The sequence below is a fragment of the Kogia breviceps genome, chromosome 16, assembly GCF_026419965.1.
Source record: "Kogia breviceps isolate mKogBre1 chromosome 16, mKogBre1 haplotype 1, whole genome shotgun sequence".
NCBI classification, from domain to species: Eukaryota; Metazoa; Chordata; class Mammalia; order Artiodactyla; family Physeteridae; genus Kogia; species Kogia breviceps.
The window spans coordinates 39,798,056-39,942,234 of NC_081325.1; positions in this window are offsets into that span (position 1 = coordinate 39,798,056).

Below are 144,179 nucleotides of genomic sequence, written 5' to 3' on the forward strand. Positions count from 1 at the left end.
TCTCTTAGGATGCTTTTTATTTCTGCTGTATCTGTTGTAACTTCTCCTTTTTCATTTCTAATTTTATTGATTTGATTCCTCTCCCTCTTTTTCTTGATGAGTCTAGCTAATGTTTGATCAATTGTTTATCTTCACAAAGAACCAGCTTTTAGTTTTATTGATCTTTGCTATAGTTTTCTTTGTTTTTAATTCATTTATTTCTGCTCTGATCTTTATGATTTCGTTCCTTCTGCTAACTTTGTATTTTGTTTTTTCTTCTTTCTCTAGTTCCTTTAGGTGTAAAATTATATTATTTACTTGAGGTTTTTCTTGTTTCTTGAGGTAGGCTTGTATAGCTATATACTTCCCTCTTAGAACTGCTTTTGATGCATCTGATAGGTTTTGGGTGGTCTTGTTTTCATTGTCATTTGTCTCTAGGTATTTTTTGACTTCCTCTTTGATATCTTCAGTGATCTCTTGGTTATTTAGTAACATATTGTTTAGCTTCCATGTATTTGTGTTTTTTGCTTTTTTCCCTGTAATTCGTTTCTAATCTCATAGTGTAGTGGTCAGAAAAGATGCCTGATATAATTTCAATTTTCTTAAATTTACTGAAGCTTGCTTTGTAACCGAGTATGTGATCTATCCTGGAGAATGTTCCATGTGCACTTGTGAAGAAAGTGTACTCTGCTGTTTTTGGATGGAATGTCTGATAAATATCAATTAAATCTATCTGGTCTATTGTGTCATTTAAGGCTTCTGTTTCCTTATTTATTTTCATTTTGGATGATCTGTCTATTGTTGTAAGTGAGGTATTAAAGTCCCCTACTATTATTGTGTTACTGTTGCTTTCCTCTTTTATAGCTGTTAGCAGTTGCCTTATGTATTGAGGTGCTCCTATGTTGGGTGCATATATATTTATAATTGTTATATCTTATTCTTGGATTGATCCCTTGATCATTATGTAGTGTCCTTTCTCGTCTCTTGTAACAGTCTTTATTTTAAAGTCTATTTCATCTGATATGAGTATAACTACCCCATCTTTCTTTGGATTTCCATTTGCATGGACTACCTTTTGCCATCTTCTCACTTTCAGTCTATATGTGTCCCTAGGTCTGAAGTGGGTCTCTTGTAGACAGCATATATATGGGTCTTGTTTTTGTATCCATTCAGCAACCCTGTGTCTTTGGTTGGAACATTTAATCCATTCACGTTTAAGGTAATTTTCAATATGTATGTTCCTATGACCATTTTCTTAATTGTTTTAGGTTTGTTTTTGTAGGTCCTTTGCTTCTCTTGTGTTTCCCACTTAGGGAAGTGCCTTTAGCATTTGTTGTAGAGTTGGTTTGGTGGTGCTGAATTCTCTTAGCTTTTGCTTCTCTGTAAAGCTTTTGATTTCTCCATTGAATCTGAATTAGATCCTTGCCAGGTTGAGTAATCTTGGTTGTAGGTTCTTCCCTTTCATCACTTTAAGTATATCATGACACTCCCTTTTGGCTTGTAGAGTTTCTGCTGAGAAATCATCTGTTAACCTTATGGGAGTGCCCTTGTATGTTATATGTCATTTTTCCCTTGCTGCTTTCAATAATTTTTCTTTGTCTTTAATTTTTGCCAATTTGATTACTATGTGTCTCAGTGTGTTTCTCCTTGAGTTTATCCTGTATAGGACTCTCTGCACTTCCTGGACTTGAGTGCCTATTTCCTTTCCCATGTTAGGGAAGTTTTCAACTATAATCTCTTCAAATATTTTCTTGGGTCCTTTCTCTCTTCTCCTTCTTGGACTCCTATAATGTGAATGTTGTTGTGTTTAATGTTGTCCCAGAGGTCTCTTAGTCTGTCTTCATTTCTTTTCATTCTTTTTTCTTTTTCTGTTCTACAGCAGTGAATTCCACCATTCTGTCTTCCAGGTCACTTATCCATTCTTCTGCCTCAATTATTCTGCTATTGATTCCTTCTAGTGTAGTTTTCATTTCAGTTATTGTATTGTTCATCTCTGTTTGTTTGTTCTTTAATTCTTCTACGTCTTTGTTAAACATTTCTTGCATCTTCTCGATCTTTGCCTCCATTCATTTTCCGAGGACCTGGATCATCTTTACTATCATTATTCTGAATTCTTTTTCTGTAAGGTTGCCTATCTCCACTTAATTTAGTTGTTTTTCTGGAGGTTTATCTTGTTCCTTCATCTGGTATATAGCCCTCTGCCTTTTCATCTTGTCTGTCTTTTGATGAATGTGGTTTTTGTTCCATAGGCTGCAGGATTGTAGTTCTTCTTTCTCCTGCTGTCTGCTCTCTGGTGGGTGAGGCTATATAAGAGGCTTGATGGGGGTTCTGGTGGTGGGTAGAGCTGACTGTTGCTCTGGTGGGCAGAACTCAGTAAAACTTTAATCCACTTTATTGTTTTTTTTTTTTAACATCTTTATTGGAGTATAATTGTTTTACAATAGTGTGTTAGTTTTCCCTTTACAACAAACTAAATCAGTTATACATACACAAATGCTCCCACATCTCCTCCCTCTTGCATCACCCTCTCTCCCACCCTCCCTATCCCACCCCCCCAGGCGGTCACAAAGCACAGAGGTGATCTCCCTGTGCTATGCAGCAGCTTCCCACCAGATATCTAATTTACATTTGATAGTGTATATATGTCCCTGCCACTCCCCCACTTCGTCACAGCCCATCCCTCCCCCTCCCCATATCCTCAAGTCCATGCTCGAGTAAGTCTGTGTTTTATTCCCATCCTACCACTAACCTCTTCATGACATTTTTTTCCCTTAGAGTCCATATATATGTGTTAGCATACGGTATTTGTTTTTCTCCTTCTGACTTACTTCACTCTGTATGACAGACTCCGGGTCCATCCACCTCATTATAAATAACTCAGTTTCATTTCTTTTTATGGCTGAGTAATATTCCATTGTATATATGTGCCACATCTTCTTTATCCATTCATCTGTTGATGGACACTTAGGTTGCTTCCATGTCCTGGCTATTGTAAATAGAGCTGCAATGAACATTTTGGTACATGAGTCTTTCTGAATTATAGTTTTCTCAGGGTATATTCCCAGTAGTGGGATTGCTGGGTCGTATGGTAGGTCTATTTGTAGTTTTTTAAGGAACCTCCATACTGTTCTCCATAGCGGCTGTATCAATTTACATTCCCACCAGCAGTGCAAGAGGGTTCCCTTTTCTCCACACCCTCTCCAGCATTTATTGTTTCTAGAGTTTTTGATGATGGCCAATCTGACCGGTGTGAGATGATATCTCATTGTAGTTTTGATTTGCATTTCTCTAATGATTAATGAGGTTGAGCATTCTTTCATGTGTTTGTTAGCAATCTGTATATCTTCTTTGGAGAAATGTCTATTTAGTTCTTCTGCCCATTTTTGGGTTGGGTTGTTTGTTTTTTTGTTATTGAGCTGCATGAGTTGCTTATAAATTTTGGATATTAATCCTTTGTCAGTTGCTTCATTTGCAAATATTTTCTCCCATTCTGAGGGTTGTCTTTTGGTCTTGTTTATGGTATCCTTTGCTGTGCAAAAGCTTTTAAGTTTCATTAGGTCCCATTTGTTTATTTGTGTTTTTATTTCCATTTCTCTAGGAGATGGGTCAAAAAGGATCTTGCTGTGATTTATGTCGTATAGTGTTCTGCCTATGTTTTCCTCTAAGAGTTTGATAGTGTCTGGCCTTACATTTAGGTCTTTAACCCATTTTGAGTTTATTTTTGTGTGTGGTGTTAGGGATTGTTCTAATTTCATACTTTTACATGTAGCTGTCCAGTTTTCCCAGCACCACTTATTGAAGAGGCTGTCTTTTCTCCACTGTATATCCTTCCCTCCTTTATCAAAGATAAGGTGACCATATGTATGTGGATTTATCTCTGGGCTCTCTATCCTGTTCCATTGATCTATATTTCTGTTTTTGTGCCAATACCATATTGTCTTGATTACTGTAGCCTTGTAGTAGAGTCTGAAGTCAGGGAGCCTAATTCCTCCAGCTCCATTTCTCGTTCTCAAGATTGCTTTGGCTATTCGGGGTCTTTTGTGTTTCCATACAAATTGTGAAATTTTTTGTTCTAGTTCTGTAAAAAATGCCAGTGGTAATTTGATAGGGATTGCATGGAATCGGTAGATTGCTTTGGGTAGTATAGTCATTTTCACAATGTTGATTCTTCCAATCCAAGAACATGGTATATTTCTCCACCTATTTGTATCATTTTTAATTTCTTTCATCAGTGTCTTATAGTTTTCTGCATACAAGTCTTTTGTCTCCTTAGGTAGGTTTATTCCTAGATATTTTATTCTTTTTGTTGCAATGGTAAATGGGAGCGTTTTCTTAATTTCACTCTCAGATTTTTCATCATTAGTGTATAAGAATGCCAGAGATTTCTGTGCATTAATTTTGTATCCTGCAACTTTACCAAATTCATTGATTAGCTCTAGTAGTTTTCTGGTAGCATCCTTAGGATTCTCTATGTATAGTATCATGTCATCTGCAAACAGTGACAGCTTTACTTCTTCTTTTCCTATTTGGATTCCTTTTATTTCTTTTTCTTCTCTGATTGCTGTGGCTAGAACTTCCAAAACTATGTTGAATAAGAGTGGTGAGAGTGGGCAACCTTGTCTTGTTCCTGATCTTAGTGGAAATGGTTTCAGTTTTTCACCATTGAGAACGATGCTAGCTGTGGGTTTGTCATATATGGCCTTTATTATGTTGAGGAAAGTTCCCTCTATGCCCACTTTCTGCAAGGTTTTTATCATAAATGAGTGTTGAATTTTGTCAAAAGCTTTCTCTGCATCTATTGAGATGATCATATGGTTTTTCTCCTTCAGTTTGTTGATATGGTGTATCACATTGATTGATTTGCGTATATTGAAGAATCCTTGCATTCCTGGGATAAACCCCACTTGATCATGGTGTATGATCCTTTTAATGTGCTGTTGGATTCTGTTTGCTAATATTTTGTTGAGGATTTTTGCATCTATGTTCATCAGTGATATTGGCCTGTAGTTTTCTTTCTTTGTGACATCTTTGTCTGGTTTTGGTATCAGGGTGATGTTGGCCTCATAGAATGAGTTTGGGAGTGTTCCTCCCTCTGCTATCTGTTGGAAGAGTTTGAGAAGGATAGGTGTTAGCTCTTCTCTAAATGTTTGATAGAATTCGCCTGTGAAGCCATCTGGTCCTGGACTTTTGTTTGCTGGAAGATTTTTAATCACAGTTTCAATTTCAGTGCTTGTGATTGGTCTGTTCATATTTTCTATTTCTTCCTGGTTCAGTCTCGGCAGGTTGTGCATTTCTAAGAATTTGTCCATTTCTTCCAGGTTGTCCATTTTATTGGCATACAGTTGCTTGTAGTAATCTCTAATAATCTTTTGTATTTCTGCAGTGTCAGTTGTTATATCTCCTTTTTCATTTCTAATTCTATTGATTTGAGTCTTCTCCCTTTTATTCTTGATGAGTCTGGCTAATGGTTTATCAATTTTATTTATCTTCTCAAAGAACCAGCTTTTAGTTTTATTGATCTTTGCTATTGTTTCCTTCACTTCTTTTTCATTTATTTCTGATCTGATCTTTATGATTTCTTTCCTTCTGCTAAATTTGGGGGTTTTTTGTTCTTCTTTCTCTAATTGCTTTAAGTGCAAAGTTAGGTTGTTTATTCGAGATGTTTCCTGTTTCTTAAGGTATGATTGTATTGCTATAAACTTGCCTCTTAGAACTGCTTTTGCTGTATCCCATAGGTTTTGGGTCGTTGTGTCTCCATTGTCATTTGTTTCTAAGTATTTTTTGATTTCCTCTTTGATTTCTTCAGTGATCACTTCGTTATTAAGTAGTGTATTGTTTAGCCTCCATGTGTTTGTATTTTTTACAGATCTTTTCCTATAATTGATATTTAGTCTCATAGCGTTGTCGTCGGAAAAGATACTTGATACGATTTCAATTTTCTTAAATTTGCCAAGGCTAGATTTGTGACCCAATATATGATCAATCCTGGAGAATGTTCCATGAGCACTTTAGAAAAATGTGTATTCTGTTGTTTTTGGATGGAATGTCCTATAAATATCAATTAAGTCCATCTTGTGTAATGTATCATTTAAAGCTTGTGTTTCCTTATTTATTTTCATTTTGGATGATCTGTCCATTGGTGAAAGTGGGGTGTTAAAGTCCCCCATTATAATTGTGTTGCTGTCGATTTCCCCTTTTAAGGCTGTTAGTATTTGCCTTAGGTATTGAGGTGCTCCTATGTTGGGTGCATAAATATTTACAATTGTTATATCTTCTTCATGGATCGATCCCTTGATCACTATGTAGTGTCCTTCTTTGTCTCTTGTAATAGTCTTTATTTTAAAGTCTATTTTGTCTGATATGAGAATTGCTACTCCAGCTTTCTTCTGATTTCCATTTGCATGGAATATCTTTTTCCATCCCCTTACTTTCAGTCTGTATGTGTCCCTAGGTCTGAAGTGGGTCTCTTGTAGACAGCATATATATGGGTCTTGTTTTTGTATCCATTCAGCCAGTCTGTGTCTTTTGGTGGGAGCATTTAATCCATTTACATTTAAGGTAATTATCGATATGTATGTTCCTATTACCATTTACTTGTTTCGGGTTGTTCTTGTAGGTCTTTTCCTTCTCTTGTGTTTCTTGCCTAGAGAAGTTCCTTTAGGATTTGTTGTAGAGCTGGTTTGGTGGTGCTGAACTCTCTCAGTTTTTGCTTGTCTGTAAAGGTTTTAATTTCTCCATCAAATCTGAATGAGATCCTTGCTGGGTAGAGTAATCTTGGTTGTAGGATTTTTTCCTTCATCACTTTAAATATGTCCTGCCACTCCCTTCTGGCTTGTAGAGTTTCTGCTGAAAGATCAGATGTTAATCTTATGGGGATTCCCTTGTGTGTTATTTGTTGTTTTTCCCTTGCTGCTTTTAATATGTTTTCTTTGTATTTAATTTTTGACAGTTTGATTATTATGTGTCTTGGCGTGTTTCTCTTTGGGTTTATCCTGTACGGAACTCTCTGTGCTTCCTGGACTTGATTGACTATTTCCTTTCCTATATTAGGGAAGTTTTCAACTATAATCTCTTCAAATATTTTCTCAGTCCCTTTCTTTTTCTCTTCTTCTTCTGGGACCCCTATGATTCGAATGTTGGTGCGTTTAATGTTGTCCCAGAGGTCTCTGAGACTGTCCTCAGTTCTTTTCATTCTTTTTTCTTTCTTCTGCTCTGCAGTTGTTATTTCCACTATTTTATCTTCCAGGTCACTTATCCGTCCTTCTGCCTCAGTTATTCTGCTATTGATCCCATCTAGAGTATTTTTAATTTCATTTATTGTGTTGCTCATCGTTGCTTGCTTCCTCTTTATTTCTTCTAGGTCCCTGTTAACTGTTTCTTGCAAATTGTCTATTCTATTTCCAAGATTTTGCATCATCTTCACCATCATTATTCTAAATTCTCTTTCAGGTAGATTGGCTATTACCTCTTCATCTGTTAGGTCTGGTGTGTTTTTATCTTGCTCCTTCATCTGTTGTGTGTTTTTCTGTCTTCTCATTTCGCTTATCTTACTGTGTTTGAGGTCTCCTTTTTGCACGCTGCAGGTTCGTAGTTCCTGTTGTTTTTGGTGGCTGTCCCCAGTGGCTAAGGTTGGTTCAGTGGGTTGAGTAGATTCCCTGGTTGGGGGGACTAGTGCCTCTGTTCTGGTGGATGAGGCTGGATGTTGTCCTTCTGGTGGGCGGGTCCTCGTCTGGTGGTGTGTTTGGGGATGTTGGTAACCTTATTATGATTTTAGGCAGTCTCTCTGCTAATGGATGGGGCTGTAGACCTGTCTTGCTCTTTGTTGGGGATAGGGTGTCCAGCACTGTTCTTTGCTGGTCCTTGAGTGAAGCTGGGTCTTGGTGTTGAGATGGAGGTCTCTGGGAGATTTTCGCCGTCTGATATTATGTGGAGCTCGGAGGTCTCTTGTGGACTAGTGTCTTGAGGTTGGTTCTCCCACCTCAGGGACACCGCCCTGGTGCCTGGCTGGGGCGCCAAGAACCTTTAATCCACACGGCTCAAAATAAAAGGTAGAATAAATAGAGAGGAAAGAAAAGGAAGGAAGGAGGGAGGGAGGGAAGGAAGGAAGAAAGGAAGGAAGAAATGAAGGAAGGAAGCAAGAAAGCAAGGACGGAAGGTGCAGAGGAAGAAAGGGAGGAAGGAAGAGAGGAAGGGAGGAAAGAAAGGGGAAGGAAGGGAGAAAGGAGGGAAGGAGGGAAGAAAGGAAGAAAGAAAGGGAGAAGACAGAGTAGTATAAAGTATAGTTATTAAAATAAAAAATAATTATTAAGAAGAAAAATTTCCTTTTAAAAAACAAACAAACAAAAAAAAAAACCAAAAAAACAAACAAACAAACAAAAAAAAACAGAAAAATGGGTCGGTCTAACCCTAGGACAAATGGTGCAAGCAAAGCTATACAGACAAAATCTCACACAGCAGCACACACATACACACCCACAAAAAGAAAATAAAGGGGAAAATAATAGTATATCTTGCTCCCAAAGTCCACCTCCTCAACTTGGGATGATTCGTTGTCTATTCAGGTTTTCAACAGATGCAGGGCACTTCAAGTTGATTGTGGAGCTTTAATCCGCCGCTTCTGAGGCTGTTGGGAGAGATCTCCCCCTCTCCTCTCTGTTCGCACAGCTCCTGGGGTTCAGCTTTGGACTTGTTCCCGCCTCTGCGTGTAGGTTGTCCGAGGGCGACTGCCCTTCGCTCAGACAGGACGATGTTAAAGGAGCAGTTGATTCGGGGGCTCCAGCTCACTCAGGCTGGGGGGAGGGAGTGGCCCGGGGGCGGGGCGAGTCCGCGACGTCAGAGGCCGACGTGACGCTGCACAGGCCCAAGGCGCGCCATGCGTTCTCCCGGGGAAGCTGTCCCTGGATCCCGGGACCCCGGCAGTGGCGGACTGCATGGGCTCCCGGGAGGGCCGGTGTGGAGAGTGACCTGTGCTCACACACAGGCCTCTTGGTGGTGGCAGCGGCAACCCTAGCGTCCGACACCCGTCTCTACTGTCCGTGCCGACAGGCGCGGCTCGCGCCCGTTTCTGGAGCTCCTCTACGTGGTGCTCTTAATCCCCTCACCTCACACCTGAGGAAGCAAAGAGGCAAGAAAAAGTCTCTTGTCTCTTCGGCAGCTCCGCGCCCGGTTCTAGGGCTCCTTTAAGCGGCGCACTTAATCCCCTCTCCTAGCGCCCAGGCAGCAAAGAGGGAGGAAAAGGTCTCTTGCCTCTTCGGCAGCTCCAGACTTCTCCCGAACTCCCTCCCGGCCAGCCGTGGCGCACTAGCCCCCTTCAAGCTGTCTTCACTCTTCCAACTCCAGCCCTTTCCCCGGGATCCGACTGAAGCCTGAGCCTCAGCTCCCGGCCCCGCCCGCCCCGGAGGGCGAGCAGACAAGCCTCTCGGGCTGGTGAGCGCCGGTCGGCACCGATCCTCTGCGGGAATCTCTCCGCTTTGCCCTCCGCACCCCTGTGGCTGCGCTCTCCTCCGCGGCTCCGGAGCTTCCCCCTCCGGCGCCCGCAGTCTCCGCCCGCGGAGGGGCCTCTAGTGTGTGGGAGTCTTTCCTCCTTCTCGGCTCCCTCCCACTGGCGTAGGTCCCGTCCCTATTATTTTGTCCCTGTTTATTCTTTTTTCTTTTGCCCTACCCAGATATGTGGGGAGTTTCTTGCCTTTTTGGAGGTCCGAGGTCCTCTGCCAGCGTTCGGTGGGTGCTCTACAGGAGAAGCTCCACGTGTAGATGTATTTCTGATGTCTCTGTGAGGAGGAAGGAGATCTCCGCGTCTTACTCTTCCGCCATCTTTAAGCCGTCTCCACTTTATTGTTGATGAGTGGGGCTGGCTTCTCTCTTTGTTGGTTTTTTGGCCCTTGGCAACTCAACACTGGATCCTACCTGGGTTCTTTAGTGGGGCTAATGAGAGACAGTGGGAAGTCTCAGGTCAAGGAGTATTTCCCAGAACTTCGGCTGCCAGTATCCTTGTCCTCACTGTGAAACAGAGCCACACACCCCTCCCTGCCTCTGCAGGAGACCCTCCAACCCTAGCAGGTAGGTCTGGTTCAGTCTCCCCCAGGGTCACTGCTCCTTCCCCTTGGTCCTGATGTACACACTACTTTGTGTGTGCCTTCCAAGGGTGGAATCTCTGTTTCCCCCAGTCCTGTCAAAGTCCTGCAATCAATTCCTACTAGGCTTCAAAGCCTGATTCTCTAGGAATTCCTCCTCCCATTGCCAGACACCCAGGTTAGGAAGCCTGACGTGAGGCTCAGAACCTTCACTCCAGTGGGTGGACTTCTGTGGTATAAGTGTTCGCCAGTCTGTGAGTCACCCACACACCAGTTATGGGATTTGATTTTACTGTGATTGTGCCCCATTTACCATCTCATTGTGGCTTCTCTTTTGTCTTTGGATGTGGGGTATATTTTTTGGTGAGTTCCAGTGTCTTCCTGTCCATCATTGTCCAGCAGCTAGTTTTGATTCTAGTGTTCTCGCAAGAGGGACTGATATCACGTCCTTCTACTCCACCATCGTGGTTCCTCCTTCCAAGATCTCTTTCTTCATGTCTCTGTTTTGGGTTATACAACTTGAAGATGTGGCAGCCATCTTAAGTTCAGAAAGGCAAATCTGAGGACACAAGTCAAGATCCTGAGAACAGAAGAGTGGAGAGCTGAAACGTTGCCTAATTTTCAAAATTCTTATTAAATGGATACACTATGTATACATTATCTAAGCCACGTGTATTTGTGTTCAGTTGTTTACAGAAACATTATCCTGACTGAAGTAAGTGTATCATACAAACATTCTTTATCCTCTCAAAATGTTAATAGCACTAGGTATTGCTTTCAATTCTACAACTTCTGTCCATAACTCTCGGATTTAGAGGCATAAAGAAGTAACTTCTTTTTCAGAGACATTCTCAATGCTTAGTTCAAATACCAACTGACCAACATAATGGATAAATTATACCCCAGAGACCTTTTGATTCAAAATAATTATGGTTTTCTAGGTCAAATGAGAGGTAATAATTACCTCTCATTTCCCCAAAATATAATTGGAAATATGAATACTTAATTCTGCTAATTATAATGACTGTGTTAAAATTATTTAGCTTGTATTAACATCTTTTAACACAAAATTTGACCTTTTATTAATTTCTGGTCTCTTTCATGGGCAAAGTACATGAAATTCACACAATTTTCAGAAATGCTTGAAATTATGTTTTAAAGCAGTATTTACTAAAAATGTTAACATGAATGCATATTTTTACATCTTAAATTCAGTGATTATATGCAACTCATCATAACTCTACCTTGTAGTATAATAGACTTACGTATGATAGAGGCTACAAAAGTGCTTCCATCTAAAAATCATCTGGTTCCCAAGTCCTCTTTCTTTCTGTGTTCTCTGTCCTTGTGGATAACATCTCCTTTTGCCCAGTCACCAGATCCAGAAAATTAGAAGCCAATACAAATATGATTTTCTCTCTCAATCACAAATACCCTAACCCATCAGTCAAGTTCAGTGGGTCTTAGTACTTTAATATGTCTCATATACTTCTTTCCTTTTCCTTACCATGGATAGCTTCATGTGAATATTACTTCTCACATGTACTATTGTAAGAACTTCCTAAATCCTCTCTCTACATTCAATTTATTCTTCTTAAGTCTGTCTCCTAAATAATGTAATACATTCTTCTACAATCTTAATCTGACAATGAGAGTCAGACACTTGTTATTAGTGTGTGACTCTCATGGGTCAGAGAGGTTTGATTTTAAAATAAAAATACATTTTTTTACTAATAAATTTTTAATACCTTAATTTAGCAGTTATTGTTCTTCACATTCTGGTCCTTAGCTACATTTGCCCTGTTCCTCCACAATGCACTCCAGTGATAGGCAACTGATGAATTCCCAGCATGGATCAGGATTTTTCATATTATCAAGAGTTTGTACATCCTGTTCAATCTGCTCTGAATGATTTTCTATCCTCTATGTGTAGCTCTCTTCTTCTGATACTTTATAACTGAATTCCAAAAAATACTGTTTCTGTGAACCTTCTCCGACTTCCCAAAAGGGTAGCAGATTTATTTTATGTTACCTTAACTACTTGTGTGCATAATCCTTGCATTATTCAACTTTAATGCCTGCTGTGCAGCATAGTACTCAGAATATAGAAAGCGCACAATAAATACATGTTGAATACATAACCATAGGGATGAATAGTTTACTTCCTTGATTTATTCTTACCCTTTGTGTGTGTCATAGATGATGCTATTTTATTTTATTTTATTTTTTTATTTATTTTTTTTTTTTTTGTGGTATGCGGGCCTCTCACTGCCGTGGCCTCTCCCGTTGCGGAGCACAGGCTCCGGACGCGCAGGCCCAGCGGCCGTGGCTCACGGGCCTAGCCGCTCCGCGGCATGTGGGATCCTCCCGGACCAGGGCACGAACCCGTGACCCCTGCATCGGCAGGCGGATTCTCAACCACTGCGCCACCAGGGAAGCCCGATGCTATTTTAAAAAGCAATTTACAGCTACTGCTTTTATACACCTGTCATTCAAATTTGTTCATATGGCAAGATATTTGCCAATCCGTGCTGAAGGTAAATACAAAATAAAACAAAAGACAGTGCAAGTGTCTTTTATAAAAAACACATTCTGTAATTTTGACTACTTTTAGACATACTGCCTAATTTTCCTTTTCTATTACAAAAGTTATTTCTACCTTGTCACAGTGTCAAAATATTGTTTCTAAAGACACACTACATCTTCCTAAACAACTAAACAATACACTGCAACTTCCTAAATACTACATCTTCCTAAACAACAAAAAAATTTACAGTATGCACAAATTTTAAATCAGTTTCAAATGTTTTAAGAAATAGTTATGCTATAACATTAATTTTAAGAATACATTCACATTTTGCATTTAGTATCTGAGACCTATATGGAAATTTTAAAACTTTTCATGAGTTATGACCCTGTAGTTCTAGTCTCAATATAAAACAAGTGAGATACAAAGGAGATCAATATTTTACCTTGCACTAATTCAGTTACTACTATTTCAGCAAAAGATATGTTAAGAAGAAAAAACTAGTTTTGATGGCTTAAATTTCTCCTCTTACTATTAACATGAAAATGTATTACATCAAACTAACTTCATGTAACTATAAAACTATTGTAGAGAAGACAAAACATAATTTTAATAAGTTTGTGAGATTAATCCACAAGTTTTCTTATTTATTATATAAGTCACATAATCAATGCTAGTATGAATCATACAATTAACACAGCCTTACATCGAAGGAATTTGTATTTTCATTTTCTTATTAATAAACAGGATCTATTCTCTTCAATATATTTCTAAGTGAAAAGCATATTTTCTCAAATTTGTATATGGCTGGAAAATAAAGTTGATTAGAATCTGTATCACAGAATGAAATTCCATATTTATAAGATAAATTTCATAAACAAAAGTACTTACGTCAGTATGCAGTTTCAACATGAAAAATGAAAATCGATAGAATTCAGGAGCAAAATATAATTTATACATTGCATGAAAAAGATAGGTCATTGTAGAATAGCAATTTACTTGAAACACGGGTCAAGAAAAATTTAACGTTGTGGAGGAAAATTATCATTTTATAGTCATAAAAAATGATCTTTGTGACATTTCAAAGCTTTGACACTAATCTTTCCAAATCAGTCTTCATTAGTCAAAATAATACAAATGTGCTACACCTAGGTTTTAGAAACATCCTTTAAAAATGTACATGAGATATGGAGACAAAAAGTTTAAAGTGATATTCAGTAGAATTGTGAGGAATGAAAAATGGGAATTAGCATAGAAAAAAATTTTTGAAAAGCTAATATTATTTTTTTATTTTTGTGAATATGAGCATTCCCCATAACCACCCTCAATTTTCATTCAAGTGAACAATAGAAAATAAAGAAGGAAATAACTTTTGGGGGCATAATGCAGATTATTTATTTTTCTTTCCGCACTATAAAATGTTATATTTGGGGAAACTATAAAAGATCTGTTTTTGATAATCTTCAGGGAAAATATAGAGGCTTATCTCTTTCCTTCATTAAAAAAATACATATGAGTTGATTTTCAGTTATGTACTGACAATTCTCTTAAACTATAGAAACAAATAAAAAGACACTGCTTCTGACATTAATGTACTTAGAATTTCTTGGGATATTACAATAAAAGATGAAAACTGGTTTAATGATAGTGTGCCTCAAAGTGACATGAGGGTACAGAAGAAACCTCTAAATGTCATGGAATTTTCCAGACTAGGCTTGCAAATGAGATGTAACTTAAGCCAAATTTAAAAGCAACACATGAATTTTCCATGAGAGAGGAAATCATTATAGGACAAGTGACTACTACATGCAGAAGTAACAGAAGGGTTTCACGTGTTCAAATGTTCTTTGTAGTATTTTATTATAGTGACACCCAGAATGCAAGCTGCAGATAATAATGAAGAGGAGACTGGAAAGCTTGAGATGGGTCACATCTTAAATAATCAATTATATAATTCAGATTGGATTTGGATTTTATCAAGTCATGCTTAGGAACCATTAAGTTGTTTTAGGCCATGAGATTACATGGAAGTTTTTGCATTTCAGAAATACAACTTTGAACTTGGGATACATAGCATGAAAAAGATTGAGAGGCAGGGAGAACAATAAAGAAGCCATGGCAGTGAGACTAGTGAGAAAATTGATGGTCAGATCTAAGACACAGAGGTGAGAGACAAAGAGGAAGAGGGCACTAGGGAAAGTTAAGAAGTAGATTCACCATTTTACTAGTGCTTTTAAAACATTCTCAGAAATTAGAGACTAATTTTATTACTAAAGACAAAAGTTATACTAAAATGAAATAATACAGAGATTATATTATAAATTACATTTTCTATAGTGTAAAGATTATATACTATAATTGGAGAAGAGACTATGACTGGAAAGCATGGAAGACTGGAGGAAGACAATGTTAATGTTATATGAACCCTGAGCTCCTGGAATACAGTGACTGTAAAGTGACTTTCTTAAAGTTCTCCATACTTTTGTGTTCTGAAAAATGGCTTAATGCAAAGAATCACCATCTTTCCTGTGGTTTAGATAGGACTAATTGATGTCCCTTCCCTGTTCCTTAATTACTTATGACAATGCCAGACACAGACCCTCCAAATTCCCATTATTTGCCTTATAAATTATTAACTGAATAGTTTGTCCTCATTGACCTATCAGGAAAAAATATTCACTAATATTATTTGACCAACTTTTAATCAGACTTTTCTTCTTCCAGTTTTTGAACTTTAGTCCATGCTGTCTGAGCAAGAACTGAACATGGAACAACCCTCCCTTTATTGCCTCTCCCTAAAATAGGCAGACAAAAAGAAAGACATATCCTGATCATTTGTCTGAGTCTGGTTCTTTCTAGTCTCACTTACTACTCCCTGTAAAACTTCTTTCCTGCCTGACATTTGTGATGATTGTAGATCTCATGGTCAAAGTTTTCCCTATTGACATATCTTCCCTTCCAGTATTGAAATAACCTCCCTTCCTCTTTTGCAATAATCCTTTCAAAGAAAGTCTCTCTTTACCTAAGTTTGGATTTTTTTTTTTTAATTTGACATAGAAAAAACAGAATGGTTATTGGGGGATTTACAGTTATAAATTAACTTTACATGTAAGCCCTTACTCATTAGAAATATCATTGTTAGCAATTCAGGTTAACACTACAAGGAGAAGGAAAAAAAAAAGAAAAACTTGTCTCTAAATATGTTTTTAATTAATTGTACTATATTAAATACAATATAAGATATGGACACACATTTTAATTTATTTATTTATTATTTATTTTTATCCTTCTTTTTTGGGAGGGATACTCATTTGAAATGCCAAAATAAGCATACACAGCAAAAGGATCTAAGTAACTCATTTCTTGGATATTCTCAGGTGTCCCTTATTAATTCCCTGATTCAGATTCCAATTCAAATGGTAGGAACAGATTCAACATGATAATAACTCTCTTTTCTCCTCTGGGGCAAAAATCCATTTACCTGGTCTGACTACCTAACCAGGTGTGAATCCTCACTGAGGTGCAAATTCATTTCTGTACAATAGAATAGCTACTGGCTCACACTTGGGTAAGCATCAACTGATCAAGAGTGAACCATTTGAATTTAGTTTTTAAAACACATATTTTTTAAAAATTATACATTTTAAAAACAAACAAAAAGAAAGCACTACTGGGATAACCTGCAGATTGTGATTCCTTTCGAACATACATGCTTTATTATAACTTAATCTAGGAGGAGGCCTGGCCATGCAGTCTGGAGATATTTGCACTTTGTTCTATCAGATTCATGCCCTCAGTTACAATTAAATCTTCTAAAAGTATATATATCTTAGCTGAAGCAGCTTCACTCCTCCATTAGTTTGTCCTTTAAATTGATACCTTTCTAAGGATTACTCTCACATTAAGTGATTCCAGAGGAACATTTCATTATTGAACAATATATATATATTTTGACAATTCAAATGTTTTTTACTGACTTCTAAGAGGCCTATTGCCATAAAATCTGTCTTGTTTAGAGTGATGTGAACTCCATGTCATTGTTTGGTATACTACTTTATTGCACATAATTGTCAACATATATGACAAAGTAGCTTAGGAAGTATAGAGGCCCATCAAGTTTCATTGTGCACTACCAGAATATGGTAGCTATAATATAGATACAAGTCACTAGCATCTTTTAAAATGGATGCATCAAATGGCAAATTATATTAAAATTATTTAATATGATAGGATTCAGAGCAATTTTTGTTTAATATGCTTGACAACTGAAAATGAAAGGACTAAAACTGTTTAAATAACTCATGCTCTCGGTGACTGTGTATTCTAAAGTATTTTTTATCATTAAGTAAAAAGTGTTTCCCTACCAAAATAAATTCCAAATTATCATCTGAACTCATATTAATGAAATGACTTTGAATTCAGTTTCTACTAAAAGATTAGCTTAGAAAAATATCTGTAATTTTGAATATATTGTTCCTTTTAAATGTAGGCAATATGAAGCAAGAGTTGCCAACGCTTATACAGTCATGAGCTTTTATCTCTCATTCAACATTCAGTTAGTTTCTTTTAATAATTTTACCAATTCTTATCAGCAACATCATACAATTGGTGACAGAATGATAATTAATCCTTTTAAAATTACTTGTATTAGGAAATGTACTACATAGTTGTGTAAAAACAATTTTCACAGAGAATAAACTCCAGTTTATTTAGGAAATAAAGCAGTTAAAAGCTAAAAGCTTGATCTGCTGGAGGTGCATATTAAAAAGATAAAATAATAAAATAACAGCCGAAAGAATAGAAATGAAGGACTAACTTGAACACACAGGGCCTAACACGTTTATTCTGGCTTAAATGATCACAGATGTCCATTTTTAGCACTCAAATCAGTGTTAACATAGGAAAATGCTTGCCACAAATGCAGAGGTTATATTTACCTCCTAGGAGCTATAGTTGATAAAAATATTAATAATAACTCTATAATAAAAGACAGTAACAAAGGCATGAGATGTTATGGTTAGTTTTCTAAGCAATAATCTTATTTAAGTCTCAAAAACCACAAGAGAAGAAAGGCTAATGTTTTCTGCATTTTTCAGGTAAAGTAGCCAAGGCTCAAATAGCTTAACCAGATGTTCCAAGATAACAAGTTAATAAATATGAGAACCAAGTTTGACCACAGTTATCATGACTACTGCTCTGAATGTCTAGCAATTATACTGTGGCTCTTTTGCCAGGACACAGAGATCCAAAACCCAGGCAACCATCCAGTATCACCTCTCTACTTCCACAGATGTCTTTGTTGTTCATGAAAACCTGATGGAACTTGGGAGCAACCAAGGTGTCCTTCAGTAGTAGACCGTATATATAACTTGTGGATACATCTAGACAATGGAATATTATCAACGTTGAAATGGAATGAGCTTTCAAGTCATGAGAAGATATGAAAGAGACTTAAACACATAATAGCAAATGAAATAAGCCAATCTGAAAAGGTTAAATATTGATTGAGTCTGACTATGCTACCCTCTGGTAAAGGCAAAACTATAGAGAAAAGGAAAATCAGGTGCCAGGGGTTTGGTTCAGGGGCCAGAATGAATAACTCAAGAACAGAGGATCTTTAGAGCAGTGAAAACATGATGTATGGTACCATAATGATGGATATATGTCATTATACAAATATTAAAACCCATAAAATGTACAACAACAAGACAAGAGTAAACTCTAGTGTAATCTATGGACTTTGGGTGATTATGATATATCAATGTAGGTTCATCAATTGCAACAAATGTACCAGTTTGGTGAGGGACTCTGATAATGGGGTATCTATGCATGGGTGAAGGCAGGGGAATATGGGAAATCTCTGTACCTTCCTCTAAATTTTGCTGTGTAACTAAAACTGCTCTGAAAAGAATAGCATTTTTTAAAAATGCTGGCTTTGGTAATAGATATCATTTCTTGATTTTTCTTTCATTTGGCATGTATAAATACTCTGTAACTCATACTACAATTATTTTTTTTTAATTAAATGCACAACTTAAAGGGAATTTCTTAAACTGATTTCAGTCTGTTTAAGAATTATCTGGGCTTCCCTGGTGGTGCAGTGGTTGAGAGTCCACCTGCCGATGCAGGGGACACAGGTTCCTGCCCCAGTCCAGGGGCATCCCACATGCCGCGGAGCAGCTGGGTCCGTGAGCCATGGCCGCTGGACCTGTGTGTCCTGAGCCTGTGCTCTGCAATGGGAGAGGCCACAGCAGTGAGAGGCCTGCGTACCAAAAAAAAAAAAAAAATTATCTGGACAGCTTTTTAAAACTGCAGATTCCTGGAGAAGTATGATTAACTAGTTTTAGAGTTGGGCTCATGAATATGCATGTTTAAATGATAAACATGATTGTGAGGCAAGTGATCTATGGTTGACATCATAAGAAACATGGCCATAATGATAATTTTTTAAAAAATCATTAGATTTCTTATTTTTTCAAATGACTTTCACATTAAATTAGAACTCTGCCTTTATAAAATATCAAAGTTGAAAGATAAAATTAACACTACAATCTTACTTCCTTTGTAATGTTGAAATGTAAGATCTTGCATTTACTCTTCCAAGACATTGGTTAGCAGGAAAAAATTGTTCAAATATATTTCTTGTTTCAACCTTTTTAAAAATAAAATATAATATTTTATACTCTTACTACTGTCAGTCAGTAATGTCAGTCAGACATGCCAATCAGCATGTCATCCATGCTGTTTGGCAATATTCCCAGGATGAGCACTTCATAAGCCTAAATTCTTGCAGGAAAATCACTGTAAAACAATATATGAGAACTAAGACTTTGTTTTATTTCTTGCTATTGTTGTTACTGAATTATAACTTAGCCCTCCATGACTGACACTGAAGTATGTATATAATTCTCTCTCTGCTGTCTGGATGATTGTAGAAGATATTTTTGATTTTTTAGCTATCTGTCAATCAAATCCTAAATCCCTGTCTATACCACACTTTATTGCATTTGAGTAAGATGGTATTTTTGCCTTGCGCTGCAGAAACACATGAGGATGATTACCCCCTCTCCCTACTCTGGCATAGCCTGGGAGGAGCACAAGTGTTTGAGTCTCAGACAATTGGAAATAATTCAGGAAATTTTGGATTTTTGAATGATGGTCGATTAAGCTGTTCCAGAGGCAGCCCTTTGTAATAACAGCTGCTTATAAAACGTTTCAAAATTATTTTTTCCAAACATATTTTTCAGACCTCCAGCTTTCTGAGGATTTTGTTGGCTCCCAATAGCCTTCACATAAATAGTTATAATTATAATAATTATATACATATTTTATTATTATTACTTAATATTTGCAGAGTAAGGTGTGTACCTTATAACCAAGAGCCTTGACTGAGACTACTTACTTTAATAATTCTTATTTGAAGAATACCTTAAAATGAGTTAGTCTATTTTAAACATTCATTTTTCTCTTAATTTTCTTACAAAGAAAGAATGTTTTTGCTAATTCTTTCCAATCTCTTGTTATTTGGAAAATTCATAAATTTGAATCTCCTTTGGAATAGGTGATGTATTTTGAGTTGTGTATTTAAATTATGTAAATTACCTATTATTTTACATTTCATATATTATCATACTTCAGGTATCTTCAATCTTCTTTCAAATATCAAACTTTTTCCTTGCACTATATAATTTACAAACATACCCTGCTTTTAGCTATTGTGTTCTTTCTTAAAGTTTAATATAATTAAAACTGAAAAAAGAAATGTTTGGTTCATACTCTCGTAACTCCAGTGTTGTTGGAGTCTGATGTTGAACAGCTTTAGAAGGCAGATCCACGTGCTGTCTTCAGCTTAAACAATTAGATATTTGGAATATGTCCTAAGATGTAACCAATAAGTTTAAAACTTTATTATTGTTGTTTTTCCTATGTTGTGCTAAATAAATTTTTCATGATGAGGTTTTTTTTTTTCCTGTTTTTGTTTGCTTTTTCAATTAAATACACTTTTTTTTTTTTTTTTTTTCCTGGAGACATGGTTGCTTTTCCTCATTCTCCTTAATGAATCCTCTCTTTTTGTTTCTCTTCCTCAGCTCTAAAAAATGGCTATCTCTTGGGCTGTGCTTGCTTCTATTCTGTATCTAATGCCACTGCCTGTGAGATATAGAAAGCATATGGCTTTAAATAAATTGCCTCCTGAATTCCAGACTCATATATCCAATGGCCTACTCATCATCTTAATTTGAGTGTCAAATAGATATATCAAACTTCTCTGTATTTGCAAAATTCACATTACTTTATTTCATTCTTTCCCCCCAAATATATTTCCAGATTACCTTCATCATTTATTTAGATGCTTGAAACCACAATTCTAGAGTCTTGGTGCCAGTCCCTCTTTGTCACACATTTTACTCCAATTCCTCATCTGGTTCTATTGAAGAACATATCCTGAACTCCTTCGCTTCTCAACACCTCAACAGATACCCAGACCCACACAACATTATCTCTTGTTGAGATTACTGAAAAGAACCTTGTAAAATAACTGATCTGCTGTTTTTATTTCTATATCCTTCAGAGAGCTCTCTTCAGAGAATCCCAATATAATTGTAAAATTGAAAATCTGATCAATTTCTCACCTGCTCAAAAACTTCCAAGGTTTCTCATTAACTAAAAATTACATGAAATCCGAAAATAGGCTCTTGTCTATTTTATCGTTCCTATGTACCTCCTCAGTTGTTCCTTCTCACTCCCAAAGCCCTTCTTTTTGATCTAAGACACTGAAGAAAATTCATTCATTAGAATATTTGTATTTGCCATCTGTTGTTATATGCTTATCTTATTCTGTCACTTTATTCAAGTTGTGCATTCAAATTCCACCACTTCAGAGAGATTTCATAACTTTTTATGTGTCTGATTACAAATTAAAAATAATAATAATTATTATCAGAAAGAGAGGACCAGGAGCATTTTTTTTCATGTAAAGAGAATTCTGACAGTAACGAGTTTCTGGGTGAGTTTAGCTATAAATGATGCCATCAGACACCCACAGTTTTCTGGGGTTTTTTTTCTCCATTATTATCAAGTTGATTTTTATCATCATGTTTTCCACTTTATTTGGACAAGATATCTACTCTACCTCCAGATCTCAGGCTCATGTTTAAGTTAGGAATTCCCAGAAGGAAATTTTCAATTTGACAAGATAATAAATAGTCTTTGAACTGGTATACCATTGAGAAGGTTTTAGGGATGCTGATAAGTTTATTATAAAGTTTGATAGGCAAAATATTTTGAAAAAATAAAAAAAAAACTATAATGAGGACTTCCTTATAAGATACCAAACCATTAAGGATGGCAGAGGTAAGTAATATACTGTGGGACTAGTTTATACCAGAAATGGGTCCTAGGATAGGCACAAGGAGTTCTGTAAGATCTTGGAAAAGACCCATATATAGTTGAAATTTTTGGAAAGAGTTTTGTCAGTACATAACAAAAACTTAGAATGCACATTACTTCATCTTAAAAAACCGTTCAGGGCTTCCCTGGTGGAGCAGTGGTTGAGAACCTGCCTGCCGATGCAGGGGACACGGGTTCGTGCCCCGGTCCGGGAAGATCCCACATGCCGCGGAGCGCCTGGGCCTGCGCTCCGAAACGGGAAAGACCACAACAGTGAGAAGCCCTCGTAACGCAAAAAAAAAAAAAAAAAAAAAACCTTTCAGAAATATACAGGTAGCCAATGAAATAAATATAACTATATATAACACTACAATATTTGCAAGAGAGATAAAATATAGGCTTTTAAAATGTTCATCAACTGAGGAATCTTTGAATCAGAATAATCCCAGACTATGGAATGATATGCAATATTTATCAAACATAAAGTTTTGTATATTCCAAAATAAAAAAGAATGTTCATGATATATTTCAAGTGAGAGAATAATGTACAGCGTTCAGTGTAGTGTCTTCTAATTACCTGTGTCCCTGTTTATGCTTCAAACACATTGCAAAATATCTGAAAACTATGCTGAACTATCAATGGTGTTTGCTTCTGGACGCTGGGATGGAGAAACCCTTACTTATGCACATCAGGAATTTTTATTTTTGATAAGCATACAATATTTTGAAATAAAATAAAACTATATATATGTGGAATCTAAGAAAATGGTACAGATGAACCAGTTTGCAAGGCAGAAATAGAGACACAGATGTAGAGAACAAACGTATGGACACCAAGGGAGGAAAGGGGGGGATGAATTGGGAGACTGGGATTGACATATATACACTAATATGTATAAAATAGATAATAAATTGCTATATAAAAAATAATAATGAAATAAAATTCAAAAAAAAATTTAGTTAAAAAATAAAAGCTATAATATTTTTCTGCCTATTGTACTCAACAAGTTTTTAAATTATGGAGACTACATTTTTTCTTTTGTGTTTAGCACCTTCAGTATCCACAGAACACTTAGCACATCATTGGGAAAATAAAGAATTCTAAATCAATGTTCTTTAAATTCTCTAGCAATGATGACCTTGCAGCTTATGCATGCTATGTGACATTTTACAGAGACACTATTTTACCATCATTTACTCATTGCCCTTTTATTAAATAATAGAGAGCTATGGGACTATTTGTTGTTGCAGGATTCAACATTTTTGGTACTTTACATATTTACTACTTTTACACTTGTTAAAATTTCTATGTCTTCAATAAGTTGTAGTAATCATGTAATCATGCCTTGTAGTACATAAACTTTTGTATTTTATTGATTAATAAATTTAATTATTAATCAATAAAATAAATTAATTTTAATTAATCATTTTTTAAAAATAATTAATTATTAACTAATACAATTAGCAGATCTATAGTTAGATATGTATACATAACTGGATGGATAGATAGAGAGGTAAGTAATTAATAAGGATAATTAACTCTGCTTCCATAACAATATATAAAATCAATGTCATTACTTTATAGCCATACCTCTTAAACTACCATGTGGAGTTTGAATACAGTCTTTATTTGTATTTTATTTATTTTATATAAATTACAAAATTATTTACATAATTAATAATGGCACTAAAATGTTATCATCTCATCACCTCACAATAGATAAACTACCCTTGTTCTGTTGCGGTATGGACTTTCAACCTTGTATAATAGAATTTTTTTCAGTTTACCATAACATAAAATGATTGCAGGGCTTCCCTGGTGGTGCAATGGTTGAGACTCCGCCTGCCAATGCAGGGGACGCGGGTTCATGCCCCAGTCCGGGAAGATCCCACATGCCGTGGAGCAGCTAGGCCCGTGAGCCATGGCCGCTGAGCCTGTGCGTCCGGAGCCTGTGCTCTGCAACAGGAGAGGCCACAAGAGTGAGAGGCCTGTGTACCGCAAAAAAACAAAACAAAACAAACAAACAAAAAAGATTGCAGTTAAAAAATATGTTAACATACAATAAACCTTATGAGCAGAACTATATCTCAAAATCTTGGGATGATTGCTAATGATTCTTTAGTTTGTAAATAGCTATTTTTACTGCAAAATTTATAGAATATAAGAATAATATATCTTGATGATTTGAGGAAAACTTCTCTATGTTCAAAAGGTGTTCCATGTGCCATTATTTGTACATTTGAAATGAAGTTTCAGAGGGAAACAGAGACAGAGCTGGAGACAGAGATCATATATACATACGTACGTATCAGTTTAAGTTAGGGCATGCTGTGGTTATTAACAAACTAAAAATCATAGTGGATTAATATACTAAAAATTTATTTCTCAGCCAATTCAATCCTGAGGTGAGCTGTACATCCCTCACCTGTCTTGAATCTATGCCATCTGGAACCAATGTCCTTCAAGAGGGATGCCCTGGGAAGAGGCATAGCAGAGCAAATAAACTATTAATGGCCTCTGTCCAGAAGTTTGAACTTATAATTAGGCTCATAGTTCATTAACCAATATAGTCATATGATCTCAATCTCATTCCAAGAAAGTCTGACAAATAGAGAAACACCTGGGTATTTGGTTAGCTTTAACTGCCATACCATGGAGCTAAATGAGGGAAAGTATGATAAAGAACATTAACATATAAATTTTAAGAAAAGATTGCCAAATGGTTACATAAATTATTGGGGGGAGAAAGAGAAAACAGACAGCTCCTGTGTTAGAGGTTATAATTCTGAGGGCCAAATAGAAAATTAGTTAAGTAAGTGATGTAAAGGTGGGATGCATATCATCATAATAGAAAAAAAAAGACTTTATAGAAGCTCAGTTCCCATTTCCATTGCTCTTCCAGCCTCCTGTCTTTCTGTAATTCCACCTGGGGTTTCTTTCCTTTTGCCTGAAAAACTCTCTTTTTAATATTTCTAATATAGTTGATAAATATCTGTTTTATTTTATTTTACAAATATTTTAATTTCAACTTCATTTTTCATAACTATTTTTATTGGGTAGAGAATTCTCTGTTATAAGTTTTTCTTTCATACTTTTAAGTAGTTATTTAAGTAAGTCATTCTATCAAGTTCTAGTTTTCCTAGACCATTTGAAATGTTGGCTTTAAGTCTTATTATTATTCCTTTGAAGATAATGTATGCACTTCTTCCTGACTGGTTTCAGACTTTTTGCCTTCAGCAGCTTTACTATAGTATGCATAGATGTAGATTTTCTTTCCTCTCTCCCTCCCTCTCTCTCTTCTTTTTCTTCTTTCTTCCTCCCTCCCTCCCTTTATTTCCTTCCTTTCTTTTTTATTTATTTTTATTTTTTTGCACCTTTATTGGAGTATAATTGTTTTACAATGGTGTGTTAGTTTCTGCTGTATAACAAAGTGAATCAGCTATACATATACATATATATATGTATATATATATATATATATATATATATATATATATACATATATCACTATATCCCCTCCCTCTTCTGTCTCCCTCCAACCCTCCCTATGCCACCCCTCTAGGTGGACACAAAGCACGGAGCAGATCTCCCTGTGCAATGCGACTGCTTCCCACTAGTTATCTTTTTTACATTTGGTAGTGTATATATGTCAAAGCTACTCTCTCACTGCATCCCAGCTTACCCTTTCCCCTCCCCATGTCATCAAGTCTATTCTCTACATCAGTGTCTTTATTCCTGTCATGCCTCTAGGTTCATCAGAAGCTTTTTTAAAATATATATTCCATATATGTATATATATTTGTTAGCATACAGCATTTGTTCTTTTATTTCTGACTTACTTCACTCTGTATGACTTGTGGAGTTGCAGGGCTCTTTAAATCTATGAATTGGTGTCTTTTATCATGGAAAATTCTCAGCAATCATCTCTTAAAACATTACTTCTGCCTCATTTCTCACTTCTCCTTTCAGGATTCAAATTACATATAAATGCTACTTATACTCTCTTCCCCATTTTCAATTTTATTTTATTTCCTTTAGTCTAGATATTTTCTATGTAAATGTATTTAAGCTTACAATTTCTTTTTCTATGTATAATATGCCGTTTAACCCATAATTGGGTTATAACATTCAGTTGTTATGTGTTTTAGCCTTAGAATATCCATTTCATTCTTTTTATAGATTATTCTCTTGCATAACTCTTCACCTTTGTATTTATTATCTTTCTCTTTTATTGATCATGTTAATCGCATTCTTTAAATTCCTCCTGATGCTAGTTAAGTGCTTGATTTTCAATTATGTAATTTGTCTCCACATTCCTAGTAATTTTTAAAATTTTACTATGTAAAACTCAAAAGCTTAGAGGACTTTGATTTCCTAATCCTCGATAGAAGATTCATTTTTTTCCCCCTCTAGGTAGTTAGGGTGGCAGATAATCACCTTAATTCAATCAGAATCTGAACTGGTTAGTGTTTTGACAGTTCTGATATTGGTTTGCGGGTTTAACTCTTGTTTAGATTTGTAACTGAGAACCTGGTCAGAAATTTTTTGTGGTCTCCTCAGCATGTGAAAACCAAGTAGAATCTTTGAGCTTAGATATTTTAGCCTTCTGCCCTAAAAGAATATGGAAAATATTAGTTGGGAAAATTGCCAGTGTTGATTTATTCTGGCTCTTTTTCCTCACTCATTTTTCACCAAGACTTTGAAATTCATACTATTTGCCTCTATCTATCTATCTATCTATCTATCTATCTATCTATCTATCTATCTATCTACTTTTCTATTCATCCATTTATCTGTCATCTATCTATCTATATATCCATCTATCAATCATCTACTTACTTTAGCTCTGTGCAACTACCAAAACTTACCTTGCTTCTCTTCACTACGGGGTTGCTCTCTGTCTGACACTTCACCTAAGTCTTCACATTTTTACCCCTTACACACAATCAACAAATGTACTAAGGAAAAAAAAATCACAGCAGAATGCTTGCTCATGTCTGTCAGTCCATTCTTCTCTGGAGTTTTTCCTTTGAAGACCAGTTGCCTCAACACTGACTTTTTCTTTTCAGAAAATCTTTTCTTAAATCCTCCCTGCCTACTTTTTAATACATTTTAAAATTTACAATTGTTTAAAGTTTACAGAAAAATTGTTAACATAATACAGAGATTCCCATATACCTCATATCCAAATTTCTCCTGTTATTTTTTCCAGATTTATTGAGACATAGTTGACATTATGTAAGTTTAAGGTGTACAAGATGTTGATGTGATACACATATATTGCACTATGATTAGTTTAGTTAACACCTGCTTCACATCACATAATTACAATTTATTTTTTGTGGTGAGAACATTTATGGTCCACTCTCTTAGCAACTTTAAAGTATAGAGTACAGTATTTTTATCTATAACCAAAATACTGTACATTATATGCCTAGAAATTATTCACCTTCTTATTGGAAGTTTGTACTGTTTTACCGACATCTCCCTTTTTGCCCCAGTCCTTGGCAACCACCATTCTACTGTGTTTCTATGGGCTTGCTTTTTTTTTTATTACACATATATGAGATACCATACAGTATTTGTCTTATCTCTATTTGAGATAATTTCTTTTTTGGATTCTCTCACTTAGCATAATGTACTCAAGTTCCATCCCTGTTATTGAAAATGGCAGGATTTTGTCCTTTCTCATGGCTGAATAGCTTTCCACTGTATTTATATGTCACATCTTCTTTATCCATTTACCTATTGGTGGGCACTTAGGTTGTTTCCATACTTGGTTATTGTGAATAATGCTACAATAAGCATAATTGTGCAGATATCTTTTCATTTCCTTTGGATATATACCCAGGAAAGAGATTTCCGATCATATGGTAGTTCTAATTTTAATTTTCTGAGGAATCTCCATAGTGGCTTCACTAATTTACATTCTCATAAACACAAATGTTCCCTTTTCTTTATATCCTTCACAGCACTAGTTATCTCATCTTTATATTAATAGCCACTCTAATAGGCATGAGGTGATATCTCATGGTTTAGCTTTGCATTTCCCAAATGATTAGTGATTTTGAGCATCTTTTCATGTATTTCTTGGCCATTTGGATATCATCTTTAGAAAAAAGTCTTTTCAGTTCCTCTGCCTATGTTTTAATCAGATGTCTTTATTTGTTATTTAGTTGTATGAGTTCTTTATATGTTTTGGATATTAACCTCTTATAAGATAGATGGTTTGCAAATATTTTCTCCCATTCCATATGTTGCCTTTCACTTTTTTATTGCTTATTTTGCTGTACAGAAAATTTTTAGTTTAATGTAATCTCACTTATTTTCTTTTGCCTTTCTTGCTTGTGCTTTTTGTGTCATATCAAAAAAGAGAAGATCATTGTCAAGAACAATGTCAGTGAGATTTCCTCTATGTTTACTTTTAGAAGTTTTACAGTTTCAGATAATTTTCCCTGTGATTAATACAATAAATTATTATAGCACATTTATAACAATTAGTGAACTTTATTACCATTATTAACTAAAATTTATAATTTATTTCTTAGTTTTTACCTAATATATATTTTTTATATTCTTATATCTTATTAAAGAAATCACATAACATTTAGTCATCTCTTTAGGCTCATCTTGACCGTGGAATTTCCTGAGCAACTTTTAAATTTCTCCAAACATATTTTTGTACTTTGTCAAGCATTTGTAATTGTTCTTGGTAGCAGTAATCATCTGCTTCATGATACTTTATCATATACAGGAGTAAACATGCACTACAGCAATGATTTTTAAGATTTTTTTGGAGAAAGCACAGTAAGAAATAACTCTGATATAACATCCCAGTAATATTTTTACTATAATAGCACCTATAATGTGTTAGGTACTATACAACTTTTTTTTTTTTCAGTAGAAACCATGGTCCAAGTTTTGCAACTAGTAATGGGTAGAATCTGGGTCAGAATATAGAAATGATGTCTCTATAATCAAACTGGTATAATTGATGTAAATATTTTGATGAACAATACTGTAATATATATCAAAATGTAAATGGTCAGGCCCTATGGACCTGTAATTCACTGATAAGAATTTATCATCTGAACAAAAGTATAAAAAGGTATATGTATAAGTTTCAACCAGACAACTTTGTTTGCAATAATAAAACCCAACAAATGACCTAAATTTATGTCAGTAGGGAACTGATTAAATGATTTGTAGTCCATATATTAAATAGAGGACTCTAAAGGGCTCATGTAACAGTTTCTCCAAAATGTATTATTAAGTCATGATATCAAGTTTCTAGTGTATATAGTGATTCCATTTTGGAAAAGATTAAATGTGTTGCCAAATGCATGGGATTTTTGGAAGATTCCATAGATATTCTTAAAACATAATGACTTCAGTAATGTGTCTGGGGATGTAAGACACATGGTAAAACATCAGATAATATATTGTTATTGAGATGTGTATACATTGTACAAAATTTAGAGTTATAGTTTCTCAAAGATACCATTCTCCCACAACTGACCAAAATATATTATTCATTTCATTTATCTATTCCAGATGAAATAACTGTTTGATAATGAAACACTTTATTTTAAAAATATTATTATAATTAAAAATATTATTATTATTAAAATAAAAAATATTATTATTATAATTATTATTATAAGTATTATAATGTAATTATATCTAATAGTCAATACATTGTGATATTTACTTATAACTCAGACATTCACTAGAATTTTTTGCTTTGTAATATGGATATAATTACCATAAGTTGAGAATGTTTTAGGTTTATCTTATTTAAATTATCATCAATAAATTGCATAACTCTCAAACATGTAAGTAGAATGGTACAGACAGTTTAGTAAGTTCCAAAGTGGATTGCTAAAGAATGTGAACTCCACAATTTACTTTTAGCCCAAAATGTTAGTCCAGGTTCAAACATAAGTGCAAGTTTCACTGAATTAATAAAGTATGAAGACTTTATTAAATATTGCCACCAGACTTGCATGAAAAATTCATTTTAAACACTGCTTGATTTCAAATATTTTAAAAATAATTTACACTGTTAAATTTAGAAATTAAGAAATTCAGTTCTGATAGACTGTTGTAATTATTAGTTATAACCCTTTAAAAAATAGAGGTTATGGGCTTCCCTGGTGGTGCAGTGGTTGAGAGTCTGCTTGCCGATGCAAGGGACACGGGTTCGTGCACTGGTCTGGGAGGATCTCACATGCCATGGAGCAGCTGGACCCGTGAGCCATGGCCGCTGAGCCTGCGCATCCAGAGCCTGTGCTCCGCAACGGGAGAGCCCACAACAGTGAGAGGCCTGCGTACCACAAAAAAAAAAAAAAAAAAAAAAAAAAAATAGAGTTTATGGTAGTTGTATGTTCTATCCAGTTGATAAACTTCCAAAAGGATTAAATTACCATAAGTTGCACTGGTGTTATAAAGCCCACATGCACTGACTCTCCAGAGCTAATTGTGTACCTCTTTCCAATATCATATGATGTTGGTGGTAACTTAAAATCGACCATGGTAGAGGCATTTACACAATAATTAGGAAATTCTAGAAATCATCGTTCTTCCATTTACTCCTTGAGAAGTTTGTTAAACATTTACCTGATCAAAACTGACTAGAACTGTGACTGAGCTTAGAATTTGGAGTCATAGGTCGTAGCTTTGGCTTCAAGTTCTGCCACTTAGAAGCTGGGTTCCATTTGCTACATCACCTAACACCTCAAGGTCTCCTTTTTCTAAAAGGGAAAATATATAACATAACACTCTAGGCTGCTTGAAGGATTCAGTAAGTTACATATATAATATGCTTAAAGACACTGTCTGTCACATAGTTTAGTGCTGAATAAAATTTAATTATTTTACTCCTACATGTCCCTCATCTCACATTTAGTCTGGCTGCCTTATTTTATTTTTCTATTATAGTAATGCATGGGAACAATGCAGACAAACTTTGTTAATACTCACAGCTATTAACTGCTGAAAGAGCCACCTTATAAATCATCCACAATAATTTGTTTCCTTGAAGATGATCATTGCTGGAAGGGAAAGAATACATCAGTTCCTTTGTGTTCCTGTTAACAAAGTTGTCCATTTTATGTCCCTATAGTTTTAAATTACAGTAATTAGGAATGAGTTGTTCCTATGCAATATTTTTACCATAAGAAAAGATAATTAATGAAGATTTATTTATACTTTGTTTATTTACTGGTATTTGGCCAAAGAGAGGGCTGCCATGATGGCTCTGGCAATGAATAGAGAATATTGAATCCAGGAAATGTGACATTAGAAGACAAGTTGGAGAGGAGCTTCAAGATGGCAGAAGAGTAAGACATGGAGATCACCTTCCTCCCCACAAATACATCAGAAATACATCTACATGTGGAACAACTCCTACAGAACACCTACTGAATGCTGGCAGAAGACAGACCTCCCAAAAGGCAAGAAACTCCCCACGTACCTGGGTAGGGCAAAAGAAAAAAAAAAAAAAACAGAGACAAAGGAAAAGGGATGGGACCTGCATCAGTGTGAGGGAGCAGTGAAGGAGGAAAGGTTTCCAGACACTAGGAATCCCCTTTGTGGGAGGAGACTGTGGGTGGAGAGGGGAGAAGCTTCGGAGCCATGGAAGAGAGCACAGCAACAGAGGTGCAGAGGGTAAAGTGGATATTCCTGCACAGATGATCGGTGCCAACCAGCATGCACCAGTCCAAGAGGCTTTTCTACTCACCCACCAGGACAGGTGGGAGCTGGGAGCTGAGGCTTGAGCTTTGGTTGGATCCCAGGGGGAGGACTGGGGTTGGCTGTGTGAACACAGTCTGAAGGTGGGTAGTGCACCACAGCTAGCCGGGAGGGAGTCTGGGAAAGGATCTGGAACTGCCAAAGAGGCAAGAGACTTTTTCTTGCCTCTTTGTTTCCTGGTGCGCGAGGAGAAGGGATTAAGAGCACTGCTTAACAGAACTCAAGATGGGCGTGAGCCGCGGCTATCAGCACAGACCCCAGAGATGGGCATGAGATGCTAAGGCTGCTGTTGCAGCCACCAAGAAGCCTTTGTGCAAGCACAGGTCACTATTCACACCTCCCTCACTGGGAGCCTGTGCAGCCCACCACTGCCAGCGTCCTGTGATCCAGGGACAATTTCCTCGGGAGAACGCACGGCACGCCTCAGGCTGGTGCAACGTCACTCTGACCTCGGCCACCACAGGCTCAACCGATACTCCGTATTCCTCCCTCCCCCCGGCCTGAGTGAGCCAGAGAACCCTAATCAGATGCTCCTTTAACCCGTCCTGTCTGAGTGAAGAACAGATGCCCTCAGGTGACCTACATGCAGAGGCAGGGCTAAATCCAAAGGTGAATCCCAGGAGCTGTGGGAACAAAGAAGAAAAAGGGAAATCTCTCACAGCAGCCTTAGGAGCAGTGGATTAAATCTCCACAGTCAACTTGATGTACCCTGCATCTGTGGAATACCTGAATAGACAACAAATAATCCCAAATTGAGGCAGTGGACTTTGGGAGCAATGCTATACATATATTTTTCCCTTCTTCTCTTTTTGTGAGTGTGTATGCATGTGCTTCTGTGTGTGATTTTGTCTGTATAACTTTGTTTTTACCATTTGTCCTGAGTTCTGCCTGTCTGTTTTCTTTTGTTGTTGTTGTTGTAGTGTAGTTTTCAGTGTTTGTTAACATTGGTGGATTCGTTTTTTGGTTTGGTTATTCTATTCTTTCTTTCTTTTTTTTTTTTTTTTGTGGCCTCTCCCACTGTGGAGCACCAGCTCCGGATGCTCAGGCCCAGTGGCCATGGCTCACGGGCTTAGTTGCTCCGCGGCATGTGGGAATCTTCCCAGACCAGGGCACGAACCCGTGTCTCCTGCATTGGCAGGTGGATTCTCAACCACTGCACCACCAGGGAAGCCTATCTTTCATTATTTTAAATTGCTTAAAAAATTTTTTTTAAAGAATTATTTTTTGTTTTCATTTTTATAACTTTTTAATTTAATTTTATTTTTTCTCTCTTTCTTTCTTTTTATCTCCCTTTTATTCTGAGCTGTGTGGATGACAGGCTTGATGCTCCAGCCAGGCATCAGGGCTGTGCCTCTGAGGTGGGAGAGCCAAGTTCACAACATTGGTCCACCAGTGACTGCCCAGCTCCACATAATATCAAATGGCAAAAATCTCCCAGAGATCTCCATCTCAATGCCAAGACACAGATCCACTCAACGACCAGCAAGCTACAGTGTTGGACAACCTATGCCAAACAACTAGCAAGGCAGGAACACAACCCAACCAATTACAAGAGAGGCTGCCTAAATCATAATAACATCACAGACACCCCCAACACACCACAAGACATCGACATGCTCACCAGAAAGACAAGATCCAGCCTCTTCCACCAGAACAGAGGAACTAGTCCCATCCACTCGGAAGCTTACACAACTCACTGAACCAACCTTAGCCACTAGGGGCAGACACCAAAAACAATGGGATCTATGAACCTGCAGCCTGTGAAAAGGAAACCCCAAACACAGCAAGTTAAGCAAAATGAGAAGATGAAGAAACACACATCAGATGAAGGAGCAAGGTACAAACACACCAGAATTAACAAAAGAAGAAGAAATAAGCAGTCTACTTGAAAAATAATTCAGAATAACGATAGTAAAAATGATCCAAAATCCTGGAAATAGAATGGAGAAAATACAAAAAAAATTGAACAAGGACCTAGAAGAACTAAAGAGCAAACAAACTATCATGAAAAACACAATAAATGAAATTAAAAATTCTCTAGAAGAGATCAATAGCAGAATAACTGAGGTAGAAGAACGGATAAGTGACCTGGAAGATAAAATAGTGGAAATAACTACTACAGAGCAGAATAAAGAAAAAAAGAATGAAAAGAATTGAGGACAGTCTCAGAGTCATCTGGGACATCATTAAACGTACCAAGTTTCGAATTATAGGGGTCCCAGAAGAACAGAAAAAGAAAGGGACTGAGAAAATATTTGAAGAGATTATAGTTGAAAACTTCCCTTATATGGGAAAGGAAGTAGTTAATCAATTCCAGGAAGCACAGAGAGTCCCATACAGGATAAATCCAAGGAGAAACATGCCAAGACAAATATTAATCCAACTACCAAATATTAAATACAAAGAAAAATATTAAAAGCAGCAAGGAAAAAACAACAAATAACATATAAGGGAATCCCCATAAGGTTAATAGCTGATCTTACAGCAGAAACTCTGCAAACCAGAAGGGAGTGCCAGGACATATTTAAAGTGATGAATGGGAAAAACCTACAACCAGGATTACTCAGCCCAGCAAGGATCTCATTCAGATATGATGGAGAAATTAAAATCTTTCCAGACTAACAAATGCTAAGAGAATTCAGCACCACCAAACCAGCTTTACAACAAATGCTAAAGGAACTTCTCTAGACAGGAAACACAAGAGAAGGAAAAGACCTAACAAACACAAAACAATTAAGAAAATGGTAATAGGAACATACATATCAATAATTATCTTAAATGTAAATTGATTAAGTGCTCCAACCAAAAGACAGAGACTGACTGAATGGATACAAAAGCAAGACCCATATATATGCTGTCTATAAGAGACCCACTTCAAACATAGGGACACATACAAACTGAAATTGAGGGGATGGAAAATGTTATTCATAAAAATGGAAATCAAAAGAAAGCTGGAGTAGCAATTCTCAGACAAAATGGACTTTAAATAAAGAATATTACAAGAGACAAAGAAGGACAGTACATAATGATCAAGGGATCAATCCAAGAAGAAGATATAACAATTGAAAATATTTATGCACCCAACATATGAGCACTTCAAAACTTAAGGCAAATACTAATAGCCCTAAAAGTGGAAATTGAGAGTAAGGCAATCATCGTAGGGGACTTTAACATCCCACTTACACCAATGGACAGATCATCCAAAATTAAATAAATAAGGAAACACAAGCTTCAAATGACACATTAAACAAGATGTACTTAATTTATATTTATAGGACTTTCCATCCAAAAACAACAGAATACACTTTCTTCTCTAGTGCTCATGGGATATTCTCCAGGATAGATCACAAATCAAGCCTTGGTAAATTTAAGAAAATTAAAATCATATCAAGTATCTTTTTGTGACCACAACTCTATGAGACTAGTTATCAATTACATGAAAAAATCTGTAAAAAATATAAGCAAATGGAGGTTGACAATACACTATTTAATAACCCACAGATCACTGAAGAAATCAAAGAGGAAATCAAAAAATACCTAGAAACAAATGACAATGAAAACACGATGCCCCAAATCATATGGGATGCAGCAAAACCAGTTCTAAGAGGGAAGTTTACAACAATATAATCTTACCGTAAGAAACAAGAAACATATCACATAAACAATCTAAACTTACACCTAAAGCAATTAGAGAAAGAACAACAAAAAAAACCCAAAGTTAGCCAAATGAAAGAAATCATATGATCAGATCAGAAACAATGAAAAAAGAAATGAAGGAAATGATAGCAAAGATCAATAAAACTAAAAGCTGGTTCTTTGAGAAGATAAACAAAACTGATAAACCTTTAGCCAGACTCATCAAGAAGAGGGGAGAAGACTCAATTCAATATAATTAGAAATGAAAAAGGAGAAGTAACAATTGACACTGCAGAAATACAAAGGATCACGAGAGACTATTACAAGCAACCATATGCAAATAAAATGAACAACCTGGAAGAAATGGACAAATTCTTAGAAATACACAACCTTCTGAGACTGAACCAGGAAGATATAGAAAATATGAACAGACCAATCACAAGCACTGAAATTGAAACTGTGATTAAAAATCTTCCAAAACACAAAAGTCCAGGACCAGATGGCTTCACAGGTGAATTCTATCAAACATTTAGATAAGAGCTAACACCTATCCTTCTCAAACTCTTCCAAAAGATAGCAGAGAGAGGAACACTCCCAAACTCATCCTACAAGGTCACCATCACCATGATACCCAAACCAGACTAAGATGTCACAAAAAAAGAAAACTACATACCAATGTCAATGATGAACATACATGCAAAAATCCTCAACAAAATACTAGCAAACATAATCCAACAGCATATTAAAATGATCCTACACCATGATCAAGTGTGGTTTATCCCAGCAATGCAAGGCTTCTTCAATATATGCAAGTCAAACAGTGTGATACACCATATTAATAAATTGAAGGAGAAAAACTATATGATCATCTCAATAGATGTGGAGAAAGCTTTTGACAAAATTCAACACCCATTTATGATAAGAACACTCCATAAAGTAGGCACAGAGGGACCTTACCTCAACATAATAAAGGTCGTATATGACAAACCCACAGCCAACATCGTCCTCAATGGTGAAAAAATGAAACCATTTCCACTAATATCAGGAGCAAAACACGGTTGCCCACTATTATTCAACATAGTTTTGGAAGTTTTAGCCACAGCAATCGGAGAAAAAGTAGAAATAAACGGAATCCAAATCGGAAAAGATGAAGTAAAGCTGTCACTGTTTGCAGATGAATTATACTATACATACAGTATCTTAAACATGTTACTAGAAAACTGCTAGAGCTAATCAATGAATTGGTAAAGTAGCATGATACAAAATTAATGCACAGAAATCTCTGGCATTATTATACACTAATGATGAAAAATCTGAGATTGAAATTAAGAAAACACTCCCATTTACTATTGTAACAAAAAGAATAATATACATAGGAATAAACCTACCTAAGAGGCAAAAGATCTGTACACAGAAAATTATGAGATACTAATGAAAGAAATTAAAGATGATACAAATAGGTGGAGAGATGTACCATGTTCTTGGATTGGAGGAATCAACATTGAGAAAATGACTATACTACCCAAGGAAATCTACAGATTCAATGCAATCCCTATCAAACTACCACTGGAATTTTTCCCAGAATTAGAATAAAACATTTCACAATTTGTATGGAAACACAAAAGACCCCGAATAGCCAAAGGAATCTCAAGAAAGAAAAATGGAGCTGGAGGAATCAGGCTTCCTCACTTCAGACTATACTACACAGCTACAGTAATTGTGACTGTATGGTACTGTTAGAAAAACAGAAATACAGATCAATAGAATGGATAGAAAGCCCAGAGATAAACCCACATACATATGGTCTCCTTATCTTTGATAAAGGAGACAAGAATATACAATGGAGAAAAGACAGCCTCTTCAATAAGTGGTGCTGGGAAACCTGGACAGCTACATGTAAAAGAATGAAATTAGAACACTCCCTAACACCATACACAAAAATAAACTCAAAGTAGATTAAGATCTAAATGTAAGCTAGACACTTTCAAACTCTTAGAGGAAAACATAGGCATAACTCTCTATGACGTTAATCATAGCAAGATCCTTTTTGACCCAGCTCCTAGAGAAATGGAAATAAAAACAAAAATAAACAAATGGGACCAAATGAAACTTAAAAGCTTTTGCACAATAAAGGAAACCATAAACAAGATGAAAAGATAACACTCAGAATAGGAGAAAATGTTTGCAAATGAATTAACTGACAAAGGATTAATCTCCAAAATATACAAGCAACTCATACAGCTCAATATCAAAAAAACAAAGAACCTGATCCAAAAATGGGCAGAAGATCTCAATAGACATTTCTCCAAAGAAGATACACAGATTGCAAAAAAACACATGAAAAGATGCTCAATGTCACTAGTCATTATACAAATGCAACTCAAAACTATAATGAGGTATCACCTCACACCAGTCAGAACAGCCATCATCAAAAACTCTACAAACAGTAAGTGCTGGAGAGGGTGTGGAGAAAAGGGAACCCTCTTGCACTGTTTATGGGAATGTAAATTGATACAGCCAGTATGGAGAACAGTAAGGTGGTTCCTTAAAAAACTAAAAATAGAACTACCATATGACCCAGCAATACTACTACTGGGGATATAACCTGAGAAAACCATAATTCCCAAAGAGTCATGTACCACAATGTTAATTGCACCTCTATTTACAATAGCAGGATTTGGAAGCAACCATTGTGTCCATCAACAGATGAATGGATAAAGAAGATGTGGCACATATATACAGTGGAATATTACTGAGCTATAAAAGGAAATGAAATTGAGTTAGTTTTAGTTAGGTGGATGGACCTAGAGTCTGTCATACAGAGTGAAGTAAGTCAGAAAGAGGAAAACAAATACCGTATGCTAGTATGCTAACACATGTATATGGAGTCTAAAAAAAAAAAAAAAAATGTCATGAAGAGCCTAGGGGCAAGACAGGAATAAAGATGGATACCTACCATTGAATGGACTTGTGGATACAGGGATTGGGAAGGGCAAGCTGGGACAAAGTAAGAGAGTGGTAGTGTATATATGGAGATATATACACTACCAAATATAAAATAGATAGCTAGTGGGAAGCAGCCTCATAGCACAGGGAGATCAGCTCTGTGCTTTGTGACCAGTCAGAAGGGTAGGATAGGGAGGGTGGGAGGGAGGGAGACACAAGAGGGAAGAGATTTGGGGATATATGTATATGAATAACTGATTCACTTTGTTATAAAGCAGAAATTAACACACCATTGTAAAGCAACTTTACTCCAACAAAAATGTTTAAAAAAACAAAAAAGGAAAGAAGACAAGGGGGAATTTGAAAAATAATTGAATACCAAGAAAGACATCCTTATATTACTCAAAAATATATATTATATGTTTGTTACTTAAACTACTATGTTAAATTTTTGTGATATAAATATTCATCATTTACACTTTAAAATTATAGCCTTTGTTAAGAAAAAAGCCTTATATTTATTCTTTTAAGAATATATTTCAAGTTTTTGAATATGAAGTTCTTTTTAAAGATTTCTTGGTCTTGGGAAGCTGGTGGCAATTAAAATATCTCTGACTACGTTTTAATGATATCAGAAATGCATTCCTGATTTGTTGATATGTTCTAAATCAGAATTTTGCCTTCAATACAGAATTCCTTCATTATGAAATACTTCTATTCCTCATTATTTTACAAGACAGAAAAGAAAATTACTAAACTCTGGCGGTACATTTACCGAAAAGAATTAATGTAACTCATATTCTTTTCCATCACTTCCTTCTCCTTTATGTCCCATCACAGGGCCAGCAGCTGAGCCACACAAAGGAGATATTTGACAGATAAATAACACAGATGACAATGTCTGGAATATAAAATTTATCATTAACATCTGTGTCTATGCAAAGCTCTTGGCTGCTTTCTCAGTTTGATGCTTGGCTGGGAGTATTTGGTCTGATGACTTCACTGCTAAATGTATTCATATATGTGTATCAGGTTGTAATGACCTGCTGAAGAAATCAGCTATTGATAAACTAGATGAAAAGTCTTGATCCTGGGAATGTGTCATCTTTGTTTCCCTGATATTCTATATCCACAGGAATTTGACCCGACTTAATGAAAGTACCCTAAATAAATACTACCTGTAATTGTCATGTAGAGTAAAAATAGGATATAAAGCACACTAAGATAATCCCAATTTAATTCTCTGTGTCTTTGGATCATACTTTTCACATGTCTTCAAAAATAAATTGCTATAAACCACATTCTTTTCAGTACTAGGAAATTAATTAATTTGTAATCCTTTAATTGAGTAATCAAATACCAGGCAACTATATTCTGAAAGGATTTATTTTTCTTATTATTAGAAAATCATATATATGAGTTTTGAAGATACAGGAAGTATATTCCAAAATTTGCAACAAATATCAAACATTGACTCAATTCACTGTATCAGTTCTGATTAAATTCAAGTGATTCTCATTACAATAGGAAGTATATTTATATGCATTTACAAAAATAAATACAGAGAACTTTCATACAAATTTTTACTAGAATTCTTAATTTAGTAAATATTTTTAGGAAAAAACAAATTAATATTTATTTAAAATCAAGTACTTTCAAAATTGTGTGCAAGATAAAAATATTTATCAAAAGGACTCAACACTGAACAAATGAGAAATTGAGGGTCAATATTACTAGCAATAATACTAGTAACAGTTCAGGAAAAATAACTTACTCTTAAATATTTAGCTGTTACCTGGTTTTGTATTCAAAATGAATAAAAACCTCACTTAATGTTCCAGTTCAGGCCCATATTTTCTTTTGTACTATGCATTTCTAGTTTCTTACTTTAAAATATAGTAAACTGAATTTTACTGATTTTATCAGGTTTTTGGAATAATGATCATAAAACAAAAACAATTAAAAAAAATAAAACACAACCACAGGCTTGTCTGAAGCAATTCCCTAGTGAAGCTACCCCTCTGATTTTGTTTTTGTCATACCCCACAAATGTAACATGTTTGGAAAGTAATTTTATGCACTTTGAAAATTGGTATTAACAAACCCTTGGTTCTTCTGTACCAATTGTGTTAACTGGTTCTAGGGAACAAATTCTCTATCATAATATTTAAAACACATTAAAAAAGTTATTTGCTATTTTTCAAAACTAAACAAAAAATAGCAGTTATTAAAGATGCATTTTGTACACTTTTACTTCTTAAAGACTAATTAGATTTTAGCTTTAGTGCTATTCAAATGGGTTTTTGTGTGCTTAGGTTGTTTGAAAATATTGTCTTCCAAAGTGTGGAGGAATCGTTTGGATGACACTGTAAGCTCCTAATGCCAAGATGGGAAATTTTCTTCCAAAGACAGCATCTGGTTCTTTGGCAAATCTGTTGGTGGTTTTTCTGCACTTCTAGGTCTGTTATATGGCTGGCTGCTTTTGAGAACCATTTTCTAGTTTACTGAAATGAAGTACTATTTAAATCAGTGAAACATTCTGTGATGTTGATTTAGGTATAGCTTAGAAACTAAGGCTCCGTATATGAGGTAAGCATAATATTGATGTCTGTATGCTGATATATTCCCAGGAAAATCTGTTTCTGCAAATGCCTGGAACTGCCTAAATGTGTGAGATGAATAAGCATATTATATGTTCAATAGAAAAAAACAATTGAGTCATTGATATTGTATGAAAATTTATTCTTTACCCATTCAGAAGTTAATTAATTGAGAAGTACCAAACAGTAAGGAGTTATTCAGAATCTGCTATTTCTTCTGGTAATGCTATTAACAAAATGAGTAGAAAAAATATCCTGTGATGTAAGGTAATACTAACATTTTAACTTATTTCTCTATTTTCCAAAAATACCATATGTGAATAGTGATTCTTTAGAATATGGAATTCATAATCAACAGAGCAGTTACAAGACAGGATTGTTTTCTCTCAAGGTAATTATAAGCAATGCAATTTAATAATTTCTGACATGATAAATAAAAGGATCTGAAAAATAAAGTTTAATTTATTAGTATATGTTCTCATTATTTTTGGTAGTTAACTCTTGGCAAGTACAAAAGTAAATAATAACTCATTTTGACCTCAAGTTAAAGGAACTTGTACTTTACAAAACTGATAAGGAGCTTAAGAAAAGAAGGAACAGCCAGAGAGGACAGACACAAATAGAAGTTGAAACATAACATAGTAAGCAAAAATACATGGTTTGACTATTACAGGATGACAGATGATCAACTTATTTTTCCTTGATAAATAAGGGAAAGTTTTAGTGAAGAAGTGCTGTTAGATCTGAGTCTGAATAATAAATAAGAGGTTTTCAAGAAAAAAAAAAAGTATTGATAGAATATTCCAGAAAGTTGGAAATTCATGTAATAAAGAGAAAGAGTCATGAAAGTTTATTGGATTAAATGTCTTCTATTTCCTTATGTGATCTACTGCGATGATTCAGTTTGCCATCCTGGAATTTTTAATCATGGATTTTTGTCTTGAATCAAAACAAAGATATTTTGTACAGGGGCTAGTAGTCCTTACCTTTCTAATCCATCACCCAAGCTTCTTCCAACCTACTGGCAGTTCCCACATTGGTGATTCCAATGCTTTGATGGTATATTAAGAAATGATACTTCTAAAACATAACAGTCATTTATAAAAGTAAACAAAGCTTATTAAAACAAAAGAATAATATGAACATATGGTGGGAGGAGTACAATTTCATTAACAACAAAACACAAGAAAAATAATGGAACTTAAAATGTGTTGTATCTCTTTGAAGAATATTATAAAATTCATAGAGAAAAAAGTCAAATAAATAGGCATTTCAATTATGGTGTTTAATGGAAAATAAAAATCAATATATAAAGATATGAATTTGTACATAAAATGAATGTAAACTTCAACTGTATCCAACAAGTTTTTATGTGAGTGTATAACTTGCCAAAATGATTTTATAGTTCATCTGGAAATATTTGCATGAAGCTTTTGAAGAATGAGATATTTCATAATGTAATAAGCATTTTTTTTAAAACATCCACATTTGCATTTGGTGGAATTGTTGCTTTACTGTCCCCAGTTACTTGCTCCTCCATGTAAAGGCTTGGGAAAGCTTTTTCATGTCTCTATTTGAATTTTTATGCATCTGAAATCACCAAAGGACAATACCTGGCCTAGGCTGCTGGAGGATGAGGGACACGTATAGACTAACCAAGCAGCCAAAGTACTTCTAGTTGAAACCAAACTAAACCAGTCAATAATCAACCTCACTAACCATATGAATCAGCCCAACTGACCTGATAAAAATCTTCCCAATGGAGTTTTGTCAAAATTGTTGACCAGCATACCTGTAAGCCAGTAGTGTTTATATTGATTCATTATTTTTTACCATATGCAGAACTGAGAGAGACCAGTGAAATTTAATTATTGTAAAATATCAATATATTGTTTAATTTTATGGTATCCATAGATTTAATTGAAGGAGTTAGGGCTCTGAAATTTAAACAACTGAGTTTGAATTGCAAATCTACTTGTACAGACTTGATGAAGTCTAGGCATGTTGAACACTCAAACTTTTTCTTTATGGATAAAATGAGCATAATAATGTCTATTATTATAAGATATTGCAAGGATTAATTCAGAATTGTATAAACTTTTGGGCACATGTTAATATTTCTATAAATGGATGTATAGATTGAAAAATAAAGATGAATCATAGATATATAAACATAGCTCCCTATAGAGAGAAAGATTATATAAAGTCATTATACCAATAAACAGACTGATCTTGCTTCCACTTCAAGCAACAAGAATCCATAATTTTATCTTTAATTTGAACACCAAAGTGTGTAGTCAAATTCTTATTGCCCCAGCAGTAGCTAATTTTGTGATTAGATTTTTTCTGTAATCAGAAAGCCTTCAAAATTCAGAAGATGGATAATTATGGATGATGTAAAGAAAATTCAAGTACACTAACCCTAGGCCATTAATCATTTTCTACATGATTTGAAATAATATTGTCCATCTTGATTGTGAGATCAATGTATAAAGATTTTTAAAAAATTATAAGTATCGATTTATTTGGATTCATAAATTTTCTCTGGAAAGACGCTTTAGTTAAAGAATCTAGAAATTCTACCTAAGCTCACTGCAGTATTTGGTATTTGCTTAGGGAAAAAAATAATGTTTAAATATTATAGAAAAAAGATGCATTAAATTAGAAAGAGTGCAAAATGAAAAATACAATTTTATTTTTGCTTCACAAAATATGTGCATTAATTTACTTTCCAAACCATTTCATAAAATGTTCTTTAATAAACTTGTTTTCCCTTGAGAACTATGAAAACTGGAACATAAGAGTATTTGAGACATCAAATTCAAGATTATTATAGTTTTGCGGTCTCTTCTAGTAGCATCCACACTGAAGATCTTGTATTATTAAATATATTTTTTGTAAAATATTTTAAACATATAAGTGCTTTATGAAAACTATTCATGATTGCTAGAATGTTTATGCCAACATTATTTAGTACTAAGGAAAAGGTGAAAAACTGAAATACTTTCAGTTTAATGGAAATGTGTATTAATAAAACTATAGTGGTTCTAAAATTTAAGAATTCTATTTATGTCTTTATACCTTATAATTGATTATTTTTAATATTATTTATAAATAAAAATAGCAAGTATCAAGCACCTTGGTAAGCATCTTAAACATGCACAGTCATTTAGTCCTCACAATAACTAATAAGGTAGGTACTATTATTTAATCTTGATTTTGCAGAAGGTAAAAATGACACAGAAATGTTACAATGCTAAAAAGTATTAGACCAAGGATAAAATTTTATTAGATTAAAACTAGGGTCCATGTTCCTCACACACACACTGTGTTTCTTATTGATGGATTACAAATAAAGTTATCACTGGGTACCAGTTTACTGCAGAGGATTCGTTCCAGGACCCACCACCAATACCAAAATCCACAGATGCCCAAGTCCTGTAGCTGACCCTCTGTGTCTGCAGTTTCACATTTGTGGACACCGAGGACCGACTATAATCATTCTTGAGGTTGTTCTCATTCAATTCCAGGCTTAGGAAATCTGATTTTGAAAACACTTGTAATTTGGGAAGAATTCTTTTGTTGAATATTCAGTGAAAATCTTTGGTCCTGAAACATTCACTTCACTTTTGAAACACACACACAAATCAACAGGGCATGAGTTTTTTGTTGTTGTTGGTTTTTTTTTAAGGGCTTCAAATGCTTGGCTTATTTATTTATTTATTTATTTATTTATTTATTTATTTATGGCTGCGTTGGGTCTTCATTTCTGTGCGAGGGCTTTCTCTGTGCGAGTTTCTCTCTAGAAGAATGGCAAGCGGGGGCCACTCTTCATCGCGGTGCACCGGCCTCTCACTATCACGTCCTCTCTTGTTGTGGAGCACAGGCTCCAGACGCGCAGGCTCAGTAGTAGTGGCTCACGGGGCTAGTTAGTCCGCGGCATGTGGGATCTTCCCAGAGCAGGGCTCGAACCCATGTCCCCTGCATTAGCAGGCAGATTCTCAACAATTGCGCCACCAGGGAAGCCAAGACATGAGAGTTTTACATTTCAAAATGCAAGTATTCAGTCCTATACTTCTGAACTTGAGCTTATTTATTTATTTAGAGTATATGTCTCCTAATTTTTCGAGAAAGAATAATGATTCTTAATTTTTATTCATTCACTGATTTGGAAAATATAAAGTGCCTGGCTTAGAAAATTATTTTAAAGTCAAATAGTTTATGCTTTATCGGCTTTCCTAGTGATTTTCTTGGTGTGTATCCTTAAATGATTGCACACTTTAAAGGGAAAAGGTAACAATAAAGTAGTTCTTTACTTTAAAACAACACTTAGAATACATGTGGCAGGATTGTGGAATGGTAAAAATTAACCAAGGGAATAGTGTTATGCAATCTCATCTCCTAGAAAAATAAAATTGCATTAAAAGTGTACAGTTTTTCTTTTAGAACACTATTTCTACAGAGGGAATTTCACAAACCACTTTTTCTTAATGGAAATTATACTTGTGTTTTTTAAAAAGAAACACTAATCTTTCAGCCGTAACTTTTCCAAAATTTGAAAATCTGAATGGGAAATTTAAACTACAATAAAAATGTAGAAGTATCAAACAATTCTACCTTCTGTTTTCTATTAAGCAGCCTGGAAAGGGAATATTGCTTTCAGAAAAGTTTCTATTATTGTTGTTGTTAGTATTATATTTGATAGCAAATAAAGGAGAATAAGGGAAATATTTTACTGATGCATGTAATAGCTCATTTATGAATAAGCCTTTGATTGATTATAGTATGTAAGTGTGCTGATTGAATACATCAAAAGGTAACTTTTTTTAAATGTACATGGGCACGTTTAGCTTAAGAATTTCCTACTCTCCATGACACATTTTTAAAAATTCCTTCTTCGGGGCTTCCCTGGTGGTGCAGTGGTTGAGAGTCCACCTGCCGATGCAGGGGACACGGGTTCGTGCCCCGGTCCGGGAAGATCCCACATGCCACGGAGCGGCTGGGCCCGTGAGCCATGGTCTCTGAGCCTGTGTTCCGCAACGGGAGAGGCCACAACAGTGAGAGGCCCGCGTACCTTAAAAAAAAAAAAAAAAAAATTCCTTCTTCAAATGTGTCCATAGTAGAGAAGTTGGCTCTTTGTAATTTTGTCATTTCCAGGGTGTGCAGATTTAAATATAAGCTAATACCATTAAAAAATGTGTCTCAGAGAACATAAAAGAAATTAACTTTGATACTTGTTGGAATTGACACCCTCATAGCAAGTAAACCTTCTGGCTTCATTGATTTTCAAGGCCCTTTAACAGGTAGAAGGGCTTCTTAGATTTATGAAAATAGTCTTGAATTTTAGTAAATTACATTTTTCTAATTATTGATTTTATTTGAAAATGAGAAAAAATAGTAACATCAATGGCTATTATTGACACCTTAGTATCTAAATATAAATATAGACATGATTTCTTTACTTCTTACAATTCTTATACACAACAGAGTAAAGAGTGTTTCAGTTACTAATATTAATTCAGAAATGAACACTATTTTGTCAAAATTTTTAAATGCTAGAACTAAAAATAATGTTATATAATAAATAATTTATATTTATAAATACTATATAAATTATTAAAAAAGGAAAAGTTCACTCAGATAACACTGTTAAATGAAGTGTGTTCAGATTTTATTGAATGGCATTATCTTTAGGTCTAACACTATGTCACTATCAGTGGAAACAGAGTTTTAGAAACCAGAAAATAATTATAATTTTTTTTTTTTAAATCATGACAATTCTCTATCTGTGATACTAACTCAGGAAGACTTCTGTGGCCATTCCCAGTTATATAAATGTATCTCTGTGTGTATGTGTCTGTATGTGTGTACCTGCCCACTTATAATGCCAGTAGTGACACTTTATTTATTGATATTATTTGTTTAGTTATTATCTTCATTATCCCCCACCTCACATACACAATGCACACTGGCTGTGAGACTCTTATGAGCAATCAAGTGATTCTTATGCAATTTTGCATATTAAAATGCTAATCTCAATGCTTGGCATTATTAAAAATGCTTGCTGTACTGATATTTTAAAGAAAAACTCAGCTCAACAAGAAATGGCTTCAGATATCTAAAGGTGTAAAGCCTTAGTGACCAATTAATAAATCTCAAGAAGAGTTAATGGTGAATAATGCCAGTTTAATGGATATGGTGCTGCTTATATCTTCAAAAGTGTTACCATGCTGTAGAGATGCCAACTTTCATAAAATATACATACCATATCTTGTATCTCTGTATAGATGGAAAACAATACAATTTTTCCCATAAAAGTTAGATGCTATCAAACCCTGTATTTAAGGGTTATATGTGTAAGAAAATTTACAGTCCTAGATATGCTACCTTTTGCTAAGGAAGATTTATGAAATTTACAGTGTTTGTATTAGATATTTAATATGTAAGTATATTTTGACCATTATTGATATGGTTTAATATAGATAAATAAAGTAGGTGATGGTCAGTGAAGAGGAGGCAGTTGAGGATAGAAAATCAGATCATAATAAACATTAGTTTAGTACAAATAATACATCTCTAAGAACTAAAATATCTGTTGCTTATTCCTTATTCTAAAAAAATGCCATCTATATGAATTTTAGAAATTTCTTTCAATATTTATGAAAATAAAAAAATTTGAACCATATATATGTTGGTGGTTTTGGAATGAGGATAAATAAGCTCATATTTATAGCTGCTCAGTAATTAGAATTAAAACAAGTAATGATAACCAGAGACATGTCTTTATTTACCTAATATTAAGACACCAATAGAAGGGCATTAACAGCCATTTCTCAGAGAGCTCAACTACCAAATACGCTTACAGTTCAAATCACAGGGTTTCCTGGAAAACCAAAACTACCCATAATGCCCATTAAATGGAAACTCCATGGCCCATAGTCTATATTTTTGTTTTCTTATATAAACCTTGCCTTGCCTTTTGCTTCTGTTAGGTGACAGTCAAACCATAAGTCACAAATCTCCTCCTTCATGTGCAAATAAATCTCAAATGCATTCTTGTCTACCCTAATACCTCTGTGTTAGTTGTTTCTAGGGGTTTCATTAAGGTAAGACTTCATGATTCTCTCCATTAGAGTCACAGAAACAAGCAGCTTAAGTGTACACTTCATCCAGACCCATTTCACAGGATGTCTTCTATTGGCCCTGCTGTTAAGTCTCTGTTAAAGGCAATAAAGTGCTTTGGTTTTCATGGCTAATCTGGTTATGTACATGTCTGCTTTCTATATATCCTACATTTATTACCCCATTAATAGCAGCAAACATAGAAATTTAGTTTTGATAATCTGACCATCTGATCTCTATCAGGTGGACTAGAATAAGGAACAAATTCTCTGTAACACATCAATCAACTCAGCATATGGTCTTATATTTTTGTCACTTTCTCTTTCTGTCTTGAGAATTCCTGGAATTGAGTTACCCATTGACAGGCTACTGGGTCACAAAACAATAGTTTAGTGGGACAATTAACCATTGTCAGCTCTGGGGTTGAGAATTGTTCATAACAACTTCAGAGATGCTATTTTGAAAATTGATATAATACTCCAGTTGTCTTTTGGTATTTATTTTTGATGGCTTTCTCTTTGTTTGTCTATATATGTGTAAGTGAGAGAGGGAGTGTTTCTATGTTGTTCTAAAGGAAAATAAATTATCATTTCTAACGCTACGTTTATAATTATAGTCCTTCCTTCTCTGCACACAGCTCTTTTAATACTTTTGAAAATTAATCGATCATAAGAATTTGTCAAATGTACATACTATAAGAGTTATATGATTCAAACAAATTTCCCGTGAAAATGGAAGAAAATTTATAGCATTTTCTAAAAATTATTTTGTAAAACTTTAAAGCGATTTTAATTATTTGTGAAACAAATGTTCAGGTGAGACTAAATATCTGTTGGAGTTAGACTATATAGGTGAAATAGAAAGGATTGCTTTTGGCTCAAGTTTAGTTTTTTTAGCAGCTTTATTGAGATATAATCAGCATACTATACAATTCATCCTTTTATAGCACAGAAGTCAATGGCTTTTAGTGTATTCAGAGTTGTTCATCCATCACCACAATCAATTTTAGAACATTTTAATAATCCTAAAAAAGAAAACCATAGTTCTTACCCTACAATTTCTGTATCTATAGATCTGCCAATTCTGGACTTTTAATTTAAGGGAATTATAAAATACATGAATCTTTGTTACTGGCTTCTTTCACTTAGCATGTTCTCAAGGTTCATCCATGTTGTAGTATTCCTTTTAATTGCCAAGTATTTTACTGTATCAAAATAACGTTTGATTTCTCTATCAGTTGATGGAAATTTGAGTTGTTGCTACATTTGGCTATTATGAATAAGGCTGCTGTGAACATTAATGTACAGTTTTTTTCATGAATATGTTTTTATTTCTTCTGGGCATGTACTTAGGAGTAGAGTTGTAGGATCTTATGGTAACTATATTTAACCATTTGAGGAATTCCCAGACTGTTTTCCAAAGCGGTAGCACTGTTTTACATTTCTACCAGCAGTATATGAGGATTTCAATTTGTTTATATCCTTGCCAACCTCTGTATTATATGATACTGTAAATATCATACTGGCAGAAGGACTCCTGTACAATCAAGGCTGTAAGAAAGATATGCACATAATCAGGTAGGAAGGGAAGAAAAGCCATCAGAACCTGTGTACCTGGGTAGAGACAGAAAGGCAAAGGGATAATACATAGGTAGACACCCACCTTGGGGAGTGAGCAGTGAAAGCCGAAGATGGGTCACCCCAGTCCTGGGGTCCTAACATGGAGAAGACGAGCCCCATTGACTGCTCTGAGGAGCACTGGTAATAACAGGAGGAATGTGGGAAGCAGAACTCCACTCACGAAGACTGCGCCCATGCTCTGGCTTGACCTGGAGGCAAGGCAGAGAGAGGTCTGCTCCAGAGGCTGCCAGGTTTCCTGTGACTTATAATTTTGTTGCATACCTTAAAATTTCCTTTAACCTGGTAGCTGGGATTATTCACCGTTTGTGCATGTAGTAAAGCTGACTGCTAAATTAATTGAGACTTAACAGTAGATTGTCAGTCTCACCTTTCATTACATAGTACCTCCAATTTGAAGAAGACTTATGTCTCAACAAAAACCTCCGTACTACTTGGACAAAATAAATACTACCATTAAATGTTTATTGCCTTCTTCTCACATAACTTGAGGTGTTGCTTCAATATAAATCCAACAACTTTAACTTTAAGGTAAAGGTCAGTTATCTGTTTAATTAGCTGTGCAAATTTTCAGCCTATCCTATCATTGACTGCTGTTCCTTAAACAACTCCGATACATTTTATATTATTTGTTGATGACATATCTTTAAAATCATCAAGGGATATTACTTCTGGATGTGCATAAAGATAGAGGATCAAACTTACTAAATTCTTTGAAGTTTTCTCTGAAGAAAGAATGTTTCTAACTTCCTTAAATGCTAACCAATACATAAAATACAATCATTATTTTTTAAGTAAAATGAAATAAAATAATAAATAATGCCCTATTAGAAGTAATCAAATACCAGAGAAAAATTTAATTATTAGTATCAGAACCCATATAAATATATTTTAGAAGCTAAAATTTTTGCCTTACAGTCTGCTACCAAGAAGGGATGTTGTCCCTATACATACTATAATGACATATGCACAATCCAATGTCACAAATTCAGAAGAAATTTTGTAAATACAATCTGAATCTACTATAAAATCTATATAAATATATATTTATAGGTCAAATGTTTCTTATGTAGAGGAACAAATTTTGGTATTGCCAGCACAACAACTTGATGAGAGCTAAGTTAATCTCTAGTCCATTAGTGCTCATGTTACATAAAAACTCCCTCCATAATGAAGGAGTTTTTCTAAATTTACAAACACAGTTGACTCTTGAACAGCACAGGTTTGAATTGTGCAGTCCAATTATACACAGATTTTCTATTCAATAAATATGTACTACATTATCACACTATGTGTTGCATGAACCTCAGATGTGGAGGGCCAACTGAAAGTTATAAGCACTTCTTCAACAACGAGATACTCTTGGGTACATCAGTTCATAATTGATGTGACTGTGTATACTAGAAAAGACATTAACAAAGATCAGCCTTTGATTCTAGTTGCAAAGGACTAAATCAGTTATTTTGAGATATTATTTTTAAGCCAAAGGGGTAAGTGTTCATAGATTTATATTGAACAGTATATTTCTAAAATGATAATTTAGATTTCCATATATATTGGTGAGCTAACTCTGAGGTTACCTGGTGAACTCCAATTTATTGCTTAATAAGCAATAAATAAATTAAAATACATACATACTGACATACATACATATATAAATACATGAATAAATAAATAGAATTTTAAAAAGATGTCTCTAGAATTTACAGATCAAGATATGACATCAGGTATATGAAGATTCCTTCTAAGACCTTGGAATTATGTCCACAATTGGGACAAAAGATTTATATTTCATTATTTGTCTTTTCCTCTTTCTCTTAAACCTTGTGATTTATTTTCCTTATATTGGTCCATAATATTTTACTGTTAAAATGTCTTTACTAGTTGTTTATTGACTTTCTCTTTGCACCTTTGTTTCCCTGAAGCCTTTAATCTTCCTAACGTAACATCAACAGTTGCCAATATTGTGACTACTGAATTTGTTGTCTGGCTCTAAAACCTCTACTGTGAACCATCCCTAACTTATCTACACATCTGAAGTGGATATAAGAACCCAAAGTACAGTAGTATATTCTGATATTTCTCATATATCCTAGAACCTTGGAAGAATTCAGAGACTGTCAGAAACAGCAAAAATGTCCAAAGATTAATGATGGAAGATATGGGTGAAAAATATTTCCAGACACAATTCCATGATTTATCTTAAAGTCAGTGTTTCCATGACAAAACCGATTAAATTCATAATGTAATTGATACCAGACATTTATTTTTCTCATGATCATCTAGCCTTTCCAACTATTTAGAACAAATCCTTCTCTTTTATTAAGAGTCTGATGGAGTAAGGTACCAGATGTAATTGAAGAAACTCTCATCTCTCATAGAAAGATTTCTACCCAAGACCTGCAATTTATCCACAACTATGTCCCAAATAGTAAATGAAACAGCTCAAGTTTTAGATACTCAGAAAAAAGCAACCATTTATTGATTGAAATACACTTAGACAATCATATTGCCTTTGACTATGTATTGGCTAGCCAAGGTAAAGTATAATGAATAACAGTTTCTGTTTCAACACATCGGTAAAAGTGGGACAATCAATCAAGAGAAAAAAATCACTGTTATTGTACACAGGCTCATTTTCTTGATCAGGCCTAGTACAACTGGTAACTGAATACAAGGTGTTTTCCAATTATTTACTATGACATTGGAGGTTTTCCTTTTTTCCTTTTTTTTTTTTTTTTTTCGCCTTCTTCCACCATCTGATATGCAGGTGTTTAAAAGATTCAACATAGTTATGATTAGAAACTGACATTCAACTTATAATACTGCATGAACAAAAGAAACTGTTAGAGACAATATGACTCATCTAGGAGTGAGATGGACCTGAAGAATTAAAATAAGGGAGATGGGCAATCCTGGTTTAACAAGTGGGTGATGCCAAAAGATGTACAACAGCTTTTCTTACCCAGAGATAAACATACTATGTTCAGAAAGAGTTGAAATTGCAAAGTTTCACAGAAAACCCATAAATATCTGCAATTGACTCCCTTGGTAATTGTTTTTGGTCTGCTCCCAGGTATATTGTTCTCTATGACGATTTTCAGCCAGCTCATTTACCAGAGAACAAAATTAAGTCTTCATGGAAGTAAGTTTCTTCTGTGAATATTTTGTTTTTCTATCATGAATACTACCTTACATTTTTTCAGTCCTAATAGTTGTATATATGATTGATCTTCTGTGTGTGTGTGTGTGTGTGTGTGTGTGTGTATGAAATATTGCAGGATTACCTTTTCTCTTATTTAGATAAAGATTTTTCCATTTATGATCATGAGGGAGATTGACCTGTAATTTTTCTATGCCACTGATTCCTTGCCTATTTTTTTTTTGTTTCAATGTAATATTACCATTCATCTTAGTTCCTTTTTGTAATCTATGTAAAATTGTGTGCAAATAGGAATTTGTGTTGTTTATATGTTTGCTTATTTTTGACTATAATTTGGGAAGATGGTGTTTCTTTTATGGAGTAGAGGATAATAATTTAAACTTGAATTTTTTAAAGTATATTAAATAATTTTGGATTACTATTTTGGCTGGTCGTTTTCAGTAGTTTATATAATGCTGTTTTTTTTCATTTATTCTAAGCTTAAAGATGTATTGTATAAAATATTTCGTAGTATTCCCCCATTATATATTTTACTTCACTGTATCTGAAATGTTAACTTCCTCTTTGTTACCAATATTGTTCAATGGTTACTTTTCTTAATCATTCATGTCTCATATATAATCTCATTTATTGGAATCTCTTAATATGTTCTCCAGTGTATATAAATTTATAATTTCTTTATAGGCTCTGGATCTCAAAATTAGATAATTACAAAAGGAGCATCCTTAACGGATGTTGCCTTAACAATTTATATTTCTAATTGGATAGGCTACATATTAAATTTGCTGAAAATGAGACTTTTCCAAATAAATGAGTATGCTGTTTAGGTTAAGTGTCTTATTAGTGTAGCATCACTCCTCAATTAAAACCTCTAACTCATTTTGCTTATCTTACAATTGTTCTTCCCTTAAAATTTCTTGAATTTTTTTTTTTCTGTACTGTAGTTGGATATAGTTGGATGTACTATAGTTCATGCAATGTTTGTATCCATAGTCCTATGAGTCAGCCTGGACACATTCTTCTCTCTTATTCTGTATGTCTAAACAACAATAAAACTTTATTTTGTTTCCTAAATTTAACCAATCTCTTCTTCTTCTTTTTCATGGACTTTGTTATAACTTATCAATTGCTCTGTGCTTTAACTTTGATGTCTCTGTAAATCATGCTAACCAGAAGAAAAAGTGAAATTGTTAAAAAGCAAAACTGATCACATGATTCCTTTCCTTGAAACCCTGCACTGTATTCTCTTTGCATAAAGGACAGTATACTTTACATGACCTGTATTCTCCTATATGATGTGAATACTTTCCATTTTCTTACCCCACTATGCACATGTACCTCTCCTCTACCGGATCTTTAAACAGTAACTTTCAATTCCAGTTTCCATTTGGAAAACTAGGCAAACTCAGCATTTGCCCATAGGGTGTGCTTAGAATAACGTCATCTTTCCCCATAGTTCTCAATATTTCTTACTCTTTTTTTTAAGTTTCCCAGCTCAATGTTGTTTGTGGAAGGAAGCCTTAGAACTAGGTAAGACTCTCCCCAAGTCTCTCACCTCAATGGCAGCTTAGTGTGTAATTATTTTATTATTGAATACATTTTAGTTACAACAGACTATTTTTCTGTTAGTGAGAAGTTCATGTATGTATAGAGTTGTTCTGTACCACCTGTATAACAAATATGTTTGACTAAATAAACCAATGCTTTGTTTCCTTCAAATAATTGAAATTTGATAAATACATTACTTAATTTCTAAAAAGTAACTTGGGAATAAGTTTTTTTTTCTATCTTGGAACTACACTGTGTGGGAAAATAAAAACACATAAACAATGGCTATAACAACATAATAATGATGAAAGGAAAATGGTAAGCAGGGAATGACAGTAATCATGAGGTATGTGCTACTTTTTATAGAAATTGTGGTTTATGTTATAGATTTATGTAAAACTGCAGTTTTAAGGAGTGGTTATTTTAAATTATATCAAAAGTAGTAACTTTATACTGTCCAGAGTTTACATTCAGAACTTTATTTACCATCATGGATAAAGTAGCATAAATAAATGAATAGAGACTGGAAAAAATTAACCTATGCACATTATTTTCAACAATGGATGAAAATGCAAAATAGTGCCCCCTTTACACACACACATACACACACACACACAACACCATGAGGCAAGGATTCTATAGTCAATTATTTTCATTGCATGAGTCTCCTGATTTAGTTCTAAAGGATAAGTGTTCCAAGATTTATTTTTTATTTTTTTTACTTATGGCAGATGTGTGCCTGAAAAATTATGCCTGTTGTAGAAAATTTGGAAAGAGTCCTAGAACACCCAATTATTCAAGATTTACAGATCATATAAGTGACACCTACTGTTTTAAGGGGGAATGTGGGATTTATAAATTTTTCACAAAGGAAGTTCTGTCTGAAAGATTTACTGGACAGTGTTTGAAGGAAAGATATTTGTTCTCTTGCTTTGTTTTTCTGACACCAGTTTTGTTAACCTCAATTATTATTAAGTGGCATGGTGTTTTGGAATCCCAGCATAAACATTTTATTTACACCTTATGAATCCACCTAAGTAGAAATGTGTGAAGCATTGGGTATATTGCCAGATGTTTATCTATCTCTGTCAGTTTTTTAATACTTGGAGAAGGTGCACACTTTTTTTTCTCATTTACAGAATCCATTTCCTGTTTTTCAAGAGTAAATTAACTTTTGAACTTACTGACACATTGTATCATATACTTTCTAGCAGTTATCTTATTTTGCTTTTGAGTAAAATAATTTTAATAAATGTACCAAAGGATGAGACTCATTTCTTCTAAGTAACATCTCTAGGGTCCCAAAGTAATACAATATATAACTGGAAGCCCTTATTTTTTTACAGTATATGGTCAGCATAAATGACTTGAATTAGATGAAAAGCTGTGGATAGTTTAGAATCAACTTAAATTTAACCACACATTTTTACTTTGTTGAGACTATTTTATCAAGTACATAATGAACACAGTGAAAGCCTGAAATAATTTATTCACTTAAAGTTTTGATTTTTTAAGATAAATTCCAGATCTTTACAAGCAGAGCATATTTCATTAATTAGCTCAATCCTTAATTGTATTTTCAAATTAGATTTTGATTTTGCTGTTTAGTAAGTTTTTAAAAATTTGTACACTTTACTAACTTTATTTTGATATTTATAAGGTAAGCTTAATTTTAGCATAAAATTTATCTATTAAGCATAGTCATAATATTATATGTGCTCTATATTTATTATTATCAGTTCTCTACCAGCATACAAAACATCTGCTCTGTCTAAATTTTATCCATTGAGGTTAGGAGATGACGTAAACAGGCCAATAACTCTGACTAGTAAGTCAATGACCAGCAATAAATATGACCTCAAAGCTATTGTTCTGTTCTACTGATATGCTATATCCAATTATTTTCATTATTTATTCATAAACTTAAATTATCTATTTCAGTAAATGAAGTTTATGTATCATTTTACCAACAGAAATTTACATATGAAAACATAATTAAAATGACATCAATGAGAAAGAGTAAATAAGTTGCTTTTTCAAATAAAAACAATAACCCAAAAGAAGGAGGAGGAGAAAGAGGAAGAGGAGGAAGACCACGCTGACAACCAGGATGAGAAAGAAGGACAGGACAAGGATGAAGAAGAAATGGAGAAATGGCAAAGAAGAAAATCAACAACTAAAAGGCAGTTAAAATATAATAAAATCTGGTTTCTAGTAACCAGAAATCCATATTTTGAATGACATTTTTTAGATAAAAGTATAATAATAAATAGTGTTTGCAATGATGATATCAATATTTAAAATCTGCAATTTCACATTTCTCAGAATACATTTTTTGCTTCCTTGCTTTTATAAATATTGATTATTTTTCCTGATTACATTGTAAGCTTCTCAATCTCAGAATTCTTGGGATTAATTATTTTTCTACAACATAAATGTATTAAGGTCAATATTTGAAAGGTTTCCTTGTATCTCTCTTTTGTATCTTTTTAATATCTTCTTTGTATCTCTTTTTGTATCTTTTTTTCTCTATATTTTCCTTAATACAAATGAAAAAATTCCCCATATTTAAAATGCATGCCATTTGATGATTTCACCCTTGAACCTCTAACAAAACTCCTATCACACTTCCTTGCTTGTTAATTGATAATTGACCCTTATCTTTCTTTATTTTCTTTTGTTGTTTTTTTCTCCTTTTTGTCCTTTTCTTTCCATGTATCTTTCAGATGTAAGTCAGCCATCATGCATACTGTCTTCAATGAAGGTATGTATAGCTCATCTTTCCCTTCTGCTCTTTGGTACAATGACATTTATATCTTCATTTCACTTCTCTCATAGACCTTATGATATTTCTCTGAAATATTCAAATTCAATTCCAATCCTAAATTCAAAAATTTAACACTGTATACCAAATAAGCCCTCTTAATGTCCTAACTCTAATTATATAAACTTTTCCAATATAACTCATCAGGTGATTACTGAAAGTTGATAATTAACATAAATGAAATGTGGATCTAGAGGAGAGGGATCAAGATGGAGGAATAAGAGGACATGGAGCTCACTTCCTCCCAATAAACACATCAAAAATACATCTACATGTGGAACAATTCTTATGGAAAACTAACTAGAAACTGGCAGAAGAATCCTATGTAGTCAAGGCTATAAGAAAGAGTCCCACTTAACCTGGTAGTGTGGGAAAAAACAAAAAGCATAGGGTCAAGACCTGTGCCACTGGGAGGAGTCTAGGAGGAAAATGAGGTGTGCATGGGCAGAGACTGTCACTCTGGGGAGTGAACAGATTGAGCTATAGACTTGGCATCTCACTGCTGGGGTCTTAAGTGGAGAAGACAAAACCCTTAACTGCTGGGAGAACTGCTGAGACAGATATAAGGGCCAGAGAAGTCTTGACACCACTAAAAAGGAGTGAGTGGGTGCTAACTTGCTAACAGACAAAGCAGAGAGACCTCTGCATTAGCAGCTGCCACCTTGCCACACTCCCTAATCTGATCCAGGCAAACACCCTGGACACTCTTACTCCATGCCATGGGTTGGCATGAGATCTCGGTCAGCTGGGTCTTATGAAAAGACTTGATGTAGCAACACAGAGAAGATCAGGGGGCCTGGGGTGTGGGCTGGATGGGGTGGTGACAGTCATCATTGGTGCTTACCCAAACAGAGACACAGAGGCAATCCAGACCTCTAGTGGCAGCACAGCCAATTGAAACTCCATGAACAACACACTAAGGTCCCTACTACCAGCTGAGCAAATGTTCTAGCCCCTCCCTGTCTTTGCCACGGCCTGGTGCTGGATCTGCAGCAGACAGATCTTGAGAGAACACTCAATTTGGGGGCACAGAGAAATCTCAGGGGCCTGGGCTTTTGTCCAGGTGAAGCAGCAGTAACCAGTTTTGGCACTTACTTAAAGAGTACCCCAGAAGCAGTCCAGACTTAAGACCACAGCAGAGCCACTTTAATTCCTGCAACCACAACAGCCCCACCCCCAGTCCCAGCCTAGCCAATGTGCACCACAATCTTGCACCAGATATGGGACAAGCATAACAGGGGGAAAGATGTGACCTTGGCAGCACTTGGGCAGAGCTGCATATACCTACACAGGCAGCATATCAGACCTTTGGGAACATATGAGCCTCACTTACTTCAGCATTTCCCTCCTTGGCAGCAAAAGCCCTACTATGGGTGAAAGAAAAAACACATACTTAAAAGAGACAGAGCCTGCTTGAACCCAGTGCTCAGGGCTTCAGCAACAGAAAAGACCCCACCACTGACAGGGTAGCAAAAGCCACAGAGCAGAGAGGAAGTCCTGTGTAGGCAAAACTCCTTCAACACACAACACACCAACAATAAAAGTGATAGTGGCCAGCACACCATGAGGAAAGACATGACTGGTGTCCATATCATATCCAACTCTCACACCAAATACATTGAGCACATGCAGTCTACACAGAGATGATACCACATAAAAAGCACCCTTTCAAGACCACAGTAGAAAACGTTTCTCCTAAATTCATAGAGACAATAAAGTTAAATAAATGAATAGGCAGATGAACTACACCTAAATGACACAGAAGAACACAAAAGTGATTTCGAAAATAGAATAATGGAAACCACCCAATCAGAAAGAAGAAAGGAAGACAAATTTAAAGAAAATGAAAGTAATATATAAGATCTATGAGGTTACAAGAGGAGAAGATAGAAAGAAGGGGATTGAACATGTGCTTGAAGAAATTATGGCTGAAAATATCCCAAACCTAAAGGAAGAAGCATATCCAGGTACAAGAAGCACAAAATGTCCTAAACGAGGTAAACCCAAACAGACCCATACGAAGACATATCATCACTAAAATAGCAAAAGTTAGATATACAGAGAATTCTACAGGCAACAAGAGAAAAACAGAGTCATGTACAAATGTACATGTACAATGTACAAAGGAATCAGCTGATTTCTCTACAGAAAATTTGCAGGTCAAAAGAGAATGGCATGATTTACTCAAAATCTTGAAAGGGAAAATCCTGAAACATAAGATAATCTACCCAACATGATTATCATTTAGAATAGGAAGAACTTGACAATAATATAACAATAGCAGGGAATTTACCACACCACTGTCATCAAAAGACAGATCATCCAGATAGAAAATCAATAAGGCAACAAAGTTCCTAAATGACACAAAAAAACCAGTTGGACTTAATAGCTACAGGACACTATGTCCAAAAAAGAGCCAAATACACATTCTTTTCAAGCATGCTGGAAGATTATCCTGGATAGACCACATACCAGGTGACAAAACAAGCCTCAACAAATTTAAGAGGATACAAATTATATCAAGCATATTTTCCAATGAAAATGGCAAGAAACGAAACCAATTACAGAAAGAAAAATGAGAAAAAATAACCCAAACAGGTGGAAATTAAACATGCTACTAAAAAAAACAAAGGGTTAATGATAAAAACAAAAATGAAATCAGAAAATACCTCAATACACATGAAAATGAAAGCACAACTATACAAAATCTATAGGATGCAGCAAAAGTATTTCTAAGGAGAAAGTTTATAGCAATGCAGGCCTTCTTGAAGAAATAAGAAAAATCTCAAGTAAACAACCTAACCTACAACCTAAAAGAATTAGAAAAAGAAGAACAAACAGAGTTCAAAGTCAGCAGAAGAAATAAAATAATAAAGATCAGAGAAGAAATAAATAAAATAAAGATAAAAAAGCTATAGAATAAAATCCATGAAAACAAGAGCTTGTTTTCTGAAAATATAAACAAAATTGATAAACCTTTAGCCAAGGTCACCATGAAGAAAAGAGAGAGGACACTAATAAACAAAATAAGATGTGAAAGAGAAGAAATAACAACCAATATCACAGAGATACAAAATATCATGAGAATACTATGAACAGATATATGTCAAAAAATTGGACAACTGAGAAGAAATGGACAAATTTCTAGAAAGATTCAGCCTGCCAAGACTGAGTGAAGAAGAAGCAGACACTTTGAACAGATCAATCAAGGGAAGTGAAATAGAATCTATTAAAACAAAACAAAACAAAACTCCCTGCAAACAAAAATCCAGGACCAGATGGCTTCACTGGGGAGTTCTACCAAACATATAAAGCAGAGCTAATACCTATCTTCCTAAGACTATTTTAAAAAATTGAAGAGGAGGAAACACTCCCAAATTCATTTTACAAGACCACCATTACCCTATTAAAACCAGACAATGAAACTACACACCAAACAAAGTAAACTACACATCAAAATATTTGAGGAATATACATGCAAAAATCCTCAACACAATATTAGCAACCAAATCCAACAATACAAAAATGATCATATACCATGATCAAGTTGGATTTATTCCAGGGATACAAGGCTGGTTCAGTATTCACAAATTAATCAATATGATACACCACATTAACAAAATGATGGATAAAAACATGATTATCTCAATAGAAGCAGAAAATCATGTGACAAAATTCAAAATTCATTTATGATAAAAACTCTCAACAAAGTGAGCATAGAGGGAACATAACATAATAAAGGCCATATATGACAAACCCACAGCAAACATAATACCCAAGGATGAATAGCTGAAAACCTTCCCACTAAATTCAAGAACAAGACAAGTGTCCCACTCTTACTTTTTCCATTCAATATAGAAATCAATCATTAATGTAGATTGTTCTTCCCAGTGTGTGTGGGCATCACCCAGTCTGTTGAGAGCCTGAATAGAACATATGTGGAGAAATGAGGAATTGACCCCTTTTTTTCTGCTTTACTGCTTGAAGTGGGTCATCTCATCTTCTCTCTTGGAGTGGGATTTACACAATTAGCTACCTTAGTTCTCAGGCCTTCAGACTTGGAATGAATTACATGGGACTTCTCAGCCTCCATAATCACCTGAGTAAATTCCTCATAATGCATATGTGTGTGTGTGTGTGTGTGTGTGTGTGTGTGTGTGTGTGTGTGCATTCTGTTTCTCTGGAGAATCCTAAGACAGTCATCTAACCAGACCTCTTTGCGATTAAAGCTGAAATATGCAGTCATTACTGAACAACTGTGTGTCCAGGTAAATATTCACTTAAATTGAAAAGCACAGGGAAACTTGAAAATTAAATTTTAAATATATTTAGGGATCTCAGATAAGAGCAGTCATTGCATCCTTTAAGGAAGAAAAACATGATACAATACAATTAGGCAAAAATAAACAAAGATAGTTTGTATAAAGAAATAAAGATTAGAAATAACTTAAGTGAACACGACCATCACTCAAAATGTATTAAACATTTAAAGAAAGGCTAAAATATTGTCTGTGCACTCTGAGCAATAACATAAAAATTATGAAAGAACCATATGTGATAAAGAGATTTGAGGGACTATAATATAACTTCAACATCCCATACATCTCTTTTTGTTTTGTTTAGGTTTTTTTTAAAAAAAATATTTATTTATTTTTGGCTACATTGGGTCTTCATTGCTGTGTGTGAGCTTTCTCTAGTTGTGGTGAGTGGTGGTTACTCTTCGTTGTGGTGTATGGGTTTCTCATTATGGTGGCTTCTCTTGTTGTGGAGCACAGGCTCTAGGCTCACAAGCTTCAGTAGTTGTGGCATGTGGGTTCAGTATTTGTGACTCACAGGCTCTGGAGTGCAGGCTCAGTAGTTGTGGTGCATGGGCTTAGCTGCTCTGAGGCATGTGGGATCTTCCTGGACAAGGGATCAAATCCATGTCCCCTGAATTGGCAGGCAGATTCTCTTCTCAACCACTGCAGGACCAGGGAAGTCTCCCCATACATGTTTTCCTTTTTTGTGTTTTTTTTTTTGCAGTACATGGGCCTCTCACTGTTGTGGTCTCTCCATTGCGGAGCACAGGCTCTGGATGTACAGGCTCAGTGACCATGGCTCACAGGCCTAGCCGCTCCATGGCATGTGGGATCTTCCCAGACCAGGGCACAAACCCATGTCCCCTGCATTGACAGGCGGACTCTCAACCACTGCGCCACCAGGGAAGCCCTCCCCATACGTGTTTTAAAAAAAGATAGACACCTTATATTTATTTATTTATTTTAATTTTTAATTTTTATTTGAGATAATATCAAACAAAAAGTTACAGAAATAAAGGTAGTACAAACATCCATATACTCTCCTTTTATCTAAATTTACCTATTGTTAACATTTATCCCATTTGCTTTGTCATTTGTGCCATCTATCTATATAGCTATAACCGTATCTACTTACATGAAATTCTTTCTGTATTATTGGAGGGTAAGTTATATACACATCATGGTCCTTTATCCCTAAGTAGTTTAGTGTATATTTCCTAGGAGTACAGATATTTTCATCCATAACCACATCACAGTTATCAACCTGATAAATTTATATTGACAAAGTATTTTAATCAATCTACTCTCCATGTATAATGTCTTTAAAGGATTTTACTCCCCTTCAATGCAGGATTCAATCTAGGGTCAGGTACTGCATTTATCATGTCTCTTTAGCTTTCTTTAATTTGGAACATTTCCACAGTCTTTCTCTGTCTTAAAAAAATTTTATGTCTTTATTGCAGTATAATTGCTTTACAGTGCTGTGTTACTTTCTGCTGTAAAACAAAGTGAATCATCTATATGTCTACATATATGCCCATACCCCCTCCTTCTTGAACCTCTTTCACACACTCCCTACCCTGCTTCTCTAGGTGGTCACAAAACACCGAGCTGATCTCCCTGTGTTATATAGCTGCTTCCCACTAGCTATCTATTTTACATTTGGTAGTGTATATATTTCAATGCTACTCTCTCACTTTGTCCCAGCTTCCCCTACCCCCCTCCTCCATGTAGTCAAGTCCATTCTCTTCATCTGCATCTTTATTCCTGTCCTGACACTAGGTTCATCAGTACCATTTTTTTAGATTCCATACATATGTGTTAACAATTGGTATTTGTTTTTCTCTTTCTGACTTACTTCACTCTGTGTGACAAATGCTGTATGACACCTCACTACAAATAACTCAATTTAGTTTTACTTATGGCTGAGAAATATTTCATTGTATATATTGCCACATCTTAATTATCTATTCATCTGTCGTTGGACATTTCATTTGCTTAAGTGTCCTGGCTACTATAAATGGTGCTGCAATGAACAATGTGGTACATGTCTCTTTTTGAATTATGGTTTTCTCAGGGTATATGCCCAGTAGTGGGATTATTGGGTCATATGGTAGTTTTTTAAGGAACCTCCATACTGTTCTCCATAATGCCTGTATCAACTTACATTCCCACCAATGGTGCAAGAGAGTTCCCTTTTATGTACACCTTCTCCAGCATTTATTGTTTGTAGACTTTTTGATGATGGCCATTCTGACTGGTGTGAAGTGATACTGCATTGTGATTTTGATTTGCAATTCTCTAATGATTGGTGATATTGAGCATCTTTTCATGTGTTTGTTGCCAATCTGTATATCTTTGGAGAAATGTCTATTGAGGTCTTCTGCCAATTTTTGGATTGGGTTGTTTGTTTTTTTTATATTGAACTGCATGAGCTGCTTGTATATTTTGGAGATTAATCCTTTGTCAGTTGCTTTGTTTGCAAATATTTTCTCCAATTCTGAGGGTTCTTTTTTCATCTTGTTTATGTTTTCTTTTACCGTTCAAAAGCTTTTAAGTTCCATTAGGTCCCATTTATTTATTTTTGTTTTTATTTCCATTATTGCAGGAGAGGGTCAAACAGGTTCTTACTGTGATTTATGTCATATAATGTTCTGCCTATGTTTTCCTCTAAGCGATTTATAGTGTCTGGCCCTACATGTATGTCATTAATCTACTTTGAGTTTATTTTTGTGTATGGTGTTAAGCAGTGTCCTAATTTCATTATTTTACATGTAGCTTTCCAGTTTTCCCAGCATTGCTTATTGAAGAGGCTCTGTTTTCTCCATTGTATATTCTTGTCTCCTTTGTCAACGATAAGGTGACCATATGTGTGTGGGTGCATCTATGGGCTTTCTCTCCTGTTCCATTGATCTATATTTCTGTCTTTTTGCCAGTACCATACTCACATTTTTTTTTTAACATCTTTATTTGAGTATAACTGTTCTACAATAGTGTGTTAGTTTCTCTTTTACAACAAAGGGAATCAGTTACATATATACATATGTTCCCATAACTCTTCCCTCTTGTGTCACCCTCCCTATCCCACCCCTCTAGGTGGTCACAAAGCACAGAGGTGAATTCCCTGTGCTATGCTGCAGCTTCCCACTAGCTATTTAATTTACATTTGGTAGTGTGTATATGTCCCTGCCACTCTCTCACATCATCACAGCTTACCCTTCCCCCTCCCCATATCCTCAAGTCCATGCTCTAGTAGGTCTGTGTTTTATTCCCATCCTACCACTAATCTCTTCATGACATTTTTTTTTTTTTTAGATTCCATATATATGTGTTAGCATACAGCATTTGTTTTTATCCTTCTGACTTACTTCACTCTGTATGACAGACCCCAGGTCTAACCGCCTCATCACAAAAACTCAGTTTCATTTCTTTTTATGGCTGAGTAATATTCCATCGTATATATGTGCCACATCTTCCTTATCCATTCAACTGTTGATGGACACTTAGGTTGCTTCCATGTCCTGGATATCGTACATAGAGCTGCTATAAACATTTTGGTACATGACTCTTTTTGAATTATGGTTTTCTCAGGGTATATGCCCAGTAGTGGGATTGCTGGGTCATATGGTAGTTCTATTTGTAGTTTTTTAAGGAACCTCCATACTGTTCTCCATAGTGGCTGTATCATTTTACATTCCCACCAACAGTGCAAGAGTGTTCCCTTTTCTGCACACCTTCTCCAGCATTTATTGTTTCTAGAGTTTTTGATGATGGGCCAATCTGACCGGTGTGAGATGATATCTCATTGTAGTTTTGATTTGCATTTCTCTAATGATTAATGATGTTGAGCATTCTTTCATGTGTTTGTTGGCAATCTGTATATCTTCTTTGGAGAAATGTCTATTTAGTTCTTCTGCCCATTTTTGGATTGGGTTGTTTGTTTTTTTGTTATTGAGCTGCCTGAGTTGCTTATAAATTTTGGATATTAATCCTTTGTCAGTTGCTTCATTTGCAAACATTTTCTCCCACTCTGAGGGTTGTCTTTTAATCTTGTTTATGGTATCCTTTACTGTGCAAAAGCTTTTAAGTTTCATGAGATCCCATTTATTTATTTTTGTTTTTATTTCCATTTCTCTAGGAGATGGGTCAAAAAGGATCTTGTTATGATTGATGTCATAGAGTGTTCTGCCTATGTTTTCCTCTAAGAGTTTGAGAGTGTCTGGCCTTACATTTAGGTCTTTAACCCATTTTGAGTTTATTTTTGTGGTGTTAGGGAGTGTTCTAATTTCATACTTCTACAGGTAGCTGTCCAGTTTTCCCAGCACCACTTATTGAAGAGGCTGTCTTTTCTTCACTGTGTTTCCTTCCCTCCTTTATCAAAGATAAGGTGACCATATGTGTGTGGGTTTATCTCTGGGCTTTCTATCCTGTTCCATTGATCTATATTTCTGTTTTTGTGCCAGTACCATACTGTCTTGATTACTGTAGCCTTGTAGTAGAGTCTGAAGTCAGGGAGCCTGATTTCTCCAGCTCCATTTTTCATTCTCAAGATTGCTTTGACTATTCGGGGTGTTTTGTGTTTCCATACAAATTGTGAAATTCTTTGTTCTAGTTCTGTAAAAAATGCCAGTGGTAATTTGATAGGGATTGCATTGAATCGGTAGATTGCTTTGGGTAGTATAGTCATTTTCACAATGTTGATTCTTCCAATCCAAGAACATGGTATATTTCTCCACCTATTTGTATCATCTTTAATTTCTTTCATCAGTGTCTTATAGTTTTCTGCATACAAGTCTTTTGTCACTTTAGGTAGTTTTATTCCTAGATATTGTATTCTTTTTGTTGCAATGGTAAATGGGAGTGTTTTCTTAATTTTCCTCTCAGATTTTTCATCATTAGTGTATAAGAATTCCAGAGATTTCTGTGCATTAATTATGTATCCTGCTACTTTACCAAATTCATTGATTAGTTCTAGTAGTTTTCTGGTAGCATCCTTAGTATTCTCTATGTATAGTATCATGTCATCTGCAAACAGTGAAAGCTTTACTTCTTCTTTTCCTATTTGGATTCCTTTTATTTCTTTATTTCCTCTGATTGCTGTGGCTAGAACTTCCAAAACTATGTTGAATAAGAGTGGTGAGAGTGGGCAAGCTTGTCTTGTTCCTGATCTTAGTGGAAATGGTTTCAGGTATTCACCATTGAGAACAATGATGGCTGTGTGTTTGTCATATATGGCCTTTATTATGTTGAGGAAATTTCCCTCTATGCCTACATTCTGCAGGGTTTTTATCATAAATGGGTGTTGAATTTTGTCAAAAGCTTTCTCTGCATCTATTGAGATGATCATATGGTTTTTCTCCTTCAGTTTGTTGATATGGTGTATCACGTTGATTGATTTGCATATAATGAAGAATCCTTGCATTCCTGGAATAAACCCCACTTGATCATGATGTATGATCCTTTTAATGTGCTGTTGGATTCTGTTTGCTAGGATTTTGTTGAGGATTTTGTATCTATGTTCATCAGTGATATTGGCCTATAGTTTTCTTTCTTTGTGACGTCTTTGTCTGGTTTTGGTATCAGGGTGATGGTGGCCTCATAGAATGAGTTTGGGAGTATTCCTCCCTCTGCTATCTTTTGGAAGAGTTTGAGAAGCATAGGGGTTAGCTCTTCTCTAAATGTTTGATAAAATTCGCCTGTGAAGCCACCTGGTCCTGGGATTTTGTTTGTTGGAAGATTTTTAATCACAGTTTCCATTTCAGTGCTTGTGATTGGTCTGTTCATATTTTCTATTTCTTCCTGGTTCAGTCTCGGCAGGTTGTGCATTTCTAAGAATTTGTCCATTTCTTCCAGGTAGTCCATTTTATTGCCATAGAGTTGCTTGTAGTAAACTCTATTAATCCTTTGTATTTCTGCAGAGTCAGTTGTTACATCTCCTTTTTCATTTCTATTTCTATTGATTTGAGTCTTCTCCCTTTTTTTCTTGATGTGTCTGGTTAATGGTTTATCAATTTTATTTATCTTCTCAAAGAACCAGCTTTTACTTTTAATTGATCTTTTCTATTGTTTCCTTCATTTCTTTTTCATTTATTTCTGATCTGATCTTTATGATTTCTTTCCTTCTGCTAAATTTGGGGGTTTTTTGTTCTTCCTTCTCTAATTGCTTTAGGTGCAAATTTAGGTTGTTTATTCGAGATGCTTCCTGTTTCCTAAGGTATGATTGTATTGCTATAAACTTCCCTCTTAGAACTGCTTTTGCTGTATCCCATAGGTTTTGGGTCGTCATGTCTCCATTGTCATTTGTTTCTATGTAAGTTTTGATTTCCTCAGTGATCACTTCGTTTTTAAGTAGTGTATTGTTTAGCCTCCATGTGTTTGTATTTTTTACAGATCTTTTCCTGTAGTTGATATCTAGTCTCATAGCATTGTGGTCAGAAAAGATACTTGATACGATTTCAATTTTCTTAAATTTGCCAAGGCTGAATTTGTGACCCAAGATATGATCTATCCTGGAGAATGTTCCATGGGCATTTGAGAAAAATGTGTATTCTGTTGTTTTTGGATGGAATGTCCTATAAATATCAAGTAAATCCATCTTGTATAATGTATCATTTAAAGCTTGTGTTTCCTTATTTATTTTCATTTTGGATGATCTGTCCATTGGTGACAGTGGCATGTTAAAGTCCCCTACTATGATTGTGTTATTGTCGATTTCCCCTTTTATGGCTGTTAGTATTTGCCTTATGTATTGAGGTGTGCCTATGTTGGGTGCATAAATATTTACAATTGTTATATCTTCTTCATGGATCGATCCCTTGATCTTATGTAGTGTCCTTCTTTGTCTCCTGTAATAGTTTTTATTTTAAAGACTATTTTGTCTGATATGAGAATTGCTACTCCAGCTTTCTTCTGATTTCCATTTGCATGGAATATCTTTTTCCATGCCCTCATCTTCAGCCTGTAAGTGTCCCTAGGTCTGAAGTGGGTCTCTTGTAGACAGCATATGTATGGGTCCTGTTTTTGTATCCATTCAGCCAGTCCATGTGTTTTGGTGGGAGCATTTAATCCATTTACATTTAAGGTAATTATTAATATGTGCGTTCTTATTACCATTTACTTAATTGTTTCGGGTTGTTCTTGTAGGTCTTTTCCTTCTCTTTTGTTTCTTGCTTAGAGAAGTTCCTTTAGCATTTGCTGTAAGCTGGTTTGGTGGTGCTGAGCTCTCTCAGCTTTTGCTTGTCTGTAAAGGTTTTAATTTCTCCTTTGAATCTGAATGAGATCCTTGCTGGGTAGAGTAATCTTGGTTGTAGGTTTTTTTCCTTCATCATTTTAAATATGTCCTGCCACTCCCTTCTGGCTTGTAGAGTTTCTGCTGTAAGATCAGATGTTAGCCTTATGGGGATTCCCTTGTGTGTTATTTGTTGTTTTTCCCTTGCTGCTTTTAATATGTTTTCTTTGTATTTAATTTTTGACAGTTTGATTATTATGTGTCTTGGTGTGTTTCTCTTTGGGTTTATCCTGTATTGGACTCTCTATGTTTCCTGGACTTGATTGACTATTTCCTTTCCTATATTAGGGAAGTTTTCAACTATAATCTCTTCAAGTATTTTCTCAGTCCCTTTTTTTTTCTCTTCTTCTTCTGGGACCCCTATAATTCGAATGTTGGTGCGTTTAATGTTGTCCCAGAGATCTCTGAGACTGTCCTCAGTTCTTTTCATTCTTTTTTCTTTCTTCTGCTCTGCAGTAGTTATTTCCACTATTTTATCTTCCAGGTCACTTATCCGTCCTTCTGCCTCAGTTATTCTGCTACTGATCCCATCTAGAGTATTTTGCATTTCATTTATTGTGTTGCTCATTGTTACTTGCTTCCTCTTTATTTCTTCTAGGTCCTTGTTAACTGTTTCTTGCAATTTGTCTATTCTATTTCCATGATTTTGCATCATCTTCACCATCATTATTCTGAATTATCTTTCAGGTAGACTGACTATTACCTCTTCATCTGTTAGGTCTGGTGTGTTTTTATCTTGCTCCTTCATCTGCTGTGTGTTTTTCTGTCTTCTCACTTTGCTTATCTTACTGTGTTTGGGGTCTCCCTTTTGCAGGCTGCAGGTTCGTAGTTCTATCTATTTTTGGTGGCTGTCTCCAGTGGCTGAGGTTGGTTCAGTGGGTTTAGCAGGTTTCCTGGTTATGGGAACCAGTGCCCCTGTTCTGGTAGAGGAGGCTGGATCCCGTCTCCCTGGCGGGCAGGTCCATGTCTGGTGGCGTGTATGGGGATGTTGGTAGCCTTACTATGATTCTAGGCAGCCTCTCTGCTAATGGATGGAGTTGTAGACCTGTTTCACTCTTTTTTGGGTATAGGGTGTCCAGCACTGTTCATTGCTGGTCCTTGAGTGAAGCTGGGTCTTGGTGTTGAGATGGAGATCTCTGGGAGATTTTCGCCATTTGATGTTACGTGGAGCTGAGAGGTCTCTTGTGGACCAGTGTCCTGAGGTTAGTTCTTCCACCTCAGAGACACAGCCTTGACACCTGGCTGGAGTGCCAAGAGCCTTTAATTCACACGGCTCAAAACAAAAGGGAGAAAAAAATAGAAAGGCAAGAAAGGAAGGATGGAAGGAGGAAGGGAGGGAAGGAAGGAAGAAAGGAAGGGAGGAACGAAGGAGGGAAGAAAGAAAGGAAGGGAGGGAGGAAGGAAGGAGGGAATAAAGGAAGGAAGGGAGGAAGGAAGGAAGGAGGGAAATAGGAATGAAAGGAGGGAAAAAGGAAGAAAGAAAGGGGAGAAGACAAAATAAAGTAGGATAAAATATTTATTAAAATAAAAAAATAATTATTAAGAAGAAAAATTTCTATTAAAGAAAAAAAAGAAAAAAAAAAGGGGGAGTCCGTCCAACCCCAGGACAAATGGTGAAAACAAAGCTACACAGACAAAATCTCACACAGCAGCACCCACATACACACTCACAAAAAGAAAAAAAGGGGAAAGTAATAGTATATCTTGCTCCCAAAGTCCACCTCCTCAACCTGGGATATTTAGCTGTCTATTCAGGTTTTCCACAGATGCAGGGCACTTCAAGCTGACTGTGGAGCTTTAACCCGCTGTTTCTGAGGCTGCTGGGAGGGACCTCCCCCTCTCTTTGTTCGCACAGCTCCCGGGGCTCAGCCCTGGACCTGGCCCCACCCCTGCGCGCAGGTTGTCCGAGGGCTTCTTCCCTTTCCTCAGACAGGGCGGGGTCAAAGGAGCAGCATTAAGAGAGCAGCTGATTCGTGGTCTCTGGATCACTCAGGTGGGGGGGGGGGGGCACGGATGTGGGGCGAGTCCGCGGCGACAGAGGCCGGCGTGATGCTGCACCGGCCCTAGGCGCACCGCGCATTTTCCCGGGGAAACAGTCCCTGGATCCCGGGACCCTGGCTGTGGTGGGCTGCACAGGCTCCCGGGAGGGCCGTTGTGGAGAGTGACCTGTGCTCGCACACAGGCCTCTTGGTGGCGGCAGTAGCAACCCTAGCGTCCCACACCCGTCTCTGTTGTCCGTGCTGACAGCCACAGCTCGTGCCCGTTTCTGGAGGTCCTTTATGTGGTGCCCTTAATTCCCTTCCCTCACGCCCCAGGAAGCGAAGAGGCAAGAAAAAGTCTCTTGTCTCTTCGGCAGCTCCGCGCCAGTTTCTGGAGCTCTTTTAAGAGGCGCGCTTAAACCCCTCTCCTCGCACAGCAGGAGGTAAAGAGGAAAGAAAGGTCTCTTGCCTCTTCCGCAGCTCCAGATTTCTCCCGAACTCCCTCCCAGCCAGCCATGGTGCACTAACCCCTTCAGGCTGTTTTCACTCTGCCAACTCCAGACCTTTCCTTGGGATCCCCCCGAGGCTCAGTTCCCAGCCCCGCCCACCACGGCAGGTGAGCAGACAAGCCTCTTGGGCTGGTGAGTGCTGATCGGCACCGATCCTCTGCAGAATCTCCCCGCTTTGCCCTCCGCACCCTGTTGCTGCGCTCTCCTCCGAGGCTCTGAAGCTTCCCCCTCCGCCACCCGCAGTCTCCGCCTGTGAAGGGGCTTCTAGTGTGTGGGAATCTTTCCTCCTTCACAGCTCCCTCCCACTGGTGCAGGTCCCATCCCTATTCTTTTGTCTCTGTTTATTCTTTTTTCTTTTGCCCTACCCAGGTACGTGGGGAGTTTCTTGCCTTTTGGGAGGTCTGAGGTCTTCTCCCAGCGTTTGGTGGGTGTTCTATAGGAGAAGTTTCACGTGTAGATGTATTTCTGATGTATCTGTGAGGAGGAAGGTGATCCCTGCGTCTTACTCTTCTGCCATCTTCTTGCTCCCCCCCCCCATACTGTCTTGATTACTGTACTTTGTAGTATAGTCTGAAGTACGGGAGCCTGATTCCTCCAGCTCCGTTTTTCTTTCTCAAGATTGTTTTGGCTATTAGGGGTCTTTTGTGTTTACATACAAATTGTGAAATTTGTTGTTCTAGTTCTGTGGAAAATGTCATTGGTAGTTTGTTAGGTATTGCACTGAATCTGTAGATTGCTTTGGGCAGTACAGTCACTTTCAAAATATTGATTATTCTAATCCAAGTACATGGTATATCTCTCCATCTGTTTATATCATCTTTAATTTCTTTCATCAGTGTCTTATAGTTTCTGCATACTGGTCATTTGTCTCCTTAGGTTGGTCTGTAAATATGTATTTTATTCTTTTTGTTGCAATGATAAAGGGGGGTATTTCCTTAATTTCCCTTTCTGAGTTTCATTGTTTGTGTATAGTAATGCAAGAGCTTTCTGTGCAATAATTTTGTATCATGCAACTTTACAAAATTCATTGTTTTGCTCTAGTAGTTTTCTGGTGGCATTTTTAGGATTCTCTATGTATAATATCATGTCATCTGCAAATGGTGACAGTTTTATTTCTTCTTTTCCAATTTGTTTTTTTTTTTTTTTTCTTTTGCTTCTCTGATTGCCATGGTTAAAACTTTCAAAACTATGTTGAATAACAGTGGTGAGAGTGGACACCCTTTTCTTGTTCGTGATCTTAGAAGAAATGGTTTCAGGTTTTCAGCACTGAAAATTATGTCATCTGTGGGTTTGTCATATATGGCCTTAATTATATTGAGGTAGCTTCCCTCTATGCCCACTTTCTGGAGAGTTTTCATCATAAATGAGTATTGAATGTTTTCAAAAGCTTTTTCTGCATCTCTTGAGATGATCATATGGTTTGTATTCTTCAATGTGTTCATATGGTGTATCACATTGATTGATTTGTGAATATTCAAGAGTCTTTGCATTCCTGGGATAAAACCAACTTTATCATTCTGTATGATCCTTTTAATATGCCATCAGAGTTTGTTTGCTAGTATTTTGTTGTAGATGTCTGAATCTATGTTCATCAGTGATATCAACCTGTAGATTTCTTTTTTGTGACATCATTGTCTGTTTTTGGTATCAGGGTTATGGTCACTCATAGAATGAGTTTGGGAGTGTTCCTCCCTCTGCTATATTTTGGAAGAGTTTGAGAAGGATAAGTGTTAGATCTTCTCTAAACGTTTGATAGCATTCACCTGTGAAGTCATCTGGTCCTAGGATTTTGTTTGTTGGAAGATTTTTAATCACACTTTAAATTTCAATACTTGTGAGTGGTCTGTTCATATTTTTTATTTCCTCCTGGTTAAGTCTTGGAAGGTTGTACTTTTCTAATAATTTATCCATTTCTGCTAAGTTGTCTATTTTATTGTCATAGAGTTGTTTGTAGTAATCTCTCATGATCCTTTGTATTTCTGCAGTGTCAGTTATTATTTCTCCATTTTCTTTTCTAATTCTGTTGATAAGAGTTTTCCCCCTTTTTGTCCTGATCAGTCTGGCTAATGGATTATGAATCTTTTTTATCTTCACAAAGAGTCAGCTTTAGTTTTATTGACCTTTTCTATTGTTTTCTTCATTTCTATTTCATTTATGTCTGATCTGATCTTTATGATTTCTTTCTTTCTGCTAACTTTGGGTTTTTGTTGTTGTTGTTGTCATTCTTCTTTTCTGATTGCTTTAAGTGTAAGGTTAGGTTGTTTGTTTCAGATTTTTCTTCTTTCCTGAGGTAAGATTGTAATGCTATAAGCTTCTCTCTAAGAACTGCTTTTGTTTCAACACATACGTTTGGATCATCTTATTTTTTTTAAACATCTTTATTGCAGTAAAATTTCTTTACAATGGTTCGTTAGTTCCTGCTTTACAACAAAATGAATTAGCTATACATATAAATATATACCCATATCTCTCTCTTGCATCTCCCTCTTACCCTTCCTATCCCACGCCACTAAGTGGTCACAAAGCATCAAGCTGATCACCCTGTGCTATGAGGCTGCTTCTCACTAGCTATATATTTTACATTTGGTAGTGTATATATGTCCATGCCACTCTCTCACTTCATCCCAGCTTACGCTTCCCACTCCTCGTGTCCTTAAGTACATTCACTATGCCTGTGTCTTTATTCCTGTCCTGTCCCTAGGTACTTCAGAACCTTTTTTTTTTTTTTTTTTTTTTTTTTAGATTCCATGTATATGTTACCATATGGTATTTGTATTTCTCTTTCTGACTTACTTCACACTGTGTGACAGACTCTAAGTCCATTACCTCAATACAAATATCTCAATTTTGTTTCTATCTATGACTAATATTCCATTATATAAATGTACCACATTGTCTTAATCCATTCATCTGTCGATGGGTACTTAGGTTGCTTCCATGTCCTGGCAATTGTAAATAGACCTGCAGTGAACATTGTGGTACATGACTTTTTGAATTATGGTTTTCTCAGGGTACATGAAAAATAGTGGGATTGCTGACTCATATGGTAGTTCTATTTTTAGTTTTTTAAAGAAACACCATACTTTTCTCCATAGTAGCTGTATCAATTTACATTCCCACCAACAGTGCAAAAGTGTTCCCTTTTCTCCACACCCTCTCCAGCATTTGTTGTTTGTAGATTTTTTTGATGATGGCCATTCTGACTGGTGTGACGTGACTCATTGACTCATTGCAGTTTTGATTTGCATTTCTCTAATTATTAGTTATGTTCAGCATCTTTTCATGTGTTTGTTGGCAATCTGTATATCTTCTTTGGAGAAATGTCTATTTAGGTCTTCTGCCCATTTTGGTATTGGGTTGTTAGTTTTTTTTTGATAGTGATCTGCATGAGCTGCTTGTAAATTATGGAAATTAACCTTTTGTCAGTTGTTTCATTTGCAAATATTTTTTTCCCATTCTGAGAGTTGTCTTTTCATCTTGTTTATGTTTTTCTTTGCTATGCAAAAGTTTTTAAGTTGCATTAGGTCCCATTTGTTTATTTTTGTTTTTATTTCCATTTCTCTAGGAGGGGGGTCAAAAAGGACCTTGCTGTGATTGATGTCATAGAGTGTTCTGCCTATGTTTTCTTCTAAGAGTTTGATAGTGTCTGGCCTTAAATTTAGGTCTTTAATCCATTTGAGTTCATTTTTGTGTATGGTGTTAGGGACTGTTTTAATTTAATTCTTTTACAAGTAGCTGTCCAGTTTTCCCAGCACCATTTCTTGAAGAGGCTGTCATTTCTCCATTGTAGATTTTTGCCTACTTTATCAAAAATAAGGTGACCATATGTGAATGTGTTTATCTCTGAGCTTTCTGTCCTGTCCATTTATCTATATTTCTGTTTTTTGAAGCCTAATTCCTCCAGCTCCATTTTTCTTTCTCAAAATTGCTTTAGCTATTCAGGGTCTTTTTTGTTTCCATACAAATTTTGATTTTTTTTGTTCTAGTTCTGTGAAAATTGCCATGGATAATTTGATAAGGATTGCATTGAATCAGTAGATTGCTTTGTGTAGTATAGTCATTTCCACAATATTGATTCTTCCAATCCAACAGCATGGTGTATCTCCCAATCTGTTTGTATCATCTTTAATGTCTTTCATCAGTGTCTTATAGTTTTTTGCATACAGATCTTCTATCCCATTAGGTAGGTTTATCCCTAGGATTTTATTCATTTTGTTGTAATGGTTCCTTATGTTCTCTTTCATTTTGCATCATTATTGTATAGTAATGCAAGTTATTTCTGTTCATTAATTTAGTATTTGCTACTTTACTAAATTTATTGATTAGCTCTAGCAGTTTACTGGTAGCATCTTTAGTATTCTCTATGTATAGTATATTGTCATCTGCAAACAGTGACAGCTTTACTTCTTCTTTTTCTGTTTGTATTCATTTTATTTCTTTGTATTTTCTGATTGTTGTAGTTAAAACTTCCAAAACTATGTTGAATAATAGTGGTGAGAATAGAAAACCTTGTCTTCCTCCTGATCTTAGAGGAAATGGTTTCAGTTTTTCATCATTGAGAATGATGCTGGCTGTGGGTTTGTCATATATGACCTTTATTATATTGAGGTAAGTTCCCTCTATGCCTACTTTCTGGAGAGTTTTTATCATAAATGGGTGTTGAATTTTATCAAAAGCTTTTTCTGTATCTATTGAGGTGATCATATGTTTTTTCTCCTTCAATTTGTTAAAATGCTTTATCACAGTGATTGATTTATGTAGATTGAAGAAACCTTGCATTCTTGGGATAACCCCACTTGATAATGGTGCAGGATCCTTTTAAAGTGCTTTTGGACTCTGTTTGCTAGTATTTTGTTGAGGATTTTTGCATCTATATTCATCTGTTATATTGTCCTATAGTTTTCTTTGCTTGTGACCTCTTTGTATCATTTTGGTATCAGTGTGATGTTGGGTTCATAGAATGAGTTTGGGAGTGTTCCTCCCTCTGGTATCTTTTGGAAGAGTTTGAAAAGTATAGGTGTTAGCTCTTCTCTAAATGTTTGATGGAATTCTTCAGTGAAGCTCTCTTGTACTTGGTTTTTGTTTGTTGGAAGATTTTAGATCACAATCTCAATTTCAGTGCTTGTGATTGGTCCGTTTATATTTTCTATTTCTTCCTGGTTCAATCTCGGAAGGTGTGCTTTTCTAAGAATTTGTCCATTTCTTCCAGGTTGTCTATTTTATTGGCATATAGTTGCTTGTAGTAATCTCTCATGATCCCATGTATTTCTGCAGTGTCAGTTGTTACTTCTCCTTTTTTTATTTCTAATTCTGTTGAGTCTTCTCCATTTTTTTCTTGATCATCTGGCTAATGGTTTATCAACTTTGCTTATCTTCTCAAAGAACCATCTTTTAGTTTTATTGATCTTTGCAACTGTTTCCTTCATTTCTTTTTCATTTATTTCTGATCTGATCTATAGGATTTTTTTTTTCTGCTAAGTTTAGGTTTTTTGTTCTTGTTTCTCTAATTGTTTTAAGTGTAAGTTTAGGTTGTTTATTTGAAATGTTTCTTGTTTCTTGAGGTAGAATTGTATTGCTATAAACTTCCCTCTTAGAACTGCTTTTGCTGCAACCCATAAATTTTGGGTGTTTGTCTTTTCATTGTCATTTGTTTCCAGGTATTTTTTAATTTCCTCTTTGATTTCTTCAGTGATTTCTTGGTTATTTAATTGTGTATTGTTTAGACTCCATGTGTTTCAATTTTTTATAATTGTTTTTTTTTCCTGTAATTGATATCTAGTCTCATAGCACTGTGGTTGGACATGATACTTGATATGTTTATTTTCTTAAATTTACCAAGGCTTGATTTGTGAACCAAAATATGATCTATCCTAAAGAATGTTCCATGAGCACTTGAGAAGAAAGTGCATTCTCTTTATTTTGGAATGGATGTCTTAGAAATATCAATTAAGTCCAACTTATTTAATGTTTCCTTTAAAGCTTTTGTTTCCTCATTTATCTTCATTTTGGATGATCTGTCCATTTGTGAAAGTGGCATGTTAAGGTCCCCTACTATGATTGTATTACTGTTTGTTCCCCTTTTATGGCCTTTCATATTTGCCTTATGTGTTGACATGCTCCTATGTTGGGTGCATAAATATTTACAATTGTTAAATCTTCTTCTTGGAATGATCCCTTGAACATTATGTAGTGTGCTTCTTTGTCCCTAGTAATAGTCTTTATTTTAAGTCTATTTTTTTTCTGATTTCAGAATTTCTACTGCTGCTTCCTTTTGATTTCCATTTGCATGGAATATCTCTTTCCATCCCCTCACTTTCTGGCTGTTTGTGTCCCTGGATCTGTAGTGGGCCTCTTGTAGACAGTATATATACAGGTCTTGCTTCTGTATCCATTCAGCCTGTCTACGTCTTTTGGTTGGATCACTTAATTCATTTAGATTTAAGGTAATTATAGATATGTTTGTTCCTGTTACCATTTTCTTAACTGTTTGGAGTTTGTTATTGTAGGTCTTTTCCTTCTCTTGTGTTTCTTCCCTAGAGAAGTTCTTTTGTTTTTTTTTTTATTTTTTTTTATTTTTTCTTTTTCTTTTAAAGGTGGTTTGATGGTGTTGAATTTTAGCTCTTGCTTGTCTGTAAACTTTTAAAATTATCTTTCAAATCTGAATGAGATCCTTTCTGGGTAGAGTAATCTTGGTTGAAGGTTTTTCCCTTTCTTCACTTTAAATATGTCCTGTCGCTCCCTTCTGGCTTGCAGAGTTTCTGTTGAAAGATCAACTGTTAACCTTATTGGGATTCCCTTATATGTTATTCATTGTTTTTCATGCTGCTTTTAATATGTTTTCTTCGTATTTAATTTTTGATAGTTTGACTTATATGTGTTGGCATGTTTATCCTTGGATTTATCCTGTATGGGACTCTCTGCACTTCCTGTACTTGACTGACTATTTCCTTTCCATATTAGGGAAGTTTTCAACTATAATCTCTTCAAATATTTTCTCAGTCCCTTTCTTTTTCTCTTCTTCTTCTGGGACCCCTATAATTCAAATATTTCTGTGTTTAATATTGTCCCAGAGGACTCTGAGACTTTCCTCAGTTCTTCTCATTCTTTTTTCTTTATTCTGCCCTATTGTAGTTATTTCCACTATTTTATCTTCCAGGTCACTTATCCGTTCTTCTGCTTCATTTACTCTGCTATTGATTCCTTCTAGAGAATTTTATTTTCCTTTATTGTGTTGTTCATCATTGATTGTTTGCTCTTTAGCTCTTCTAGAACATTTCTTATATTTTCTCCATTCCATTTCCAAGATTGTGGATCATCTTTACTATCATTACTCTGAATTCTTTTTCAGATAGGCTGCCTATTTCCTCTTCATTTGTTTGGTCTGATGCACTTTTACCCTACTCCTTCATCTGCTGTGTGTTTCTCTCTCTTCTCATTTTACTTAACTTACTCTGTTTGGCTTCTCCTTTTCACAGGCTGCAGGTTCATAGCTCTTATTTTTTTTTTTTTTTTGGTGTCTGCGCTCATTGGCTAAGGTTGGTTCAGTGGGTTGTGAGGCTTCCTGGTGGAGGGGACTGGTGCCTGTGTTCTGGTGGATGAGGCTGGATCTTGCCTTTCTGGTCAGCTGCACCACATCTGGTGGTGTGTTTGGGGGTGCCTGTGACCTTATTATGCTTTTAGGCAGCCTCTCTCTAATAGGTGGCGTGGTGTTCCTGTCTTGCTAGTTGTTTGGCATATGGTGTCCCTCAATGTAACTTGCTGGTCATTCAGTGGAGCTGATTTTTCACGTTGAGATGGAGATCTCTGGCATAACTTTCACTGTTTGATATTATGTGGAGCTGGGAGGTTTCTGGTAGATCAATGGCCTAAACTCAGCTCTCCCTCCTCAGAAACACAGGCCTGGCACCTGTCTGGAGCACCAAGACCCTGTCAGCCACACGACTCGGAAGAAAAGTGAGAAAAAAAAGAAAGAAAGAAGGAAAAAATAAAATAAAGTTTTTAAATAGAAATTATCAAAAATTAAAAAAATTTAAGTATTTAAAAAAGCAAAAATGAAAAAAAGAAAGAAAAAAGAGAGCAACTAGCCCAGAAAACAAATCTACAATGATAACAAGTGCTAAAAAAAAAAGAAAGACAGAACCATAGCACAAATGGTAAAAGGAAAGCTATACAGAAAAATCACACAAAGAAGCATACATATACACACTCTTAAAAAGAGAAAAATGGGGCTTCCCTGGTGGCGCAGTGGTTGAGAGTCCGCCTGACAATGCAGGGGACATGGGTTCCTGCCCCAGTCTGGGAAGATCACACATGCCACAGAGTGGCTAGGCCTGTGAGCCATGGCCGCTGAGCCTGTGCATCCAGAGCCTGTGCTCCGCAATGGGAGAGCCCACAACAGTGAGAGGCCTGCATACCACAAAAAAAAAAAAAAAAAAAAAAAAAAAAAAAAATTAAAAGAGAGAGAAAAAGGAAAAAAAAATAAATAAATATATATATATATAAAAGAGGAAGAGAGCAACCAAATCAATAAAGAAAGCTACAAATGATTATAAACTCTGAATTCCAAACTACAATAAACATAAACTAGAAACAAATTAGATACAGAGAGCAAACCCCAAGTCTACCGTTGCTCCCTAAGTCCAATGCTTCTCTTTTGGGATGATTTGTTCTATATTCAGATAGTCCACAGATGCAGGATATATAAAGTTGATTGTGAAGATTTAATCTCCTGCTCCTGAAGCTGCTGGGAGAGATTTCCCTTTCTCTTCTTTATTCGCACAACTCCTGGGGTTCAGCTTTGGATTTGGCACCTCTTCTGTGTGTAGGTCGCCTGAAGACATCTGTTTTTCTCTCAGAGAGAATGGGGTTAAAGTAGCAGCTGATTAGGGTGCTCTGGCTCACTCAGGCCTGGGGGGAGAGGAGGTATGCTATGAGGGGTGAGCCTGCAGCAGCAGAGGCCAGCATGGTGTTGCAACAGCCCGAGGTGCACCATGTGTTCTCCTGGGGAAGTTTTCCCTGGATCACAGCACCCTAGCAGCGGTGGGCTGCACATGTTCCCAGGAGGGGAGGTGTGGATAGTGGCCTGTGCTTGAACACAGGATTCTTGGTGCCTGTAGCAGCATCCTTAGCATTTCATGCCCATCTCTGGTGTCCATATTGATAGCTGTGGCTCGTACCCTTCTCTGGAACTCAGGAAGTGCTCTGAATCCCCTCTCCTCACACACCCAGAAACAATGGTCTCTTGCCTCTTAGGCAGTTCCAGAATTTTTCCAGGACTTCCTCCCAGCTAGCTGTAGCACACTATCCTGCTTTAGGCTTTGTTCATGCAGCCAACCTCAGTGTTCTCCCTTGGATCTGACCTCCAAAGCTGGAGCCTCAGCTCCCAGCCCCCACGAGCAGGTGATCAGACAATCCTCTCAGGCTGGTGACTGCTGGTCAGTACCAATCCTTTGTGTGGGAATTTCTCTGCTCTGCCCTCTGCACCCTGTTTCTGCACTCTCCTCTGTAACTCCAAGGCTTCTCAACCCCCCACCCACCCCCTATCTCTGCCAGTGCAGGGGTTTCCTAGTGTGTGGAAACTTCCTCCTTCACAGCTCCATCCCAGAGGTAGAGGTCCCATCCCTATTCTTTTGTCTATTTTTTTTCTTTTGCGCAACAAGGTATGTGCAGAGTGTCTTGCCTTTTGGGATGTCTGAGTTCTTCTGCCAGCCTTCAGTAGGTGTTCTGTAAGAGTTGCTCTACATATAGATGTATTTGTGGGGAGGAAGATGATCTCCACCTCTTACTGCTCTGCCATCTAGAAGGTCTCCCCTGGGTCTTTATTTTTTTCATTGTCATTTGTTTGTAGATATTTTTTGATTTTCTCTTTGATTTTTTCAGTGATCTCTTGGTTATTTAGTAGCATATTGTTTAGCCTCCATATGTTTGTATTTTTTATATATATTTTTTTCCTGTAGTTGATATCTAGTCTCATAGTGTTGTTGTTGGAAAAGATACTTGATACAATTTCAATTTCTTAAATTTACTGAGTCTTGATTTGTGACCCAAGATATGATCAATGCTGGAGAAAGTTCCATGTGCACTTGAGAAAAAATTCCATTCTATTGTTTTTGAATGGAGTGTGCTATAACTATCAATTAAGTCCAACTGATCTAATGTGTCATTTAAAGCTTGTGTTTCCTCATTTATTTTCATTTTGGATGATCTGTCCATTGGTGTAAGTGGGATGTTAAAGTTCCCTGCTATTATTGTGTTTCTGTCATTTGCCCTTTTGTGGCTGTTAGCATTTTCCTTATATATTGAGTTGCTCCTATGTTAAGTGCATATATCCTTACAACTGATATATATTCTTCTTGGATTGATCCCTTGATCATTAAGTAGTGTCCTTCTTGGTCTCTTGCAATGGTCCTTATTTTAAAGTATATTTTGTCTGATATGAGTGTTACTACTCCAGCTTTCTTTTAATTTCCATTTTCATGGAATAGCTTTTTCCATCCCCTCCCTTTCAGTTTGTATGTGTGCCTAGCTCTGAAGTGGGTCTTGTGGCCTCTCCTGCTGTGGAGCACAGGCTCCGGACGCACAGGCTCAGCGGCCATAGCTCACGGGCCCAGCTGCTCTGCGGCATGTGGGATCCTCCCAGACCGGGGCATGAACCTGTGTTCCCTGCATCAGCAGGCAGACTCTCAACCACTGCGCCACCAGGGAAGCCCCTGGGTCTTGTTTTGATATCCATTCAACCAGTCTGTGTCTTTTGGTTGGAATATTTAATCCATTTACATTTAAGGTAATTATCTATAGTAAGTTCCTATTACCATATTTTTAATTATTTTGGGCTTTTTTTTTTTTTTTTTTTAGTTTTTCCCTTCTCTTGTTTTTCCAGACTAGAGAAGTTCCTTTAGCATTTGTTGTAAAGCTGGTTTAGTGATACTGAATTCTCTTAACTTTGGCTTGTGTGTATAGTTTTTAATTTCTTCAACAAATCTGAATGAGATCCATGTTATGTAGAGTAATCTTGGTTGTAGGTTTTTCTCCTTCATCACTTAAATATGTCCTGCCACTCTCTTTTGGCTTGCAGAGTTTTTGCTGAAAGAGCAGCTGTTCACCTTATGGAGATTCCCTTGTATGTTATTTGTTGTTTTTCTCCTACTGCTTTTAATATTTTTTCTTTGTATTTAATTTTTTAAAGCTTGATTAATATGTGTCTTGGTGTATTTCTCCTTGGGTTTATCCTGTATGGAACTCTCAATGCTTCCTGGACTTGATTGCCTATTTCCTTTCACATGTTAAGGAAGTATTCAACTATAACCTTTTCAAATATTTTCTCAGTCTCTTTCTTTTTCTCTTCTTCTTTGGACCCATATAATTCAAATGTTGGTGCCTTTAACATTGTCCCAGAGGCCTCTGTAACTGTTCTCAATTCTTTTCATTCTTTTTTCTTTATTCTGCTTTGTGGCAGTTATTTTCACTATTCTATCTTCTAGGTCACTTATCCGTTTTTCTGCTTCAGTTATTCTGTTCTTGATTCCTTCTAGAGTATTTTAAATTTCATTTATTCTGTTGTTCATCATTGTTGGTTTGCTATTTATTTCTTCTAAGTCCTTGTTCAATGCTTCTTATATTTTCTCCAGTCTATCTCTGAGACTTTGGATCATTTTTACTATCATTACTCTGATTTCTTTTTGAGATAGACTGCCTATTTCCTTTTCATTTGTTTGTTCTAATGGGTGTTTACTTTGCTCCTTCATCTGCTGCATAATTCTCTGTATTCTCATTTTGTTTAACTCACTATTTTGTGTCTCCTTTTTACAGGCTGCATGTTCATAGTTCCTCTCATTTCTGGTGTCTGCCACTGGTGTGTGAGGTTGGTTCAGTGGCTTGTGTAGTCTTCCTTGTGGGGGTGACTGGTGCTTGTGGTCTGGTAGGTGGGGCTGGATCTTGTCCTTCTGATGAGCAGGGCTGTGTCCAGTGGTGTGTTTTGGGCTGTCTATGGACTTAGTATGACTTTAAGCAGACTGTCTGCTAATGGGTGGGATTGTGTTCCTGTCTTGCTAGTTGTTTGGCATGGGGCACCCAGCACTGCCACTTGGTGGTTTTTTGGTGGAACTGGGTCTTAGTGTTGAGACGGATATCTCTGGGAGAGCTTTCAGCAATTAATATTCCATGGGGCCAGAGGTCTCTGGTGGTCCAACATCTTGGAGTCAGCTCTTTCACATTGGAGGCTCATGCCTGTCACCCAGCCACACGTGTGCCCAGCCACACGGCACAGAAGAAAAGGTAGAAAAAAGAAATGAACACACAGAACCCCAAAACAAATGTTAAAAGCAAAACTAAACAGACAAAATCACTCACAAACACATACACACACACTCACAAACACACACACAAAAGCAAACAGACAGATCCTCAAGACAAATGATAAAAGCAAAACTAAACAGACAAAATCACACAAAGAAACATAAATGTACACACTCACAAAAAGAGAAAAATAGAAACAAAAGAAAAACAAAGGAAGAGAGCAAACAAACCAATAGGCATACCCGCAAATGTAAATAAACAATAAAAACTAAAATAAAATGAACATAAAACCAGAAATAACTTAAATGCAGAAAGCAAACCCCAAGTCCACAGTTGCCCCCAAAGTCCATGTCCTCAATTTTGGGAGCAGTCATTGTCTATTCAGGTATTCCACAGATGCAGGTTTACCAAGCCAGTTGTGGGAATTTAATCCACTGTCCTGAGACTGCACAGAGTGATTTCCCTTTCTCTTCTTTATTCACACAGCTCCTGGGATTCAAATTTGGTTTTGGCTCCACCTCTGCATGTAGGCAGCCCTTAGGTGACTTTTCCCCATCCAGACAAGAGGGGGTTAAAGCAGCAGCTGATTAGGGCTCTTTTGCTCATTCAAACCAGTGAGAGGTAGGGATATGGTAGTCACAATTGGGCTGCAGGGAGTGTCTGTGGTGGCAGACGCTGGCATGAAGTTGTAACAGTCTGAGGTATGCCATGTGTTCTCCCAGGGAAGTTGTCCCTGGATCACAGTACCATGACAGTGACATGCTCCACAGCCTCCTGGGAGGGTGTTGGTAGTGACCTTTGCTTCCACGCAGGACCCTTGGTGGCAATAGTGGAAGTGGTAGTGGTCCGTGCTGACCTCTGGGGTCTGAGATGATAGCCAGAGCTCATGCCCTTCTCTGGAGTTTGCTTAGGTGATGCTCTGCTGTCTGTGAGCACATGGAGCAGGAAGCCTCTCTCCTCGCACACCTTGAAACAATGGTCTCTTGCCTCTCTGGCAGGTCCAGACATTTTCCTGACTCCCTCCCAGCTTACTGTGGTGCACTAGCTCCCTTCAGGTTGTCTTCACACAGCCAACTGCAGTCCTCTCCCTGGAGTCTGAGCTACGAAGCCCAAGCCTCAGCTCCCAGCCCCCACGCACCCTGGTGGGTGAGCAGACAAGCCTCTCAGCCTAGGGAGTGCTGGTCAACACTGTTCCTCTGTGTGGGAGTCACCACTTTTCCCTCCACACCCCTGTTGGTGCACTATCCTCTGAGGCTCCGAAGCTCCCCCCGTCCCTCTCAGTAAGGGGACTTCCTAATGTGTGGAAATTATTCCTCCTTCACAGTTCCCTCCCAGAGGTGCAGGTCCTATCCTGATTCCTTTGTCTTCTTATTTTCTTTTGCCTTACCCTGGTATCTGGAGCTTTTCTTGCCTTTTTGGAAGTCTGAGGTCTCTGCCAGCATTCAATAGGTGTTCTGTAGGAGTTGCTCCACTTGTAGATGTATTTTTGATGTATTTGTGGGAAGGAAGGTGATCTCCACATCTTACTCCTCTGTCATCTTGAAAGTCCTCTCTTGACACCTTATATTTAAATAAAGAGAAGTTGAGTTCTTCCTTCTATCATAATCATGAGTTTTTAGCTGTAAAGTACACACTAAGTGAAAAGCAAGGAAAATAAAACTAAATCTTCACTTAAGCATATATAGTGAAATTGCAAGCCATCAAGGATTAAAAAAAAGAATTATTAAAACTTCTAAAGAGGAAATATAGATTATCTAAAGAAAAAAGTAAACAATAAAATAATAGCTTCAAATTGCTGAAGGAAAAACAAAATTGTTGTACAACTGAGCAGGTACAACCTTCCTTCTGATAGCTTACAATCAATGGACTTCATGAAAGAAATGTTTGAAGATTCACTTCACCAATAAGAAAATGTAAACACAGGAAATAAGTGAGATGAAAGAATATATAGTAAGCAAATACACTGCAAAATATCTGAACATTTTTTGTAAGAATTACATCTGTTACTTCAAAACATTTAAATAACATTGTGGCTAAAATTCTCCATAACTGAAATAGTTTTCTATTGTTGCTCTAAAAATTTCTACAAATTTAGTGGCTTAAAAGACTAAATATATTATTTTACAGTTCTTTTAATCAGAAATATATTAAGTATTTTTGGACTAAAATCAAGATGTAGGTGGGTCTGTGCTCTTTTCTAGGGGCTCTAGGGAACAATTCATTTCCTAGTTATTTGGATTGTTTCCAGAATTTAATTCCCTTAAATTGATGACTAAGGTTCCCACAGTTTTTGCTGGCTGTCACCTCAGCACCGTTTCTGACATTTAGTCAGTTAAATTCCTTTGCTTGTGATCCCCTTCCTCCATCTTCAAAGTCGATGATGGCTTGTTGAATTCTCACATTACATTGCTCTGACCTACTCCAAAATCTATCTATATCTGACCTCTCCCTTCTGATTTTCTCTTCTATTTTTAAAGAACTCATGTGATTATATTCAATCCACCTCAAAAATCTAAACTAATTTCCCAGTTTTTAGGATGTGATTAACAACTTTGATTGCAGCTGCCTTCTGATATCTGATACTGACAGCTATTTACTGAATGATGAAGGTGATAGCAGTCAATGATTTTGGAATTAAAATCATGAAAAAAATAATAATCTAGAGTGTGATTGGTAACAAAATGCCATTCCCCACAAAAATGAGCCAAGATTCTTGACTAAAAGAAAACAAAGTAATTGATTATAAATCATGAATAAATAAAAATTTATGAGTTCTTAGAGATGAAACTATTGTGCAATATATTCAAATACTGGGTGCATGAACCTATATCATTACATCAAAAACAGTGAATCAATAATTTCAATTAAAATAATCATTTTAGGAAGCTGGAGGGTCACAAGATGCAATACAAAATGTGAATAAAATTCAACATTATTACAAATGTAAACTGAAGGGAGTAGGGAAAATAGGTGTTGGCTTAAGTAACTTTGGAAATGAGTGGAGTCTGTAAGACTAATGGCAAATAACTTGACACAAGCACTATATTCTAGTTGATAAAGTTGTGTTGTACAGGAATAATAGTTAATCATTCTGATACTATATTTGTATATTGGATATGAATGTTAAGTTAAAGGATGGTGGGTGATGTGAAGTTTTCTGGAGTGGGAATTTATAGATAATCAAGGGAAGGAGATATCAAGGGAAAGAGGCTAGAATGATTTGTGTGATGACAGATTAGAGTTAGAGACATTAGGTTGAACTCACATTGTATAATATAGACAGAGTTGGAGACATAAATAAACATGTGTAGTTATGTGTTAAATGTGTTGGTGTATACACATATTTTTTTACTTTGTTGGTCACACTGGAAGCAATGACACTGTAGTAATAACAACACTCCTTTGGCTTCTAATAATATTCTCCATAAAGCAAACTAGAAGTAGCTGATTCTAAGCTTGGCACAGAAAATAGAGAAGATGAACTTTATAGTTCCAGAAACTAAGGAAGTGCTCAAAACACAAATACACCCCCCCCACCCAATGAAGGAGTTATGTCAAGGGGACAAAGAAGCCAGATGAAAACCTATCAATAGATAAAGCTGGAATAAATTGAGCAACAAATTAAGTATTGTATTGCATTTTATTATAACCCAAAATATAAAATAAATTCCATGAGTCCTACTGACATAAATAATTGAATAAATGAATGAATAAATAAATAAATAGGGAAAGATACAAGTCTCATCTTCAAATGAATTCCAAACAATTTATGTAGATATTCCACCTTTAATGAGAGGGGAACTTAACTTCCCACTATGAACAGTGACTAAGAGCACAGAATAAAAAGGGGAAAGGAAAAGAGTAACTTTACATTGGGGAAACATTACAAACACTATTTCTGCCATGATTAAAGTAATAATCAGCAGTAATAAGTAATATTAAGTAGTATGTAATATTAAACTTAACAGGATATGTTGAAAATAGCACTTTGCCTTTGTCGTCGTTCACCTGAAAACTCATAACACCAGTCTAATCACTATACAACATCAGATAAATTCAAATTAAGGGTCATTCAGTAAACTATCTGGTCAGTAAGGCTCAAAGCTCTCAAGGCCATCAAAAACAAGGAAAGTCTGTGAAGCTGTCACAAGCAATAGGAGGCTAAGGGAAATAGTGAATAATGTGCTGTAGTACATAGGATGGGATTCTAGACAGAAAGAAGACATTAGGTAAATACTAAGGATATGTAAATAAATTATAAGCTTCAGCTGATAATGTGGCAAGTTTGGTTCATTAATTATATCAAATATACCATGATAATTTACTATGTTAACAATAGGGGAAACTGAGTGTGTGATGCCTGGTGGGAGGGGACAAGAAGACTCAAACAATCCGTATAGAAAAAGCTCCAAAAATATGAGTCCATAAACATAAAAGAGAATTATAAACAAAACAGGCTATAGAAAAATAGAAGGAATAGGCAACACAAATGTCAAAATACATAATAAGTATAAATACAGATAGAATTTATTGAAGATAAGACAAATGAACACTAGACTATCAAAATGACCAAGGACTATGGAAGAGAAACAAATGTAACTTTTATTAATAAAAAATAATAATGCTTTTAACTAGACTTCAATGGAGTTATTTAAACAGATTTGAATGGAAACTTTAATATGAAGAGATAGATCTGAGGAAATTACAAATAAAATATTACAGATAGACGTAAATAGAATGTAGGAAAGATGAAAATAAGATTCATTGGGGATAGAGTGAAAAATTTTGATACATGTTTTGTTTATAGAAAGAGAAAATACTGGGAAGAGAGGAAAATTAATACTTAGATAATTTCTATAATTTATTATGAAAGACACAAATAGCCAGATTTACACAGAAGATGTAAAAACATATGAATCCAACTATGACCTTTTGGGGTAAAACTACAGAACACAAAATTTAAAACAAAAACCTTAAAAACAATCAAAAGAAAATAAACATTACCAAAATAATAATAAATACTAAACTGACATTACACTGTGACATGTATGTTTAATCCCAGGCACATAGTGATAGTTTAACATCCTTAAGTCTACTGATGTTACTTTACAGTATTAAAAAATTAAAGAAGACAAACAATCACATAACTCTCTGTTAAGGTATAATTTGATGATGCTCAATATATTTTCTATGACAAATCTCACAAATAGAGATAAATAGCAACTTGCTCACTTATAAAGAGTATCCACTGAATAGATTTTAAATAATATATATGTGTCTATACACACATATATATACATAATGGAAAAAGTTTAGATTCACTTTATTTAGAATTCAGTAGTAAGACATGAATAGCTTTTATTACTGTTATTGTTTAGTACCTTATGAGAGAGTATAATTAATGCAATAAAATTAAACAGAAACAAGAGAGACAAATTTTGTAACAGGGTAAATGAACCTATTTTTCCTTGCAGAAGCTGTACACAGAAATAAATTAACCAAAACATTTTGTTAACAAAAGAGCTCAACATAGTTGAGATACATACATATATATATATGCATGCATATATATATATATATTCTCAATAAAATAATAGCATTTTTCTATCACTGTAACAAATATAATGGAAAAATAATCTATTCACAATACAAAGAATCACTGTTTAGTGTTTAGGAATTGATCTTATAATAAAGCCTGTTAGTTTTATAGAAAATATTATATTTCAATTAGAAAAAAGTATACATGATGGAAATAAATGAATATATCTATTTTGTCAATGGCAGAATGATATATTATAAATTATTATATACCTCAAAAGTAATAACAAATATAGTACAATTCCAATTAAAATCCCTATTATATGGTTTCAGACTGATTCTAAAAGTTATAAGTTTGTAGAATTTCAAATAAGAATTATATAACTTTGGCCAAGAATAATAAAGTGGGGAGAGCTCATTTAATGTTGTAGAACATATGAATAAAGTAAACTAAGGAAAGAGCTTGGAAATAAATTTGGAAGCAAGAAACATGTGGAGAAATTATGCATTGTTAATAGGTGTTTTGGGAAAATATAGGTCAGTAGAGAAATGTAGACCATATCCTTACTTTAAACCAAATGCAAAGGTGCACTATAGTGGATTAAAATATCAAATATGAGGGCCCAAACTATATATCACAAAAATAATATATTTCAGAATAACTTTTAAAAATAAATCCAAAAACCTAAACAAGAGGAAATTATCAATGTATTTCTTGAAATTAAGGAAAACCAGGGTTTAGAATAAAATAAAGGGATTATAGACTGAAAGAATACACAGGTGTCATAGTTTTTATTCATATTTATATGTTCCATAGGAAACATGGTAGAATACACACAAGAATCCTAAAACCTGTAATCAACATCATCACCATCAACAACATAAATGGATATTGTTTTGAAAATAGATGAAATTTATGAATGAATATGCATGTGACAGAAGGGGTATTCCAAGTAAATAAAAAGTATTATATCTATATATAAAGAAAGTAAAAACTCTCTAGTAATCAGATTGATGCAAATACAAAGTATATATGTTCCTGTTTATGCTTTATGTCTATAAATGCAAAACTTTAAAGCCATTACAATAGTTAAAGTAGCAAAATTGGGAATTACTAAATATTTCCTTAAATGTGAACAAAGGAAGAAATGTAGACTTTTTAATTAGGTCAGAAGTTATGAAGAGCAATGTAGTAATTTGAAGGACAATACACAAAATTAGTTAAATTGAGTACATATGTGTCAATAAAAAATATGGAGAACTTTGTCATTTATGTTGTAAACACAAACATAATTGTCTAATAATGAGTATAATATTTACTCAAGTTTTGGATCTAAACCACAAAATGAAATGTATAGGTATAAAGGAAATGACATCTAGGCTTTCCAAATCAGTATAAGAAGGAGGCTTGAATAAAGACATTTTATATAGATTCAACATAAGTCAGGACAAGAGGGAAAACAAAGAAGTAAAGACAAAACAAACCAAAGAGAAAACTCAAAATAAGGTGGCAGAAATATGTTAAAATATGTCAATTCTCATAATAAATAAAAATTATTTGGCTTTATCTATTAAAAATATGTGACTATCACATTTTTTAAATCTTCACATGTAGAACTTATAAAATATAATCTTAATACCTCATGAGTAGAAGAGAAATTAAAACAGAAATTATAAAACATTTATCAATAAATAAAAATTAAAAATTACATATAATAATTTATGGGATGCAAATGGAAATATAAATTTATATGTCATTAATTCATTAAAAATGAAGAACGATTGGAAATAAACAATTTAAGCAAGCAGGTTAAGACGTTGGTTGGGAAAGCTATAGAAAGACCCAAAGAAAGTAAAAGGAATAAAATAATAAGTATAATAACATAAACTAATAATATATGCAAATATATACAATTAAACACTTCGAAGTTTCAATTTGGCAGTAGAAATCTGTTTCATCCTAGACCCAAATTTTCCCATTTGGTCATCTAACATAAAATCAAAAGAGAGAGAGAGAGAGAGAGAAATAGAGAGGGAAAATGAAAACTTCCAAAACGTACACCAAAAATAGGTTAGAGGGCCATCTCATGCACATTCTTAATAAGGTATAATTTGTTGATAGCAGTGAATTCACATAACAGCAGATTCAACTTTACTAAATACTGTATAGTAGTTGCAGACTGGTGAATACAGTTGGTGAAAATTCCTTAAACCAAGAAAGCAGAACCCAGGAAAAAAAGAAAAAAAAAATTAAAAGGAAAAAGTTTTCTTTTCTAGCAGCAAAAGTCTCACCTTAATTGTGGTCCACTGTGCACACATCTGAGATGAAGTAGAGCAGCACAGAGGCACTGGAAGAAACTGAAGAGAAATGTGTGAAAAGTGCAAATAAAACAAAAGACGTAGTATACACGTTTTTTCCCCATTGAATAGAAGAGTCATTGATTGGAATACACATCATTATTTTATAAGACATTATTATTTATAAATTACTAATTAAATAATGATGCAATCTTATGGACAGCATGTGCAGCTCATGAGCCAACTCTTCTGAAATATGGAGATTAACAGCAAAAGAATCTTTAAAAAAAACACAATATAATAGTATCACATATATATATATATATAATACTGACTCAGCCTTGAATAAATATGGGCTGTCAATAGTAACAAGTTTCCTGAACTATATATGTACAGATCTCAGTCATCATTTGCTTTTTTCTTGTTACCAGCAGGAGTACCTGAATTCTCCACCATAAATAAATAAATAAATAATCGCATTGCAAAACAGTGGGGTTCTGGCACTGGCTCTGACCAACAGGGCCAATCATTAAATTTTCAGGAATTTCATGAGTCAGTTGTTAAATATAGCCATTATTAAGAATTAAATTATATAGCTTAAAATTAAATAAATGATACAAAACAGAGGTAATAAATACTAAAAAAAATCAATTTCTAATTATTTAACTAATTTTACTAATTTCTATGCTCTTAAGGTTATTTACATCCATGTGTCTGCAGGGTATAAATATTACATCATAGTGTTCTATGGCACATTTCTTTCCTTCTACCTAATTGGTAGCCTCCATTGTCCAGAGTAAGAGTCTTTACACACAGAGATAGACAAAATCTATCAATTAGGATATTATTTATAGTTTTATGTCTTGTCTAGACTTAAGAAAGTAATGGTAAAATATTAATAGACAAATTTAACTTAAAATGCATCATATTTATACCTGTTAGTATGGGAATAGCACAAAAAAATTGAGAAGCTATTCTTCTAATTTTTGAAAACTATGTATTAACCAGTTCTAAAAGAAGTGGCTGACATCACTGAAAACAAGTGGAGACAAACATGTATCATCATTGTTTCCTTTTGTCTTACCCTTTAATGTTAAAAAAACTCAACCAAGGTTCATGTTGGGACTACACTCTCATTCATAAATTGCAACCATAATTTTGTTAAAGATGCAAGCATTTGGCAAAAATTAATCAAAGTCTTCCATGAGAGACAATTAACAAAATGGAATCCACAATATAAACTATTGCATATTTTATTATTTGGAAATTGTGTGCTGCACATCATTTATATCAGAAATATATATAATGATCAATATATGATAATTTTTTGAAGAGACAGTTTTTAAGTTTTCTCCAGCATACTACTGATTCTGAGGCATTCAAGTTGTTTTATTATAATTCTTACAAATAAAAGAAAAAGACACTTCTGATGTGAAGAAATTTACTTCTTGGTACATGTTAGGTTAATTTGGTGGTAGTGGTGGTGGTGGTGATGGTGGTGGTGGTGGTGGTGGTGTGTGTGTGTGTGTGTGTGTTTCTGTGTGTATTAGCTACTGATTATTTTTCATATGTAAGTCTCCATTCTACCACACTCTTTGACTTTCAAAGAAAGAGTATTCATTCATTCTGATTTTTCAAACAACATAATTATCCAGCACAAGAAGGCACGTCTGCCAAATTGTATATTCCAGACACTTCAACTGAAAAGATCAACTATCTTTTCAGATACTTAGTGCTACTCCATTTATAATGTAAAAGTATAAACAAGCTGCTCCTGGAGCTTCCTTTTACAAAAATGCATTAAGGTCACTCATAGTGGAATGTTTCTTTCAACATTTGTGTAAAACTTGAGGATTAAAAAGTAAGGTATTTTTTGTGGCGCTGAAAAGCAATGGCGAAGAATTTTCCTCAAAATGATTTAATTAGACATATATTTCAAATATGGTGTCATTTTTCAGTAGAGGTTTTGCAACTCTAACCTAGTAGGAAAATACAATGACACAACTCTAATGTCACTTTCATAACTATCCATTTAGGGTCTCTGTGGATATGTCATACATAAGTATGACATATCTTTTCCTCAGGTTTGACAGTCATACTTTCAGTAGATTTTAAAATAGTAAGTAAGTCATCCTTTTGAGCTGATTGTAAAATGGGAGTCACATACATTAATAGAATCTAGTTTCCCTACTGTATATTTCATATTTCTTTATTTGAAATTATAATCATCCTTAGTAGGTTTGTTCTGTCAAAACCATATTATGGTGCATTTTGATTGTTCAAATATAAAATATGTTCAGTCAGGGCTTAAAAAATCTTAACAAATACACTGAAAGTTTTACTGAATAATTGCAGAGAGAGAAAAAGAAATATGTATATATATGTTATGGCTCTAGTAAAATCGGTGATCAAAATTACTTCAGATTTTATTTTTATGTTTTGTTACTTGTATGCACTTTGCTATCATGCATATCACTTACACTTAAATCTTCAGAGATTTTAAATATTAACATTCAGATCAACTATACTTTATTAAGTATACGAGTCTGCACCCTATCTATTTTATTTCAATCACCCACAATTGTTTTACTTAATCTTTCCAGAGTACCCCTCCTTAAATTTTAGTTTCTCATAGCTAGGCCTATGTTGCTCTACTTCTTAGCAGTTTTCTGTCTGAGTGCCTAGGGTAGTCTGAAATATGGTCATTAAACCCTGTACTCCTAAAGGCTTCTTCTATTCCACTTAATTTATGGACAAGATTATGACTCTGGAGAATAATCATATCATCTTACCTTCAAATTTTATCTTATCCGTTTTTTTTTCTTTTCCATTCTTTAATCCAGTGGGAAGTGATGCTCTTTTTCTAATTGATCCCTTCCATTCCTGGACTCAAAATTGCAAGCACTTACCTGCCAATGGCATGGGAGAAAATGTCACCAGAAAGAGAATATCAGGATTGCTTGGTGATAAAATGCCTCAGAGCAGGGTGGAAGTGTCTCTTTCTGGAAGAAGAGCAAGTGTCAATTGGGAGAGAGGAGAAATGGGTGGTGACTGAGTAAAAGGACATGATAGTCTCCTTTTTGTAAAATAAGTACCAATTCAGCATAAAAACCACAGGGTTAACAGTAATATGGTTGGTAAACTCCAAAATGATGGTACATGGTAAATATGGACCGAGCTCTTAATTGCAGAAGTGTAAAACATACAGACCCACAAGTGAAGTTTCCTTTGTTCATCAAGTTAGCCAGCAATAAAGTATGTTCTTAGTAAATAAAAGGAAAGATCATTCAAAATCTCATTTCAAAAAAAACAAAGAAATAAACACTCAAAACTCGAGAACTTTTGTATGAGGAGACAGGTATCTAATTTAAATTTATAATCAGAAAATGTTGATGTTTGTTATTTTCTTTTAAATTTCTTACCATAATTCTCTGACAAGAATGATTCCATAACATATAACACACCCATGGAATATAAAGTAATGTATATTTTTTACCAGCTTGTCATTTTGAGCATCCAATCCTTGATATAACTTTGTGTTGCATGTTTATGCTTCAGTGTATTATTTATCAAGTTTACATCATGTCTATTTTCCCCAGTAAGAAAAATGAGTTTTCAATGTTTTATGTCATTCCCTACTTTGTTTCTCCCGACCCGTTCCAATATTTTAGAGCAAATGACATTTTTTTCCTATTAGTTGCATTTCAGTCCTACAATATTGCTATTAACCTCTATTCAATGTTCTATCAACATTTGAGAGTATCTGTTAATTATGTGAAAGTGGAATATTAATACCCCTGACTTTCTGTTCACATGGCTTCCCCCAGTCCCACATCCCCAACCTTGTCATCTATTGATTTAATTTTACATTTTTCACTGCAATCTTATTCCAGCATTTATTTATACTATCTATTGGTGGATCCCAAATATTGAAATCAAAATATAAGTCTTTACACTGTATTGAATAGGTGATATTTGTAAAGGCAGAGTAAATATCTTGTTTCCTATGCTATTTGTATGAGAATATAGCCAGTGTCTAGGTCTAATGAGTTTTTTTTTTCCTATTCTCCACTAATAATTAAAATCCATGTAATATTTGATTTGATTTCATATTTTAATCACATTATAAAAGAACTGATAATTTTTCTAGTGCATTAATTGACTTACTTTTCTGTTAAACAATAATTTGCCTACATCATTTCACTATCTCATGGATCTTATTTGTTGTATTACTCTATTTATACCAGAAAGTTTTGTTTTTTTTTTTTTTCAAAAGAGAATGCTTGCTTGCTAACTCCTTTGACAATTTATAACACTCCTGTTTTAAGTCCACTCATGGTGGCTTTTAAATTCCCACTCTTTGTTGAATTTTCCTGTTTCTTTTTCTGAAGTACATACCTAAGTTTCCTCAGAAAAGATGGGTTTAACATTTGCTGCTTCATTCATACCTGAAAATGTCTTTAGTTTACCCTCATATTTGTTCAGATTGATAAAGTCTACATTAAAAATAATTTTCTCAGTATACTATAAATTTTCTCTGAGTATACTATACTCATCAATAGATTGATGCAGATTCCACTCATCTTATAGAGTAACTTTTGATGGGTTTTTGTTTTTTTTTCATTTTCTTCCTGAAAATGTTAGTTAATCTGAAGTGTCTAGGTAGGTATATACATTTACCCTGATCAGCATGGTATGTTCCCTTTCATTCTAAAACATTTTATTTTCTTCAGCTTTATTATTTCTGTGATAATTTTCTTCTTAGCCATACTTTACTCATTTTTTTTTCTAGGTCTTCTTTTCATAATCTTTACTTGAATATTGACCCTCCTCCATTTATTTTATTTATGTGATGTATTATTTCAAACACTTGTCAGTTTACTTTATCCTTTGAGAAATTAATTTAGGTACACTCTAGCATTTCTATAGATTTTTTCATTGTAGAAATCATAATTTGTAGTTCCAACAAATGTATCTCCTCCTTCTGCTTATCCTTCTTTCCTGTTTGTTCCTGTGGAATTATTTCCAAAATCTCTCTGCATAAGATATTTTATTCTTCCTTTTCTTCTAATTACTTGTCCTCTAATTAGTTGTAGTTTTATCTTGATTTTTATCTTTCATGCTTTCAGTGTTTCTCATATAGCTGATGATTGTTGATGTTTAAATTTAAATTTAAAAAAAGATAATTATTTTTGGTTGATGTTATTTACTTAGTGTGTTCTTTTATTTGAATTGCTCGACCAATAGACCTCCCCACTGATAAAAAGGACAACACTTTCATTTTAAGGAAAAAAAATTCACATATCACAATAAATGTTATCTTTTAAATTTATTTAATATTAGTTATCTGTGGTAGAATCCACCAGCATCTCACTTTAAAAATGTAGGGTTCAGGTCAGAGGACTGTTGTTGGCTGTGCGGAGATAGCCTGAGGGGTTGGCATTGAGGAGCTCTGCAACCAGAAATGCTTCTGGAGGGAGCCCAGAATGCCTTAGAAGTGAAGTGCCATTTTTGAGTGACATGCAAAAGGAGGAGCTGCCACTACAGACTCTCCCCATGCTTCAGCCCTCACTTTCACAGGCACTAGAAGGGGCTCCCACCAGAGTGGGTTCACACACCTCAGTTGGTTGCTTCCTCAACCCCTCTCACCTGGGCAGGCATGAGTGCCCCACTCAGTCTAGCTTTAGCAGCTGTGGACTTTGTCGGCATGTACACATGGTGATTGGGCCATGTCAGAGTCTGAGCTGCCCACATAGCACCCACAGCAGGTCTAGATCCATGATTACTGCAATCCTGGGACCTGACTTCAGTGGATCTATGCTGGTAGCCCAGTGAAAACAATGCCTGAGAAGCACCAGGGCAAATTGCTAGCATACCCATGATTAAGGAGAGGCTGAGAGCAGTGCCAGCAACAGAGTAACTTGTGAGCTCACACAATGGGTGAAAGGTGACACAACAGAATATTTTCACAGGTAAACAGCTCCAGAGGAGGAATACTCAGTGGTTTCTGTCTCAGTTGGAGGTCTCTAATCCCACTTACCTCATACTGCGATCAGAAACACAGTTAAGAAACAGATCTGGAGGCCTCTACTCCAACATCTAAGGAGCAGACTGACAGGGCACTGACAACCACAGAGCAAAGGGGAGACATGACTCAAAATCCAGGGCAGGCTCTGGACATCACAACACCAGTCAAACCCCCTATCAAGGAGTAACAGCCAGCATACTCTAAGGAAAAAGGTGGTAGTCATCCATAGAACAAAAACCATCATACCAAAAATAATAATAATTTTAAGCCATGCAATCTACACAGGGACATTCCCACATAAAATTAGCCCTCCAAGACAGTGTGAGGATCTGGCATTGGGAGGAAGAACCCCCAAAGCATCTAACCTTGAAGGCCACTGGGGCTTGGTGCAAGAGTTCCACAGGTATGGGGAAAACAGAGACTCCACTCTCAGAGGCCACACAAAGGTCACATGAGCACTGGGATACAGTACAAAGCAGTAACTCCATAGGAAATTGGGTTAAACATAATGAGGAGTCTTGGAATGTTTCCTAGAGAGGTGGGGGTTGGATGTACCTTGCTGTGGGGACAAGGACACTGGTAGCAGAAGCTCCAGGGAATATTAATCAGTGTGAGCTCTCCCAGAGGTCCCCACTTGCCACAAAGACCCAGCCTTACCAAACAGCCAGCAGACTACAATGCTGAAACACCTCAGGCCAAAGAAAAAGCAAAACAGGGACACATCCTCACCCATCATCATACAGGCTGCCTAAAGTCATGGTACTCTCACAGCCACCCTAAGACACATCCCCTGGCACAGCCTGGCTGCCCAGAGGAGAAGACCCAACTCCACATAACAGAGGGCAGGCACCAGTCCTTCAGAACAGAAAGCCTGCACAAGCCAGTGGACCACCTTCACACAACAGAAGGCAGAAGCAAGAGGAAATATGCTCTTGCAGCCTGCAGAAAGGAGAGCACAAACACAATAAGTTAGGCAGAAGTGAGATGAGAGGGAAAAATGTTGCAGAAGAAGCAGAAGGATAAAAACTAAATGAGGAGGAGATAGGCAATACCTGAAAAATAATTCAGATTAATGATAGAAAAGATATCCAAAATCTTGGAAATAGAATGGAGAAAATACAATAAACACGTAACAAGGACCTAGAAGAAATAAAGAGCAAACAAACAATGATGAACAACAAAATAATGTAATAAAAAATTCTCAAGAAGGAATCAATAGCAGAATAACTGAGGCAGAAGAATGGATAAGTGACCTGGGAGATAAAATAGTGAAAATAACTACTGCAGAGCAGAATAAAGGAAAAAGCAAAAAAAAGAATAGAGAACAGTCTCAGACAACATTAAATGCACCAAGATTCGAATTGTAGGGGTCCCAGAAGAAGAAGAGAAAAAGAAAGGGACTGAGAAAATATTTGAAGAGATTATAGTTGAAAACTTCCTTAATATGGGAAAGGAAATAGTCAATCAAGTTCAGGAGGCACTGAGACTCCTATACAGGATAATTCCAAGGAGAAAAATACCAAGACATATTAATCAAGCCATCAAAAATTAAATACAAAGAAAAAACATTAAAAGCAACAAGGTAATAGCAACAAATATCATACAAGGGAATCCCCATAAGGTTAATAACTGATCTTTCAGGAGAAACTCTACAAGCCAGAAGGCAGTGCCAGGACATATTTAAAGTGAAGAAAGGGAAAACCTACAACCAAGATTACTCTACACAGAAAGGATCTCATTCAGATTTGATGGAGAAATTTAAAACTTTACAGACAAGCAAAAGCTAAAAGAACTAAGCACCACCAAACCAGATTTACAACAAATGCTAAAGGAACTTCTCTAGGCAGGAAACACAAGGGAAGGAAAAGACTTACAATAATGAACCCAAAAGAATTAAGAAAATAATAATAGGAACATACATATCAACAATTATGTTAAATATAAATGGATTAAATGCTTCAACCAAAAGACATAGACTGGCTGGGCTGAATGGAAATAAAAACAAGACCCATATATATGCTCTCTACAAGAGACCCACTTCAGACCTAGAGACACTTACAAACTGAAAGTGAGGGGATGGAAAAAGATATACCATGCAAATGGAAATCAAAAGAAAGCTGGAGTACAAATTCTCATAGCAGAGAAAATAGACTTTAAAATAAAGACTATTACAAGAGACAGAGAAGGACACTACATAATGATCAAAGGATCAATCCAAGAAGAAGATATAACAATTGTAAATATTTATGCACCCAATGTAGGAGCACCTCAATACATAAGGCAAATGCTAACAGCCATAATGGGGAAATCAACAGTAACACAATATAGTAGGGGACTTTAACACCCCACTTTCACCAATGGACAGGTCATCCAAATGAAAATAAATAAGGAAACACAATTTTTAAATTTCACATTACAGAGATGGACTTAATTGATATTTACAGGACATTCCATCCAAAAAGAACAGAAAACACATTCTTCTCAAGTGCTCATGGACATTCTCCAGGATAGATCATATCTTGTATCACAAATAAAGCCTTGGTAAATTTAAGAAAATAGAAAACTTATCAAGTATCTTTTTCTACTGCAACTATGAGACTAGATATCAATTAAAGGAAAAAAAACTGAAAAAAAAATACCTGGAGGGTAAACAATATGCTACTAAATAACAAAAAGATCACTGGAGAAATAAAAAACGAAAACAAAAAGTACCAAGAAACAAATGACAATGAAAATATGATGACCCAGAACCTATGGGATGCAGCAAAGCAGTTCTAAGAGGGACGTTTATAGCAATACAGCCATACCTCAAGAAACAAGAAACATCTCAAATAAACAACCTAACCTTACACCTAAAGAAACTAGATAAATAAGAACAACAACAACAACAAAATAAACCCCAAAGTTAGCAGGAGGAAAGGAATCATAAAAATCAGATTGGAAATAAATAAAAAAGAAATGAAATGAAACAATAGCAAAGATCAATAAAGCTGGTTCTTGAGCAGATAAATGAAATTGTTTAACAATCAGCCAGACTCATCAAGAAAGAAAGGGAAAAGATTTAAATCAACAGAATTAGAAATGAAAAGGGAGAAGTAACAACTGACACTGCAGGAATACAAAGGATCATGAGAGATTACTACAAACAGCTATATGCCAATAAAATAGAGAAGCTAGAAGAAGTGGACAAATTCTTAGAAAAGCACAAACTTCTGAGACTGAAACAGGATGAAATAGAAAATATAAGCCAACCAATCAAAAACCCTGAAATTGAAACTGTGATTAAATTCTTCCAACAAACAAAAGCCCTGGGCCAGATGCCTTCACAGGCAAATTCCAGCAGACATTTAGAGAAGAGCTAACACCTATCCTTCTCAAACTCTTCCAATGTATAGCAGAGGGGGGAACACTCGCAAACTCATTCTACAAGGAAACCATCACCTTGATAACAAAACCAGAAAAAGATACTAGAAAAAAAGAAAATTACAGGCCAATATCACTGATGAACATAGACGCAAAAAACCTCAAGCAAATACTAGCAACCAGAATCCAACAGCACATTAAAAGAATTATACACCATGATCAAGTGGGATTTATCCCAAGAATGCAGGGATTCTTCAATATACGCAATTCAATCAACATGATACATGATATTAACAAATTGATAAAACAAAGATAAAATCCATATGATCATCTCAATAAAAGCAGAAAAAGCTTCTGACAAAATTCAGCACACATTTATAACAAAAACTCTCCAGAAAGTGGGCATAAAGGGAACTTACCTCAGCATAACAAAGGCTACATATTACAAACCCAGAGACAACATCATTCTCAATGGTTAAAAACTGAAAGCATTACCTATAAGATCAGGAACAAGACAAGGTTGCACACTCTCACCACCATTATTCAACATAGATTTTGAAATTTTAGCCATGGCAACCAGAAAAGAAAAAGAAACAAAAAGAATCCAAATCATAAAAGAAGTAAAACTCTCACTGTTTGCAGAAGACATGGTGCTATACATAGAGAATCCTAAAGATGCTACCAGAAAACTACTAGAGCCAATCAATGAATTTGGTAAAGTAGCAGGATAAAAATTTAATGCACAGAAATCTCTTGCATTACTATACAATAATGATGAAAAATCTGAAAGAGACATTATGGAAACACTCACATTTACCACTGCAAAAAAAAGAATAATATACCTAGGAATAAACCTACCTAAGTAGACAAAAACCTATATGCAGAATTGAGAGATATTCGATGTTCTTGGATTTGAAGAATCAACATTTTGACAGTGACTATAGTAGCCAAAGCAATCTACAGATTCAATGAGGTCCCTGTCAAATGACCAATGTCATTTTTCACAGAACTAGAACTAAAAAAAATTCACAATTTGTATGGAAACATAAAAGACTCTGAATAACCAAAGCAATCTTGAGAAAGAAAAATGGAGCTGGAGAAATCAGGTTCCCCAACTTCAGAAAATACTACAAAGTTACAGTAATCAAGACTGTATGGTACTGGCACAGAAACAGAAATATAGATCAATGGAATAGGATAGAAAGCCCAGAGATAAACCCATGCATATATGGTCACCTTATCTTTGATAGATGAGGCAAGAATATACAATGGAGAAAAGAAAGCCTCCTACATTGGTGTTGGGACAACTGGACAGCTACACATAAAAGAATGAAATTAGAATACTCCTTAAAATGATACACAAAAATAAATTCAAAATGGATTAAAGATCAAAATGTAAGGTGAGACACTTTAAAACTCATAGAGGAAAAAATAGGCAGAACACTCTATGACATAAATCACAGCAAGATCCTTTTGACCCACCTCCTAGAGAAATGGAAATAAAATCAAAAATAAACAAATGGGACCTAATGAAACTTAAAGTTTTTGCACAATAAAGAAAACCATAAGCAAGATGAAAAGACAACCCTCAGAATGGGAGAAAATATTTGCAAATGAAGTAACTGACAAAGGATTAATCTCCAAAATATACAAGCAGCTCATGCAGCTCAATATCAAAAAAAGCAAACAACTCAATCCAAAAATGGGCAGAAGACCTAAATAGACATTCCTTCAAAGAAGATATACAAATTGCCAACGAACACATGAAGGGATGCTCAACATCACTAATCATTAGAGAAATGCAAATCAAAACTACAATGAGGTATCACCTCACACCGGTCAGAATGGCCATCATCAAAAAAATATTCAAACAATAAATCCAGAGGGTGTGGAGAAAAGGAAACCCTCTTGCACTGTTGGTGGACATGTAAATTGTTACAGCCACCATGGAGAACAATATAGAGGTTCCTTAAAAAATTTGTAAGATAATTGCCATATGACCCAGAAATCCACTACTGGGCATATACACTGAGAAAACTATAATTCAAGAAGAGTTAGATACCACAATGTTCATTGCAACATTATTTACAATAGTCAGGACATGGAAGCAACCTAAGTATCCATCAACAGATGAATGGATAAAGAAGATATGGCATGTATATACAATGGAATATTACTCAGCCATAAAAAGAAATGAAATTGTGTTATTTTTAGTGAGGTGGATGGACCTAGAGTCTGTCATACAGAATGAAGTAACTCAGAAAGATTAAAACAAATACCAATTGGTAACACAAATATATGGAATATAAAATATATATATATGGTTCTGAAGAACCTAGGGGCTGGATAGGAATAAAGACACAGATGTAGAGAATGGACTTGAGGTAATGGGGACGGGCAAGTGTAAGCTGGGACTAAGTGAGCGAGTGGCATTGACATATATACACTACCAAATGTGAAATGGAAAACTAGTGGAAGCAGCTGCATAGCACAGGGAGATCAGCTCTGTGCTGTGTGACCACCTAGAAGGGTAGGATAGGGAAAGTGGGAGGGAAATGCAAGAAGGAGAGGATATGGGGATATATGTATATGTATAGCTGATTCACGTTGTTATACAACAGAAACTAACACAGCATTGTAAAACAATTATATTCCAATAAAGATGTTAAAAAAAATACCTATGGGATGCAGCAAAAGCAATTCTAAGAGAGAAGTTTAGAGCAATGCTATCTTACCTCAGGAAGTGGATAATGTCCAGCATACAACCTAACCTTTCACCTAAAGCAAGAGAAAGAACAACAACAACAAACAAAGTTAGTAGAAGAAAAGAAATCATAAAAAGCAAGACAGTAATAAATGAAATAAAAATGAAGAAAACAATGCAAAGATCAATGAAACTAAAAGCTCGTTCTTTGAGAAGATAAAAACATTGATAAAACTTTAGCCAGAATCATCAAGAAAAAACGGGAGAATACTCAAATCAATAAATTTAGAAATGGTAAAGAAGTTACAATTAACAGTACAAAAATACACAGTATATAAGTGACTACTACAAGCAAATATATGACAATACAATGGACAATCTAGAAGAAATGGACAAAATCTTAGAAAGTTACAACCTTCCAAGGTTGAAACAGGAAGAAATGGACAAATTGAACAGATAAATCACAAGTACTGAAATTGAAACTGTGATTAAAGAACTTCCAACAAACTAAATTCCAGGACCAGATGGCTTCAGAGGCAAATTCTATCTAACATTTAGAGATGAGTTAAACCTTCACTTCTGAAACCATTCCAAAAAATTGCAGAGGAAGTAAGACTCCCAAGCTCATTCTATGAGGCCACCATCTCCCTAAGACCAATACCAGACAAAAATATCACACAAAAAAGAAAATTACAGGCCATTATCACTGATGAAAATACACGCAAAAATCCTCAACAAAATACTAGCCAACCAAAACCAACAATGTGTTTAAAGGATCGTACATAATGATCAAGTGGGATTTATCCCAGGGATGCAAGTTTTCTTCAATATATTCCAATCATTCATGGTTATATACCACATTAAAAAAAACCCTGAAGAATAAAAACCATGTAATCGTCTCAATAGATTCAGAAAAAGCTTTAGACAAAATTCAACACAAATTTGTGATACAGACTCTCCAGAAAGTGAGCATAAAGGGAACCTACCTCAACACAATTAAGGCCATATATGACAAACCCACAGATAACATAATTCTCAATAGTGAAAAATGAAAGCATTTCCTCTAAAGTCAGGAACAAGATAAAGATGTGCACTTTTATCCAACATAGTTTTGGAAGTCCTAGTGATGGCAATCAGAGAATAAAAAGAAATAAAAGGGATCCAAATTGTAAAAGAAGAATTAAAACTGTCACTGTTTGCAGATGACATTTTACCATATACAGAAAATCCTAAAGATGCTACCAGAAAACTACTAGAGCTCATCAGTGAATTCACCAAAGTTGCAAGATACAAAATTAATACACAGAAATCTTTTGCATTCCTATACAATAACAATTAAGTTTCAGAAAGAGAAATTAAAGAAACAATCCCATTTACCATCACATCAAAAATAAAGAAATATCTAGGAATAAACCTAACTAAGATGGCAAAAAACCTGTACTCAGAAAATTATAAGATATTGATGAAAAAAATCAAAGATGACACAAACAGATGGAGAGGTATACCATGTTCTTGGATTGGATGAATCAGTATTGTGAAAGTGACTGTACTACGCAATGCAATCTACAGATTCAGTGCAATCCCAATCAAATTGTCAATGACATTTTTCACAGAATTAGTACAAAATACTTTATAGTTAGTATAGAAACACAAAAGACCTCTAATAGCCAAAACATTCTTGAGAAAGAAATGCAAAATGGAGCTTGGAGGAATCAGACTGCCTAACTTCAGACTACAACACAAAGCTACAGTCATCAAAACAGTATGATACTGGTACCAAAACAGAAATATAGATCAATGGAACAGGATATAAAGTCCAGAAATAAACCCAAGCACCTATGTCACCTAATCTATGACAAAGGAGGCAAGAATATAGGATGCATAAAAGACAGTCTCTTCAATAAGTGATGCTGGGAAAACTGGGCAGCTACATGTAAAAGAATGAAATTAGAACACTCCCTGTCACCATACACAAAAATAAACTCAAAATGGATTAAAGACCTAAATATAATGTTGGATACTATGAAACTCTGAGATGAAATTATAGGCAGAACAATCTTTGACATAAATCACAGTAAGATATTTTTTGACCCACCTCCTAGAGCAATAAAAATAAAAACAAAAATAAACAAATGGGACTTAATTAAACTTAAAAGCTTTTGCACAGTAAAGGAAACCATAAACAATACAAAAAGACAACTTTCAGAATGGGAGAAAATATTTGTAAACAAAGCAATGGACAAGGGATTAATTTTCAAAATATAAAAACTGCTCACACAGTTCAATATCAAAAAACAAATAACCAAGTCATAAAGTGGCTGGAAGATCTCAGCAGACATTTCTTCAAAAAGACATACAGATGGCCAAAAAAGCACATGAAAAGAGGCTCAACATCACTAATTATTGGAGAAATGCAAATGAATACTACAATGAGGTTATCACCTGACACCTGGTAGAATGGCCATCATCAAAAAATCTACAAACAATTAGTGCTGGAGAGGGTGTGGAGAAAAGGGAACCCTTGTACACCATTGGTGTCAATGTAAATTGGTACACCCACTATGGAGTACAGTATGGAGGTTCCTTAAAAAACTAAAAATAGAGCTACCATATGATCTTTCAATCTCAGTCCTGGGCATATATACAGAGAAAACCATAATTTGAAATGATACATGCACTCCAAATTTTATTACATTACTATTTACAATAGCCAGGGCATGGAAGCAACCTAAATGTCCATCAACAGAGGAAAGCATAAAGAAAATGTGGTACATATATACAATGAAATATTATAAATCAGCTATAAAAAGCATGGGTATACCTAGAGATTGTAATACTGAGTGAAGTAAGTCAAAGACAAACATGATATGATATTGCTTATATGTGGAACCTAAAAAAATGATACAATGAACTTATTTACAAAACAGAGTCACAGATGTAGGAAACAAACTTATAGTTACCATGGGGGCAAAAAGGGTGAGGGGAAGGGATAAATTGGGAGATTTGGACTGACATATACACACTACTATATATAAAATAGATAACTAATAAAGACCTACTGTATAGCATATGGAACGCTTCTCAGTTCTCTTTAATGACCTATATGGGAAAAGGATCTAAAAATGAGTGGAGGGACTTCCCTGGTGGGCCAGTGGCTAAGACTCCTTGTCCCCAATGCAGGGGGCCTGGGTTCGATCCCTGGTCAGGGAACTAGATCCCACATGATGCAACTATAGATCCCTCATACCACAACAAAATATTCTGCATGCTGCAACTAAAAAAAAAGAACACCCCACAGGCTGTAACTAAAGATCCCACTTGCCACAACATAAACCCCATACATGGCAATGAAGATCTCATGCACCACAACAAAGACTCACTGCAGCCAAATAAATAAATAAATATTTTTTAAAAAGTGGTTATATAAGTGATTCATTTTGCTGTACATCAGAAAAGAACACAACATTGTAAATCACCTATACTCCAATAATTTTTTTTTTAAAAAAGAAAGGAAGTAGGGCTAAATGCTTTCTATTACTCTTCCATTAATTTATTACCAAATTAAAAAATCCAGATTTTACTTCTCCTTTTTGTTGGTTGTTATTAAATATATTTCTTTCTTTGAACTTGGAATGGATTTCAATAGCCACCTCTAAGATCCATGAAATAGGCCCAGGACCTGAGTGATCATATGAATTTTTATAAAAATTTTACCCAGTGAATTATGTGATAAAATTTATCCTCACTGAGGCAAAGCAGATTACACCTCTCATCTGGCAGAGTAGAATCTATAAACTGTCTACAAGAGGAATGTAATATGAAATGGTACCAAAAAAGAACTTTCCAGTGTTTAGTATAATCTTTGCTACTATGTACACATTTTATACAAATCATTTCATGGAATATTTTCTTTATTATATACACTTTAAGTTACTTTAAACCTAATGTGAAATATAATTTTTAGGAAAATGAACATTTAAAATATTATTGTAAGATACTCATTAAAGATATCTTGCCCATAAAATTATGATTTATTAGTATTTTTTCAGTATATATACAGAAATGACCTTGTAAATAAGCAGGTAGAAAAGAATTGTAGAGAAAAAAATGGCAATGTGATTTGCTACTAAATTGGTGTAACAAAAAGATATGTTATGTAATGTGCATTTTATGGTGGGTTTGCAAAAAAATCTGAGTATTTATTTGAACCGTAATTCATTTTTACCATTAAGGGTTTCTTACAAAGGAGTCTGCACAAGTAGTCTATTATGAGATATTTTGTCATTAAAGTATTAATATAAAATCTTAGATAAAAGTAAGATATTATCAGGTCAACTAGTATATATTTTACCTATGATAATTTAAAGCAAGTTATTTTTCTTCAAATATTCTTCGAAATTTTACTATGAATTTTATAAAACCCCTGATCATTTAATTAATTAATTAATTAATTTATTTACTTTTTATTGAAGTGTAGTTAATTTACAATATTATGTTAGTTTCATGTGTGCAACATAGTGATTCAATATTTTTATACATTATAGTGTATTTAAAGTTATTACAAAATAATGGCTATAGTTCCTTGTGCTATACAATGTATCCTTGTTTCTTTTTTGTTTGTTTGTTTGTTTTCTTATTTATTTTATACATAGTATTTTGTGCGTCTTAATACCATATCCTCTCCCCTCTTCCCTCTCACAACTGGTAACCACTATTTTGTTCTCCATATTCTGTGAGTCTCTTTTTATTTTGTTATTTATCAATATATTAACTTGTTGTGCTTTTTACATTCCACATTTAAGTGATAACAGAATATTTGTCTTTCTCTGTCTGCCTTATTTCACTAAGCATAATACCCTTTAAGGCCATCCACATTGTTGTAAATGGCAAAACTCCATTATTTATTTTTATGACTGCATACTATTCCATTAAGTAGATATAAAACATCTTCTTCATCCATTTGTCTCTTGATGGACATTTGGGCTGTTTCCATATCTTGGCTTTTGTAAATAATGCTGCTATGAACATTATGGTGCACATATCTTTTTGAATTAATGTTTTCATATTCTTTGGATATATACCCAGCAGTGGAATTGCTGGAGCATATTGTAGTTCTATTTTTAATTTTTTGAGGTACCTCCATACTGTTTTCCATAGTGGTTGCACCAATTTACAATCCCACTAACAGTGTACTAGGCTTCCCATTTATTTTTATTTATGTTAAATTATATTCCCCTTATTGGTTGTTGAAACAGGAGCTATAATATAATATTGTAATATATGTATAATTTAATATAATGCATATGATTATATATATATTATTACAATGTAGTTGGGGATCTTAAAGGTCTTTATCAAATTCCCTCTTAGTACCTAAATTCCACCTAGAGCATCTAAAACATTTCCTAGTGAGGAAGACTTACTTGTGTTTTTCATTTTTTTCATATGCCTTTAAAATTTGACCAGGTAAAATATGTTTTATTTCAAATTATGTTGTCAGTATATTATTTTACTATATTTTTATGAAGAATATATTCACTTACTAACTTCTGTCCCTCAACACTTAGATCTGTTTTGGCTACTCAATATAATTATGATGCATGGATGAAGACATATAAGTATTAGGAGGCATAGAATACCATTTAAAATGGTTAGAATATCTGTAACTGTTATGGTATCCTGTTATTTTGTTGATAAAAATTTATTAATAGTAACTAATAAATTATGCTATATAATTAAGATTGCAGCTATCTATTACTATGGTAGATTTGCAAATATGAATGAGATCATTGCTTTGTTTTGGGCAATATATTATTTAGAGTAACTTGAAATTATCATATGTAATCAGTTCATTACTCAGAAAATATTTGTGCAGCACCCATTGTTTGCCTTGCACCTTATAAGTTGCACTCTGAAAATAAAGTGTAAATTACTGATTTGCCTCAACCATATTGGGGAAATTTTAGAGAAAACACCTGTACTAAAACTATCTCAGCTTATTTATGACTTGTCAGAGAAGAAGAAAATTGAAGTGGATTCTCTTTTCAATAATATCCAACATAAAGTTGCTAACATTCAATTAACACTGTACAACATGTAATATTGGAAGATATATTTGTAGTGATTTACATCTATGACACTTTATAAAAAAATTACTAATACCTCTGTACATTCAGTTTATAGTTTTCATTTTATATGGATTTCCTTATTCTTTAAAGACACTTTACTGAGATCCAGGGATTGACTCAGCACATTTTCAACACAAGTAGTTGTGTCAAAAACTTGAACAATAATAAGTAAAGTTATTATATATATATTATATATACATTATATTATATTTATTATATATATTATAAATGCATTATATTATATATAATATATAATGTATTATAATAATATATTATATTATATATTATAATAATATATTATTATATATATATATATATATATACATATGACAAGTCATGAAGTACAGTATGCTGAGATGAGGTTTTTTGGTATACAGCACTCTATTTATACTGGACCTCTGGGACATATTTTTTTCTTATAAGTATATAAAAGGAATTTGCTAAAGATATATATTTGACTGTTTGTTTGTTCCTTGAAGTTCAGTCCAGCTGCTGGTTTGAAAGAGAGCTAGAGTAGAGACAAATGAAGACTCAGATACTCAAATTAGGGAACTAAAACAGTAATCTAGTCAAGCAAAGATGATTGCTTACATTATTATGGAGGCCATTAATTTTCAGGTAAATGGACAGATTTGAGATATACTTTCAGGTAGGATCAAAAGGCATTTAGCTTCCTGGACACTGTAATTTATGTAAACTCACACTAATCATTGAATTGCAATGCCTGGTAGTGTGTGTGTGTATATGTGTGTGTATGCACATGTACACATGAAGAATGGAAAGTCTACACTATCTTAATTGATATTTTAACTTACATAAGTCTGTGAGACATCCAACAGGATCTGCTAATAATGTAGTTGAAAATATGAATCTGAATTCAAATAAAGTACTTGAACTAGAGAGTAAAAAATCATAATTTTCAAAATGGAGATGATATAAAAAGCAGTAAAGGGCTTCCTTGGTGACACAGTGGTTGAGAGTCTGCCTGTTGATGTAGGGGAGTCGAGTTTTTTGCCCTGGTCTGGGAAGATCCCACATGCCGTGGAGCCGTTGGGCTCATGAGCCATGGCCATTGAGCCTGCATGTCCGGAGCCTGTGCTCCGCAATGGGAGAGTCCATAACAGTGAGAGGCCTGCGTACCACAAAAAAAAAAAAAAAAAAAAAAAAAAAAAAAAAACAGTAAAATTAATAATACCTCTCAAGGAGAAAGTCTGAAATAAAGAGATCTCAGGATATTTAGAGTTGTGTAGAGGAAAAAGATACATAAAAAAATAAATCGTCATGAGAGATAAGTATAAAAACAGTAGATTGTACAATTAAAGAATCAAGGGAGGAAAATTAATTAAGATAACAGAAATGTGTCCATGAATTTGGTACAGCAAAAAGAGTGGTGGATTAGGGAAGTGTAATATAGGTGGCATGTCAGAAAAAGTAGTAAATTTATAGTGTGTTGAGGAGTGAGAATTGTAAAAACAGAAGTAATGTGTACAGATATATCTTTCAAGTAGGAGGAAAAAAGGAATTTTGTGATACATGAAACTGAGGAGATAATCAAAGGAGTGATATCCTTGCATAAAGGAGAGAAGATGAGATCTAGGGAAAAGTGAAGATGGTACCTTTGAAGTTGGATGAAAACATTGATGTAATTTTATTATTGGTTGTGATAAGAATGAGTATAATGTGGTGATTTTTTTGTAAGTTTGAATATAAATATCCATCATTTGCAAGTGATGTTACAGCGTTTTGAGTACGTGTAAAAAAGAGAAAAGGTACAGAGTCATTTCAGAAAAAAAAAGTCATTGCCCTTCCCGGAAATGTAAGAGCAGAGTCGTCAGGCAGGTTATGCTTTTTGGTTAAAATCGTGTGGAGCAGATGTGTAGATAGGCTCGAGTGGCCCTGAAGATTTTCCAGGTAAGATAATTGGAAGGTGTGGGAGAGAAAGTAAGAAGACAAGATGAGAGGAAAGGAGAGAAGAGAGGGAAGAGGGGAAGGAGGGAAGGAAGAGGAATGGAGGGAAGGGAAGAGAAAGGAAAATTTTAAAATGTGAAGGGAAGGGAGGAGAAAGAAAGGGAAGGAAAGAGATATTATGAGTTTTGGACCTTTGAAAGTGAAATGTTATGAACAAACCATGTTGGATAAGAAGCAGAGTGAAAACCCACACTGTGTCTGTGGCAGTTTGGAAAGCATACAATTGAAGTGCTCGAGAAGGTCCTATAGGAGTGGTGCACAAAAGTATATGAGGAGAAGGATTGGAATTGGAGGTGTATTCTATAGCAGAATGTGGAAAACAACAACTTAGAGGTTGAACAGTTTGGGTAGCAACAAAGTTTAGATAATTGAAGTCCAATAGAAACACAATGTGCACCACATATGTTATTTAAAATTTTTTTAGTAACCACATTGAAAAGTAAAAAGAAAAGGTGGAATTAAAATTTAAATGTATTTTAACTAATAGATCAAAAATATTGTTTCAGCATTCAGTCTATATAAAAAATAATGACACTATCTACATCCTTTATTCAAACTAAGCCTTAAAAATCCATTGTGTTTTTTATATTCATATCATCATTAAATTCAGGTGCTAAAATCTTACCACAAATACATTCCTGTATGTAGATTTTGTAATATTAAAGTTGAAAAAGTAGATTTACATGCCCAAGTTGCTCTTAACAGTTAAAGCTAGTACAATCACTGAACTGGCTATCAGAAACATTTCACTTTAATATTTATATCCATACCCCATTGTTTCATCTATTTGGAAGAAATGGTTTAACTTTGGGGGAGATGTATACATGTTTCAAAATTATGTTTTATTTTTTCAAATTAATTAAATTCACTATATTTTGTGTAATAATATTATAAACATTAAAATCAAGTATTTCATAAATTACACAATATAAAAATAAATTATTCAAATTTTTATTGCAGTTTTTGGCAGTTTAAATAATGTTCTCCATTAAAATTAAAATCTCCTGAATATGCATTCATGCTAGAAACTATGTAAAATTACTAATGATTTTTATAATGGAAAGTTTTGACTTTAACAGAAATTTTCATTTGCTTCCAGCTAGGTCACCTATAAAAAATTTATTTTCCTGAAGCTCCAAATATTAAACACTTTATTGCAGTATATAAGTTAAGAAAATGTAAATCACACTGACTACTTGTCTTGGATTATTGAATATTTGGCAAGAATTTCTTTTGTTTCAAGAAAAACTTGAATTGAGGTTAGCAGTACATAAATTGTAAAATGCTTCTATAACTCAACCAATGAGGATTAGCAAAGAATACCAAATCATTAAATTAATTTTCTTCCATTTTAATAGTTCCATAAACAGGAAGTAATTTATAGCATTTATGCGAGCATACTGAAAGCTGTAACAATTGTACCCATGATATTTTTCACTGATGTCACTTCAAAAAAACAAAGCAAAAATATTTTCAGGGTGTTTCATAGAGTGTAATGAAGCCATGAGAGAAATATCAAAACAGGAGTCACTTGTTTTGAAATCCCACTAAATCTGAATGCTTGACTTACTGTATCTGGAATATACTCCATCAGTATAAAAACCAATTTTTTAGTATATGACTGAAGTTCTTTGCAAAATGTAGAAGAATAAAAATAAAAATCAATGTCATTAGTTTGATTTTTAAGCCACAAAAACGCACTTCTTCATGAATTTGGAAGTCCTTTGCTACAAAAAAATACCCACACAAATTATTAATCATATAATGTATAATTAATTTTTGGATATAATTATTACAGTGTATAATAAATCATAATTGATTGTATAATGTATAATTAATAATTGTATAATTTATACCACATGACATCTAAAACTAAAATAATTTGGAATTTTTCAAATTTTAAATTAATTGAACTTTGATGTAATTAGAAAGTCTTGTATTCTGTGAGCAATTGGTACAATTCAAGAGCTTTCATCTTTTGTAAAATACCATTTTATTGTTTGCCATAAATTTCTAACAAAATTTCTGTTACTTAAATTATAATTTACCATGTTTCCAACTAAAAATATGTGTGTGTGTGTATGTGTGTTGTGTGTGTGTGTGTGTGTGTGTGTGTGTGTTTATGTGTGTATGAAAGAATCCAAGCTCATTTGATAACTGGACATTTGCAAGTTCAGAGCCTCTTAAAACTGTTTAAAATTATTTTGTTGAACATTTAGTTCTGATTTCAAATGACTAACTTCATTGAATATGTTTTTTACTCTTGAGAAGAAAAATCTGATCAAATTCACTATAAATTTGCTGTAAATTATTTTAATATTGTCTGTTTCATTCTTTTAATATATTTTATAAAATAATAAGTTTTTATTTGCTCTGTTGCAGCAGAGTGCAGATGTCATACATTGAGAAATTTGCCAAAAAAATCGTCTTCAATTTTCTTTTTTTCTTTGCTGTTATTTATTTATTTATTTATTTATTTTTGGCTGCATTGGGTCTTCATTGTTGCGTGTGGGCTTTCTCTAGTTGTGGTGAGAGAGGATTACTCTTTGTTGTGATGCATGGGCTTCTCATTGCGGTGGCTTCTCTTGTTGTGGAGCACAGGCTCTAGGCACGCAGGCTTCAGTAGTTGTGGTATGCAGGCTCAGTAGTTGTGGCTTGCAGGCTCTAGAGCACAGGCTCAGTAGTTGTGGTGCATGGGCTTAGATGCTCTGCGGCATGTAGAATCTTCCCAGACCAGGGTTCAAACTCATGTCCCCTCCACTGGCAGGCAGACTCTTAACTGCTGCACCACCAGAGAAGTCCTTTCTTTACTATTCTGTTAGGAGTACCAGCTTCTGCATCTCCAGTCTAAATTAATAGTGTGCTTTGATTTTACACTGATAAATATCTATAAGATGCCAAGATCACCCAAATGGGGAAAGGACAGTGTCTTCAACAAATGGTGTTGAGAAAACTAAGTATTATTATACAAAAAAAAAAAAAAAAAAAAAAAAAATTGAACTCTATCCTTATACCACATACAAAAATTACCTCAAATGTATTAATGACTTAAAAGTAAGATTTAAAACCATAAAACACCTAGCAGAAAATAAGGCAGTAGCTTCGTAACATTGGACTTAGTACTTTATTGGATATGACACCTAAAATCAACATACATCAAAAGCAAAAACAGACAAATGGGAATACATAAAATTAAAATTTTTTGTACATCAAAGGATACATTTAAGAGAGTGAAAATGTTATCTACAGAACAGGAGAAAATATTTGCAAATCATACATCTGATAAGAGGTCAGGCTCCTGAATATATAAAGAACTCCTAAAATTCAAAACAAAAAAAAATCAAATAACCTAATTTAAAAATAAGCAAAAGACTTGAACAGACTTTTCTTCAAAGATGATATACAAATAAACAACAAACATGAAAAGATGCTCAACATCACTAATCATCAGAGAAATGTAAACAAAAACCACAATAAAATATCATCTCACAGCCATTAATTAACTCTCAACAAGAAAGGAAGGAGGGAAGGAAGGAAGGGGAAAATGAATAATAAAAGAAAGAATATAGGGCTTCCCTTGTGGCACAGTGGTTGAGAATCAGTCTTCCAATGCAGGGGACACAAGTTTGAGCCCTGGTCTTGGAGGATCCCACCTGCCGTGGAGCAGCTGGGCCCGTGAGCCACAACTACTGAGCCTGAACATCTGGAGCTTGTGCTCTGCAACAAGAGAGGCCGGGACAGTGAGAGGCCCGTGCACCGCAATGAAGAGTGGCCCTCACTCATTGCTACTAGAGAGGGCCCTTGCACAGAAATGAAGACCCAACACAGCCAAAAATAAATAAATAAATAGCGTTCCCTTTAAAGAAAAGAAAGAAAGAAAGAATATAAATGTTTGCAAGGATGTAGACAAAAGGGAACTCTTGTAGACTGTTGGTAGGATTATAAAATTGTGCAACTGCTGTGGAAAACAGTATGGAAGTTCCCCAAAAAAGCAAAAATATAATCCAGCAATCCCACTTCTGGGTATATATCCAGAGGAATTCAAATAAGACCTAATGATATTTACACAAACACGTTCACAGAAATACTATCCACAATATCCGAGTAGACACAGCCCAAATGTCCATTGAAGGATGACTGAATAAACAAAATAGAGTATATATTGTATATACTTGGAATATAATTGTCTTAAAAAAGAAGGAAATTCTGTCACATGCTACTTAGGACATTATGCTAAGTGAAATAAACCAGTTACAAAAAGACATATACTGTATGAGTCCACTATTACGAAGTATCTAAAGTGTTATACAAACAACTAACTCATCAGGATTAATATGTAGAGGAGTTAAAAGGCTTTAAGCAGAAATAAATAATTGGGATGAAAGTTAAAAAATGGATTTTACCCAGTGCTTTTCTGACATAGATTCTTATAAATAATAAAACATATAACTTATCTAAAATTTGTCCACTTAATTGTTCCTTTTAATGGTATGAAGTGTCTGCTATAATATTTTCCTTCACATCATTCATTGAGCAACTATTCACTGACATTATATTCTAGGCTCCAGAGAACAAAAGAGACAAAAAGTGAGAGAGAGAGAAATTGTCCTTATAAAGTTGACATACTTCATATGGAAAGACAAAAATTACTGTTATTTTAAAGGTATTTAATATCCATCTTTTATTTTTCCAAAAGTGCTACCTGGAAAAATATCCAGTTCCACGTGGTTTAAGTAAAGTCTGATACATTCAGTTCTACTAAGCACATCGAATTTATAACTTCTAACAATAAACATAAAAGAAAGACATTGCAAATGGAAACATACACATACATTCAATGTGATTTTTTGTTATTTATTGAAATGGGTAGCAAAGAAGATTTTTTAAATGCTGATTCATATTGAAAGTTGCTATATTATCAATCTGTTTTTGTTTCAATATTTTAAAAATATTGTTACATATAATGCTATCATTTTTGCAGTCTCTTCAACCTGAAAATTTTAACAATGCTATATGCAGCTCTTCAAGTTTTCAGAGTAAAGTCTAATGAAACAGACATAAAGGTCAAATATTGCTTCTTAAAGTGATTTTCAGTCAGTGAATTCTGTATGACAGAGAAGCTAGATAAAGAATTAAGGAATCAACAAAAAATATAATGAGTTCAAGTATTTCAGTTCTCATAACAACCAAGCCCTAGAGAATCTGATTTGATCAATGCATAATCACTTTCATTCAGATGACTCTGCCCAAATAACTGGAATGTTCATTTTGTGGTCCAGTAATCTTGGTTGACTTAATGACATAAGTAGAACAACTGTGAGTAACTATGCATCATCCAACTAATTTCTTGGTGATAGATTTTCAGAGTCAATCCAGTCAACTGCAGAGCATTAGATACTTTCAAATTATCTCACAGAATCTAGAGAAATTTATTGCAAGGAATATTTACAGCAGATATCTTGTCTGCAGACATATTTATATATGAGCTCCTTGAAATCACCTCTATATAAAACTAAGTAATTTCATTTACATAGTGACATTAATTATGTTTATTTAGGAAGATCAATCCATATTCATATTTTCTGATGAAAATAACAATGATACGAAAACTGCATGCAAAAGGAAGCATGGATAGAACAAGACTTGAAACTCCGTGGAACAAATCTGCGTAAGCTGACATTCTTATTCTTATTGTTTAACAGGGAGTGAAGTATTTGGCTAAAGGCAAATCCTTTCAAAATTTATATAAAATATTTAGAAATATATCAAATATTACTTATTAACATTACATATTTAGACAAATATGCCTCTGAAGGATTCACTATACTAGGCACTAGAGACATAAAAATATAAATGCTAAGTAGTTTACAATCTATGGACTGCAGCACTGACGTGCATTAACATGGTAACTAAGTTAATGATTTCTCACCAAAAGAATTACAAGACCTTAACAAAATGGGACATGAAACAGAATACATTTTTAATTTAAGGAAGAGAAACTAGAGATTGATAAAGCTTAAGTCCAAACCATAAAGGCAGACAGGGTAGAGGAAGCTACTAGGTAACTGGGATACAGCAAGTTAATACAGGAAATAGATATTGATGGAAAAAAATGAATGAAAACTTGGATGAAGTATATTGTTGCAATGGGGGGGAATTATCAAAATAAATTACGGGTACAATGGACACTAAAAGCAACATGTTTTCACCTAAGATGGATCCTGTTCTTATGAAACTACAATCTTAGTTATTAAATTATTAGGGTGATGTAATATTTTATAATTTTCCTTAATTACAAATACTATGTTACTAAGAGCTTCTGAAAAATTCACAAAATTTATGTTTTTCTTTTTACAAGTAATTTTAAGAATATTTAATCTTATCTAACATAGTGACAAATTTATTTACATATTACTATATAAATGTAATATTCCTTTGAAGAATTTTTAGACACAAAAATATTCATTTATATGTTATGAAACAACAGATAAAAACTAAATAAAAATCTGCTTTTCCCTAAAACTATAAAAATCCATTGGAAAAAAGAGGCAGTATTAATTTTACTTAATATTAGAGATAACATGTTAATGTAATTATATCATTGTAATTGTTACATCTAAATTCCCTGTGTTAAAAGTAACAAATATAATTATTTTATGCAATTTAAATCATACAGTTTTAAATTTCAACCTTTATTTTTTTCTAAATATAACTATGTTTAAATGTAAAATGACTGAATAACTATTGGAGTGTACACTTTTAAAACAATTAATTACTGCTTATAAAATATGACATTGAAAGGTTACTCTGTTGATATTTTATCAAAAATCAAGACAGTTCGCAATCCATAATTCACTATTTTTACTTTGATCTGCTTAGGAAAGAAAGCAAAAGAAAATAGCTTCAGCTATATTATACAACTTAGAAATCAATATTAATAAATCAATGTCAATAATATTATATTGCAAACTCTATCATATTACTTAGAAATGTGACCTAAGCATGTGGTGTGTATTTCATTCTTTGTGGTAGAAAACATAAATGAGATTTGTGAGACATCTTTCATTATAGGCCACTGTTTCTAGTCAATCACATTTTTTAAATATATATCTTTCAGAATGATATTTTTATGCTTAGACTTAGCCTGGAGGTTTACTTTTTTCACAGTTAAAAAACATTTTCCAGTTGTTCTTGAGATATTAAAGAGTAGAAAAGTACCCTTTCCTATTTACAAGCTTTCCAAGATGACAATTTCTATATTCATCTCTCAATCAGAAAGGAAATACCCATCTGTGCAAGGCATGAACTATAGCACATTAGAGATGTGACTTCTATTTTCTAGAATTTTAGAGTCCAAAATTGCCATTAGCATGAACATATACATCAAGTTGCCAAGATGTAGAGACTGGCATTATCACCATTTATTTCTTCAAAGGCAGTTCTGTAGACAATATCTTTATGGGTCTGAAATGATGAGGCCCTGGCCCCAAACAGCATACTTTTTCTGTTTCTAATCTCTCCCCATGCTCCTACCAAGTAAAAGACAGACTTAGAAAAAAATGAAACATATAGCAGATTTTGATTAGATTTTCGTCCCCATATTTATATTTTAAAAATTCATACGCAAATTAAAATGGAGAAAACTGCCAATAACTGATTCCTATCCCCTATTTTTCTATTTAAAAATAGACTTAGGTAGCTTCTAACATACCTTTAAATTTTTTGGTTGAAAATCAGGTATGATGTAACAAGTAAAAAGAACTGAGGTAAACAAGCCCTTTGTGTGAGGCTGGCTAGGAGTTAGGTTATGTTTGCTGTGCGCTGTAGGTGTATGTGTTAATGACTGAAATTCCTTTAGTGTCCTTGTTTTTGTCTCCATGTTGTCTTTGGGTTTTCTGGAGACTTCTTAAGTAGAATAAATATTCTTACTGTTCTTTTATCTGTAATCTACATTTACACAGGAACCTGCTTGTTGTGGTAGTAAGGTGTGGGAGGGGGAAAGTTTTATAAACTTGTAAGGTTAGGTAAAGATCTTTTAGTGAGCCTTAGCTTCTGAGCTGTGACCTTTCACAAGTGCTTCTCAGCTTTTCCCCTGCATTAGGGGAGACAGGAAGGCTGGAGGGGTTACAGTTTGGTATCTCCCTTCCCTCAGATCAGTTAGTTTTTAGAAAATTCTTAGTTTGTTAAACTAGAATAAGATAGTTTCTTTCAAGAGCAGTGCATAGTTAAGAAGAGCATAATCCCCTGGGCATATTTCAAAATGGTTACTTTTTTCCCTCCCCTTACTGGAAGTACAGGGGGATGTTTTTTCTGATCTTCACCCTGAGACCTTGATGGGACTCCTGGTGATAAAATTCATGCAGTGTGGGAATCCTCTCAATACTGGTCTCTCAGGGTGTTTAATCTCTCAAACTAGTCCACACTGAGCCCTCCAAGTTTGTCATTTATAGCTTCAGTTCCCACCAGGACTGACACTAGCAGGTGACCTTCTTTCCCTGGGTTTCTGTTGTAGACAAAGGCAGTCCTTCCCAAAATCTGAACATCTGTCTCATTTTGGATTACCTCTTCTGGTTTTGTTTTCCCTATGTTTCTCTTTCAGTAGCAATAAAAAACTGTTTTATTAGCTGTAACTATGTAATGAATTTTACACAAACGCAAGAGATTTCCCTTCTATTTATTCTTCTTTTTCAAACACTTAAGTAGTCATTTTAGGATATTTTCTCTTAAATTTCATAAAAAATTATGTTGGGATGTAAACTAAAATTGCATTAAATTTATAGATTACATTATAATATTTAAAAATATACTAAGAACTCCCATTCAGTAATACCCTATATATGTATATATGTATATTTATATGTATATGTGTATTTTATGTATTTATAGTCTCTTAATTCTTTAGTAATTATTATGTGTTCTTTTAATTAAGTTGCCTTCTTCTTTGTGTTAAAGTGTATTATTAGAAGCATTTTCAAAAAAATTTTTGTTATTGTGAATAAAACCTTTTCATTACATTTAACAGCTTATTGCTGGTGTGCAGAAAAAGAAATATGTATTGATTTTTGTTTGTTGACATTGTATCTGGTTCCCTCATGGAACTCTCATATTACAACTAATTGCTTTCCAGTTGATTGTCTTGGATCCTCAGGTTAGAAAACACAAACCTCTGCAAATAATGAAATGCCCCTGCTTACCCATACACAAATACTTCTATGAAATCTGTGGATTCAACCACAGAGGAAGCAGGTAGCTACCCTCCAGTAACTGCTTTGCCAGAGGAAATTTCCTTGTACTCTGATGCACATTCATTTGAAGTCTGAGGGACAAAGCAGTAGGAACAATTGACCACCTATTCACAGGTATTTAATCCTTCCTGCCTCATTTCCATGATGATGTTGGCCCATCAACATGATCATCATATTTTAAATCCCTTCTGCTTACCAATTTGCACCAAGATACTATGCTCCTGTGCATCTCATCTCCCAGGTCTCCTGCTCAACTAAATATTTGCATTAGGCCTGTTCTAAGTCATCTGCTCCATGATCATCAAATGTTCCTACTTCCTTACCTTATTTTTAGAACCTATATTCACCTCCCTGTTTTGCTGGAATGCAGCTAGTCTCTGACAAATTCCCACATTTTCCCTGAACTCATTCTCCAACTCTTAATAAATGATTTTTTTCTGACTTGAATATTTCCTAATCTAAATTAGGTTTCTTTATTAGTTTCCCTTATATATAGTTTTTCCAGTTTGTGATCAACATTAATATTTGTGATTGTGTTTATCTATCAGATGACTCCCTCCCTGCATGAGACCATGAGGTTTAGAATGGTAAGTTGGTTGCTTCATCATTTTATACACAGAGACTACATACGGAAAGTAAATTTCATTTATCTTACTTTATAATTTCACATTTGTTACTAGCACTAAACTTATACTAGTCATGAAAATATTTTCCTATATTAATTTAAACTGCTACTATAATTTTGGATATCTCAGATTGGTTCCTCATATTATTTTTAATATGTAATTTAAATATTGGTACCCTTAGGCATAGATTAGTTAAAGTTGATTCTCAGAAATAACGATTACTCTGATATTTGACAGATATCTCTTTCTTATACAGTTTTTCTCCTTATACTACTTGAGTGTATAGCAGTACAGAGTAATGCTATGTTTTTATACTCTAAATAAATAATATAAAACTGCTTAGTCTCAATAGTTTAGCCCTAATAGTCAGAAACAGGAATACATCTTTATTTCTAAAAATTTGGGTAAGTCTTAGCTCTGAAAAAAATGGTTTAAAAGCAATTTAAATGTGAAAAAATAATTTACAAACATGGAAATTGAAAAGTATAATAAATAAAAGCAAGAGAAAAGTTTGTAGAATATAACACTGGGTTTATAAATATCAGAAAAAATAGAAAAATAATCTAGAAGCAACTAGCTGCAATCACTAATTTAGATGTTCATAAGAGGTATGATGAGTCTAGCTATTCTGATTAATAACACCTTGTTTTAACAATGCTTTTGTGCTGAGAAGCTAAAAGGTTACCTTCATACTCTTCATTTTCCTTCTGCTCTAAAGTTTATCCTCAAGCTCATTGAAAATTATTTTTAACTTATCACTTTTTTTTTTTTTTTTTTTTCATTACACGGGCCTCTCACTGTTGTGGCCTCTCCCGTTGCGGAGCACAGGCTCCGGATGCGCAGGCCCAGCGGCCACGGCTCACGGGCCCAGCCGCTCCGCGGCACGTGGGATCCTCCCGCATCGGGGCACGAACCCGCGTCCTCTGCATCAGCAGGCAGACCCCCAGCCACTGCGCCACCAGGGAAGCTCCCTTATCACTTTTTAATATACCAACTTCTACCATTCAGCTTTCTCACCTGGACTTCTGAAACACCCTCCTAAGAGGATTCTCTGCTTTTCCTTTTGCCTCTAGAGTCAATCCTCTAAACATCAACCAAAGTTATCCTTTTAAAAATAAAATCAAATTATCTAGTCCCCTGCTTAAAGCCCAACAGTAGCTACCCATAATAGTTAATATATCAAGTGCTTACAATTGTTGTAAGACTTTGTATGTTGTCTCTTGAAAAATTTTCCAATTTCTTTTTTCTATTACTCTACTCTATGTTCTTCCTGTTTATTCTATTTAAAAAAGAAACTGCCCCCATCCTCTATATCATTAATGTATTTTACTTTTTCTTAAAAACACACGTCATTGCCTGCCATTACATCAATTATATTTTTTCACTAAATTAAAAGCTTCAGAAGGACTTGAGTCAATCTGTAGAATCAATGCTCTAATCCTGCTTTGGATCAGTACCTACAATATAAAGATATCAATAATTATGGGTTGAATGAATGGATAAACTGTCACAGCTTGTCTCAATAGCAAAACATAGTATGAACTTGTTAGATTCTCTCTGAAATTTTAACTTGATAAAGCTAATCACTGTGGTAAATATTAAGGAGTGAGATTCTAATGTGAAAGTGAAAATCGAGAATAAATAATGAATGATTCAGGGATAGGTGGAGAAAATAGGAAGAGGAGAAAAGTAAGTATAACCTTTGACTAATTGTAATGCATAATAATTTAAAGATCTAAGGAGAGGATATAGGGACTTCATAGGAAAAATGCTGGGGTTTTCATTGCTGTCATAATTTTGTCTTTTTTTTTTAGTTTTTGAATTTCATTTTTTTTATACAACAGATTCTTATTAGTCATCAATTTTATACACATCAGTGTATATATGTCAATCCCAATCACCCAATTCATCACACCACCATCCCCACACCCTCACGGCTTTCCCCCCTTGGTGTCCATATATTTGTTCTCTACATCTGTGTCTCAACTTCTGCTCTGCAAACTGGTTCATCTGTACCATTTTTCTAGGTTCTACATACGTGCATTAATATACGATATTTGTTTTTCTCTTTCTGACTTGCTTCACTCTATATGACAATCTCTAGATCCATCCACATCTCAACAAATGACCCAATTTCGATCCTTTTTATGGCTGAGTAATATTCCATTGTATATATGTACCACAACTTCTTTATCCATTCATCTGTCAATGGGCATTTAGGTTGCTTCCATGACCTGGCTATTGTAAATAGTGCTGCAATGAACTTTGGTGTGCATGTGTCTTTTTGAATTATGGTTTTCTCTGGATATATGCCCAGTAGTGGGAATGCTGGATCACAGGGTAATTCTATTTTTAGTTTTTTTAAGGAACTTCCATACTGTTCTCCATAGTGGTGATATCAATTTACATTCCCACCAACAGTGCAAGAGGGTTCCCTTTTCTCCACACCCTCTCCAGAATTTGTTGCTTGTAGATTTTCTGATGATGCCCATTCTAACTGGTGTGAGGTGATACCTCATTGTAGTTTTGATTTGCATATCTCTAATAATTAGTGATGTTGCACAGCTTTTCATATGCTTCTTGGTCATCTGTATGTCTTCTTTGGAGAAATGTTTATTTAGGTCTTCTACCCATTTTGGGGTGTCTTTACTTTTTTTAATCAAACTATTTTGAATGGACATCACAGAATTCATTATATTTTTATTGACTCTTATATTCCATATATATCCATTAATATCATATGGAGTAATCTGTGATTACTAGTTATTGAACATAGGAAAAACTGAAATAGCAAAAAATTCTACAGTTATAACTTACAAAACTGCCAAATTATATCATGAAAAACCATGAAAAAATATTTAAAATAACCAGGAAAATATAAAGAACTTTTTATCTAGTAAATTAAGCTTAGCTATGCCCATTTTCAGATTATTTTCATTACTTACTGACACATTTATTTAGGTAGCCAAGTTAAATAAATACTTTTTGCAAAGGATTCTGATTAAAATCCTTAAATCTTTTCTGCTCCAACACACTTGATGACTAGTTTTGTAATTTAGTGTCTCTCTTGGTTATGCTCCCAGCAGATTATTAACAATTAATTTGTAATACTTCTCAAATGCTATCTGTGTTAGTCTACTAATTGCAGGGCAGGGAAATAGAATTTCCCTGTTGAAATCATGACCATTTATTTTAGATAAGACAATACAAATTTTCCTTATATTTTTGTTGTTACTTAGATTTAGAGCCAGAAGGCATAAACTATGTTTATGAGTGTTGGATTAAGCTGATTATAAATTACACAGCAGATATTAGAATCATTTAATTTTGGACAGCACCACCTTATTTTTACCTCTGCTTGCATCTTGTTTTTTAGATAAAAGAGTGGTGTGTATCTTGTATGTGTCTGTCTATTTAAAGTGATTACTCTCAAGAGATTCTTGACAGAACTTGTTTAGATTAGCAATTATAACACTAGAATAAACATAATTTTCACATTTTCTATCAAAAGTCTTACTGGCTTCTTTTTTTAAAAAATCATGTCTTTTTAAAAAACATACTCATGTTTTAAAGATTCTAGGTAAAAATTGTAGTTAATAATTGCATACATTTAAATATTTGTAGTTTTTAATATTTTCCTTGATACTTGCTGTGATTGACTCATCCCGTGCCTACCTATGACCATGTCTTATCATGTTTTTTCATACCACTTTTATTCATAGAATGCTTCAACTGAAATTAATATTTGGTGTTTTCTAGCTCAGCCATCTAATTTTATACTTGAGAAAGCTTAGGATCAGGAGTAGATAATTTGAATTTTGAAAAGTCACTGTATCAGATACAATAGACCGACTCATTCATCATATATTCCAATCTATTTCTAGTATGACTTTATGAAGTGCAGATGTTAGAAAGCTAAAAGTGATTCTCCTTCACTTAAGAAATGCTCAGATTCAATGAGATGAGACTTAAATTTGGACCTGGGAAAGGACAGGGGGAGGTTTTGCACAAGCCACCTATTTTAATATTTTAGATTGTATCAGGTAAAATATCACTTGGAACCAAAGTCATAGTGGTGGCTACTTGTTCTCTACATTGTAGTTATAGGCATTTCATTCTGGAGTGAGAAAATGTAGCAGAGTGGCAGATCCCTTTCATTATTGGTCACAATGATTCCCAGATGTCTCCACTCCAACACCTGCTTATGCAGAACCTTCAATATTTGGAAGTGAAAAAACATCCTTACTAAATTTTGTCCCACTTAGAGAGAATGTTTTCTGTTATCTGAAGTATAGTTGATTTACAATGTTGTGTTAGTTTTTGTTGTATAGCAAACTTTAGTTATACATACAAATATTTCTTTTTATTTTCAGATTATTTTCCCTTGTAGGTTATTACATAATATTGATTATAGTTCCCTGTGCTATACAGCAGGTTCTTGTTGGTTATACAGTAGTGTGTATATGTTAATGCTTATATGTGGAATCTAAAAAAAAAAAAAAATGATACAAATGAAATTATATGCAAAACAGAACTAGACCCATAGACATAAAAAACAAACATGGTTACCAAACGGGAAAGATGGGATATAAATTAGGAGTTTGGGACTAGAGTAAAATTTTTAATATTTATTTAAAATATTAACAAATAAACAATAGTTCTTAGATCAATAAATCATCTTGTGATGTACTTTGTGTATTATCAAGAACAATTTTTTTCTAATATCAAGAATAAAGATCAATATAATAGTCTTCAGTAACAACATCATTTATATAGATATAAAGAGATATGTATGATAGACTAATAGATTGATAGATACATATAAATATGGATATAGCAATTTGATATAAATATATATAAAGATATGTTTTATATGTTCATTTTTACTATTTAGGAACATAATATATAATAAAAACTGAAAAAGTGTCTTGCAAAATATATTTTTAAATGTTGCCAAACAGAAGTAAATTATTAGTTTTAACTGAAATTCAATATTTTTTGCAAAATTACAGAAGAGCTTTCAAAATTGTCTTATTTAGTAACTAATTTTTATAATTTATTAAGAAATAATATTATTGAATAAAATGTTCAACATATATTTTCCATTCCAAATTATGGTGATGTAACCCCAATAACATTTTTCATTCAAAAATATAACTTATACATGAAAATCTTCAATTTGCTGTATATTCAATTCTGTGTAAAACTATATTATATATTATTTATGCAAATTCAAGTTATGTCATATACTCCCATTTTAAATATTCATTCTTTTGTTCACTTTTAATCTCTGGATGAACTTTTAAATTTAAACATTTATGAAAGCACTATAAATAAGCTTATTGGAAAATATTTTAATTACAAGATCTTCCTTAAAATCTCTAATATCTACCACCATCAGTTTAAGTTATGACAGACTAAAGCTATATCATCAATAGACTTTTAAAGATAATTTTTTAGAATAATTTCAAAATTAGCACTAATTTATTATGTTACTTTAAAGTCTACTTTACTGAACTATTTCAAGACTTTCATGAAAAGTGAATACCTAGTATTTGCATCACAGAAAAGGCACTAAAAAGACATGTGGAAAGTTTATCTAGTTTAAAGTGTTAAAATAAGGGATTAAAATGATATTTTACTGTTATTTTAAGCTCTTCCATATAAACATTGCTTTTTAATGAAATGAGGTACTGCAGGGCTTTACCTAGTAAGAGAAAAGTGAAATAAAATTACAAAGTAAACAGAAAAACTAAGAACACCATCATTTTTTAAGCTATTGAAAATAATTCATGCATATACTCTTTGTGAATAAATATCTGTGAAATGTGTTCTATTAGAAAACTAACTCTGAGTTTTCTGAAAAAAATCAAAACAAATATAATAAGGAACATTAACATTGTAATTTAAGAAGTAAGTTGAAATGTATAAATTTTAATCTATGTTAACTTTAGGTGTGTAGAAGGCTATTATATTATCATAGTAATTATATATATATATCTGTATATGGATATATATGTATATATATACATATATATATATATATATATATATATATATAAACACACACATATATATATTCCAGCCAGGGTTAAGCCAAAACAAAAACCAGAAAAGTAGATGTGTCACTATCTATTATGGTAACTACTATTTTGTGCTTTTACATAGCCTTTTTAATTATCTTACCAATAATGTAAAACAAGTGTTATTATTGGCATAATATCCTGTTTACTATTCATAGCACTATTGTATTGTAAGTTACAATTTGTACATTACGGTTTGATTTTTTTGTATTAATTGATTCTTTTCTGCATCTTTATCATTCCATATTGAGTAAAGACTCATTAAAAAGTAAATAACTATTTATTATTTTAAAATGCTGCCAATATTTACACCAGTTATAGAATAAGTTAATTTTCAGACAAGTGAAGTTGCAGTTAATATTGAATTCATACAAAATTCTCATAAAATTCAAAGTATTCAGCAAAAACCTAGATTTTACACTTCAGTAAAAACATTATCATGAGCATTTTATTTTTGCAGAATGTAAATGAAAATTATCTTAAAATGTATAATATGTTTATATAAATTGAGGTTGATAATTAAGCATCTAATATTAGGTCTTCAAAATTTTCATTAAGTGGAAGCACAAAATTACATCAACAATAGTAAAATTTCATCAAATCTTAACTTAAAAATATATCTCAGGGACTAGTTAATTTGACTAAACCATGGCATTACAACAAGAAAAGAAAAAAAATCAGAAATAAATATTTTGAATAAAGGATATTTTGTTCTGGTAGTCATCTTCAACACATAGGGTACATCTAATTGTCCTTAACTGTTATGGCTGATGCTAAATATGGGCTTTGGACACTGCCACACTGATATAGTAATTATACTATGAGGAACAATTATTAAGTGTCAGAGTATGAACTAAAAAAGCTATAACTTACTCCCAGTAAGGAGCACTGTTGTCTCTTGGACAACAACTTAAACTTGAAAGAGAATCTCAAGACTAATTAATAGAAAAGTTTCATCTATTAAACTGCCCAGGAATAGTCTGTGTTGTATGGCAATGCTCATATGTTGCAGAGACAGCAATGACTGTGGTGGACTATCAGAATAAAATTCTCTCTCCTCTTGGATATTTTTTCCAGTTTCATTGAGAAATAAATTGACATACATCACTGTATACGTTTAAGCTGTACAGCATGATGGTTTGATTTACATACATTGTGATTACCACAGGAGGTTTAATCAACATCAATCATCTCACATAGATGTAATAAAAGGAAAATTTTAAAAAGACTTTCTCCTTCTGACCTACTCTCTTTACATCTTTCTTATATACCACAGAACAGTGTTAACAATAGTCATCATGTTGTACATTACATCCCTAGTACTTATTTATCTTATACCTGGAAGTTTATATGTTTGACCATTTTCCTCCAATTTCCCCTCTTTGGATTTCACATGGAGTCTTCTTTCCTTGATTGCAAAAGCACTGAACATTCTTGTCCAAATCAGAGAAAGTAGAAAGAGAAGTTTCAAGGCTCTAAAAATAAGTTAAGATTATCCAATTAGTAGTTCCCTCTAAGCACCTGGCTGAATCAAATATAAATCCTTCTTGGAGATGAATTATAGCATAATAATCCTCAAATGATTTCTACCAGGAATTGTTCAAGCATAATGCCTGGCAAAGTATCTAAGATAACTATGTACACAAGGAAGTGAAATAGCATGACAAAATAAGCAGAGAAAACAAAAATAGAAAGAGACCCAGAGGATTCTAAATTTTAGGAAAAAAAGTTTTGGCCTAAATGTTTTAAATATATCAATTAAATATATATAATATCTATGCTATATATTATTATGTATGTGTAATTTTCAGAGTATACAAAAATGTAAGACCAAACTTTTGGAAAACAACTCTTTAAATATATAATGACAGAGAGCTTAAAAGTGAAAAGGATGAAAAGAGATATACCAGGCAAACACTAATTAAAAGGATGTTGGGAAGCCATATTGATAATAAATGCATTATACTTTTAGGGAGAGAGACATTACTGGAGATGAAGAAATATATTTTATAATGAAAAATATTATTAAAAGGGTATCAGAGGACATGACAACACTAAATGTGGATACATTTTAAAATAAATAAGCCTCCATACATTTTGTTTTAAAAAAATATATGAAGAAACAGATTTAAATAAAAGGAAAGTTGATAAGATTACAATTATTATTGGAGATTTTAATATTCCACGTTTAGTACATATTAGGCCATGTAGACAGAAAATCAGTCTGGATAAATAAGACATGAATAACACTATAGAACAACTTGACCTAATTGACATTTATGGAACATTCCTCCCCTCATAAAGCAGAATCCATATATTTTTTTAACTCACATAAAACATTTGTCATGCAAGGTGATATTTTGGAACAAGTCTAAATATATTTAAAGGAACTGAAATTATATAGTTTCTTACCAAATATGAAATTAAATTATAAATCAATAACTGAAAGATATTTGAAAAATCCCCAAATATTTGAAAATAAATAAGCACTGAGTCAATGGATAAAATAAAATAGATATTAAAAAATATATTTAACTAAGTTAAGTAAACATAACAACATGTCAAAATTTATGGGACACAGCTCGAGGGAAATTTATAGTATTGCTTATATTAGAAATGAAGTAAAGTTTCAAATCAACAGTTAGGAAAGTAAAAGAGAAAGACAAAAGTAGGGAGGGCAGCATAGATTCCATTTTACAGTAAATGCTTATTGGCAGTTCAATCTATATTGAGAAGTAAAAATAATTAAAATAATTTTAGATGAACATATACACAGATGACATAGGAAATTAAAAGGGATATATCTTATGATTGAAAACAAAATGATATTTTATTTCTACATTAACAATGAATCTCAGATTTTTTTCTAATAGATTTTAGGTGGTGTTTCAATAAGTAAGGGAAAAATATGTATGCTACATGAATTAACTAATTTGAAATCTATTAATTTTATCTTCATAAAACCAGATGATTATATTTATAGTAACTGTAATATTGATCTTTAAGCACCCGACCCATTCATTACAAACAATGTAATTAACTAATTTCTAGATTTTCCCCCTATAATCTGTAATTTCTTAGCCATTTTCTTTTTAAATTTCATGCCTTTTTATAAGTCACCCTCAGTCTAAGAGTCTGGTCTTCCCCTTACTCCAAATTTTACTTGCAAACATTTGATATTGATGTAAGGACTACTCACTATGAGTGTGAATGGAGCAGTTGGCTTCTTTGTCTCATCTGCTTCATGGGAAGGGCAATCCCAATAGTGACTCCCTCCTTTGAGGGTCAGTGACTGAATTCAAATGCAGATGCCTGGAATTTAGGATCCCTCATAAATCACCCTATTTTCCACCCCTCCCCTGCTAGGCTCTCTCAGAGAACCATTGTTTTGTTGTTGTTTTGTTTTGTTTTAATTTTCTGTTTTGATTTTGTTTTATAAAATGAAGGAAATTGGGGAGTGAGGCAATGCAAGCTCAATCATAATTGCCAAGAAATAAAATTTCCATTTTACAGATTAGAAAAGTGAGTAAAAAGAGGTTTAGTGACTTGATCAATAAAGACTAAGAATTTACAAGTTTGCCTCCCCAATTAATCCAAATTATCTAAGATACTAAAATTTTAATCAGCACCTAATATCTTATATTTCAACCTCTTTTCTTGGTTTTGAAATTTTAGACCTTTTTACCTTCATTGTCTTAAGTAAATTATAAATATGTTAATTGTAGAGATTTCATTTTGTCTACAATGAAAATGCAGAAAGCTATATAAGAAAATATATATAAGTAATATATTTCACTCTTGTGAGTGTTTTGGATGGACCTCAAATAGTATTCTGCTTGCTTTTGATGTATGTTTCTTTATTTTGTCTGGTAAGCTTTTGAAAACACATAAGGTTGGCCTCTTAGCTAGTATTTTTGTACCCATGGAACACTTAGCAACTTATTCAGTATCACTTGGGAATCAGAAGAAACTTAGGGGTCAAATAATAATTTAAAATATCCAACACACAATAAAATGGAGTCCTTGAATCTGAGAATAATTAGTAAGAGGCAGTAATGACAAAATGCATCTTACTAAGCCTAAAAAAATGTCAGGAATGGAATGTCTAAATCTCCAAAAGAGCAATTTGGCCTTAAATATTATCAAATAAGTCATTTCATTTTTTATTTTATAAAACGTGGAAGATCAAAATTACACTTTAATTACCAATTTAAAATGATAGCATAGCATATTCAGATAAAATATCCAAGGAAATAAAATGAAAGGATAGTTCAAATTTGCTGAATCTGATAAAGCATAGGTACTTATTGCACTTATTTACAGTAAAAAGGTAATAGATCTCTATTTTTTCTTGAACATGTGTTGTTTAATTGTGGTCAGTTGTTTCCAAACTTATTTAACTTCAGTTTATTTTTTCTCACTTTTAATACACAAAAATATGTGGCTTTATTATCCATTAATTTTCACATTTTGTTATATCCTCTAAGATCAACTTCTTGTTTTACTACAGCCTCTAGTTATTCGTTTAAAGATTCTATGTGACTGATAAAAATTTTGAGTCCTTGTATCTTTGAAAACTTCTGAACGTACCTCTAGAAATATCAGTCAAATATTTGTTCTTAAAGCTATTTCTCAATTTTTTTCTGAAATTGTTGGTGCTAGGGATCATCTGATATCAATCTGATTTTTCTTTCTTTCTGAGAAAATTGATATTTTTTGGATGATCTTTCAAATTGGCTCTTTAAACAAAATGTTGAAGTATTTACTACTGTGTGTTTAGATGTATGCTTTCAAAAAAAAAGTATCCTGCTTGGCAGCTGTTAGTCTTTTGTTCCGAAGAATGCTTTTAAATCTTTGAATCTTTGTTATGGGAAATATTGGACTATTTTTCCTTCAAGTAATGCTTCTCTTCTTTCCTCCCATTAGGTCTTTATGTTTTGTTCTTTTTTTTTCTCTACTGTGTCTTGGATGGATTTGTGAACTTACAAATTTATTCTAAAATGTTTGAACTTTTCTTTCATGCTGCATTCTGGAAGAATTCCTAGTTAAATTTCCATTTATTAATTTACTCTTCAGTTGTTTTCATGTTATCATTCAATCCAAATATTATTGATACCAATAATTGTATTTTTTTTTAATCTGCAAGTTCTCAATATGTGTCCTTTATATAATCATCTTGGTGACTCTTCCCAGTTCCTAGGAGGTAATGGCAGCCATGATATGAATCTTCATGACAAATTCTCAAACTCTCTAGGTCCAACTGAAAGATGACACTAGAGTTGCTGTTGCTTATCTGAGGGAGACAAGACTTTGAAGCACCTTCTGCTTCCATGGCAGTGCCCCAAATAAACATCCTGTTTCTTGTTTATGTCCTTTCTCTAATTCCTAACTTCCACTGACTGTAGGTCCAGAACATGAATATTTAATCTCTTTTGTCAAATCTCTGCAATTGTGGTTGCCTTCTCAGGTTTATAGACAATCCTCAGGCCATTTGGAAATATGAGTTACCTGTCTTATATTTCAGAACTAAATATATTTTTGTAATTTTTATTTTTGATAAGATTTTTATGCTATTTTGTATAAATTTGATGTGGGGACAGAAAGAATGTGTAATACATTTAGCTCACACACTTGAAAATGAGCATTCTGTTAAAATTGTTTAGACACTAAGTTTAATCCATTTTTTCTAATCATATGAACCGTTTTCACATCAAAAGTATAATTTATATTAAAAGGTAAATACACTGACAGAATTATGAGGGACATTCTTCTATATTTGTGTAGATTTTTTTTTTTTTTTTTGCGGTATGCGGGCCTCTCACTGTTGTGGCCTCTCCCGCTGCGGAGCACAGGCTCCGGACGCGCAGGCCCAGCGGCCATGGCTCACGGGCCCAGCCGCTCCGCGGCATGTGGGATCCTCCCGGACCAGGGCACGGACCCGTGTCCCCTGCATCGGCAGGCGGACTCCCAACCACTGCGCCACCAGGGAAGCCCTGTGTAGATGTTTTAAATCTATGTATCTTGGTTTACTCTCCCATTTAGCTGGAAAACAATACTCCAAGAAATGAATCAAAAACATTATTACAATGTAATTTTTGCCTGTAACCAGGAAAACTAAAGAGAAAAATAAATTGCAACAAATGTCAGTATTGGTTTTAGTAAATGAATAGTAAAATCTAAAAGTGTAATTTAATAAAATTGTCACCATAAAATGCAGCTATTTATTCTTTCAAAGGCTTACTTAAATGTAGTATCAAAAAGCTGAAAGATGTAATCATGTTGCCTATGAAACTGAAGTCTGTCAAATCTCAGGCTGTAATGTAATACATTATGAATAAAAAACATTTTTTTGCATGAAACTTTGAATAACTTCAAAATTGGATGATTTTCAAAAATATTTATAACACATTTTTAAATAAGCAATTGCACTAAAGTGACCACTTATAATATATTAAATGTATGAAATTTATCTTCCATTGTCCAAAATTAACATTTTGCAAACAGAAAATGCTCAGCAACAAATATTTACTTGAAAACTCAAAACTGTTGTGCTTTATTTTACACTTTATTGTCATATTTTCTTATGAAGTGTTTATATATATATATATATATGGTATTATCTGTCCCTGGATATTTCATTAGAGACTGATTATGTTACATTTATATCAACTTTCCTAGATGATATTAATATTTACATATAGTACTGAACCAGTTATGCATTAGTCAAACTGTCAAAGAAGAATTTAAGAATAAACTTTAATCTATGTTGCATACGGAGTTATTCAAACTAGTATGCTCATCCAGACACATAGGTCAGAAATGGGAGAACCTATATCTAACCACAAGAAGAGCATACAGATATACAGTAATTTATGAAATAAATAAACTCATGAAAAGCAGAATAAAAAAGAGATTTGAAAGCTTATTTTTTTTTTGAATTGTACTTTAAGTTTACACATCAAAATTGTGGGACATTTGGAAATAGAAAAAAATGTTTGAAACAACAACAAAATGATATAACTCACTAGGCAGAATTAATATTTTTGCAGTGGTCAGTCTCCCAATATAATTTCTATTAATTATTTTCATACTTAAAATTATTATTTATATTTATTTAATATGTGACCTGTTCATATTCACTAAATTATGTGTATGTTATATATAATCTGATAAATCATTACACATATGTATTTACTCATATTGCTGTCATTAAACTGAACATAAAATAATTTTAATAAAATTATTAATTTGCATGAATATAACATGGTATACTTAGTCATTTTAAAATTACTTAGATAGCTAATTTGCTTCTCTTCCAGTATCATTGTTTAAGGTTGTAAGTTTACCTTTAAGGATATTTGAACTCTCTTTTATTCTATCATGCAATTTAAAGACTAACTAATAACACTGAATTTGTGTGAGGTTATTTATTGCTTTGTTAGGACAGGGTGTATTGAATCCCCAAAGTGTTTGTGAAGCCTCTTTAAAGGTTTAGTATTAAAATTCTAGTGTCCCCCCTGAGATAGGCAGCAGCAGAGACCTCTGTTCAATTCATTAAGGCTTCCAGTTATTGTTTTCCACACGATTCCTTGAATTCAAGGTTCCACATGCATGATTCCTGTTTTAGGGAATGGTTTCTGATAACTGGTAATCATTACTTTTTTTTTTTTTTTTTCCTTTGTCTCTGGCTCCTTCTTGTATTCTTTGTCTATCAGGGGAGTTTTGTTTTAGAAATTATTTACATTTCGTGCATAGTGTAAGAAACATTTGGTGATCTAATTCTGTTAATCTACTCCTGTCATTTATGCTATTTTTCTCATATAGTTCAGTTCAACCATTTAAATCTAATGTGCCTATTATGGCTTTCACTGAGGAAACTGGAGTGTATTTACATTTTTTTTCTGGATTATGGGTCACATTTTTCAATTTCATTACATTTCATAATTTATACTTACATTGACCATTGTCATTGTTGTGTTTTATAGATCTGGATTTTTATCTTCCTTGGTGACATGTATGATTTTATTAAAGCAGCTAACAAATTACTAGCTGATGATGTTGATCCTCTCTGGGCTTAGAGTGGAGGTTTAGTGCAGTTTGCCTAGTGTCCAAGGACCCACGCCTCAGTCCAAAGTGCTTTTTTCCTAAGGCATGATCTCTCTATGGTTTCCATGAAAAGTTCAAATTCATTACCAAATTTTTATGAATTGACAGAACCTGACTCTCTCCACAAACTGCTGAAATCTCAGCTCAGTTCTTTCAACCTTTCAGAGATTGCTTTCCCCTAGGATCCTATGGTCTGCCCCAAGTATGCCCAAAATATGAGCCAGTGAAAGATTGGAGAGAGTATATATTCAGATTTCAGGACTTGGCCTCCATGTATTTATTTTTTTTTCCTTTTTCTTCAATTTCCAGCTATTATAGTAGTCACAAACTCTGATCTATGATATTTCTACCCAGTAAGACTATTAACTTCTACCTATCAGTATATTCTGTGTGTTAAGCAGACTAGAGAGTACGCTTATGGAAAAGTCAGTTAAACCTAGACAATATCCAGTGGGTTTCCCTTTTCTCTAGGGTCTTATATCCTGCAGTTCAGCCTGACTTGCACACTCTAGAGTGTGTTTAAAAAGTTGTCATTGGCAAGAGGATTTGTCTGATAAAAGCTACTTAACAATGATTAGAAACAGGAAGGCTAAGCTATGTATATGTATTTTTAACTGTACATATATTTCCTTTAATTTCAGGGAAAATTTATAACAGTCCATGTCCATCAACAATATTTAGAAGTATCTTTCCTAAATCCCTAAGATCAAAAGATGTTATAGCATTTCTTAAAATTTTACAGCCATATATAAAACATAGAACGATATGTGTTTCTAACTCTAATTTGTATTTCTTTGGCTACTAATCTATTTGAATATTTCTTCATATGTTTGCTGGAAGTTTTGACTTGCTCTTCTATGTTTTTTCTTATTCATAGTTTTCTAAATTTCTAATGAATTGCTTGTCTTTTCCTTGTTAGTATGTGAAAATTATTTTTACCAGTATTAAACTATGATTTTTACCATCAGAATTTGTTGTACAACTTAAGTGATTTTATAAACATAACTATGTTTAATTAAATTTTAGTATTACTAAATATCACAGAAATTACATATATAAGGCCATTTAAAAGGAAAATACACACATATAAAGAAAAAACTAAGAAATCTATGCTGCTTGCACTACTCTGGGCACAGTGCTAAAATTTTAAACTATGTTTATATATTTAATCCTCATAACAACCCTATGATGCAAGTACTTTTGTTATTCCCATATTAATAAAAGAAACTAAGGCACACTGTTTAGTGTCTTGCCCAGGGACTCAACAATGGTTAAATGGTGAATTCAAATTTTGAATGTGACCAATCTTGCTCAATTTCCTGTTTCATTAGGTACTATATCATACTGCTTCTTATGTACATCTATAGAGGTAGTTGATTGAAAACTTTTCTTGACTATATTTCCTAAAAGCAGATTACTGTTGATCTTGAAAAACCATAAGGATTTTAATTTTAAACCTAATTATCTATCATTATTATTATTATAAATATAAATATGTCAAAATATAAAAATATTTTAATGTGCTAATTGTCTGATTTTTGAAAGAAAATATAATTTCTTTCTTTTGAATTTCATATTAGTCTGAGCAATTTTCATGCATTAGTCATTTTAAAGTTTGAATGTATCTAGAAATAATAGTATATATGATTTTAATTAATTGATTTCCTTATTTTTCATATTTGTTCATTTGATTTGCATTAAAATCAAAGTTATCACATGTTTTGTTTGGAGTACAACAGGACAAGTCAACAGCAAACATAATAACACCAATTGTAAAATATCACTTCATAAATGTGTTAGCGGGGCTTCCCTGGTGGCTCAGTGGTTGAGAGTCCGCCTGCCAATGCAGGAGACATGGGTTCGTGCCCCGGACCGGGAAGATCCCACATGCTGTGGAGCGGCTGGGCCTGTGAGCCATGGCTTTGAGTCTGCGCGTCCGGAGCCTCCGGAGCCTGTGCTCCGCAACGGGAGAGGCCACAACAGTGAGAGGCCCACGTACCGCAAAAAAAAAAAAAAAAAAATATGTGTTAGCGTTCATTGTTGATGCAGAAGGAAAAAGAAAAGCAGAAATGAGTCAAATTTAAATGGATCCATGGTAAGACATGTATAAATTTCCTTTTATCACCTAGGAAAAGAGTAAAGAGATTTTTGATAAAGAAGGAATATTGATAAAGGAATAAATCTTTATCAAAAAGATTTTTGATAAAGAAGGAATAATAGGGTCATAATGTAGGTAATAATATATATTTGAAATTTTGAAGTATGCACTTATTTTCATCTTGATGAAGGTAGTGCCTCCCACCTACATAGCAAAATCTCTGCATGGTTATAGCAAAGCAAAAAATAATAATAACTGGTATGTTGGTGAAAGTTTCTTGGGGTGAGAGTAGGAAATTACACTTTTTTCACAAAATGTATGTGTGAAACAAAACAATTTACAAAGACAGAATATATTGTTAAATATTGTACATAGAGGTATTCATCTTAAAATTTAACCAAAGTATCATGCTTCTATTAAAGTTACAAGTGTTTTCAAAGTAACCCTTTACAATATTATTTTGGAGAGCTGGAAATCTTTTCATATTATCACAATAGTCTCTAGAAATATAGATGTATAAATTGTTTCTATTTTGGAAATAGCCTTACTCAGTATACCTGTGCATTTTTGTTTTGTAAACCAGAAAGAGAAGATAAACACTTTCCAAATTTGTAAAGCAAAAGCAGAAAGAGTAATTCTCCTTAAGAAATGTATACTGTACTACTATTACACTTAGAAAGAATGTCTTATTGACTAATTTTACTGTCTGTATCAATGACAAGTAAACTTTTCTGTAGCAGGAATGCAAGCATAGAAAATACAGTTCCGTTAATGACAGATGACCTTGTATTGGAATAATATTCCTGCAGATAAGAATTATGAAGTTTGGAGAAAACATAAAAAACAAATATTTGAAGACACTAAGAATAATTAAAATTGGACAGAAACTACAGGAGACTTAAAGAATAAAAGCACACTGAATAACATCCACATTTATAAGCTCTTTCTCCAAAGGACATGTCCCATGGAACAGTTACAATGAAGAAAGAACTCCTGCAGAAATCTGATGTCTAATTGGGTTAAGGTAGCAGAGGCAAAAGTTCAGTGCTGCTAAAGGGACTGGATATTGTGTAAATAAATGCAAGAAAGGAGGGAATCACAGCAGGTAAGTTTCAGTATCTCCATAAAATTCCTATTATGTTCTTGGTTGATATCTGCAATGTGCATGTGTGGAGGAGAATTCAATGAGCCAAATAGGATAAAAATACAAACAGAAACAAAATAAACAAATAAGGTACTTGGAAGGCTAGAAAAATTGATGAGAGATTTTAGCTGTTTTTTTGTTTTGTTTTGTTTTTCTACCAAAAGAGAAACAGAGAAGTTTAAAGCCCAACAAGTTAGATGGACTTCATAAACATCTCAGAATTCCTAAATGTCATACTCTAACAAAGCATAAAACAAGCCTTTACAATGTAAGGGTATCAGTCCATAATATAATTTCCTGATTAAATAAAATCAAAACTAGTCAGAGGAGAATAACCCAATTCAAAATCTTTTTGATGTACTTTTAAATGTATCCAGTATACAATAATAGACATGCAAAGAATTGGGAAAATGTAGCTATTATCTAGAAAAAAATATAGGTAATAGAAACAGACACTGAGATGATCAATGGTACAGTTAGCAGCCAAGCAAAAGGAAGCCACTCTAATACATGTGTTTAAAGACTTTAAAGCAAATAATGGTCATAATGAGTGAACAGATGAGAAATTTCAGCATAGACAGGGAAATAAATCTGAATTAATGGAATTTTTAGAATTCAAAAGTACAGTTTCTGGAATAAAAATTCTACTCCATGGATTTAAATTTGATAGAGTAAAGAAGTAATTAGAAATCAATAACAAAATACTTTCAAATTTCCTAAAAGTGTGGAAATCAAAGAAACAATGTTTAAGCTTAACAGCTAGTCAAAATAAAATTCAATGTTTTCTTAAAAAAATGACTCTAAGTCACACTGTAATCAAATTGTGAGAAAACAATGATAAATTTTTAAAAACACAAAAAAATCAAAAAGCATATTACATACAAGGGAGAAAACATACAAATCATCCTTGTATTTAAGAAAATGCAGGCAAAAAGGCAATAGTATTACATCATAGCATACTGAACATAAAATGAAAAAAATAAAACACAAACAAAATCAAAAAATCTTTGATACAGAATTCTATATGCATGCCAAAAGAAAACAAAATATAAAATTGACAAAATTTTGTGTTAACCAACCTGCACTTGAAGAATTGTTTAAAAAAAAGTCTTCTTAAGGAAATTGATACCAGGGAAATCAGGTGTGATATTAATTTTTTCTCTTTTGTACATAGTTTTTCATTTTATCTCTGTTTGATAGTATTTTCAAACCTTAAACATGCACTTACTATATTGTACATAAATAAGATATCAATACATTGGATTAAAATAGAGGCTCCTCTGATGTTTATACTTTATATCAGAAATATTCAATATGTTATTGGACAGATAGTTGCAAGATCAAATTTTATATATATAATGCACAAAAGTAGTAATATGGGAAATACATATGAGTGAATTGTTAGATAGAAGCATATTTATCCAAGAAATTAAATCAAAGAAGTTATGTACCAGACTAAGACAAAGATGAACATGAATTTCCAATACAATAGAAAAAAGGGAACTAAAAGTAATTTAGCATTTAGAAAGACACTTTTCATCAAAGTATAGTAGTACCATTGGTCTGACAATAGCAAAATGTAAGAATTTTTTAATGGTTTTAGATTTTCAGTTCTGTCATGTATTATAAATTACCATAATTATTTTCTCCACCTTGACTAGCATAGATGGAATGAAAAACATAGGAGATGGAACCATGATAAAATAAGCATGGCATTTTTTGCATCAGATTTTACTATATTATTTTTGTGTATTCAAAAGAATAACAATTCACTTAAGGTATACAATTCTTAGTAGATCAGAGTATAGCATAACTTCTGGCCTCTCAGTCATACTTCTTGTCCTATCTGATGAGTAATGGTTTTCTTACTTCGTAAAACTTTTACATATACGTTATGTAGATAGTTAAATTGCTATCTTTCCTCTTACCTCCTGTTCTATATGAGAATGAGGCTAATAAAAATGCTATATATATATATATATATATATATATATATATATATACACGTACACACACACACACACACACACACAAGTATATTTATGTATATATATTTAAACCAAAAAAGGCAAGTTAACATTTTAATTTGTATAAATTGCCACAGCCAACATCATACTCAACAGTGAAAAGCTGAAAGCATTTCCTCTGACATCAGGAACAAGACAAAGATGCTTGCTCACACCATTTTTATTCAACAAAATATTGAAAGTCCTAGCCACAGATATCAGACAAGATAATGAAATAAAAGGAATTCAAATTGGAAATGAATAAATAAAACACTCACTGTTTTGTACATGATACTATATGTAGAAAATCCTAAAGACACAACCAAAAAACTATTAGAACTAATAAATGAATTCCATAAATTTCAACAGGATATAAAATTAATATACAGAAATCTGTTGTGCTTCTATAGATCAATCATGCACTATCAGAAAGAGATACTAAGAAAGCAGTTCCAGGGTTGGAGGCTGGGACAGGACTGGGATTGGGTGCATGAATACAGCCTGAAGGGGCTAGTGTGCCACAGCTAGCCGGGAGGGAGTCCAGGAGAAGTCTGGAGCTGCTGAAGAGGCAAGAGACCTTTTCTTCCCTCTTTGCTTCCTGGCGTGCGAGGAGAAGGGATTAAGTGCGCCACTGAAAGGAGCTCCAGAGACGGGCGTGGAGCTGCTGAAGAGACAAGAAACTTTTTCTTGCCTCTTTGTTTCCTGGTGTGCAAGGAGAGGGGTTTAAGTGTGCCGCTTAAAGGAGCCCCAGAAATGGACGCGAGCCACGGCTATCAGCGCAGACCCCAGAGACGGGCATGAGATGCTAAAGCTGCTGCTGCTGCCACCAAGAAGCCTGTGTGTGAGCACAGTTCACTCTCCACACCTCCCCTTCTGGGAGCCTGTGCAGCCCGCCACTGCCAGGGTCCTAGGATCCAAGGAAAACTTCCACGGGAGAATGCACCATGCGCCTCAGGCTAGTGCAACATCACGCCAGCCTCTGCCGCTGCAGGATCACACCACATACGTACCCCTCCCTCCCCACGGCCTGAGCCAAAGTCCCCAAATCAGCTGCTCCTTTAACCCCGTCCTATCTGCACAAAGAGCAGACGCCCTTGGGCAACCTATGTGCAGAGGCAGGGACAATTCCAAAGCTGAAGCCCAGGAGCTGTGTGAACAAAGAGAAGAGGGGGAGGTCTCTCCAGCAGCCTCAGAAGCAGCAGATTAAAGCTCCACAATCAACTTGAAGTGCCCTGTATCTGTGGAATACCTGAATAGACAGCGAATCATCCCAAGTTGAGGAGGTGGACTTTGGGAGCAAGATATATTATTATTTTCCCCTTTTTCTCTTTTTGTGAGTGTGTATGTGTGTGCTGCTATGAGAGATTTTATCTGTATAGCTTTGATTTAACCATTTGTCCTAGGGTTCTGACCGTCCTGTTTTTTGTTTTTTTTGGTTCTTTTCTTACTTTAAAAATTTTTTCTTCTTCTTAATTATTTTTTATTTTAATAACTTTATTTTATGTTACTTTATTTTATCTTCTTTCTTTCTTCATTTCTTTCTTAATTCTTCCTTTCTCTCTTCCTTCCTTTCTTCCTTCTTTCTTTCCTAACTTCCTTCCTCTCTTCCTTCCTTCCTCCCTTTCTTCCTACATTCCTTCCTTTCTTCCTTCCTTCCTTTCTTTCCTTTCTGTTTTTTCTCCCTTTTATTCTGAGCCGTATGTATTAAAGGCTCATGATGCTCCAGGCAGGCATCAGGGCTGTGTCTCTGTGGTGGGAGAAACAACTTCAGTAAACGGGTCCACAAGAGACCTCCCAGCCCCATGTACTATCAAATGGTGAAAATCTCCCAGAGATCTCCACCTCAACACCAATACCCAGCTTCACTCAATGACCAGCAAGCTGCAATGTGGGGCATCCTTTGCCCAACAACTAGCAAGACAGGACTACAACCACATCCATTAGCAGAGAGGATGCCTAAAATCATAATAAGGCTACAGACACCCTAAGACACACCATCAGACTTGGACCTGCCCACCAGAACAATAAGATCCAGCCTCATCTACCAGAACACAAACACTAGTCCCCTCAACCAGGAAACCTACTCAACACACTGAACCAACCTTAGCCACTGGGGACAGACATCAAAAACAACGGGAACTACAAACCTGCAGCCTGCAAAAGGGAGACCCCAAACACATTAAGCAAAATGAAAAGACAGAAAGCACACAGCAGATGAAGGAGCAAGTAAAAACCCACCAGACTTAACAAATGAAGAGGAAATAGGCAGTCTACCTGAAAAATGATTCAGAATAATGACAGTAAATATGATCGAAAATCTTGGAAATAGAATACACAAAATGCAAGAAATATTTAACAAGGATGAAGAATTAAATATTTAACAAGGATAAAGAATTATTAAAGAATAAAGAATTAAAGAGAATTAAACAACGATGAACAACACAATAAATGAAATTAAATATACTCTAGATAGGATGAATAGCAGAATAACTGAGGCAGAAGAACAGATAAGTGACCTGGAAGATAAAATAGTGGAAATAATTATTTCAGAGCAGAATAAAGAAAAAAGAATTAAAAGAACTGAGGACAGTCTCAGATACCTCTGGGACAACATTAAACACACCAATATTCAAATTATAGGAGTCCCAGAAGAAGAAGAGAAAAAGAAAGGGACTGAGAAATATTTGAAGAGATAATAGTTGAAAACTTCCCTAATATGGGAAAGGAAATAATTAATCAAGTACAGGAAGCACAGAGAGTCCCATACAGGATAAATCCAAGGAGAAACATGCCAAGACACATATTAATCAAACTGTCAAAAATTAAATACAAAGAAAACATATTAAAAGCAGCAAGGGAAAAACAAAAAATAATACAGAAGGGAATCCCCATAAGGTTAACAGCTGATCTTTCAGCAGAAACTCTCAAAGCCAGAAGGGCATGGCAGGACATATTAAAAGTGATGAAAGAGTAAAACCTACAACCTAGATTACTCTATTGAGCAAAGATTTCTTTCAGATTTGATGGAGAAGTTGAAACCTTTACAGACAAGCAAAAGCTGAGAGAGTTCAGCACCACCAAACCAGCTTTACAACAAATGCTAAAGGAACTTCTCTAGGCAAGAAACACAAGAGAAGGAAAAGATCTACAATAACAAAACCAAAACAATTAAGCAAATGGTAATAGGAACATACATATCGATAATTACCTTAAATGTAAATGGATTAAATGCTCCCACCAAAGGACACAGAGTGGCTGAATGGATAGAAAAACAAGACCC